At 41.0% G+C, this 126,828-nt stretch overlaps 1 protein-coding gene and 1 non-coding gene across 2 annotated transcripts; both read right to left on the minus strand.

Annotated features, from left to right (window-relative positions):
* Positions 1–14,187: 14,187 nt before the first annotated feature.
* On the minus strand, positions 14,188–115,313 carry LATS2 (large tumor suppressor kinase 2). The gene is given in 12 exon segments (XM_028531862.2): positions 14,188–16,496; positions 19,292–19,398; positions 21,786–21,968; positions 23,285–23,867; positions 24,775–26,075; positions 27,172–27,304; positions 95,968–96,032; positions 96,035–96,061; positions 96,064–96,134; positions 96,136–96,214; positions 96,217–96,497; positions 115,086–115,313. Coding segments are annotated over 11 exon segments (3,129 nt in total). The 5' UTR covers positions 96,302–96,497; positions 115,086–115,313; the 3' UTR covers positions 14,188–16,001.
* Positions 95,182–95,287, minus strand: LOC114514217. Its single transcript, XR_003685952.1, has one exon. It is a non-coding gene; the product is annotated as a U6 spliceosomal RNA (small nuclear RNA).
* Positions 115,314–126,828: the final 11,515 nt, after the last annotated feature.

Genomic DNA, 126,828 nt, shown 5'->3' on the forward strand with positions numbered 1-126,828 from the left:
GACCCTGTGGGTTTCTCCAACAAACTCTCCTGTGAGGCTGAGTGTTTCTACCTCCGTTTCAACCCTCACAGGTTTTTTCAATCAGAGGTTTGAGGCTTTAGTTCCCCATGCTGGAACCCTGGTTGCACAGTTTGTCTCACTCCCCAGCTGTTCCTCCCAGTTTATCTGCACTCAGATGTGGGACTGCCTGCTCTACCATCTGCTGCCTTGCCAGCCACAGTCCTCCAGCCACCACCTTGCCTCAAGTCCTCTCCCTGGCTGCCCGTCTCTGCCCCTCTTACTGGTCTGGATGAATATTGCTTCTTTAAGTCCTTGGTTGTCGGACTTCCATGCAGTTCAATTTTCTGGCAGTTCTGGCTGTTTTTTGTTTTTAAATGTATTGTTGTCCTTCTTTTGGTTGTGTGAGGAGGCACAGTGTGTCTACCTATGCTTCCACCTTGGCCAGAAGTCTTCAACCCTCATATTTTTTACTTAGTAGTCTGTGGAAGAACAACTTAAGACCACATAGTGATTGTCATACCCATTCAATGGTCTGAGCAGTGGGAGCTGCCAAGCAGTTTCAATGGGGACAGCTGAATGGGCATAAGTACAACTGCTCCCCTCCAGGCTAAGGAATAGAAAGTATCAACTCACTACAAAGGAAGTGATGCGTCCACCAGAGGGAGCCATCTTTGCCCAGGAGAAGACAGAACACATTTCGAGTGTGGGAGTGCTAAAGGTTTGGGTTCTGGTTTTTAAAAAATCACCTAAAGTTCTGTTGTGAAAGAAGAGAAAAGAAAGGGGCTTTGCAGAGAGGGTTATAAAAATGTGGGGTACATGGAAAGAGAGGAGTAGCAAGTCAAGAATCACTGGGTTGGGTCACCCAAGGCCTGGGACCTAATTGAAGACATTAAACTCAGAAGAAGTCCTACTACCTTGATTGTGAGGGCAAAGGGTAAGACCACTGGGAAGGGTAATAGTCAAGAACCCGAGGGGTTTTGCGCCTGCAACCCACTAGGGGCTGAATGCCCAGCTTTAACTTGAGCAAGAGACACTCAGAGGGCAGCCCAGGGTCTCAGCAGTTCCTCCCACAATGATTCAGAGGAGAACATGCCTGCCCTAGCATGCTCTTGGGCTCCAAAGAGATATCTGGCCAGCTGTGGGGGACCTCCCACCCTTTCCCTTAAGCAGGCTAGAGGTCTGGAACTAAGACACCCTATCCTTATTTGTGTATGTCTCCTGGGTGGGAACAAAGAACAAGAATTTGGGAGTGATGGACATGTAGCCACACACTCAAATACACAAGTTTATACGTGATTGATTACCATTCTGAGTAGACTGGGCTTATCTTCTTGTGTTAAAGAAGCTACTAGGAGAGTTATAATAATGTAGTAAAGTTAAAATTTCTCTTGGATGATTAACTGCTATAGTAGTGGTCTACTACTTATCATGTCACATTCACGACAGTTTTTAATTATCTGCTGGCATCACTATCTCAATGTTGAGTCTCATTGCAGCATTGACAAACTTCATGAAAGATCACAACCATGCACTGAGAAATCTCAGACCTATATATCTCAGGTAGTGACATGCCAAGAACAATATGGCTATTAGCAAACCTGTAATATATTCTGCTTTATCAGTGGATGGTCAAAAAAAGTCTAGTGATAAGAATGTACCTTGAATCATATAGAATTTTCAATTTAAAAGTGACTTTGGAGATTCTAGAGCCCAACCTCCATCTTTTTCTTATAAGTATTATATAAAAGACCACACTTTCATAGCAGAAAATTTAGAAATAAACAGAATACAATGGAGGGAAAAAATTCACCCACCATCACACCACCCAGAAGAGGCAAAGTTTTTTAATTTTGCCATATTCTTCTCAGACATTTAAAATTTTGATACATTTTTTTCTCCCTACGTTCCACTGTTGAGATCATATTATACATACAGCTTGTATCCTCCACTTTTAACATTATATAGTGATCATTTAATTTGTCATTAAAAACTCTTAGAAAATAGGATTTCTAAAGATTCACAAAAGGTCAATATGACATAGAGTTAGACCATAAATTTTTTTAAAGATTTTATTTATTTTTATACAGAGGGGAAGAGTGGGAGAAAGGGAGAGAAACATCAATTGTGTGGTTGCCTCTCATGTGCCCCCTGCTGGGGATCTGGCTTGTAACCCAAGCACATGCCCTGACTGGGAATCGAACCAGTGACCCTTTGGTTTGCAGGCTGGTGCTCAATACACGGAGCCACACCAGCCAGGGGCAGACAATAATGTTTTTAATTGTCTCATGCCATTGGGCATGTCATTTTTTTTTTAAATATCACTGTAAATGTGTTGGAGTAAATAGTTCTGTGCTGGTTTTTGTCTTTATAAGCTCCACTTTCTTTGTTCTCTCTGCATCAGCTGAGTTGCTACCTGAATGTGTCTCCTGGATTGCAACTCATTTGTTCAAATAAATGCTTTTTATTTTTATTACACTCTAGAGCTAATTTTGGTTGACAAGGGCACCAGAGACAGTTCAAGAAAAGACTTGGAGGTGCAACATGAGGTGTCTCACATAGGCAACAATATGAGCCAAACTGGAGATGTTTGGCCTTCAAAACAGAGGCTAATGGAAAGACTGACTCCACATGGTCACCTGGAATGCTCCTGGGCCTTAAAGGTGCAGAGCCCCCTATGGGGAGTGTTCCCGTCCTTTGGGGTTTTGACCACTCAAGATAACAACTTGCTTTAGTCCAGTGGGTCTCACAGTCTTTGAACTCAGGAGCCTTTTACCCTCTTAAACAGTATTGAGGACCCGAAAGAACTTTGTGTGTGGGGAGGGTGTGAAAAAAGCTGTATCTGTCAACATTTACCATATTATAAATTAAAACTAAGACATTTAAAATGTTTATTAATTGAAAAAATAATAAAACCACCCTGGCTGGTGTGGTTCAGTGGACTGAGTGCTGGCCTGCAAACCAAAGGGTCATCAGTTGGATTCCCAGTCAGGACACATGCCTGGATTGCAGGCCAATCGCCAGTAGGGGGTGCACAAGAGACGACCACACATGGATGTGTCCCTCCCTCTCAACCTTTCTAGATAGACCCAGTCCAAGGCCCTTGGTTCCAAAAGGGGGCATGCCCAGAGCCAAGGGAAGGAGCTGGGAGGTGGGTGCAGAGAGCCACAGCAAAAAGTGTCACTCTGGGCATGATGGTCTTTCACAGCTGTCTGTTCTTAGGTTTCTCAAGTCATTCTTTCTTGCAGGAAAAAGAAAAAGAAAAAAAAAGATGAATCAAACAAGAACACGTCATGGTTTGGAAGCTCTGCCTGAACGCAAGGCTGCAGCTGTCACAGGAGATCAGTGAGTGGTCCAACAGTGTCTCCTGCTGTCTGTCAGCATCCTTCCAATCCTGTCTTTGCCTGTGACCAAGCCCATGGACACTGGGTTTTTCTCAGCAGAAGCTGCTCGCTGTGTCACATGACTGTAGTGCTTTGTTTTGTTTTGTTTTTTTAACTTTGTATTTGGGTAGATAAAAGTAAAAAAAAGTTTGAGTCTAAGCACAAGTGATCTAATAACATTGACTTTGTGTGTACTCCTAAAGCAGGTGCTGTTTATTTTGAACAGAGACTTGATGCTGAGATAAGGTTGAAGATTAAAGAGCTCCCAGAGCAAAAAGAAATGGCCTCAGGTTACAAAGCTAAGCTGTCTATAATATTTAGAGCATGCAAAATATAGGCCAGTGATGTTTCTGGGGAAAATGCAAAATCCCAGGAAGCTAGGACCAGGAGTATGACATCAGGGCCACCTTCTTCCATGTTCCATGGCTTCGGCTGTGTGCTGCTGCACACCTAGGAATCTCTTTTCACCTGTGGGACACACCCACCAGAACCAGCCCTGGCTCCAAAGGCACAAGAAGAAACTGCTGTGTCCTTGGCTCTTGGTTTCTTGGGCACTGATTTATTAAGGGTTATTATTATGTATAACATTGTATTGAGCACCGGGTAAAGAGGATATATCATGCAGAAATCAAATGGTTGTCACTGACAGGCCCCACTCTGAAGGACATTGTAGATAAATATATGAATTTAACAAATAATATGAGTGCCTAGTATGTGTGATGCATGGGTAGTCAATGGGGAAGTAACACATCTTTAACAAAAATCACTACACATAAAAAATAGTTTGACATGAATCCTAGATCAATAAAAGCTTAAGCTAAAAATCTTCTAGAAGAAAACAGAATGTGTTTATGATCTTGAAGAAGAAAAAAATTTCTTAAATATAACCCAATGCATTAGTCATAAAAGAAAACATAAATTTGGGATTCATCAAAATTAAAACCTTCTGCTTTTTAAGATACTATTCAGAAAATGGGGTAAATGTTCCCAAAACACACATCTAACAAAGAATTTACATCCATATTCCTCCTTCTAATGCAAAATCACGAGTTTTCTGTCTTAGCATATATAATTATTCTCTAACATGGAGAATGACAATCCTTTTTTAAATATATTTTATTGATTATGCCATTACAGTTGTCCCATTTTCCCCCTTCACTCTCCTCCACCCTGCGCACCCTCTCCCACCCACATTTTCCTTTAGTTCATATCCATGTGTCATGAGTTCTTTAGCTTCTATATTTCCCATACTATTCTTGCCCTCCCCCCTATTTTCTACATACCATTTATGCTACTTATTCTCACTACCTTTCCCCCCTGTCTCCTCCTCCCACTCCCCTGTTGTTAACCCTCCATGTGATCTCCATTTCTGTGGTTCTGTTCCTGTTCTAGTTGTTTGCTTAGTTTGTTTTTGTTTTTGTTTTAGGTGTGGTTGTTACTAATTGTGAGTTTGCTGTCATTTTACTCTACATGTTTTTTATCTTCTTTTCTTAGATAAGTCCCTTTAACATTTCATAAAATAAGGGCTTGGTGATGATGAACTCCTTTAACTTGACCTTATCTGAGAAGCACTTTATCTGCCCTTCCATTCTAAATGAAAGTTTTGCTGGATAGAGCAATCTTGGATGTAGGTCCTTGCCTTTCATGACTTGGAATACTTCCTTCCAGTCCCTTCTTGCCTGTTAGGTCTCTTTTGAGAAATCAGCTGACAGTCTGATGGGAACTCCTTTGTAGGTTATTGTCTCCTTGTCTCTTGCTGCTTCTAGGATTCTCTCCTTTTTTACCTTGCCTAATGTAATTCTGATGTGCCTTGGTGTGTGCTTCCTTGGGTCCAACTTCTTTGGGACTCTCTGAGCTTCCTGGACTTCCTGGAAGTCTATTTCCTTTGCCAAATGGGGGAAGTTCTCCTTTATTATTTGTTCAAATAATGTTTCCCCTTTTTGCTCTTCCTCTTCCCCTTCTAGTAGCCCTATAATTTGGATGTTGGAACGTTTAAAGATGTTCTGGAGGTTCCTAAGCCTCTCCTCATTTTTTTAATGCTTGTTTCTTCATTCTTTTCTGTTTGTTTCTTTCTTCTTTCTGGTCCACTCCATTGATTGGAGTCCCAGTTTCCTTCCCATCACTATTGGTTCCCTGCGCATTTTTCTTTATTTCACTTAGTGTAGCCTTCATTTTTTCATCTAATTTGTGACCAAATTCAACCAATTCTGTGAGCATCCTGATTACCAGTGCTTTGAACTGTGCATCTGATAGGCTGGCTATCTCTTCATCGCTTAGTTGTATCTGTTGTAGAGCTTTGCTCTGTTCTTTCATTTAGGCCATTTGTTGTTGTTGTTGCTTTTTTCTTTTTGTCTTGACACACCTGTTACATAGTGAGGGGAGGAGCCTTAGATGTTCACCCCAGTGGGTCAACCCAGTTGCTGGGTTGTGAGGCTGTATGTGGGGCAGGGGTCAGAGAGGGAACAATGGTGCTTGCTCCATTCTCTGTTGGATTTGTCCCTTCCTCTGCTTCCCCCAAGCAAACTGGGCCCTTCTGGTGTTGACTTCCATGTGGGTGGGCTTGTGTACATTCTAGGACCCTGTGAGTATCTCCAAGGAATTCTCCTGTGAGGCTGGGAGTCTCTCCCGGAACCTTAACCCCCACAGGTGTTTTCAACCGGTGTTTTGAGGCTCTATTTCCCAGTGCTGGAGCCCTGGGTTGTGCGGTTTGTCTCGCTCCCCAGTTTTGCCTGGTTTATCTGTACGCAAATGTGGGACTGCCCCGTCAGCCGGCTGCCTGGTTGGGTCTGCTCGCTGCCACCCCGTGCCAGGGCTCTGCCAGCCTCCGCCTGCACGCCTGGGGTCTGCTCGCTGCTGCCTTGCATGCCCCAGGTCCGCCAGACACGGATTTTTTTTGCTGTCACCCCTCTCCACCCATCCACCTGACTCTGCCCCTCCTACCCATCTGCATGAATGTGTCTATTTTAACTCTTTGGTTGTCGAACTTCCATACAGTTCAATTTTCTATCAGTACTGTTTTTTGTTTGTTTGTCTCTAAATTTCTGTTGTCCTTACATCTTGGTTGTGCGAGGAGGCACAGTGTGTCTACCTACGCTTCCATCTTGGCCAGAAGATGAGAATTTAGTTCTTTTGAAACTCTCTGCCCCTGATACCCATACATGTTCTTCCTGTTTCCCCATCTTTCTAATATAGTATTTTCATGATTTTGGTGAAATATTTAGCTTTTCATTGTTATAACTATGCCAGTGCTTTCTCTAAATGAACCATATGGTAAACAATAATTCTTTGCTTTTCTGCACAACCTTTAGTTTTCCCTAGAATTAATTATTGGCTTGTGTTTTCTAATCAGCAATTTATGTCTTCCAGGTGCTTGTCCCAAATTCAATTCCAGACTCTTTACCAAGTACCCTACTCTCCTTTCAACACAGGTGAAAGACGTCTTCCCTGAGAAGTCTCTCCAAGAGCCTTCTGACCCTTGATGCCCCAACATCAACCCAGTGTTTCCCTTTCCTCTGCTCCTTTTTTGGGTCCATCTCTTGGATGCCATGTCTTCCCCCAGCTTGGTTTACTCTTTTCTTTTGGTGGAGGACATCCTGTGAAACCTTCCTAAGAGAATGTATGGAAGGAAACTATTTATTCTTGAATATCTGAAATGCTGTTATCCTATTCTCATACTGATAACTTGTCTGGGTATAGAATTTTAAGTCACAAACAATTATTTTTACAAATTATGAGGGCCTTGTTCCATTATTCTCTAATATCTGTAAATGGTATTAAATTCAAAACCATTCTGATTCTTGACCCTTTGTGTATGAGCTGTTTTATCTCTGGAAGCTTATAGGATTTTCTTTGTTCCAAATATGTATTCTAAAATTTTGTGATGACATGCATTTGTATGGGTCTATTTTTATTCATTTTCTGGGCAGTTCAGTCCCTTTATATCTAGCAATATATCCTTTAGCGCTAGAAAATATTCCTGAATTACTGCATTGAGGATTCAACTCCAATTAAATTGTTTTTTCTCTTGCTTGAAACTCTTATGATTCAGATGTTAGACATGGACTCATCTTCTAATTTTATGTTTCTCTCTTACTTTCCATTTCTTAATCTTTGGCTTTTTTTCCTTCTGGGAGAGTTCCTTGACTTTATTGCCCAAACTTTCTACTAAGTTTTTCATTCTTGCTATCATTGCTATTTTTTAAATTCTAAAGCATTCTCTTTTATTCTCAGGATTTTTATTTTCCCCATAGTATCCTGTTCTCATTTCAAGGCTGTAAGATTTCTTATCATCCTGAAATTATTCATGGTAATTTGTTGATACTTTCCTCTCCTTGCATAGCTACTTTCATTTAGGTTGCATTTTTATCTTTTTAAAGATTATTTATTTATTTATTTTTAGAGCGAAGGGAAGGAAGAAAGAGAGGGAGAGAAACATCGCTGTGCAAGAGATACATCAATTGGGTGCATCTCTCACACCCCCAGCTGGGGACCTGGCCTGCAACCCAGGCCTGTGCCCCAACAGGGAATTGAGCAGGGCACAAGGCATTGTGACCTTTGTATTCACAGGCTGGCACTCAATCCACTGAGCCACACCAGCCAGGGATAGGTTGCATTTCAAAAAAATTGATTTGAAAGAGAAACATTGATTCTTTGTTCCACTTATTTATGCATTCATTGGTTGATTCTTGTTGTATGTGACCTGACCAGGGACTGAACCCTCAGTGTTGGCATATTGGGATGACATTCTAACCAAATGAGCTACCCAGCCAGGGCCTAGGTTGCTTTTTGACTTTGTGTTGTCTGTTAGATTCTCTCCTCAGGTTCATTTAGTCTTCAAAGGATAACATCTGAGGGCTGGACAGTAAAATGCAGACTGGATCTGACTGTCTGAGGGAAGCTTCAATGTAAGGTAATCCACTAGGTTCCCTAGTTGGGGAACCTTGATATCCATATTTTCAAGTCTTTCCTCCTAGGGTGTTCAGAGGTCCTAGAGATGACCACCAATCTCCTGCCCTGAGCATGACAACCTTGTTGCCAGTATTCCAAGAGCTGACTAGGAAAAGAACTGAAAGATTCAGTATGCATACATTCACTTCATCCTGCTGTGGAGAGTCCCACAGTTCTGTCCAAAACCATGCCCCATAACCTCAGCAGCCCTCTAGTTTACCATCCTCAGGGAATAACCTTCTCATCTTTTTCAATCTGGAGTAAGGGCAGCCACTCATCGGGCCAGAGTTGAGAAGATAATCTGGATAACTTCCAGGACAGATTTTCATCCTATCTTCTTTATTTTATCATGAAATATTACTCAAGACAGACCACATTCTGGGCCATAAAACACATTTTTATACATTTAAAATAATAAAAATCATAGTTTTAGACCACAATAGAAATAAACTAGAAATATATAACAGAAAGATCACTGGAAAATGCCAAAATACTTGGAGATTAAGCAACACACTCCTAAATAACATATAAGTCAAAGAAATTTCACAAGAAATTTTAAAATATTTTGAACTACATGAAAATAAAACTACAACAAACATCAAAATTTGTAGGATGCAACAAAAGCAGTGCTTAGAGAGAAATTTATAAAAATGACTATGTATATTAGAAAAGAAGAACAATGTAAAACCAATAATCTAAACTTCCACCTTAGGAAACCAGGAAAAAAAGAGCAGTTAAATCCAAAGCTATCATAAGAAGATAAATGATAAATATTAGATAGAACACAAATCAATGAAATTGAGAACAGGAAATCAGAATAGAAAATAAAAGCAAAAGCTGGTTCTTTGAAAAGATCAATGTAATAAATACACTTCTAGACAGACTAACTAGGGACAAAAAGAGGGAGAACACAAATTGACAGCATCAGAAATAAAAGAGGAAATATTACTACCACATGGATATTAAAAGGACAATCAAGGATTATGAACAACTTTATGTCTACAAACTTGATATCCGAGATGTAACAGACCAATTCTTTGAGACACAATCTGCCAAAATACACCCTAAGAAAAAGACATTCCAAATAGGCCTATATTATAAAATCAATACTATTTGACAATAGAAAGTAATGATACACTGACACATGCTATGACACAGATAAACCTTTAAAACATTGCTAACGAAAGAAGTCAGTCACTAAAGGCCATTTATATGAAATGTGTACAATAGGCAATAGAACCCAGAGACACAGAAAGTTAATGGTTGCCTAAGGTGGGAAGTTGGGATGGGAATAAGAAATTGGAGTGATTGCCAAAAGGAACAGGGTTTCTTTTGGGGTGATAAAAATGTTCCAAAATTGACTGTGGTGATGTTTGTGCAACTCTGTAAATATGCTAAAAACTGTTTAATTGAATGGGTAAATTTTATGGATTTATGTGAATCATATCTCAATAAAGCTATTTTTAAAAAATGTGCAAAGTCTTAATGAAAGCCTCAACATGAAAGAGAAAGAACAAAGCAAAGAAAGAAACCAGCAAAACAACAAAAAGGAACCCACAGGACATACAGGCATTTGGGAAGCAGGAAAAAAAACCCCAACTTGAAATATTAAGAGAAATAATAAACATAAAAATTGACAACATAAAACAAGAACAAATTGTAATGCACACCCCCCAAAATATTTAATTTAAAATCTGTAAGATACAGTCAATGACATCTTCCAGAAAGTGAAATAGAAAAGACATGGATTTTAGGGTATAAACATAAGAAAATTAGAGGGTCATTTGAGGAGCTCCAACTTATAGGAATTAGAGAACAGAAAGAATAAAGTTCAAGGAAATAATGCAAGAAAATTTCCCAGAACTGAAGGGCACTAGTGTCTAGGTTGAAGGCTCCTAGAGCATTCAGCCTATTATCAAGGAACACCATCATGAAGTGTACGACACTGGGCATATGAAGATGATCCTAAATACTTCTAGAGAGAGGAAGACAGATCAATCATACAGAACTGAGAATCAGAATGGCAATCACGCCAGAAGCAAGAAAACAAAGGACTCATGTCTTCAAAGTGCTGCATGACTTTTCATGCTAGAATTTTATGCCCACCCATATTTTTCAATTGAGTATAAAAGGGACATTTTCAGACACTTGGCAAAAATGAGATCCCACATAGCAAAGTGACAAAAGGAACTTCCAAGATGACAGCTGGTTGCCAGGTTTGGAGAACAGCTGGTCCAGACTGCAGGAGGAGGTGGACAAAGCATCTGCACTTGGGAAGTAGTCTGGCATCTGACAGATCCACTGTAGCAGCTGGAGAGGAAGGAAGGAGGGAGGGGAGGGAGGAACCTGCAGTTTCAAAGAAAACAAAGCAAATTAAAAAATTAAATAATTATTAAGTCCAAGAGGAAAGAATTTTCATACAAGAAACAATCGCAATATACTAAGACTCAAAGACTAACTAGCATAGTATTAATAATCTTTACATTGACAATTGATTTAACTAAAAATTTTGATAGAACTGTAATGGGAAACAGATTGAGGAGAGGGATAAGAGAATTATCATAATATGCAGTTGATAGAACAAATTGAAAATAAATAAGTCAAGAAATATCATTAAAAGCTACTAGTAACATAATAAACATAACATTGTATGTATACCTAAGACATAATATTGTATGTCAACTGTAATTGAAAAAAAAAAAACAAATTAATAAGCCTGTGGTCTTAAAGCTTTTTTGTTGTTGTTAGCAGAATGCTTTTTCCCAAAATTTATGTAGAACAAAAGCACAGCTAGTCTGACGGAAGCAGAGGGCAGGGCTCTCTTGCCCTAGCAGCCCCTGAAACACCTCCTCTTAGAAGTCACTAATTCTGGAGAATTTTAAAACTTACTGGTTCAGACTCTGACTCATATAACTAATGAGCCTGGAAGAAGTTATACAAAGTTGGTGTTACACTCAAGTCTATGCCCAGGACTCTTTCTCTTACATGGTCCTGCTTCAAAAATTTATAAACAAAGGGAGAGCGGTATCAATTAATGCCAATTCATGTTTAGAGATAAGAAAATGTGAATATCCTTGATTACATTGGTGTAGGAATTGGGGAAAATCAAAGGGAATGCAGGAGACTTAAGGCTTTCACAGATTTAGCAAAAGAAATAAACATATAGGTTCAAGAAGCTGAGTTAACTACAAACAGGGTAAACCCAGGGAAATCCAGGCTGAGACATGTCATAACTAACCTAAAAGGTAATCAAAGAAAAAACCTTGAAAGCAGCCAGAGAAAACCAACATCTTTTCTATAGGGAGTAATAATTAGAATGACAACAGATTCTCCTCAGAGATCATCAAGGCCAGAAGGAAGTGTCAACCCAGAATCCTGTACCCTAAACATGATTATACCCCAAACAAATGTGCCTAAAATACCTTTCAGGATAAAGGGAGAAATGAAGACACTTTTCAACAATGGAAAACTAAGAATCTGTTGCCAGTTGACCTATCCTAAAAGAATGTCTAAAGGAAGTTTTGTAAAAGAGGAAAAGATAGAAGAAGACTTAGTCCACCAGGAAGCAAGAACTCAGTTTGAGACACTATTAGTAAATACAACAGCCTTCTCTCTCCTCTTGAGTTTTCTAAGGTATGTTTGATGGTTGAAACTAATGTATAGTAACACTATCTGATTTGAGTTTCAAAAGAACAGTGTTGTCATCAGGCATTTCTCTCAAGAGGCCACATGTATTTAACCACAGTTTCCAATAACCATAGAATTTTTCCTCCTTTCCACAGTTAAATAATCATATTTTGTCCACTAAATTTAAGCTGTCACTTTGGGAAATGCAAAGTTCCCTTGCTAAAGGAAATGTTTGGTTTTTTTTTAACCAATGGAAAAGGATAAAATGCTTGATAAAACGACTTATAAATACACACATAATGGCAACAATCTTTCTTGACTATGCTGAATTTTGCCAGCTGAAATAAAATATTAGTTAAGTACTGGGGCTTTAAACTTGGTTTATAAGTCAAATTTGGAAGAAATAAACTGCATTTCTTTTTTTATTTTATTTTAATCATTGTTCAATTACAGTTTTCTCCTTTTTACTCCCAATCCAGCCCCCCCTCCCACCCCTCCCCACTTCCCTCCCATTACCACCCTCCCCTTAGTTTATGACCATGTGTCCTTTAAGTTTGTTCCCATGAACCCTTCCCACTGTCCCCTGAAATTCCCTCTACTCTCTTCTGTGGGCACTGTCAGCCTGACCTCTATTTCAATGTCTTTGGTTATATTTTGCTTGTGTCTTTGTTTTGTTGTTTAGGATCCTGTTAAAGGTGAGATCATATGGTATTTGTCTTTCACTGCCTGGCTTGTTTCGCTTAGCATAATGATAAACTGCATTTCAAAAATTTGCAACTAAAAAATGGTTCAGACCACAGGAGGTTCAGGGGAAGCGTGCTATGCTGGCTAATGTTTTTCTCTTTGTGATTTGCACTTTGACTTATCAAGGGGACATGTAGCATGCAAGGTGGAGAAGGAAACTTGGAAGGGATGTAATATAATTTGCTCCCTCAACAAACTCCAATCATATCCAACAATGACTACAAACATAAGAAGCCAGGCCTGACTGTGCCCTGCAACCCTCTGAATAGAGAATTCATGAATGCTAGAGTATTTACCTCCTATGGAATCTATCAAAACATTGAAGAGACTGTTCTCCATAATCTGTTGTCTGGCCACTAGACCAGTTAAATGACTCATGTTAGCTGGGCAGAAAGAGATGATGATGAATGAGAAAAGAATGGAAATCATTTGGGAATCTCAACTGAGGAAGGTCTTAGGAACCAGCACCCAAATAATGCATAAAATTAGGATCATCATTTTTAAGAATATTCAAATAGATGTCAAGCATACATAAAAGATGCTCAACTTCTTTCAAAATAAGAGGAATGCCACGTAAAAGTACACCGAGGTTTTGTCTTGTTTTTTAAAATTTAGTTAATAGGCAAAGATAAAAAAAGGATATTAGTACACTGTGTGGCTGGCAAGAGTCTACCTAAACTATCTGCACATTGCTATTGGGAATGTATATTGACCCAATATCTGTTGTCAGGTCTAAGATTGGATTTTATCCTACTTACACGCTAATAAGTAAGTGAGCCTGTTTATTCTTTCATGGATCCTGGATTAAGACAGGAGACGCCTGGATCAGCAACAAAGGACTTTGTTACTCACAGCACATGAAGCAGTTTGAGCACCAGTGTGTTGGCACAATGAGCTATGAAGCAGTGGAAGGTGCTCATTGCAAACTTGAACCTGAGAAATGGTCCACATAAAGATAGGTCAAGGACGTGCTTTCTCGGCTACCTAGTGGGGTGTGGAGGAGATAACCTAGAGGAGGAGGAGAACCTAGAGGGGTTCCTCCTCCATTATGCAGGGCTACTTTGCAATAAAAACCACACATACACTTAACTTTTGACCCAGCAATTCCATCTCTAGGAATCTATCCTACATATTTCCTTGCACAAAGTGATGGCTATACGGAGTTACTTATTCCAACATGGTTCATAATAGAAAAAGACCAGAAACAATTGAAATGTCTATTGATACAGGACTGGTCTAATTATAACAGACCCTCACAATAAAATATTACACAGTGATAATAAAGGGTGAAAAATTCATGTGCTGGTACAGATAAAATATGCATAATTCTCCCACTTGTGTAAAAGAGGCAAAAAAGTATACTTTCTTGTGCCAAGTATGCATAAAGTTTCACTTTTCTAAAGATACACAAAAAACTAATTTTAACTCATATATGACACACTGATAAAAGCAAGAACTTAAAATTCCAATAAAACATGACACCAAGGGGTTTGTATTCAAAATTTTAATAATATTTTGTGCCAATAGAAGCTTTTCAAAGGCAATGATATATCAATAAATAATAGTTAAATTGAGTTCCTGAGAAAGAACCTACCACTTAAAAGTGTGTCAGAGCGCTGTAAATAACAACACAGCATTACTGTAAAGTTGCAGAAATACTGACAGTCATGGTACAAGCACAGCAGATGTTGGGATTTATCATTCATACAAAATGTAAACCAGTACACAAGAATTTTTTTTATAGTTTAGACATGATAAACTTATAAGTGTTACTGCCTAGATATATACTAAATAATGAATACATTATGCAAAAAATGTCAAGGAAAAATATGTGGAATAATATAATGAAAATATGCATTGGATTCTTAAAAAGCAAGAGAACTAAACTTTTCACTGAAATATAAATCATTTTAAATAGGACTCATACTAATTTGAAATAAGGAATATTTTATATGTTTATCTATGTAGTTATATATATATCTACACATCTAAGAAAATAGGTATGGCTTCATTTTTATTTGTATTCCAATGTCACTGAATAATCCTTGCTGTTTTACAAAGATGAGGAAAATGTACTTTTAAAGAAACAAGTTAAGGCTGACATTTCAAAGCACACCAAAACAAAGAAAAGTGAAAGAATGCCAAGATCACTAAATTTCAACATGGCGAGACTGCAGCTGTCTCAGCAGCGCGAGGAATGGTGGCAGGCAGACTTCACGGTGGGGCTGTCTGGTGGCGGCTATTGGACCCCACACGTCAGCTATGCCAAGAACAAGAGAGTGATCGACTGGTGAGACCAAGTTCCACGATTAACTTCAAACTTTTTGGCATAGCTAAATTAATCCCTTTAGAAGCACATGAGTTTAGTATATGACAAATGCTTAATTTTAGCCCCCAAAGAATCCAACCATACCCAAGACACACACAGAAGTTACTTCTCAGTTTCATACTTGCGTTTTTTTAACAAAACAGTAAGGGATACAATCACAGTGGTCACCCACCCATGTCATCACACACTGTCTATGTCTCATTTATAGATACTGTATAAAAACATCTTCACAGAACCCGCTGTGAATGGCAAGACACAGTCATTCATAACAGAAAGCCCAGCTCATGCAGCACTCTACACACCAGACATCAGAAGTCACACCATGGAGTCACCTTGCTCACGAACTGCCTATTATACTATAATATGCAAAAAGCAATAAAAAAAGCAGCTTTTAACATATCACAATTTTTAAATGTGGGAAAAAATATAAAACAAAAACCACTGTGTGAATAAAATGGTATCAGTAACAACAAAACAGTGTTATTTTTATGTTATTGCACAGAGATTTCTTTTCACGTTCTTCAGTTTAATTTTCTTTTCCTAAATGTGAGTAAGTGCTGTGATAAAATACAAATGTATGTATAAAATAACAGCAGCATGATTTGTCAGAGTTAATCCCTATAGTTTAGTAATAAAAATGACTATAGACAAAATAAGTGCTCTTTCTAAACTGTACTAAATTTTAAAAAAATTCTTTCAATGCAGTGAAGGTCTTCAAAAGCTGATTCAAAGCCATGTTTACAACCATCCCCCTTATCAACCAGAATCTAGAAGTGAAGATATGCTAGACTGGAGTCCTTTTTTAAAAAGCATTTTTGTTTGTCTTGGGTTTTTTGGTGAAGACTAGAATTTCAAGTGAAGTAATCAATGAACTAACTGAAAATAAAGCTGCCCCGAACGTTCCATCAGGCCTTTTAAGGAACCAGCCACAAGTACCCAGGCCTGAGGAAGCTCGATGTCAGTGTCAAGTCTGTCTACACGTACACTGGTTGGCAACCTTCAGTCTGATCCACCAGATTGGAATTTTCCAAATCCGAGTTCTCAGCCTGTGACATCTCTGCTCCTGAAGGCTTTGGGCATCTGAAAGGGTAGCCATTGTCATCAAAGAACCTTCGGAAGGTAAATTCATAAAATGCGTGTTCAGGGTGCTTGTTATTTGGGGAGGTGAGTGTGTCCCAGGCCTTGGTGCTGTCTTCACTAGCATCATGCCAAGGGTTTTCTTCATCTACTGGGTCAAAATTTGAGGTGTCCATGGGGTGGCTGATCTTGGGAACGTAGGGGGCCGGCTGCTTCCGAATGTCACTAGAGAAATCAATGGTGACGAAGAATGGGTGGGCCTTCAGGTCGTCAGCCCCGTTCCTCCCCAGCCGGTGGTCAGCAGCACAGCATAGTTTAGTGATGAGGTCCCGGGCCTCAGGGCTCAGCTTGACCTGGGCTGGAATGTGGAGCGTGTTCTCCCAGTTTATCACCTCAAGAGACAATAGAACCAAAGGTTTAGTTTCTCCCAACATCTCAAGGCCTACATGGGCAGTTCTGGGACAATACGTGATGACGTGACTTTTAAATAATTTTAGTCTCCTAACAGGAGAAAAGTCAGGATAGACTCAGAAGACGCAGTTGTAGATCTGAGTAGCCATAGCAGGTCACTGTTCTAGTCTGAGGCCAGGATGCTGAAGCCGAATGCAGACCCAGAGAGACCAATTTTCTTCTACCAGAGAGACTGTTTAGCAAAAGAATTCTGTGCTTTCCACAAAAATGAAGAGACTGATCCTCTCTGAGTCATTTCTTTAGCTATGGCAACAGATTTTTGTTGAACCATCATGGTTCTCATTAAATACTTATTGTGGCTGAGAGATGGTCAGCTGGGGTTTTATAACTTAAAAAGGCAACCTCATAAAGAAGAATAAAGCTGACCTACCCTACAGCCTTGGCCTCCAATCCCTGATGCTCAACTGCACATACCAGCCATCTAAATGCATGCATCCATCCAATAAATACATTTGTCATAGAAATGTGTTTATAGTGAAAAGAAAAGCTAAGGGACTTTACTGCTCATACTTTGAATCAGGCCAACATAACTGGCTACTGTAAGGGGAACTGAGCATCAGGTGAGGCATGGAGGAAGGTAGGTGTGTGGATGGGAGGGTTGGTTTGAACCTGAGTAGTTTTAGTAGAGCTAAAGCTTATCGAATCCCTAGCAGAAAATGGGAAAATCTTCATGACGTTGGATTTGGCAATGATTTCTTGGATATGATACCAAAAGCACAGACAACAAAAGAAAAACATATAAATTTGACTTAATCAAAATGTAAAACTTCTGTTCATCAAAGGACACTGTAAACAGAATGAAGAGGACTATATTTGTTCACAGAATGGAAGACTGTATTTGCAAAACAGGTATCTGATAAGGAGTTAATATGCAAAATATATAAAGACTTTCTATAACTCAACAAAAACAACCTGATTAAAAAAGGGCAAAGGCCTTGAACAGACATTTCTCCAAAGACATACAAATGTCCAGTAAGTACACGAAAAGAGGTTCAACATCACTAATCATTAGGGAAATGAAAATCAAAACCACAGTGAGGTATCATCTCACTAGGATGAAATGAAGCCACCATTTAGTAGCCACCATTTGGATGGCTACTATAAAAAAAAGAAAAAGAAGTGTTGGTGAGAATGTGGAGGAAATGGAACCCTCATGCACTGTTGGTAGAAATGTAAAAACAGTGGAGCCAGTGTGGAAAACAGTGTGAATAAGTTAAACAGAACTACCATGTGACTCAGCAATTCCACCTCTGGATATATAGTCAAAAGAACTGAAAGCAAGACTCACACAAATTCTTGCACATGAATGTTCATATCAGCACTATTCACAATAACCAAATAAGGTACAAACCAACCAAGTGTTCATTGCCGGATGATGGATAAATAAAATGTGGTCTATACATACAATGGAATATTATTCAGGCTTAAAAAGGAAGGAAATTCTTTCACATGCAACAACATGGATGACCCTTGAAGACATTCTGTGAAATAAACCAGTCATAAATGGACAAGTACTATGTGATTCTACTCATTTAAGGCACCCAGAGCAGTCAAGTAGAAGAGAGGTTACAGGGGATGCGGGAGGGGGAACGGAGAGTTATTGTTAAACAGGTACAGTTCTATTTGGAAAAATAAAAATGTCTGGAAATAGACAGTGGTGGCAGTTGCACAACATTGTGAATGTATTTATTGCCACTAAAGTGCACACTTACAAATGGTTAAAATGGTGAATTTTATTTACAATAGAAACTGCGTCATGATCATGCAGGCAAATTAGTGAGTGAGTGGTTTAGCTATTCAGTGAGGCTACAGGTAATACCAACTTCCAATTTTATTGTTACTGGTATGAAACTAAGCCTTAATTTAGGCTTCTTCTAATTAAGGGACTATTAATTTAGGGTCTACCATAAACTCCAGGGCATATGAAATCATCCTAGAATTGTTAGTAAACATGTGTCAGTGGGTAAGTGCACTGTTCTGAGAAGTGGCAAAGATTTCATCCGATTCTTAATTCAATTCTTCTTAAGTAATCAAACCATTTATGTCAGAGAGTAAATGGCCATCATTCTAAAACTATTTAATTACATCAAATGAATGTTAGAAATACGCACACTACCATTACCTCATACTGATAATTTGAAAACAGTAATGATAAAACATCCAAATAAACAAATTTATTTCTTTAGGGATAGTTTATAAACTTTTCTGTTGCTTTTGCACAGTGGCAGTAGAGACTAGATCTGACCGTGCCTTACTGCTTGCTTCTCTTTCTTCTTACCTGGAAATACCGAGATGGCAGGTGACCAATGGTTTAAGTAAAATTTCGCACACACAATATTTTGCATTTTAAAACTCAGGTCTAACTCTAGGGCTTTACTTATTAAAACAAAAATGTTCACCCTGGCTGGTGTGGCTCAGTGGACTAAGGAATGGCCTGTGAATCTAAGGGTCACTGGTGTTCAATTCCCAATCAGGGCACATGCCTAGGTTGCAGGCCAGGTCCCCAGTAGGGGGCGCACAAGAGGCAACCACACATTGATGTTTCTCTCCCTCTTTCTCCCTCCCTTCCCCTCTCTAAAAATAAATAAATAAAAATCTTTAAAAATAAAATAAAAATTTCTAAATCCCATTTATACAGAGATTCCTACATCACTCAGAATAAAAGGTCAGAAAATCATGCGTTTGCAGCAAACTTATGCATTTCCCCCTTCATTACCTTCAGCTGGGTCTCTGTGGGAGTGGAGGCCAGAAAGGGTGGCTGCCCGACCAGCATCTCAAAGAGAATCACTCCAACACTCCACCAGTCACAGAGCTGAGTGTACCCTGAAAGACAAGGCTACATTCAAGTCCGGCATGGGCACGTACTCTTTACAGAGAAAAACTATATGAAAATATCAAGTATTACTTTGCTACATGGGGAAACATGGTGGAGCAATACACATTTTTTATATAAAAAAAAACCTACACAAAACACATCTCCTTGTATGTGTGGCTCAGAATAAAGGCTGGAAAGGGCATGTGCTAAGGTGGTAACAGTGTTTCTATGGGGAGGAGGTGTCACTTGTCTTTTTTCTTATTTTTAGTCACTGGTCTGTGAGAAACACAGGATGCTTTTGTAATAAGAAAAAACATTAATATTAAAATATTACTGTTGTTACTAACAACACTAACCAGAATTTTAAATTCTTAAAGACCATACAGACACAAATTACAATAGTAATAACCACAAACAGGAAGTGTTAAGAGCTGTTAACAGGTGTGTCCAGTCCCAAGGGCTTCCTAGCCAGGCTTTCCTGGGAGGGGCAGAGGTAGGTGAAGAACATGAAGGGAGGAGGAAAGGGAGCACTTTGGCAAAGGGAACAACTGTCACTGAAGACACAATCCCTGTGTGAGGTACTAACTAGCCAGACTCTTCTTCACAGTGCTCCCAAGACAGAGCTAAGGCAGGACGTCCTACAGTTCAGTCAGAGTCAGCCCCAAGGAGGCTGCAGAGCAGGTACATTTTTTTCTCTGATTCTCTCCCACTTCTCCTCCCCCAGAGCCTCATGTCCCATTCCAAACCATGCTCCTGTCTTGATGTCACCCAATCTGTGCTAAGTATGAACTAGTACCTTAGGTCCCAGCTGGCAGTATTCCCAGGCGAGTTTCTCCAGACTCTTTGGTCCCCTCCAACCCAGTCCTTCCTGCCCATCTAGCACTAAGGGCTGCAGAGTAACACCACCTCTGGTTCCTGGACTGAATGCATGGTGGATGCTGAAGAAGGGTAGGATGGGAAGAGGGATGTTTTGTCCCACAGCCCAGCACCACTTCCTCCTACTTTGAGACTGCAACTAGGCAGCAAGGTTATTGTTATAGCTGTGGCTCTGAGTGGTTAATTAATTTACTTTGGATTACCACAGCTAACAAAGAAAACACAGAATTGAATCAAGTGTGGCTGGCTGCAAAGATTTGAAACAACACATGTGAAAAGACAGGCCACCAATCCTGGATTTATTACACACACTCAGGTCAACAAACCAGTGTCGCCATGGGCCATGCGACTGATTACTGGAAGATTCCATTGGTGTTCAGTCAGATGTCATTCTGATGGAACAGAACATCTATCCAGGACCAATTTTACTGAGCACTTACAGTTTTATGCACATTACTGTCCCCAAATCTGACCTTTAAGGTGCTATTGGAGTACAAGGGAGGACTGGAGGAGAAGAGTGTTTGCATTCTGTCATACTCAATAACCAGCTAAAGATGGTACAGCTCAACTCAGAATGTAAGCAAGAAGCTGTGGTGCATATATACAATGGACTACTACTTGGCCATAAAAAGAATGAAATCTTACCATTTGCAACAGCATGGATGGGCCTGGAAGGTACTATACTAAGTAAAATAAGTTAGTCAGAGAAAGACAAGTAACTTAGGATTTGACTTATAATGTGGAGTCTAAAGAACAATATAAACAAGGTAAAACAGAAACAGATACAGAAAACAGATTGATTGTTGCCAAAGTAGAGGGGAGATTAGAAGACCAGGTGACAAAATTGAAAGGATTAAGAAGTGCAAATTGGTAGTTACAAAACAGTCACAGGGGTGTAAAGTACAGCATAAGAAACATAGTCAATAATATTGTAATAATTATGTATGGTGCCAGGTGCATGCTGGAACTATTGGGGGTTGAGGGGTGGGGTGGGGGGAGTGGATCACTATGTAAATTATGATTAATCACTCTGCTGTACACCTGAAACTAATACAAACTAATAGTGAACTTAAAATGTAATTGAAAAGATAAAATAAAGTAAGTTTTTAAAAAGAGAGCTAGAGCCAGAAAATGTCTTAGGCAGACTGAATAGTGTCTCTGTGCCCCTCAGAGTTGTTTCTACCACATGACTGTCAAACCAGTTCTGGAGTGGTTCTCTTGGGTGCTAGATAGAAAGTCCACACCTCTAGCCCATCTCTCACTTCCCAGTCAAAAAAGGAGTGAGCAAAGACTGACTTAAAGGTATGTGTCTTCTGTCATCCTGGGAGCAAGGGTGATTCCAAAATGGAAGTGACACGTGCTTCCATGGGTACACAGTTACAGGGGAATATTTAGGGTCTTAGAAACCTGGGGCTGGAGAGACTCTCAGAGGTCCTCTGGCTCTACAGGTCAGGAGCCAGGATGGCCTCTAGCTGGGCAGGAAAGTGGAATGGCCTAAGTGAGCACCAGAGGCACCCACCTTTTCGGAGGAGCACTTCCGGCGCAATGTAATTTGGGGTCCCAACCAGGGAGTGTGCCAGACACCTCTGATGCTGCTTCTTGGCTCTCTGCTCCAGGGTCTTCAGCCTGTCTCCACAATGACAATTAGACACATCATCCCAGAGGTCGCCAGGCTCCATGCTGTCCTGTCTGATGTGGCTCCCTTTTTCACCCAGGAATAAGAGAATACAAAACAAATTAAGTTTTCACTTTTTGACAAACTCATAGCTTGAAACTGAAGAGTAATTCAATTCAGCTCCTATGCACTAAGAGAAAGAACCCTACCCAGCTGCTCAGCAGGGCAGCCTGAGGTCCTGGGTGTGAGACTCCATGTGAGGCGAACATTGCACCATGACAGAAACAACTGCGATGCTATGACAGCAGCTGTAGGTTGTGCTGAGGCTTAGGTGACTGAGGGAATGTCACTTTGAGCTCTTCTCAGCCCAATCTCAACAAGGCATGCTTTAAGATGAGCATGTAAAAGCATAAGAGGATTTTCAAAATGTGAATTTGAAAAATGACTTAAATGCCAGAAAACAGAACTAAATTAAATGACTTAGGATTAGTTTTAAGTTAAAAGAAAAAGCCCAGAAACCTGAAGTATGGTTTTAAAATAAATACTTCCTGGCTGGGACGCTCAGTTGGTTACAGCATCAACCAAATATGCCAAGGTTGTAGGTTTGATCACCAGTCAGGGCATACACTAGACTCAACCAATGAATGGGTAAACTAGTGGAACAGCAAATCAATCTCTTCTTTCTCTCTAAAATCAATAAATTTTTTAAAATTTAAAAAAAGAAAAAAGAACCCAAGCCATAAATAACGGCCAGCTGTTTCTGATTTTTCCAAATAGCAGAACTACAGGAGTTGGAGTTAAACTATAATCATCCCTATACCCGAACCTACACTTACAGATACCTAAAGATACTGCAAATAGTGCAGGCAGATCCAGGTCAGCTGTATTAAGACTCCTTAGGAAGTTGTGAGGCTCACTTTTTAAGGTTCATTTTAATAGGGCAAAGTGATGCTTCTTCACAAAGGCACCATGACACCTATCATCCTAAAAATACCATAGTAAAAAAAATCCACTCACACACATCATACTACTTTCTTAGGGAGAAAATGATGTCATTCCAAATTATAAAATAATGGAGTGACAGATAATTTCACAACGATTAGGAGCCACTAGGGTGGGAAACAATTGCATTTAGATCAGCAGTCCCCAACCTTTTTGGTACCATGGACCAGTTTCATGGCAGAGGGGGAGGTGGAGAGGACAAGAGGCAGAGCTCAGAGCTTTGCTCGCTCCACTGTGGAAATGGGGAGGAGGGGACAGGAGGCAGAGCCCAGGTGAGCTTTGCTCATAGCTTAGTTCCTAAAAGGCCATGGGGTTGGGCCCAGGGGTTGGGGACCCCCTGCTTTAGATGGCTAAGTTGTGTCCAGATGTGTAAAGTAGGTGTGGTGTACCTAAGACAGTACCTTTCTGGTAATACTTAGAGTTGTGAGTCCACCTGAATCCAGTGCAGAGGCCAAAATCTGTCAGTTTGATGTGACCATCCAGATCTATCAGAATGTTGTCTGGCTTGATGTCTCGGTGGATAAAGCCCATCTTGTGGACACTCTCGATAGCCAGAGTCAACTCTGCAATGTAGAAGCGTGCCAGATGCTCGGGGAAGACCTCCATCCGGATGAGCAGACTCATCATGTCACCCCCAGGGATGTAGTCCATCACAAAGTACAAGCTGTCCTTGTCTTGGAATGAGTAGTAGAGTTTGACCACCCACTCATTGTCCGCCTCAGCCAGGATGTCCCTCTCAGCCTTGACATGGGCCACCTGATTCCGGTTTAGGACGTCCTTCTTCCTTAGGGTCTTCATGGCGTACAGGGCATGAGTGTCAACCTTACATGCCAGGCATACTTCCCCAAAGGCACCTATCCCCAGGGTTTTGATTTTCACAAACATGGACTTGTCCATCTTGGCCCTCTTCAGCCTGTTGTAATTAGACTCCTTCTGATAGAGGATCTTCCTCATCTGCTCCTGCTCAGCCTCACAGAGTCCGGCCTGCACAGAAGAAAAATAAGAGTTACATTGGGGGAACCCCAAGAAGAAATGGCTGGTGGGAAATGCCCTAGAACTGAGAGGAGCCTGACTTGATCTACAGGAATGAGAAGATAGGAGAATGGGTCCAATACACTCCAAACAAACAAACAAAAAAATCGGTTTTATTCTTTATATCCATATATGACACAAATCCAGAATCCAAAGGGAAAACAAAATAGTTCTCTCTCTAAGTAACTTTAGGCTCTTAAAAACAAAAGGAAACATCTATTAACAAAAATCTGTGGAAAGGGGACCACAAAATTCCTGAAACTCTAAGAGCAATCTAATATTTTAATAGCTCAGGGGAAAATGAGAAAGCAGAAAAGTCAATAAAAATGAGAGAGCAGAAAGTAAGAACACAAATTTTATTTTTAGAATTTGAAATTATTGGTTTGTGTGATTTAAATTTACTATAACATTTAATTTAAATTTATTAATTACCTTCTCTAGCAGCTTCTTATCAAGTAAGTTCCCTTTAAAGCATTACTTTAATGAAGGAATAAATTATTAACAAAAGCATAAATGAATCTCATAATTTCAATTCACAAAACCTCAAACTTTGTTTCTACTTTTCCCAACATGTTTTATTAGTGAAATTTAATGAATTTTGCCAATGAACAAAAACACATAAAAATCCATTTGCTAATTTTCTTGTTGGCACATGGCATACAGCCATAGCTGATCCCTGCAGTCTGCAAAAGGAAGAAGGGAGGGCTGACACACCTGTGATTTCTCCAGGTCCTCTCTCCATAACCAGACCAGTGCTGGGGAGATGACTAGTTGGTACCAAAAGTGCATAAAACAGAGAGAAAAGGGATCCTACTGCTATTCCTATTAATGGCTTAGGAAGAGTGAAAGAAGAGATTACTCTGGCCATCTCCTGCTCCAGCTGCAGCCTGCGGTTGACCTTCTGCTGGTAGGTCTTGATGACATTTTCTACGTGTTGCTCCATGAAGAACTTGAATGCATAGGGCGAGTAGCTCTTGATTCGAGACTCTCTTTTTTCCTCATCACGGCTATGTTTGCGAACTGGGACAGGAGATGTCTGGATCAGTTTCTTATCCTTCCCAGCTCGATCCACCTTGGTGCCTTTGTGGCCCCTGTCAGGGGGCTCAGAGGGGTTTCCCCGCAGCCTCTGCTCCAGCCCTGCACACAGGCAGTCCACATCCACATCCACCTGCTCAGCTACACCCCGCAGCAGCAGGTGCTTGGGGTAAGGCGGGGGTGGGCACCTCACATCCACATCCCGTGGATAGGGGCTGGCACCCACCAAGGGTGGGGGGTGCTCGTCAGTAGTGTCAGGTCCATCGGGTGCTGGGGTGGGTGCAGGCACCCAGGCCGGATGGGAGGGCCCCACAGCTGTCTGTGGCTCAGGCCGGAGCACGCGCACACTCTTCACTGGGTGCAAGATGTGAGCTGCTGTCACTGCCGTGATGGTGTTAGGGGAAGCCATGGCCATGGGCTGCTGGTGGCTGTTGAAGGAGCTGCTTCTGCTGGGGACAGTGCCTTCGGGCCGGAATGCCACCTGCTTCTGCAGAGAGTTGCGCCGGGCCAGGGTGGGCACCGGCCACGGTTGGACAGGGGCACTGCCAGCTTCAAACAGGTCCACATTGAGGCTATTCCTGGAGGGGACCAGGAGGCTCTGTGGGGGTACCATCATGTGCACCTGGGGAGCCTGTTTGTGGTGTGGGTGCAGCATATATAAACCTGCTGTGGCCCCCACCGCTTGGAAGCTGTGGCCAGCCCCTGGCTGCCCAGCTGGGCCCTTGGCAGCCAGACTGGCATACCCCACAGCATCTGGTGGCACCTTGTTCTGGAAGGATGGGCTGCGCTGGACGCTGTAGCTCAGGGGCTCCCCGGGCACTGGCAGGTGTGGCCTGTAGTGTGGGCCCTGCAGGGGGAGGCCTTGACCTCCAGGCCCAGCCACGGGGAAGTTTATCCCAGCAGCCTCCATAGTTGCAGAGTAGCCTTTGGGCTGGTGCTGGGAGCCACCAGGTGCGCTGTGGGGATTGGTGCCAGCAAAGAGATAGTCCATGTACTGCCGGGGCACCTCCTCCAGCGTACCACTGCCCTCATAGGCCCCACTCATTGGATGATAGGGAGGAAAAGGATCTTCTGCTCCTTCAAAGCTTGGCCTTTGTGGCACTGAGGTGGGTGCCAAGCCCTTTCCTGCACAGGAAAGAAAGAACCAAAGTGGCGTTAGAGGGGTCTGTCCAAAAGGTTCTGGCACTTTCAGGCTCTTCCAGGACTGAAGGTCCCTGGGCAAGGCTGAACTCTGTTGGGGCTCATCTGGGCTGCCTCTGAGTCAAAAGTTCTCCCCTTCCCACAGAGAGCCGTCACGGGAGCCCCTGGCAAAGCCAGGACCCTCTACAGCCACCACATCAGGCAGGAGTCACAGCCAAACATGGCTGTTTCCTGCACCACTGAACAAAAACCAAAGGCTAATGTAGAAGAGAATCACACAGAACATCACCCTGTGGTCCCCTGAAAGCTGTGCTCTGAGACAGGACCAAAATGGCTAAGCACCGTGACATGGATGGTCAACCAGCACTGTGTAATGAAACTCCTTCTGTCAAGAAGAAAACATGAGTTTGTGTCCTCTTAACAGCAGAGATTCATCTTTCAAAGCCTGTACAGTTCTCACTCAGCAATGAAGTTGGTTTATCTCAGGCCTTCCACAAAATAGGGGAAACTGTTTTGATAAGTATCATGAGTCCCTACCACACTTGGGGGAGCTCAGGCCCCAGAAAACTTTGCATCTGTTCCATCCCAGAAGAGGACTCTCCACAGAGAGCCAGAGAAGCCGAGCACTTGCTCCTGAATCTAGGCCTCCCCAGTACCATCATCCTAAGCCACTGGGCAGTGGCTCTCGAGTGTGAGAAATGGTGTTTTAAAATCAATGAAATAAGCCTCCCTTTTGAAAGATACCTCCACAGGCCTAACAGAAAGTAAAAAGAACATTTTTTATTCCCAGTCTGCCTAATTTTAATATCCAGTGAATTTTGCAATCTTTCACAAGTTGCTCCCACCATAGGAAGTACCACAGGTTATTTCAGATGGGGGGTACCCAGGTAGGTTGCATGATCTGCCACTGCTGCATCCCCTCCAGGGCCTGAATTTCAGAGCAGGGCAGGCTTGGCTCACCCATTACAGGCATGTAGCAATGTGCCCAGAGGCAATTTGCTGACCACGGCCACAGTGGATCTTACTTTATGTTTTTAAATCACAAACCATCTTTACTAGCAGGCTGCAGGCCTCAGCTCACCTGGGGAGGTTTGCTTGATGACACGCACAATCTGCTCCTTCCTCGGGTCCAGGTAGCCCATCTTGCTGATATAGTCCAGGGCAGCTTCAATGCTCCTGCTGCCTGTCTGCTTCAGTGCCCGGCCTGCCATCTCCTGCAGGAAGCACATGCGTCATCTTCAAGCCACCAGGGACTTCCATTCCTGCCCTGCTCCTGACTGTTGTGACACTTGCCTCCCTGTGATGTTGGAGGTGCTGCAGATGAGTCTCAGAATGGGCACAGTTGGTTAGATGTCCTCAGGTGCCTGATGATAAGAGTCTAACTTGTACTAAACCACAGAAGACTACTTAGCATGTATCAAGTACAGGAATTTTGATGGTGGACCTGAAAGAATCTTAAAATTGTTTCTCCTTAGAAAATTTTGAGACTGAGTATAAACCTAAAACTACAACAGCATACTGTGAAGAATGGTGGGGTCAAGGAGCCTTGCTGTAACCCAGCTCACCCCCAGGCTGACTTGGGACATGGGCATCTGTAATGCTGAGGTCCAGACCAGGTGATCTGCCCCAAGGGGATGGGAGAGTTGCCAAAAAGTCATCTATAAAAAAACTTCCAAACACCTACTGTTTGCAATGCCCTGTGCTGCCTATAGCAGTTGGGGACTTGTGCTTAGGGCCCTGGTCCAGTGGGAGTAGGAAAGAACAGGATAAAGGAGCCTGTGGACTCATGGGTGGCACAGGACAGGCCCCTTAGAATTCCCATGGGATACTACAAGACAGACACCGGTGGCTGCCACGAGGAGATGCAGGTAGAATGGATGAGGGTCAGAGGAATCAGACTCATCCCGCCAAGGGAGTGGGCACCAGAGATTGCACATGGAAGAGACGGCTCTTCAAGATAGACAATTTGGATAGATGGGGCGCCCAGTAGAGAAAATGGATTCTTGGCAGGTGGAACAGTCAGAGCAGGAGCTTATGGAAAAGATGGGTTGGAGGCTTGAGGAGGCAGCAAAAAGGGACCGCTGTCTGGGTCAATTGGCCACAGAGTTCTGCCCCTATTTGAAAGCAGTTGCAGAAGTTTTCCAAAAGGGACATTGGTCAATGAGAAGATCAATCTGGGGCAGAGAGAAACTGTAAAGTAGGGGAGATCCAGCATGCAGGAGCAGATGGGAGACAGGAGGGACAGGACACTGAGGGCTGTGGCCCAGGTACCCTGTGGTCAGCTCTGCAGAGCTGTGAGCCATGAGAACAGATGGAAGGGTGGTGACCACAGAGGACAGGCTACTGGATGCAGGGGTGCTGCTCTGAAGGTTGAAGGGTGGGGAAACAAGGAGGAAGAAACTGAAAATTTGGAAGACAGGAGGTGGTAACAAGAGATGAGAAGGGGTCTGAGGGCACAAGGGTGGGACATCACTCCTGTAACTCAGACTAGGAGAAGGGAGGGGTGAAAATACAGAGAGATTCCAGAATGATGAGAGGGAGTTCAGGTTTTGCTGCAGAAAAGAGTGGCTGTGTTTGCAAATTGCCACTCAGAATACAGAGCCACTGCCCCAGATGTTCCCTCCTTCCTAACTATGCACTTCTTATGGCTAACTCGGCACCTACCAAGCCCACTGCCAGTGCCCAGGGACAGGCATCATGCACCCATACCTTTGTCAGACTATTTCCTCCTTGAGGACTGGGAGAAGCTGGTGGGGCCTGAAATTCCCTGTCATTCATGGCTGCATCCACCCACCTACCACAGTGACTAGAACTTAAGTGCTTAATATTCATTTGATTATTAAAAGGCCATATTAAAATCAAATTTGTCCTTCCTGGCCATATCCTAGCTAAGCAGTAGAACAAAATATGTAAGTCATATTTGGCTATAACCTGTGCCTCTGTTCTTAGTGGTGCAACACTGCAACACTGCAAGATGACAGGGGCCGAGAGGGGCCAAGAAAGACATCCTGAGATCAAGGTCTAGGAGGGGTGACTCCAGGGAGGAAGGACATGAAGTGACAGCTTACAAGACAGACTGGGAGATGGTATAAAGACAAAGCTGTGTTTTAAAAGCACTTTCTGATCAATGGAAAGTGCGTATGTTTGGAATATGGAAGAGTTGCTGAGAGTGAGCAGTGTTCAGAAAGTGGACACTTCAGTGCCTCCTTGACTGCACTGCAGGTGGCATGTTAGACAGCCTCCCTATCTTGCAGTTCTGGTATATAATGAGGTCAAGTCTGTGAAGAAGTCTCCACAACTTAGAGAAGGATCTGGCATGAGACTGCCTTTTATTAGGGTCACCCTGGAGCTTTTGGTGCTCATTTAATGTGTGCTATTAGAAGATGACCCTCAACACAGCCTTTTAATCAGCAGCCTTTTAATCTGCTTTGTGTGCGACATGGCCACCAGCCCATCTTTTTTCCAGTGAGCTGCCAGGCATGGTCATTGCTCCAGAACCTTCTACATGTTCAGGGATTGATAAAGTTAAGTGTGCATATATTTCAGTCTCTCTCTGTTTACTGGGCACCCCAGCTGCAAGACTTGTATGTTTATTCTGCTACAAATCTAGGAACTTAACAAAGAAAAATCAACACAAGGAGACCACAAAGAATGACTCATGTTCACAGGGACATTTCAGGTCATAAAATCTCACCTCTTAAATGAGCCAGCTCATTTATCAGTTTAACAACTTCCAGTAACCAGAGTCAGAGGGTCTGCCTTCATTGAGCCAATAAGAACTATAGCTTCCGTAAAAACTGTTGGGAGACACAACTATACCATGCTGTCAAAGCCACAGGAACATGCAGCCCTGCCTCTCATGCCCTCCCCAGCTACCACAACTGCTTACAGCCCCAGTGAGCTGTCACTGAGCCACAAACCCATTTAACAGCACAGCCTGCTTCCTATGGGTGGCTGAGGGACACTCGGACTCTGTGACTCCCGTCATCAGACTCTGTACCAGCAGGTTGGAGTGTCACTTCGAGAAATGACTTAAAACCTGCTTTCAGGAGATGCACAGAGTGAGGAGGTGCAGCCACTGCCTTGAGCTTCCTCACAGGGTATCCAGGTGCTGGGCCTGCCACCTGGTGGGAGAAGGCCTCATCAAGGCCAGCTGCCCCTCCTGGCACAGGTCAAGGAGTGTGGTCGCAGCACCATCACATTTAATTTCTTTAATTGGGGCACCCAACAGTGCCTCAATTCTGACCCTCAGTGAGCCTCCTCCATAGTAACCTTGACCAGCTCTCCAGCTGTCACAGGCCCCAAAAGGCCCCAAAAGACCTGCCCCACTAGCCTGAAACCTGCAGAGCAGGGAACCTGCCAGGCAGCAGAAGAAGACTGATGGTCAGCTTTGCTGTTTCCTGGCTCCTAAAGCACCCTTACACAGTGTGGTCTGTCCCACCCGCTCTGTCCTAGTCTCAGGTAAAGGCTGTGGTCTATCTGGGTATGCACCTATCTGCCTTTGCTCTCCTACCTGCCATCCTCGAAAGGGCAGAGCTGTGGCACACCCTGTCATGCTCCTACAACTTATGTCTCATAAATAGGAGGACAGAAGTTGGATTCACACACTCCATACAGCTCAGCTGTTTTCTGGCATCAACACAGGACTGACAGCAATTTAAATTCAGAGAAAAGTTATGATGTACAAAGAAAAGAATTTCCTCTGGAGATCCTCTCCCACCTCCTTCCTGGTAGGAATGCATTTTCCAACTGTTAGCAAAGTTATATCCCCACATTGTAATTCAATTAAGAATTTTGGCTAAAAAATGAGAAATGAACAACTCTGGCCTTGTTGGGTCTATGTGGGCCTCCTGTGTGTCTGCCTGTCTGTCTCTTGATCTTTCTCACACACACCAGCAATTCAAGTTCCCACTTCAAGTGAAGGAAAAGAGTCTCCTGCAATGGCTCACCAAAGAGGCTGAGACCCAGCGGCCACCTGAACACTGCTGTTCTGGGGGTAACAGCTTCAGCAGCTTCTGAGGGCCTCAGACACCACACTCTAAAATAAACAGGCACATCCTCAGTTTATCAAGGAAACGGTAGACAGCACAGCCAGTTTTTAAATTGGGTGGTATTCCTTTTCTTGACCTTAAAAATAAATCTTATCCAAAACTAGATTTTTCAAAGACAGAGAAGGAGCCTAAAAAACTAGCAAGCATGGGATTTTGGACTCTTAAGATGGTGGCGAGGTAGGTGGGAGCTGAGTCCACTTCCCCCTGCACACGGGTGAAACACCCACCCAATCTGCGGAGGAACAGAGGGAACAGCCAACAGTACCCCAGCATATATGAAGAAAGGAGACCAGAAATTGTAGAGGACATTGAAAAAACAGATGGTAAGGAGAGTGCTTCAGGACAATAAGGTCCCTGGGACCAGCACGGAGACCAGAGCGGCTGCAGCCCCAGGCCCAGCAACCCTGGCCCAGTACCCACCAGGTCTGCCACAGGGTTCTTGGGAGAGAGCCAGGTCAACAGCTCCCACCCTGGCCAAACAAGGTTTGAGTAGCACTGGGAGAGACCTGGTTGCTTGAAGTCGCAGAAAGGGGAATATGGACCAAGTGGCAAACACACAGGGGCTGTGAGCACCCATGGAGTCTGTGGACGCTGGCTGGGAAGAATTGAGAGTTGGGCCATGATGGGGCCTGACCTAGACAGTCCCTGGTCCAGTTGGAGAATTGGGTTGTGTGAGAGGCCAGATGTCTGTTGGAGCAGCAGGTTTGAGCAGGAGGAATTTCTCAAAAAGAAAAAGTGAAAAAAGAGGCACTTGGCGGCTGATTGGGGAATTCTCCTACAGCAGCCACTCTGACCTCCTCCCCATTCAGCCATGAGGCCCTCCTGAGGTGGCATGAGGTGGCATGGAAGACCCTGCGCACCATACTCCCCCAGCCCTGGGAAGAGTATATGCCCAAACCTGAGGGACCTGAGGTGGCCCAGCCCAGTGCACACACCCGAAGCACCTGGAAGTGTGTGCACTGCGGAAGACCCCCGAGCCCACACCCATAGCACCGGGGAGAGTGTGAGTCCAAACCTGCGGGACCGGAGGCTGCTGGGGAACTAGGCTGGAGGCTGACGGAGTGCCAGTCAGGAAGGGAGAAAAGCCCAATCCCCCCTCAGCCTGCAGCCAGGAAGACCAGCAAAACTGGCAGGGCCAGTTTGAAGCCAACAGGAGGTGGGGTTTTTTCAAATTCCCACAAGTGATACAAAAAAACCAGGAACTGTGAAAAGACCAGAGTTGGACCCAAGAGGGGGCATCCCAACAGTTGAGACAGTGAGACAAATTTCACTTTGCTACTACAGAGAACTTGTAAGCTATTGCATATTTGTATTATTATTTTTTCATTATTCCTACATCTTTTATTTTATTAGTATTTTTGTATTTCTCTTCATTCTATTTAGTCTTCTTCACGTGGCTGGTTAAATTGCATTGTTTGGTTTCCCTTGGTTCTCTCTTTCATAGTGTATTGTTATTCTACTCTCTTTCACCTCACTTGTGTTCTATTAGCACACTACTCTAGGTCCTATACTTTCTATTCTGGTTATCCAGATCACACAGATTCTGTCATATGATTGTTGCTCCATTGTTATTGTAAATAATAGCTGTTCCATACAATTGTAAATACTACACAACATCCCTCCCAGCTCTTAGCCCACTTCAGTTTCCTGAACTTTATTACTGTTGTGGTTAACTCTACTCTCTCACACACTACAACTATTTTCTATCCTTTACTCTCACTTTACCTCATAATCTGACCTCGCTCAAGCTCACTGTTTTCTAGATCCAACTCACAATCCTTCCCCTCATGCCCAAAAGAGTCTTGTCTTCTTTCTACCCTTTCTAAAAAGTGGCTGGTTGGGTAAAATATCATAGTTAACACTATACATATTCAAAGGATCTCCTATCTCTTCTCTACGGACTGGTGCCATAAATATCATAGAATACACTCTTGCTGCCTTAAACCATTTTGCCTTCCCCCTCCAAACGATCACAAAAAAAGAGTAGGTGGAAGCTGTGAACACCAGGATACCTGCTGGAAGAGGAAACCCACCAACAAAGAAACCACCAACAAATAACAACAGAAGAAGGTGAAGGAGGGAGTGAAAGCCATACTAACGCAACCCAGGGCCTATGTGGAAATATAACTAAATACTGGAGAAATTACCCAGAACAAACAACCGAACAAGAGCAGCAGAGAATCCTCAAAACCATGTACACATGGAAGAACCAGCTTCAACACAACCTGCCCACACCATCACAACAGAATACAAGAAGTGGTGGACAGAGTGACCCTCAGTTAACCAGCTGCTGGGGAAGGATCCACCAAATAAAGAACCAACAATAATCAAAACCCAAAAACATACAGAGAGGCAACATAAACGACAGCCTAAGAGCAGCGAGCTCAGGAAATCAAGGAGACTGCACCACTGAATCTCACAGGTCTTCTACCATAGGGGTTCACACCATAAACCCAGGGAGTCAGAACAGATGAATTTAAGAAGCAGAGGCTAACAAGAAGAGTCTCACAAACAATGGGAAGACAAAGAAACAATACCCAAATGAAAGGAAAAGAGGAAGCCTCAGAAAGAATGCTAAATGAAATAGATACAAGTCAACTATCAGATATTGAGTTCAAAGCAATGGTTATAAAGAAGCTCAATGAGCTCACACAGAATTACCAAAAACTACAGGGAAACTACAATGAACTCACTCTCTTGTTGCAAACTATAGCAACAAGAAAAAGGAAATAAAAACTATCAACAAGGGCCAAGAGAAAATGAAGAATACAATTTCTGAATTGAAGAACACAGTAGAAGGAATCAAAAGCAGACTTGATGAAGCAGAGGATCAGATCAGCGAGCTGGAGGACAAGGTAGAAAAAAAAACCCAGAATGAGCGAGACAAGAAGAGGCTCAGAAAGAATGAAGAAGAGTTAAGGGAAATGCAGGACAACATGAAATGTAATAATATCCATACAATAGGGATACCAGAAAAAGAAGAGCAAGGGATAGAAAACCTGTTTAAAAAACTCATGATGGAAAGCTTCCCTAATTTGATGACAGAAAAAGTCAAACAAATCCAGGAAACATAGACAGTCCCAATCAAGAGGAACCCAAAGAGGCCCACTTCAAGACACACCATAATTAAAATGTCAAAATTCCAAGACAAAGAGAGAATCTTAAAGGCAGCAAGGGAAAAACAGGAAGTATCACACAAGGGAGCCCCAATAAGACTAGCAGCTGACTTCTCAATGGAAATGCTCCAAGCCAGAAGGGAATGGCAAGAAATATTCCAACTAATGAAAACTAGAGGCCTGCAACCAAGACTACTTCATACAGCAAGACCCTCAATTAAAGTGGAAGGCCAAAAAAGGAGCTTCCCGGACAAAAGAAATCTCAAAGAATATACTTCCTCCAAACCAGCTCTGCAGGATATGCTAAAGGGTTTGCTTTAAGAACAGGAAGAAAAACAGTGAGGGGCTTGGAAGATGGTGGCTTTACTCTAGGCAGCGTGTTTCTCAGCTTCTGTGAAGAGGAGGGAAACTTGCGGTTCAGTGGAGAAACAGAGCAAGTGGACTAGGTTACCGAATCACTTTTGAAAGCAGGACATCAAAAATTATTGCGATCACTGAAAAACCAGACAGTAAGGAGACTGCTTCAGGACAAAAGGGACCCAGGGATCAGCGAGGGGCCTAGGGCTGGGCAGTCCCCAGGCCCGGTGCTCCCGGGTCTGCCTCAGGGCTCCTGGGAGAGGGGAGTCGCTGCTCCCTCCCTCGAATATGGGGTTTGAGCAACTCCAGGGGAGAACATGTTGCTTGAAGGAACAGATTGGCCAGTTGGTCTGGGAAAAAATCACCCAGGGACTAGGAACACCCGCCCAGAGACCTGGGAGAAGTGAGGGCCTCCATCCGACACAACCAGGGGCAGCCGGGAAATGCGCCCGCAACCCTAGCCCGGTGGGAGTGCCGATTGGTGGAAAACACAGAGCCGGGAAGGGCTCAGCTTGCGCCCCTCCGGGAAGCCTGACTCCCGTGCTGTGATCCCGGGAGGGACGAGGCGCTTAGTGTGCTCCTACAGTAGTAACTCAAAAATTTCCAGCCAGGCTGACCAGGGGTGGCGGGAAATGTGCCAAAACCCTTAGCCCGGTTGGAGTGCAGATCCGTGGAAAACACAGAGTCAGGAAGGGCTCGGCTTGGGCCCCACTGGGAAGCCTGACTTGCGCGCGCTGTGAACCTGGAAGGGTCGCAGTGCAGTGCTTAGGGTGATCCTAGAGCCTGAATCTTCAAAGTTTGGTAGAGGGGCGTGCCCTTTTACGATTCCCAGGGAGGGCGCAGTGAATCCCAAAACGTCGTGGGTGCCTCCTGAGATCATAGAGCTGGAACCCTGCAGGACCCCGGAGTCTGGAAGAATGTGGCAGTGAGCTCTGGAGAGCCAGTGTGCTCAGGAGCACCCAGGGTACCTGACAGACTTGCTGAGATCTGGCTGGGAGAGAGAGAAGCATTTCAAAGGTCCCTCATCCAGCTGAAGCCAGCAAGATCAGAAAAACTGTTCTGGCCAGTTAGAAACCAACGAGAGTTTTGTTTTTGTTTTTTTTTAAATTTTGTTTTGTTTGGTTCGGTTTGGTTTCTGTGGCTGTTGTTCGTTGATTGATTTTATCTTGTGTTTTATGTGACATTTTATTTTTCAATTCTTATTATTTTTATACCTCGCAATCCCTTATGTTTCTTTTCCATTCATCCTAATATTATTCTTTCCACTACAAATTTATCTCTCCTGCACTCCATCTTCTGCTTTTCTTTCCTTTTTTTTAATCTTGCAAATTACTGTAAATTTGTACTATCTTTTTCTCGTTTTTCCGACATTTTTTATTTTAATAATATTTTGGTATTCTTTTTCTTTCTGTATAGTCTTCTTTGCTTGGCTGGTTATACTGTCATTTGATAGGTTCCCCCTGGTATCTCAGTCACAATGTGTTGATAATTTACTATCCTTCATCTGTGTTCCATTAATACACCTCTCAAGGTTCTATACTCTTTATTCTTGTTATCTAGATCTCATTGATGCTGCCACAAGACTGTCACTTTACTATTACTGTTACTAAAACCTAGTCCATACACTTGTAAATACTACTCAATACCCTTACCTGATCTTAGCCCACTTTGCAATTTCCTGAACTATACTATTGTGGGGGTTGTCTCTATTCTTTTACACAATACTCCTATACACTAATCAATAATCCAACCCTACCTTAGAATCTGACCTCCCAAAACCTCACAGCTTTCTAGATCCAACTAACAATCCTCTCGTCCCCAGTGAGAGTCTTACCCTCTTTCCATCCTTTCTAAAACGTGGATAGTGGGGTGGAGGATCACGGTTAACACTATAAGGAGCCAAAGGATAACCCATCTCTTCCCTACTGGATGCTAATGTAAATACCATAGTACATTGTCTTGCTGTCTTGAACCATTTCACCTTAGTCCTCCAACTGATCACAAAAAAAGAGTAGGGGGAAGCTGTGAACACCAGGATACACGAAGGAGATTGCACCAATGAATCTCACAAATATTCTACCACAGAAGTTCACACCATAATTACAGGGAATCAGAACAGATCAATTTAAGACACAAGAAGAAACAAGAAGAAACCCGTGAACAATGAGAAAACAAAGAAACAACCCCCAATTGAAGGGAAATGAGGAAGCCTCAGGAAAAATGCTAAATGAAATAGAGGCAACTCAATTATCAGATAGTGAGTTCAAAACAATGATGATCAGGAAGTTCAATGAACTCACAATGAGCTATCAGAAATTAGAGGAAAACTACATCAATCTCACTGCAAACTATATAAACGTGAAAAAGGAAATAGAAACTCTCAACAAAGGTCAAGAGGAAATGAAGAATACAATTTCTGAACTGAAGAACACAGTAGAAGGAATGAAAAGCAGGATCGATGAAGCAGAAGATTGGATTAGCGAGCTGGAGGACAAAGTAGAAAACAACATCCAGAAAGAGCAAGAAAAGGAAAAGAGGCTCAGAAAGAATGAAGAGGGATTAAGAGAAATGCAAGACAACATGAAATGTAATAATATCCGTATAATAGGGATAACAGAAGGAGAAGAAGAAGAGCAAGGGATCGAAAACCTAGTTGAACAAGTAATGAAGGAGAACTTCCCTAATTTGATGAGAGAAAAAGTCACACAAATCCAGGGAACACAGAGAGTCCCAATCAAGAGGAACCCAAAGAGGCCCACCCCAAGGCACATCATAATTAAAATGGCAAAATTTCAAGACAGAGAGAATTTTAAAGGCAGCAAGGGAGAAACAGGAAGTAACATACAAGGGAGCCCCAATAAGTCTAATAGCTGACTTCTCAATGGAAACACTTCAAGCCAGAAGAGAATGGCAAAAAATACTCTAGGTAATGAGAACCAGAGGTCTGCAACCAAGGCTACTATATCCAGCAAGGCTCTCAATCAAGATAGAAGGCCAAATAAGAAGCTTCCCAGACAAAAGAAGTCTAAAAGAATACACCTCAACCAAACCAGCTCTGCAAGAGATTCTAAAGGGACTGCTTTAAGGAAGGGAAGGAAAAGAGAGAGACAGAGGAACACACATACATAAAAGACAATGAATAAATACCTATCAATAATAACCTTAAACGTATATGGATTAAATGCTCCAATCAAAAGACATATAATAACTGAATGGCAAAGAAAAAATGACCCACATATCTGCTGTCTACAAGAGACCCAACTCAGGATAAAAGATCTACACAGGCTGAAAGTGAAGGGCTGGAAACAAATCTGACAAGCAAATGGACAGGAAAAAAAAGCTGGGGTAGCAATACTCATATCAGACAAAACAGACTTCCAAAAAAGGTCCATAAAGAGAGACCCAGAAGGTCACTTCGTAATACTCAAGGGAAGAATGCACCAAGAAGACATAAATATTATAAATATATATGCACCCAACATAGGAGCACCCAAATACATAAAGAAAATCTTAGAGGACTTCAGGAAAGATATGGACAGCAACACAATTATAGTGGGAGATTTTAACACCCCACTATCAAAAATGGACAGATCTTCCAAACAAAATATCAACAAAGATATTGTGGCATTGAACAATACCCTTGATGAAAAGGATTTTACTAATATATACTGAACCCTCCATCCAAAAGAAGCTAAATATACATTCTTTTCAAATGTACACAGAACATCTTCAAAGATAGACCACATGATAGCACATAAAACAAGCCTCAAGAATTTCAAGAAAACTGAAATCATACCAAGCATTTTCTCAGACCACAAGGGACTGAAGCTAGAAACCAACCCCAAGGAAAAAAACCCAAAACACTCAAACTCATGGAGATTAAATAGCATGCTATTAAGCAATGAATGGGTCAAGAATGATATTAGGGAAGAAATCAAAAGGTTTCTGGAAACAAATGAAAACGAACTCACAACAACCCAAAACTTATGGGACACAGCCAAGGCAGTCCTGAGAGGGAAGTTCACAGCAATACAGGCCCACCTAAAAAAATTAGAAACATTCCAAACAACCTAACCCTATGTCTACAAGAACTTGAGGAACAACAACAAAGGCAGCCCAGAGCAAGCAGAAGGAAGGAAATAACCAAGATAAGAGCAGATTTAAATGACATAGAGACCAAAAGCATAATTCTAAGGCTCAATGAATCCAGGAGCTGGTTCTTTGAAAAGATAAACAAAATCAACAAGCCTTTAAGCAGACTCATCAAGAAAAAAAGAGCGAACACCCAAATAAACACAATCAGAAATGAAAGAGAAGAGATTACAACATGCCACAGAAATACAAAGGATTGCAAGAAATTACTACAAAGAACTGTATGCCAAGAAATTTGAAAACCTAGGTGAAAGGGACAAATTTCTAGAAAAATATAATCTTCCAAGACTCAATGAAAAAGAAGCAGAAAGCCTGAACAGACCAATAACAACAAAAGAAATTGAAGCAGTAATCAAAAAACCCCCAACACACAAAAGCCCTGGACCAGATGGTTTCACAGGAGAATTCTACAAAGCACTTAAGGAAGAGCTAACCCCTATCCTTCACAGACTATTCCAAAAAATCCAAAAAAGATGGGAGTCTCCCAAACTCTTTTTATGAGGCCAACATCATCCTAATTCCAAAACCAGACAAAGACACAAAAAAGAAAGAAAACTTCAGGCCAATATCACTGATGAACATTGACACTAAAATCCTCAACAAACCGCATCCAACAATACATTAAAAAGATAATACACCATGACCAAGTGGGATTCATTCCAGGGATGCAAGGATGGTTCAATATTCGCAAATCAGTAAATGTAATACATCACATAAACAAAAGTAAAGACAAAAACCACATGATTATATCAATTGGTGCAGAAAAAGCATTTGATAAGGTACAGCACGCATGTATGATAAAAACACTCGGCAAAGTGGGAATAGAGGGAGCATTCCTCAACATAATAAAGGCCATATATGAGAGACCTACAGCCAACATCATACTCAATGGGCAAAAATTAAAATCTTTTCCACTAAGATCAGGAACAAGACAAGGCTGTCCACTTTCACTACTTCTATTCAATATAGTACTGAAAGTTTTAGCCACAGCAATCAGACAAGAAAAAGAAATAAAAGGCATCCAAATCGGAAAGGAGTAAACAAAACTGTCACTGTTTGCAGATGACATGATAGTATACATAGAAAATCCTATAGACTCTACCAAAAAACTGTTTGACCTAATAAATGAATTTGGCAAAACAGTGGGATACAAAGTCAATATCCAGAAATCAAAGGCATTTCTGTACACCAACAATGAAACAACAGAAACAGAGATGAAGGAAAAAAATCCCATTTGAAATAGCAAAAAGAAAAATAAAATTTCTAGGAATAAACCTAATCAAAGAGGTAAAAGACCTGTATTCAGAAAACTATATAACACTCAGGAAAGAAATCAAGGAAGACACAAACAAATGGAAACATATACCGGGTTCATGGATTGGAAGAATTAATATCATCAAAATGTCCATACTATCCAAAGCAATTTACACATTCAATGCAATTCCTATTAAAGTACCAATGACATATTTCACAGACATAGAACAAACACTTCAAAAATTTATATGGAATTATAAACGACCCCGAATAGCTGCTGCAATTTTGAGAAAGAAGAGTAAAGTAGGAGCGATCACAATACCTGACACTAAACTATACTACAAGGCCACTGTAATCAAAACAGCCTGATACTGGCATAAAAACAGGCACATAGACCAATGGAACAGAACAGAGAGCCCAGAAATAAACCCAAATCTCTATGGTTAATTAATATTTGACAAAGGAGGCAGCAACATAAAATGGAGTAAAAATAGCCTCTTCAACAAATGGTGTTGGGAGAACTGGACAGCTACATGCAAAAAAATGAAACTCAAGCACCAACTTACACCATATACAAAAATAAATTCAAGCTGGATAAAAGACTTAAATATAAAACGTGACACTATTAAAGTCCTAGAGGAGAACGTAGGTAGGAAAATCTCAGATATTTCACAAAGAAACTTTTTTACTGACTTGTCCCCTAGAGCAAGGGACATAAAGGAAAGAATAAACAAATGGGACCTCATCAAAATTAAAAGCTTCTGCACAGCTAAAGAAAACAGTATCAAAATTAAGAGAACCAACTGTATGGGAAAAACATATTTGCCAATGATATCTCAGACAAGGGTTTAATCTCCAAAATATATAAAGAACTTACATGAGTCCACTCTAAGAAGACTAGGAATCCAATCAAAAAGTGGGCAAAGGACTTGAACAGACACTTCTCCAAGGAGGACATACAGAAAATCCAAAGACACATGAAACCATGTTCAATATCGCTAGCTATCAGAGAGATGCAAATTAAAACCACAACGAGATACCACTTCACACCAGACAGAATGGCCATCACAAACAAAGCAACAAACAACAAGTGTTGGAGAGGTTGTGGAGAAAAGGGGTCCCTAGTGCACTGTTGGTGGGACTGCGGACTGATACAACCACTGTGGAAACCAGTATGGAACTTCCTCAGAAAACTAAAAATGGATCTGCCTTTTGAACCTGCAATCCACTGCTGGGACTCTATCTTAAGAACACTAAAACACCAATCCAAAAGAACCTATGCATCCCAATGTTCATAGCAGCACAATTTACAATAGCTAGATGCTGGCAGCAACCAAGATGCTGTCAGTAAATGAATGGATCAAAAAACTATGGTACATTTACACAATGGAATTCTATGCAGCAGAAAGAAGGAGCTCCTACCCTTTGCAACAGCGTAGATGGAGCTGGAAAGCATTATGCTAAGCGAAACAAGCCAGGCAGTGAAAGACAAATACCATATGATCTCACCTTTAACAGGAACCTAAACAACAAAACAAAGAAGCAAGCAAAATATAACCAAAGACACTGAAATAGAGGACAGGGTGACAGTGACCACAGGGGAGAGTAGAGGGAATTTCCGGGGACATTGGGAAGGGTTCACGGGAACAAACTTAAAGGACACATGGTCAAAAACTAGGGGGAAGGTGGTAATGGAGGGAAGAGGGAGGGGTGGGAGGGGGGCTGGATTGGGAGTAAAAAGGAGAAAACTGTATTTGAACAATGATTAAAAGAAAATTTTTTAAAAATCCAAAAAAAAAAAAGAAAAACAGTGAAAGACAGAGGAACGCAGGTATGAAAAATTGCCAATGAATAAGCACCTATCAATAATAACCTTAAACATAAATGGACTAAATGCCCCAATCAAAACACAGACAATAGCGGAATGGATAAGAAAACGTGACCCACACACATGCTGTCTACAGGAGATCCACCTCAGAACAAAAGACCTACATAGACTGAAAGTGAAGGGCTGGAAACAAACATTCCAAGCAAATGGACAGGAAAAAAAAAAAGCCAGGGTAGCAATACTGATATCAGACAAAATAGACTTCAAAAAAAGAACCATCAAAAGAGACCCAGAAGGTCACTTCATAATACTCAAGGAAAGAATCCATCAAGAAGACATAAACATAGTAAATATATATGCATCCAACATAGGAGCACCCAAATACATAAAGAAAATCTTGGAGGACTTCAAGAAAGATATTGACAGCAACACAATTATAGTAGATTTTAACACCCCACTATCAGATCAAAAAATGGACAGATCTTCCAAACAAAATATCAACAAAGATTTGTGGCACTGAAAAATGTCCTACAGGAAATGGACTTAACTGGATGGACTTAACTTAAATGGATATATATAGAGCCCTTCATCTGAAAGAAGCAAAATACACATTCTTTTCAAACACACATGGAACATTTTCAAAGATAGACCACATGATAGCACATAAAACAAGCCTCAACAAATTCAAGAAAATCGAAATCATAGAAAGCCTTTTCTCTGACCACAAGGGACTGAAACTAGAAACCAACCTCAAGGAAAAAACCTCAAAACACTCAAACACATGAAGACTGAATAGCATGCTATTAAACAATGAATGGGTCAAGAATGAGATTAGGGAAGAAATCAAAACGTTTCTGGAAACAAAAAAAAATTAACTCACAACAATCCAAAACTTATGGGACACAGCCAAGGCAGTCCTGAGAGGGAAGTTCATAGTGATACAGGCCTACCTAAAGAACATAGAAACAGTTCAAATAAACAACCTAACCCTATGCCTACAAGAACTTGAGGAACAACAACAAAGACAAACCAGAGCAAGTAGAAGAAGGAAATAACCAAGATCAGAGAAAAATTAAATGACATAGAGACTAAAAGTACAATTCTAAGGATCAATGAATCCAGGAGCTGTTTTTTTTTTTTTTTTAAGATAAACAAAATCGACAAGCCTTTAAGCAGGCTCATCAAGAAAAAAGGAGAGAGGACCCAAATAAATACAATCAGAAATGAAAGAGAAGAGATTACAACCAATGCCACAGAAATACAAAGTACTGTAAGAAATTACCACGAAGAGCTGTATGCCAAAAAATTTGAAAACCTAGGTGAAAGGGACAAATTTCTAGAAAAATAAAATCTTCCAAAACTCAATGAAGAAGAAGCAGAAAGCCTGAACAGACCAGTAACACCTGATGAAACTGAAACAGTAATTTAAAAGCTTCTGAACCGACACACAAAAGCCCTGGACCAGACAGTTTCACAGGAGAATTTTACAAAGCAATTAAGAAGAGCTAACCCCCGTCCTCCACACATTATTTCAAAAAAAATCAAGAAGATGGAAGACTCCCAAACTCTTTTTATGAGGCCAACATCATCTTAATCCCAAAACCAGATAAAGACACAACAAATAAAGAAAACTTCAGGCCAATATCGCTGATGAACATAGATGCTAAAATCCTCAACAAAATACTGGCAAACTGCATCCAGCAATACATTAAAAAGATCATACACCATGATCAAGTGGGATTCATCCCAGGGATGCAAGGATGGTACACTATTCTCAAATCAATAAACATAATACATCCCATAAACAAAAAGAAACACAAAAATCAATGATCATATCTATAGATGTGGAAAAAGCATTTGTAAGGTATAGCACCCATTTATGATAAGAACACTCAGCAAAGTAGGAATAGAGGGAACATTCCTCAACATAATAAAGGCCATATGTGAGAGACCTACAGCCTACATCATACTCAATGGGCAAAAACTTAAAGCATTCCCACTAACATCAGGAACAAGACAAGGATGCCCACTTTCACCACTCGTATTGAACATAGTACTGTAAGTTTTAGCCACAGTGATCAGACAAGAAAAGGAAATAAAAGGCATCCAAATTGGAAAGGAGGAAACAAAACTGTCACTGTTTGCAGATGAATTGATAGTGTACACAGAAAATGCTATAGACTCCATCAAAAAATGCTTCACCTAATAAGTGAATTTGGCAAAACAGCCGGATACAAAGTCAATACTCAGAAATCAAAGGCATTTTTGTACACCAACAATGAAACATCAGAAACAAAAATCAGGAAAAAAAAACATCTGATATGAAAACAAGAAAAATAAAGTACTTAGGAATAAACCTAACCAAGGAGGTAAAAGACCTGTACTCAGAAAACTATACAACACTGAAGAAACAAATTAAGACACAAACAAATGAAAGCATGTACCATGTTCATGTTTTGGAAGAATTAACATCATCAAAATGGCCATACTACTCAAAGAAATTTATAGTTTCAATGCAATCCCTATTAAAGTACCAATGACATATTTCACAGATAAAGAACATTTCAGAAATTTATATGGAACCATAAACAATCCTGAATAGCCGCAGCAATTTTGAGAAAGAAGAACAAAGCAGGAGGGATCACAATACCTGTATCAAACTGTATTAGCCACTGTAATCAAAACAGCCCGGTACTGGCATAAAAACAGACACATAGACCAATAGAACACAACAGAGAGCCCAGAAATAAACACAAGTCTCTATGGTCAATTAATACTTGACAAAGGGGGAAGAAGCATAAAATGGAGTAATAGCAGACTCTTCAAAAAATGGTGTTGGGAGAACTGGACAGATACATGCAAAAAAATGAAACTCGATCACCAACTTACACCATACACAAAAATAAATTCAAGGCAGATAAAAGACTTAAATATACGTCGTGACACCATAAAAGTCCTAGAGGAAAACATAAGCAGGAAAATCTCAGACATTCCACACAGCAACATCTTCATGGATATTTCCTCTAAAGCAAGGGACATAAAGGAAAGAATAAACAAATGGGACCTCATCAAATTAAACAGCTTCTGCATGACCCCCAAAAACAGCATTAAAGTGAAAAGAGAGCCAACCATATGGGAAAACATATTTGCCAATGACACCTCAGACAAGGGCTTGATCTCCAAAATACATAAAGAACTCACATGATTCCACTCCAGAAAGTCAAAAAAAAAAAATTAAAAAACGGGCAAAAGAGTTGAACAGACACGTCTCCAAGGGGACATACAGAGGGCCCGGAGACACATGAAAAGATGCTCACCATCACTAGCCATCAGAGAGAGGTAAATTAAAACCACAATGAGATACCACTTCACACCAATCAGAATGGCCATCAGAAACAAATCAACAAACAAGTACTGGAGAGGATGTGGAGAAAAGGGAATCCTAGTGCACTGTTGGTGAGAATGCAGACTGGTGCAGCCACTGTGAAAAACAGTATGACATTTCATCAGAAAACTAAAAATGGAACTGTCTTTTGATCCCGCAATTCCACTGATGGGAGTATACCCTAAGCACCCTGAAACACCAGTCCAAAAGAACCTATGCACCCCAATGTTCACAGCAGCACAATTTACAATAGCCAAGTGCTGGGAGCAACCTAAGTGCCCATCAGCAAATGAGTGGATCAAAAAACTATGGTACATCTACACAATGAAATTCTATGCAGCAGAGAGAAAGAAGGAGCTTATATCCTTTGAGACAGCATGGATGGAACTGGAGAGCATTATGCTAAGTGAAATAAGCCAGGTGGTAAGGGACAAATACCATATGATCTCACCTTTAACTGGGATGTAGTGAACAAAAGAAAAAAGCAAACAAAATCTAACCAGAGACATTGAAACTAAGAACAATCTAACAATAGCCAGAGCGGATGGGGAGGGGACAGTGGACAGAAGGGTTTTCAGGAACTACTATAAAGGACACATGGACATAACCAGTGGGGAGAATGGAAGCAACGGAGGGAGGTGGGTTTGGAGGGGATTTGGGGAGGGGTGGGGAGAAAAAACAGACAATTTTAATTGAACAATAAAATAATTTAAATTAAAAGAAAAAATAGAAGAAGAAGAACTAGCGAGCATGGGACATGCAAAGGTGATTATATGCAAGTTAGAGTCCTGAGAGGAGGACATTTGGGAGAGGAATAAAACAAAGCCCATGTGCTCTCATAGGATTTACTATTGCATTTCATTGCCTAGACAGAGTATTTCCAGTTCTTTTGGAAACAGGGACACTGTGTCATTGCACTCTACGCCAAGCGTCAAGCCTTAATCAGAAACATGGGCCTTGGGTGGAATGTGCGGAAACCCCTGGCCAGCTGGATGGACCCAGCCCCCATCACTCTCTGAATTCTATGTATTTCCCAAGGAGAACTGCAGAGGTCTACATGGGCTTCTTAAGGCTTCTCATTTTGTATGTGCTCAAACAATGGTGGAAAAATACAGTGAAGAAAAAAGAAATCAGCTTTGAATTGCAGGTATGTGTACACAAGAAAGAAATGTGTCACCGCTTCAGTGATGTGCAGCTACAATGGCTGCCACACCTGCTGGTGCCTCAGGAAGGCCTGCTGGGTGAAGCCACAGCACTCACTCTTGAAAGTACTACACAGCAATTGGACTGAGGTAGGGTAACCAGTCAGCACTTGTGTGGAAAATATTTAAGTAATTTATAGGTAGGGAACTAAGAAGACATTTGGCCTTAAGTTAAACAAACATGAAAATTTTTCAACTTTGCCAATAACCAAAGAAACACTGGCGGTCCTGGCTGGTGTGGCTCAGCAGATTTAGTGTCAGCCGGTGAGTCAAAGGGTTGCCAGTTCTAGTCCCAGTCAGGGCACATGCTTGGTTTGCAGGCCAGGTCCCCAGTGTGGGGGGTGTGTGAGAGGCAACCACACATTGATGTTTCTCTTCCTTTCTCCCTCCCTTCCCCTCTCTCTAAATATAAGTAAATAAATACATAAATAATTTTAAAAAGCGCTAATGAAACAGCATTTTATAACTATTGTTAGCAACAAAAGAAAATAAATAATTTAAAGATAAATGGGCTGGTGAAACTATTCACAGTTGTATATTTTTAGTGCCAATATAAATCCTAGAACTCCTTCCAAGTTAATGTTAATAAGTATCAAAAGTTATTAAATATGTACCCTGATTTAATAATTTTACTTCTTGAAATTTATTCTCAGACTAATTTAAGATAACTGTATTTGAAAGACAACTTGTACAAAGCTGTCTTCAGAATTAGGCATAATAAATTAGCACCTCAAATAAAGGGGTGGGTTGGGAATGGGGTAGAGCTTAAACATCCAATGATAATCATAATAATTATAACGAATGTATTCCCTAGAATACATTCAATGCAGCCATAAAATTACTTTTATGGCCACAGTCCTTTTACTTGACAAACATTTCCTGAGCATCTATTACTGTCCTTGACACGTAATCAGAACATGAGCTCTTCAATAGTGTAAACACAAGAAATGCTTATATAGAAAATGTTGAGCTACTTCCGGCCAAGATGGAGGCATAGGTGGACGCACCGTACCTCCACGCATAACCAAGATTAGAACAACAACAATACAGAGGCAGAATAACACCCAGAACTGACAGAAAACTTATCTGAATGGAAGTCGGACAGCCAAGAAGTTGAAATAGACCCATTCATCCAGGCCAGTAAGAGGGGTGGAGACGAGCAGCCGGGCCTGGGTCGTGGCTCAGAGAACAGGGAGAATTGGGCACATTAGGCAACTAGGAGCGTATAAGGCATCTGGGGCATGCAAGATCGAAGTGGGTGGACCTTGAGTATGCAAGTGGTAGCTGGCAGACCCAGTGAGGCAGTGATTGTGGAGCAGGGCAGAGTATGCAACCAAGGATCCCAGGGAAGGAACTGAGGAACCACGGAGAACGGAGCTACTGCCATTGTTCCCTCTCGATCCCGCCCTCACATACAATGTCACAATCTAGCGACTGGGGTGCCCAGCCCTGGTGAACACCTAAGGCTCTGCCCCTCACCGTAACAGGAGCGACCAGACCCACCCCCCCCCAAAAAAAAGAAGAGAGAGAGATGGCTCAAACAGAACAAATCAGTGCCCCAGAACTCATCCTTTTCAGCAACCAAGAGATAGCTAACCTATCAGATGCACAGTTCAAAACACTGGTGATCAGGAAGCTCACAGAATTGGTTGATTTTGGTCGCAAATTAGATGAACAAATGCAGGTTACCATAAAAGAAATGATGGAAAATGCACAGGGAACCAATAGTGATGAGAAGAAAACTGGGACTCAAAACAATAGAGTGGACTAGAAGGAAGAAAGAAACAAACAGAAAAGAATGGAGAAATAAGAATTAAAAAAAAAACGAGGAGAAGCTTAGGAACCTCCAGGACATCTTTAAACGTTCCAACATCTGAATTATAGGGGTACCAGAAGGGGAAGAGGTAGAGCAACAGATTGAAAATGTATTTGAACAAATAATAAAGGAGAACTTCCCCATTCTGGCAAAGGAAATAGATTTGCAAGAAGTCCAGGGAGCTCAGAGAGTCCCAAAGAAGTTGGACCCAAGAAGAAACACACCAAGGCACATCATAATTACATTAGCTAAGGTAAAAATGAAGGAGAGAATCCTAGAAGCAGCAAGAGATAACGGGATAGTAACCTACAAAGGAGTTCCCATCAGACTGTCAGCTGATTTCTCAAAAGAGACCTTACAGGCAAGAAGGGGCTGGAAAGAAGTATTCCAAGTCATGAAAGACAAGGACTTATATCCCAGATTACTCTATCCAGCAAAGCTTTCATTTAGAATGGAAGGGCAGATAAAGTGCTTCTCAGATAAGGTCAAGTTAAAGAACTTCATCATCACCAAGCCCTTATTTTATGAAATGTTAAAGGGATTTATCTAAGAAAAGAAGATTAAAAAAATATGTATAGTAAAAGGACAGCAAACTCACAATTATGAACAACCACACCTAAAGCAAAACCAAAAGAAACTAAGCAAACAACTAGAACAGGAACAGAACCACAGAAATGGAGGTCACATGGAGGGTTAGCAACAGGGGAATGGGAAGAGGAGAGAGGGGGAAAAGGTACAGATACTAAGTAGCATAGATTGTAGGTAGAAAATAGGGGGATAGTAAGAATAGTATGGGAAATGGAGAAGCCAAAGAACTTATAAGTATGACACATGGACATGACTAAAGTGGGGGCAGTGGGTGGGAGAGGGTGTACAGGGTGGAGGGGAGTGAAGGGGGAAATGGGACAACTGTAATAGCATAATCAATAAAATATATTTAAAAATAAAGCTTTTTCATCTGTAAAAAAAGAAAAAAGAAAATGTTATTGATTTTCTATTGATTTCTTAATAACTTTAATGTTATTAAGTTATGTCTCTTAGCATCATAACTATGTACAAATTAATTATATCTATGAACAAGTTTTGATTAAAACACAAGGAATAAAAACTGACTTAATTTTGTTTTATGTTGAAATATGCAACGATGTCTTTTGTAAAAAGGTATGATAATTAGAATACTGACATGTGTCAAGCTCCCATATTAATAAAATTGGCTATATTACCTCGTTACATAATTGTGGGCAAAAAACAAAAATTCTCTACATTATAGCTGAGTTCAAAATTCAGGACATGATTTCACGAGGCAATCCTAAATTTCTTGTCTACTCTGAAATTCCATGATTTTGAGATATTTGACAAAATCTTAGAGATTTTACATTTGCCACTATTGGGATAGGTGAACAGAGGTCTGACAGATTCTATATCAAAACAATATACAAATTCCTTACTAGTTTACACACACACACACACAGAGTTTCAGAGTTCAGGATCCTATGTTTCTATTACTGTGTCCCTAATGGTGTCCAACAATGAATAACAACTCTGCTCCCACATGCAGATTCCATTGGGATGCAGCATTTGTCTCTCCTCCTCCGAGTCTTGGCTGGCCCAGGACTTGCTCCAATGGAATGTAAGCAGAAGCAACACTGTGCCCCTTCTGAGCCCAGCCTTCAGGAGGCCTGGCTGCTTCCACTATCATTCTGGGATCCCTGAGTTGCTGGAAAGAGGGGCCCAGAAAGCCTCGGATCTCCAGCACTTCTGACATATGAGCCATGCTGTCATGGACTCCCAAACCCAGTTGCACTCTGGTGGAATGAGCTACACAGAACCCAGCAGACATGGAGTAGAATCACCCAGTGGAGGCCAGATGATCATTAGTAAATCATTGTTATTTTTCAGCCACTAAAAATTCTAGAAGGGTGTGTTACACAATGATAGATAACTAATAACCAACTCTATTTCTCTTTCTGCTGTGTATGATCTGAAAAGTGAATCTACCTTTTTATTTATCTTAAACTTTGAATGGTTTGGTCTGCTAAACCTTTGCCCAAATAAACTGAATTTCTGTTAAGATTAGAAAGTTTTCTAAGTTAAATTTACAGATATGTGAGAGTATTAGTAGTAGTAAGATTTAACAAAATGCCAACAAAGAGTATTTCATCAGAAAATAGGGACATTATCCTAATAGTGATGGCTGGTGTGATTAATGAAGATTGAGAACTAAAAAAACATGTTTTTATTCCAGTATATTCCAGTAGGTTATTCTAGTTTCTCTACTACGACCCTGGAAATAAAATATGTACTTTACATTTATTTATCATAATTTGCCTGTGTGTTCAGCATTAAGCACTGCTTTTTATATGTGGTCTTACAACCTGGTAGGCCCTCACTTGAAATTTGGTTGGGTTAATGTCTGACTACACAAATTATTATTATATCTTTAAATGTTTTTGTTCTTAAACAAGGACTATACTTTTGGGTATGGTGACTATGATGACTTAGGTCCAATCTCTTTGAGAAATCATGAAAATCAATGGGGAAATAGAACATAACCTACAAAAATGCCTCAGGAAAGGATGGGAGAATCAATCTTTAACATGCTGTTCAGTGCCATGTCTTCTGAAGGAGAATACCTGAGTCACAACCACATGTGTACAGGCACCAAGTTGCACATGTGTATAGTTGGCCTGTTGCTTGGGGTCAGGAAAGCAGCTCCCACGGCACCAGGAGACTGTCCAACCACATCCTGACCTGCAGAGATTGCACAAACGCTTCCCAAGGCAGAATTTATTTGCTCTACACCTTCCAGATTACCTCTTCCACCAGGACATTCTTTCTGTTTTTAAGGAGGACAACAGATAGCCTAAAATTTAGCTTGTATAATTCACCAAAAACTAAGCACACAAAAGCACAGGGAGTTACCATGAGCCTCACTTTCACAAGGTCTCTAAAACCATCTCCAGGAAACCCAGCGTACTGCTTCCAGAGAGACAAGCCCCCATGTTCCTCGTGCTCGGGGAAGCGAGAAGCTTTGGCAGATACAAGGAAGGAATGATGTTGGTCTCACAGAAGATAGAATTCTGGGGAAAACTATGGTAAGCATCATCCAGAGGATTTGACATCACAAATGGGTAGAGGTCCATGTTTTATCAACACAAAAGAAAACCTAACACTGTTTTTAGAGAGATGCACTTTCAAAGAATGAGCTAAAGCAGGGGTCCCCCACCCAGGCCCAGGATGCTACTGGTCCATAGCCTGTTAGGAACATGCTGCACAGCAGGAGGTGAGTGGCAGCCCAGTGAGTGAGGCTTTTGGCTTATATTACCACCTGAGATCCACCTTGTTTCCGCCTGTCTCCCTACTCCGTGAAAAAATTGTCTTCCAGGAAACTGGTCCCTGGTGTCAAAAAGGTTGGGGAATCACTAAGCTAAAGGACTCAAGGTAGAGGGTGGGGCTGAAGGTGGGACAGAATTCAGAAGGCAGTTCATCAAACTTCCTGATAGACAGGAAAAAACTATAGACAAAGCAAACTTAGAACACAGCTGATCTTGACAGAGTATGGTCTAAACTGAAGAGGCACTAAGAAGCCTAAGACCAGCCTCTGTTGCTCCCAGCTAGTCAGGGATAAGGCTAGTCTGGAATACACTGACCCCAGGCTTAAATGTGGCTTTCACTTTCTTTCAAGGTAGGTTCAGAGGTCAGGACAGGTGCCCAGAAGGAGGGGCTTGTCAAGCTCCAGGTCTATCTGCAAACTCAGTTCTGAATGTTCAATGCTGTCTCTGACAGGGATGGAGATAAGATACTAAATACAAAAGGCCACCTACCCTTGTCTGTGGTGCCTAGAGGAGTGTTGCTCAGTGTCAGGAGTAGAATAAAGAAAGAAATGGATTTGGAACTTTAATTCACACTCCTGCTGGGAATTTTACCTTCAGAGGAAAAAGGTCTTCAGAAGGAAAGAACAGCTTCTATCTCAGTCCATGATGCTTGAGAAGAAAAGTCATAGCAAGAAAGGTGACAACCCAATGGTCTGAGAGGAAGGCAGGGAAATCTATAATTGGTGAACAGAAGAGCCATGACGCCAGGTGTGCATGTGATGGTCGACGCCCGCTGTGTGCATCCTTGTCAAGGGTATGGATCAGCTCTGTGAAGACTGTCTGCACCTGGATCATCAGCTGTGAAGAGACTGAATATAGGAAGGATGGGCCTTTGCTGTGACTGGGCAGAAGGGGTGGCCAAAAGGCAAACGCCAGTCATCAATGCTGAAACAGATGGGCAGCTGGAACAGGACTCTGGAAGAAAAGACTTGTCCTGCTGGGCTACAAGCCCAGCCTGGCTCCTGAAACAGTCAGCTGAATGGGGGAAGAATGGATGCCCTTCCTTCCAGGGCAATGTTGCTTAGAAACTCTGCTGTGAAGACCCCACCCCCGAAGCTACACAGAGTTGCCTCACCCTGAGAAGCTCTATCCTGGACTCCAAGCTTCAGCTTTTGTTTTTTTTGTTTTTTTTAAGACTTAATTAATTTATTTTTAGAGAGAGAGGAAGGGAAAAACAAAGAGGGAGAGAAACATCAATATGTGAGAAATACATCAATCGATTGCCTCTTGCACGCCCCCAACCAGGGACCCAGCCCGAAATCCAGGCATCTGCTCTGACTGGGAATTGAACTGGCAACCTTTTGGTTCACAGGCCGGCACTCAATCCACTGAGTCATACCAGCCAGGGCTCGCCTTTGCTTTTTAACTGAGGGGCTGTTTTGGTTTTCTGTGTTCTGTAGCCCTTCCTGCTGCCTGTTTCATTCTGTTGGGGACAGTGGGCCCATCACATCAAGAGGAAGGGGTACTGAATGCAGATCACACAGAGCTCTCTCCTCTGTGCGTATTTTAAAATGATGTCAAGTCAAAACAGGAAGGTGTAGAAAGCTACAGTTTCATCTAAGAAGACAGGAAGCTGCTACTTTACCCTATACACTTTTAAGACATAATGTAATTGTTAAAAAATGTAATTTATTAAAATATATGATTTTTTACTTATGAAACATGTAAATGAAAACTGGCAGTTACTTACATTTTTATGTATTTTTCAGAAAAAGTAACACTGTAAGTTTGAAGCAGATACTTACTGGAGGTTAACTTTAATTCTCATCATCAAAAGCTCAGAATCTTGGTTAACAGTCTACATTTTTCAACAGTGCCTTAACATTCAATTGTTCTGTTTAAGACTTGGCTGTGAAGACCAGTCAGAATTTTCTTTTTAATTCCATGTTGCTCAGAGTGAAATCTCAGGACACACACTGACAATTGTGATATAAATTTTCTTACATAAAAAAAAATCCAGTCTGCATGTTTTATTTTAATATATTTACTATTAAATAGAATGCAGTATTTAAATTTTGGTTGTGCCCAATTGGGCAAGAATAGCTTTTACCAAGTTCAGATGACAAACTCACCTCTCTCTCACTCCAATTTTTCCTAGGAAGGAGAAAGTTACCAATGTCATTTGTTAGGAGTGAGTCAGGCATGTGAAGACCCTCCACAGAACTCAGCAGGACCAGGAAGCTTTCCTGGGCAGGGGATGGGGTGCAGGCCAGTCCTTCAGAGGGGACAGAATGTGTGTGTGTGTGGGTGTGTGTGGGTGGATGCGTGTGAGAGGTGGTGAGATGAAGAAAGACTAATCATAGATTGAGAAGTAAGGGGCCCCAAATCAATGTAATTCCCTACTTGGGGGAAAAGCTGACCTTACAAAGAAAACCAAGACCTCGTGGCTCCATTGCTAGCATTCTCCATACTTGTCACCAGCAACTCTCAGTGCCTCCAAGTGCTCCCAACCTAACCATCTCACAAAACTTCATGATTTGAGAAAAATTATTGTTATTAATGAGAACATATAATTAAATATCAGTGGAGGAAACAACCCGAGATGTTAACACTACCATCATCTCTGTGTGGTAGAATCTGGTGTGAATTTAGATTCTTTACACTTTTCTCACATTTTCCAAATCTTCTGTAATGAGTCTGTATTATTTCTTTTTTTTTAAAGATTTTATTTATTTATTTTTTAGAGAGGGAAGGGAGGGAGAAAGAGAGAGAGAGAGAAACATCAATGTGCGGTTGCTGGGGGCCATGGCCTACAACCCAGGCATGTGCCCTGACTGGGAATTGAACCTGTGACACTTTGGTTCGCAGCCCGCGCTCAATCCACTGAGCTACGCCAGTCAGGGCCTGAGTCTGTATTACTTCTATATTCAGAAAATAAAATCTTAGCAAAAGAGCATCACACATACACATAAACACCCCTCTCTGCTAATGCCTGAGTTCAAGGGCATCTTCTCTCACCCTAGCCTTTCTGGTCTTGATTGGAGCCCCCTCCCCCTGGGCCCACTTACAGAATTGCTCTTTGTGGCCTCTGTGGGCCCCCTGGCTTTAATCTACCGTGGGCCACATTGAATGGCTAGCCACTCTGAGATTCACATTGAATTTGTCATCTGGCTTAACATCCTAGGACTTTAGCTCACACTTAGCTTCCTATGCTGCAATGTCAGTCCACTCCTAGCACCTGCATGACAAATGCCTACACTCCTGTAGAGTCAGTCCCAGACTTCTTTTCACCAGGAAGCTCCTCCTGATGCCCCACCCCCAACAATGGATTTCTCTGACTTCTTGTACCTGGCACGTGCCATTGTCAAGCTGATGTGACTGTGTTGTACTTACTGGTTTATATATTGTCTGTCCCAACTGGATGTGATAACACAAAGAAATACATCTATTATTATATCAGGCCCTGAGGAAACAGGTGTGAACAAAACTGATGAGCACATATTTCAACAGGACTAAGAATAAACAAAAAGTAAATATGTAGGATGTTAAGATGGTGACAAGTACCATGGAAAAAAAGGTCAAACAAGGGTGCTGGGGTAACTATGTTGTTATTTTGTAAGGGATGGTGAAAGCCTTTCTATTACAGGAACATATGAGCAGAGATCTGAAGGAAGTGAGGAGTGATCCCTGAAAGTTTCTGCAGGAAGTAGGCACAGAGAGTGCAAAGGCCCTGAGCAGGTACAAGTGTGTTCAAGGACCAGCAGAGAATTCATGTGGCTGAACAGAGCAGGCAGGCAGGGGTGGTGGAACCCTTCACAGTAACCAAACGAGACAACACATTTCACATGAAAACTCATCACAGAGGCACATAACTGAGCCAGTGACTCAATATAAGTTACATGTCACACTCTTCTCCCTTACTCTACTTTGTGGTATGGAAATGACACTCATCATCCTTTAAGTTGATTTCAAGATTTAAATGGGTGACAAACCAGTGTGCAAACTCATAACCACGATGAGTCCTTTGGTTTTTACCAGGTAAGACAGGAAGCCACTAGGTCTGTTTTAAAATGATCACTCTGGGGCCCTGGCTGATGTAGCTCAGTGGATTGAGCGCGGGCTGTGAACCAAAATGTCGCAGGTTTGATTTCCAGTCAGGGTACATGCCTGGGTTGCAGGCCATGGCCCCCAGCAACTGTACATTGATGTCTCTCTCTCTCTCTCTCTCTCTCTTTCTTCCTCCCTTCCCTCTCCAAAAATAAATCAATAAAATCTTTAAACAAACAAACAACAAAAATAAAAGGATTACTTTGGCCCTGGCTGCTGTGGCTCAGTGGATTGAGTGCTGGCCTGTGAACCAAGGGTTGCTGGTTCAATTCCCAGTCAAGGCACATGCCTGGGTTACAGGCCGGGTCCCCAGTGCAGTGTGTGCAAGAAGCAACCACACATTGATATTTCTCTCCCCCTCTTTCTTTCTCCCTTCCCTTCTTTTGAAAAATAAAAATCTTTTAAAAGTATAAAAGGATCACTCTGACTGCTCTGTGGAGATACCGATGTCTTTCCTCTACAGTACACATCCACATGTGGGTGCACTCCAGGGGTTCCTGCTGGGTTCTCAGGAGGGTCTTCTCAGCTTCAAAGGGACCTCCACTTCCCTTATTGGTTCCTCTGCTCCAGGTCAGAGCATCTGGGGTAGGGGGTGGAATCTGCTCGATAGGGCAGGGGGCAGCTTTCTGGGTATTGTTGATATAATCAGTTGACACTGAAACAGAAATAGAGCCAAGAACTCTGTCCAGGGTCTCTAGTTCTCATAACTCTAAAATGTAAGTAAATATGTTTTATAAAAATCAGGAGATAGCCTCAGAATGACTAATCATTTCCTAAATTCATAAAGCCAGCAGTAAAGAATACAAAATACAAACAGTTAATAGAAGTCCAACATCATTAGTAGTCAGAGAAGTCCGTTTTTTAAAACAAGGGACCATTTCACTCATTAAATTGAAAAATATTTAAAATGTCTGATGCGACTACATGTTGGCAAGGATATACAGAGAAAAGGAGTGTAACATGGTCTAAACATACAGGGAATACTTTGACAATATCTGGTCACATTCAAGGTGCTCAATTTCTACAACCCTGAAATTCCACTTCCATGTTTACATTCGAGAGAAACTCCCACAATCAAAAGAGAACACACAGAAGAATCTGGCTGCTCTTGTCCGTAAAGGGAACTGGATACAATCCACACATCCATCAACAGGATAATAAAGAGGATAGTGGCACTATAATGATACAATGCTATGCAATTCAGCAATAAATTAGTTATAGCCTCACTTGTCAAAACTTAAAAATATAACGTTGAATGAAAAAAGCAAGTTAACAAAATCATGGTGTAGATTTTTTTTAAACTTGTAAAACAATATTATAACCCGGTTGTAGTATGCTTCTATAGTAAAAGTATAAAATCTAAATGGAGATAAGAAAACTGACCTAGGCCAGTAGCTGCCTTTGGGGAGGGAGGGAGACTGAACAAGCTCAGCTCTGCATGTAACATAGCATTTCTGTTGAAAATCATTGAAACAAAGGTGAAAATATGTTCCATTATTCTCCCTATTTTTATAAATGTTGAAGTGTGACACCATCATCAATGAGCACCAAACACATTTAATACTAACACCAAGGCCTGAGTTCTGTTGGTCCCACCATCCATGCTCTTTTTTCACAATTCTGCCTCCTGTCCTGTAAGTTCTCTGAGCCAGAAATGAACCATATTCATGTCTGTGTGCACTGTGCCAGGCAAATCTGAGCTGCCAAATCAGGCTCATGGGCAATGAACAAACAAGTGAGCACATACCTGAAAGCACAGCCTCTTCATACTTCAGTTTACCTAGCACACTGAAGCTCTCAGAAGGCAGAAACAGCACATTTCATGTCTGATTCAGTCCTTTGGAGACCTTCTTCCCTTTTACCTGCTCATGTCTTTCACTTCCCCTCTAGAGCAACTATCCATAAATCACTCTTACAATTGGTTCAAATCCTGTACTAGACAACTATTCTTAAACAATACTTACCCTCTGGCCCTGCAGTCATGCCCAGCAATGAAATAGTTAATTAAATGTATACCAGGCCCTGGCATACCACAAATGTCAGCGGTAGGTGGATGTTTAAAGGAAATAGGCCATCTGAGAGGATTATGGAATGGCCACTGTGACAAGCAGCTGGGTGCTACACCAGACTTTTTACCTAAATCTTCTCCTGTTAACCCCACAATGACCCAATGAAACAAGCATTATCAGCCATGGTTCAAAGAGAGAAAAACTGAGACCAAAGCAGGTTAGCAATTTACCCAAAGTTCCAAAGACAATATGAATAGTGATTAGGAGAGGAGATTGACAGGTTTGTCTCTACTTGAACAAAGTACAGAGTCAAGTCAGTGACCTCATGATCTCAGCTGTAATATTTCCTTCATTCTATACATAGGAGTCACTCTTTGGTAGGGAATGTTCCTGTATGTAAAAGTCCCTACTCCAGCTCCCTCAGGCAGGCAATCCAGCCAGCTGCAGTGACAGGTGAAGCAGGGCTGCTCTGCAGGGTAACCAATACTGCTTATCAGACCTCATGGCAACACATCAGTCCCAATGTCACCTGAACAGCTATGCCTACCAATATGCTAATTTCTCAGACTATGAGTAATGTGCTTGAGAGAAATGTATTATTAAACTTATAAAAGCAAGGATCAGTGTTTACAAATTCCAAATCCATGGGATGGGTCCAGGTTTCTGCAGATGAAATCTAAAGTAGACAGAAGAGGCAACAGTGGGCTTGTCTGAAAGGCTTCCAAAGAAGGCTGAAATGATATAAAGTCCAGATCTTTGTTTGAAGGCCCAGACAGAGTTCTCAATTTACTGGAGCCCCTTTAATGTTAATATGAATGTTCTTTTCATTTATTTCCTGAAATATCCTTTATCTTGTCCTCCCATTAAATTCGTATAGTCATTTAAAAAAACGAAATAAGGAGGTGGAGTTAAAATGCTAAATAATTTAGAAAAAAGGATATAAGAAAATGTTCTACAAAATGTGACGTATGTGACACTGGTCACCGCTCCATGGGTGGGCAGGATCCAGCAGCCTTCCTCCTTATGTGTTTCTTCACAGGCGAGAGACCACAAGGACAATCAGGTAGGCTCTAGGCAATCAGGCTGAGTGATCTGTCCCAAACATTGTGACACAGAGACCCACCAGCCAGAAAGAGTACTAACACAGTTAAGATGAACAAACCTGAAAGCTCCCCTCACAGCGCGTGGTTCTGGCTTAGTGGAGCACTGGAGTGCAGATAAGCGTGACTTTCACTAAAGAATTAGTGAAGGGAGTATGTCTGAATGGAAAGAATGTGCATTATTGATGTTTACCTGAAAATCACTCCTGGGAAGGTCTTGTGATAACTTGTTTAGGTGGTGGAAATACTGAGGTGGTGCGTAAACGCAGCAGCCTCCCAAACAGCATGACCTCAGTCAGTCAGCGCTCAGTGCTTCACTGATTTCACTCAACTGAAAAACTCTTTCTGCAGTCAGCATTGTTGCCATCAGCCTTAAAGTCCAATTTGAGCAACAAAAATAAACATCATAGGGCCAAGAAAAGAAGGAACATGATACTTAAAAAGTGTGTTGAGTGGTTTAATTTTACAGATTCAACCAAATGCAACTCCTTTCTCAAAATTCACCAATAACACAACATCCATTTTCCACTGGGCAATCTAAACTATTCCAAGAAGTCTGTTTTATGACAATTAAGTTAGCTTTGAAAAATGGTATATATTTTTTAGAACGTATTTGTTGGCTGGTTGTAAACTCCAAGAGGGTCCATGACTCATCTCTTGTGCCCATTATTATACTCCTGGGGCCTCACACTGTGCCTGGCACATAGTAGGCACTTAATATGTGCTCAATCAATGACACTAATAATTCCTGTGATTCAAATTTATGTTATTCCAGGTAAAACCGTGCATCTCTCTTAGCCCACTAATATTCAGATGATAACTGAGAGCTTACAGTTGACCCTTGAACACATGGTAGTTAGGGGTGCTGACCCTGCCATGTAGTCAAAAGACTACATACAACTTTTGACTCCCCAAAACTTAACTACTAATAACTTATGGTTGACTAGAAGCCTTACTGATAACACTGATTAACATATATTTTGTAAGCCATATGTATTATAGACTATATTCTTACAATAAGGTAAGCCAGAGAAAAGAAAGTGTTATTAAGAAAATCGTTAAGAGGGACTTCTGGTCAAGATGGAGGTGTAGGTAGACATAATGTGCCTCCTCGCACAACCAAAAGGACAACAACAAATTTAAAAGCAAAAACCAATTGACAGAAAATCAAACTGTATGGAAGTCTGATAACCAAGGAGTTAAAGAAGAAACATTCATCTAGACCAGTAGGAGGGATGGAGATAGGCAGCCAGGCAAAAAGGAGTCATGGTAAGGTGATGGCTGGTAGACCTGGCAAGGTGGTGGACTGCAGACTGGGCAGTCCATACTTGCATGCAGATAAACCGGGAGGAAGAACTGGGGAGCGAGACAGACCATGCAATCCAGGGTTCCAGCATGGGAAATAAATCTTCAAACCTCTGATTGAAAACACCTGTGGGGGTTGAGGCAGCAGTGGGAGAAACTCCCAGCCTCACAGGAGAGTTCGTTGGAGAGACCCACAGGGTCCTAGAATGTACACAAACCCACCCACCTGGGAATCAGCACCAGAAGGTCCCAATTTGATTGTGGGTAGTGGGGGAAGTGACTGAAAACCAGTAGAGAGTGGAGCAAGTGCCATTGTTCCCCCTTGTACCCCTCCCCCATGTGGGTTGCCCTGCCCCGGTGAACACCTAAAGCTTCACCCATTACTACATAACAGGCATGCCACACACAAAAAATGGCCCAAATGAAAGAACAGATCAAAGCTCCAGAAAAAATACAAGCGACAAAGAGCTAGCCAACCAATTAGATGCACAGTTAATCAGGATGCACTGGTAATCAGGATGCTCACAGAATTGGTTGAATACAGTCCAAATTAGAGTAAAAAATAAAGGCTATGTAAAGTGAAATAAAGGAAAATGTACAAGAAACCAACAGTGAAGGGAAGGAAACCAGGACTCGAATCAATGGTGTGGACCAGAAGGAAAAAAGAAACGTTCAACCAGAACAGAATGAAGAAACAAGAATTCAAAAAAATGAGGAGAGGCTTAGGAACCTCCAGGACAACTTTAAACACTCTAACATCAGAATCATAGGGGTGCCAGAAGGAGAAGAGGAAGAAAAGCAAGAAATTGAAAACTTATTTGAATAAATATTGAAGGAGAACTTCCCCAATCTGGTGAAGGAAATAGACATCCAGGAAGTCCAGGAAGCTCAGGCAGTCCTAAAAAGTTGGACCCAAGGAAGAACACACCAAGACACATCATAATTACATTAACCAAGATTAAAGAGAAGGAGAGAATCTTAAAAGCAGCAAGAGAAAAGGAGACAGTTACCTACAAAGGAGTTCCCATACTGTCAGCTGATTTCTCAAAAGAAATCTTGCAGGCAAGAAGGGGCTGGAAAGAAGTATTCCAAGTTATGAAAAGCAAGGACCTACATCCAAGATTACTCTATCCAGCAAAGCTATCATTTAGAATGGAAGGTCATATAAAGTGTTTCCCAGATAAGGTCCAGTTAAAGGAGTTCATCATCATCCAGCCCTTATTATACGAAATGTTAAAGGGACTTATCTAAGAAAAAGGTAAAAAATATGAACAGTAAAATGACAACAAACTCACAGTTATTAAGAACCACATCTAAAACAAAAACAAAAAACAAACTAAGCAAACAACTAGAACAGGAACAGAATCACAGAAATGGTCACAGATCACATAGTTATTAGCAGGGGAGTGGCAGGGGACAGAGGGGGAAAAGGTTCAGAGAAAAAGTAGCATAAATAGTAGGTAGAAAATAGACAGGGGGATATTAAGAATAGTATAGAAAATGGAGAAGCCAAAGAATTTATATGTAAGACCCACAGACACGAACTAAAGAGGTAAATGTGGGTGGGAAGGGGTGTGCAGGACGAGGGGAATAAAGGGGGAAAATAGGACAACTGTAGTAGCATAATCAATAAAATATATTTAAAAAAGAAAAATCATTAAGAGAAAATTCACTCTTGGTATTTATTGAAGAAAAGCTGTGTATAAGTGGACCATGTAGTTTACACCTTGTTATTCAAAGGTCAGATGTCCTGCACCTTGGCAAAAATGGTTCATAATACATTCTTTACTTTGCTTCCATCATCAAATCCCTCACTCTGAGGAGCCTGGCTGCTGGCAGTAAGTGCAGGCTGGCTGAAGAGATAACAACACAGGCAGCTAGAAGACTGATCAAGGCCAGAAGAAGCTGCTTCTCATGTTGGGTGGAGCTTGTCATTCCTGCTAGGATCTGGCTCTGGAAGAGGCCCCCTGTTTCAGAGCCAGGGAGGAAAGGACTCTGGCAGGGGTTAGATGTCTCATGCACTTAATGCAGTTTCTGAAATATGTTGAAAGTAACACCCGTACATCCTTAAGACCATCTAACATAATTAAGAGTCCATATAGGAATCCATACTATACACATTAACTCACCTAAAACAAAATAAAACTTGCTCATAAAATTCTGTAATGAGAAGACAAGCAAAATAGCTATGGATTCACTAATGCCCAACTTTAAAAACTTTCCTAGATATGTGTTAAAATAGAACTTGGGCAATTGTGAAGTTAGTTAATTTTCTACATCCAGCAGTTTGGCAAAAGCTCCATTTCCCTTTCTGTACCATTTCATTCCTTTAAAAATTGGGGTGGGTGGGGGAGAGTTTTCTTCCCATTTCATCCTCATTCTACACCCTGGAAACATCATCACACTGTCACAAATACCAAGACAATGAATGCAGCCTCTTAAGTGACCTTGAGTAAAAGTCGGGTGTTTCTCTATACCTACAGCAGGTGACCATTCTGTTAATTTCAGTGAAAAATTAGCCAGAAAACCTCTCATTTATAGAACTCCATGGAATATCTGAAGTAACTCAGTAGCCAGGGCAGAGTCTGTACCTGCCCATTTCACTTTCAGTTAAATCCAGTTCCCTAAAATGAGGGAAGTCAGGACAAAGGACCACACCATGTACAACCCTCAGCCATGAGTTTGTTCTCAGATGTAAGACCGACTAGGCACTACATTACTTATGAGAAAAAGCTTGTCCTACAGAGGAAATATGGCAAAACTAGAAATGATTTTATTTTTGTTTCAAGTGCTCCTCTACCAGGTTCCTAAGGAATATGAAGTCTAACACTAGTTCCAGGAGGCAACACACCATCAGCAAAGCTGTCACAAAGTGCCTGGTATTCTAAATAAAACAGTGAACCTGTCTCATGTTCCCTCCATGAAGGTAAAGCCAGCCTTCTATCCAGAGCTGTGTTTTATTGTTTTATTTTATTATGACTCACAATTTCATAAAAGCAACATTTACCCTTATTTACATAGGATGTGATTCTTTGCATTGCTATTCACAACCCACAACATCGATTATTTGACCCATTCAAGGATCTCACTCTGCAGTCTAGAAAAAATACTTAGCTAAAATACTTGGGAGTTGTCAGAAATTAATACCTTTCTCTAAAGGTAATTCATTTCTTCACACTATTAATGTGAGATTCTGAAAAACGCCACCCGTTTGATTAGGTACCACAATCTTCTTTAGAGCCTCTAAATTTAGTGCTACCAAGTAGAAGCAGGAGATTGTAAGTTGGCCTAGTTTCTCTCTTCTGGATCCTTTTCACATGGATCACCAACTAGTGAGTTAACAGATATGTAACTTGCTATCAAAGCGGTCTCTAAAACGTAAGACAATCCCCCTCAGGCACATGTAAAATACAGGGTCCAGCACAAAAAAACGTCCCTTTTCTATTACAAAATCTTTTGCTACAAGACCACGAGCATGTAATTCTGTAACAGAACAATATCACACTCAAGCACACCACATGACATTTTAGAGGAAATGTTCACATGAAAACTATAAATTATGGCACCCATAACATTACCCTACCAACCAAACTCAAACAGGCGTTACTTCTGCCGGACCCTGTATGTAGATTTTGATGGGAAAGTAAACATTGGTTTTAAAAATACAGTTTAAGGAAATAAATAAAGGCAAGTTTCTTCCTGACTTGACATGGATCCTACTCACAGCATTCAAGTGTAGGCTAAGGAGCTAGGTCTGCAATGACAACGCAGGAATTTATAACTGATATAATATGAGGCAAAAAACCTTCCCAAAGGGCAGACAAAATTACTGTGTGAGAGCAAGGGAACAGGAGAAGGGATGCTCTAGCACCGTTATGTGGGTTTTGACAAAGGAAGAGGAGGACCAAGAACTGGCAAACCACACTTGTGGTAAACAACACTTGCTTGGGCAGAGCGGGGCCAGGAAGGCTACTCTGACACTTATCACTTGGGTGCCCAAGAATGATAAGCTATTTCAAATCAACTCTCTTAGAAAAGTACAAAGTCCCCCTTGCTGGCTAGTTCTCCTTCTGCAGCCCCCTCTTATTAACTACATAGGAACCAGACCTCCAGGTGTGACCCTAAATCAGTCTCAGTCTATCTGTATGGTGTGAGGGACCTTCTGCAATCACTGTCACATCTTCTCTGAGAAGCAAATGCAGATTTAACAGCCACACCTGCCTCTTCATAAGTTGTAATCACTCATGACAGTGCCTGGGATATAGTTGGCATCCAGGGAATGTCAGCCATTATAATGACAGCATATCATGCATTTAGAAAAATGAAATCATGTTGTATTTTTGCTTGAATATGTGTTAAATATTTTTAATTTCTCAAAAACAAAACTAAGCTTGTTTTACTTTTTAATTTTATTTTCTTTTTTTAACATTTTTTTATTGTTCAAGTACAGTTTTCTGCCTCTCCCCACCCCCTCAACCCTCCCCTGTTTTTTCTTATCTGTGCCACATTTTCTAGAAAAAGGAACATGTATTCCCTTGTTGATGTCTTCCTGGTCTGTTAAAGTGATGGATGGAGGTGGGTGTATATCCTTTCCCTTCCATGCAGAAGTACCTCAAATCAACCAGTTCACAAGTAATGTACCTGAAAGCACAGCACAAAGTCCCACAGTCACACAGGTGAGCCTGGCAGGATTTTCATCAAAGGAGGAAGGCACATCTGACATAAGCAAGTCTGCTCCTCAGTGCACCAATCAGATGAAGCTTGGGAAGTGGCCACTGTGTCTCCAAGCTGCCACTCCAGGACTCTCAGGGAAGGAAAGACCAGTGTTCAATGCATTGCCTCTAGCCCCAGGCAACATACTCAGGAAGCACCCCAGAGAAGGTATATGAGAAAGCCAATCTCCATAAATAAAACAGCATTTCCAATTCCCAAGACCTTGCTTCTACTTGGAACAGAATGTCAAGCAGGAAAAATCACCATGAAGTGCTTGCAAACCCGGTTTGATGTCACAGATGTTACCCTGCATGAAGCAGGCACAGCTGACTCACACTGCCCAGCCTAGTGGCAATGCCTGCTGCTGGTTAGTACCGAAACTCCATGCACAAGAACCATCTGCACCAGGCCAGGGGACAGGAGCTAACCCTTGTCCTTTCACACAGTGCCTTTCCTACAGACATGCCATCCCTGTGTTCCTGTCACCAACATGAACACCACCAGCTGTCACACCAGTATTGACAATACACTGGCCCACAATGTGGAAGTCACTTAATCTTTCTGTTCTCTCCACATCTTTAAGCCACGTCAGTGGTAGATGTCCTTGACTCCTCACACACTAAAGGGCAGGCACTTATTGGTCTGGTGTCTGGGATTTATCAAAAGAGCATCTGGGAAGAAGGGATGGACAAAGCAGGACATGGGTCTTGGTTAAAGCTGGGCAATGAGTATTAAAGACCTCATTATTTCCTTCTCTCTACTTCTGAACACGCTACAAGTTTCCTTAGTCAAAAGTGATGTTAGAGGTATTTCTGATATGCACATAAAGGTTCCAGAGGAAACAAAACCCTTTTCAAGACCTGACACTCCTGTGCTTTAACACCACTCACATGTTCAGTTTTCTTCCTGTCTTCAGTAAAAGCTTCCCATGCTGTCATAGGACCCCTGCCACTTGGGTCCCCTGCTGTCATCCTCTGACAACTCCAGAGCGCCTCCCACAGAACCACAGAAGCCACTGTCACAAAGCAGCCAGTGAAATCTCTTCAACCTCCCCAGTGCTACAAACCACTGTGACAGGAAATAAAACCTGCACTAGGACTTGCTCCATACCGTCACCCTCAAATCACAGGAGCTGATTTCATTTGTGATACTAAGTGACCAGGGTAAAGGGTGGTGGGCCCAGGGTGAAAGAGGACAGAAATGAGAAGACTAGTCCAGGGGGTCCTCAAACTTGCTGAACAGGTTTCTAAATACCAATGGCCAGAACTCACCCTAGAGCAATTAAATCTGAACCTGTGGGGCTGGCACCCAGGCCTGCTCACACAAGTCATGTGTACATATGGGAGTGTGGGTATACGTGCACATGACTGTATGTATGAGTGTGCGTGTTTATATGTAAATGTGTATTTGTGTGTATTTGTATGTAAATGTAAGTGTGTGTACTGTATGTTAGTGTAAGTCAATGTGTACGTATGTGTGTGTCTTTGCTTGCTTGTGTATTTCCAGAGCTCACACAAGTCTAACATTGTGGTCAGGGCTGAGCATGTTGCCCAGGTTGTGCACTTAGCTTGATGTTCTAGACTTCCTCGGCACAACTCCACTATCTGTAGAGCCAAACCCCCTGGCATGTCATCTTCAGACCACACTGTCAGAAAGCTCTTCCCTGTATTATGCATAGGACCTTGCTCCCATCTGCCCTAATTCGAAATATACAGAGTAAACTTGTCCCCTTTCCAAATGTTTGAAGAGAAGAAGTGAGCTACACTGAAGTCATAGTCAAGCTTTCTATTTCATTGTCAAGGAGCTTTTAGGAATCCTATGTTTATGATCTGAGTCAGAGAAGTTAAAAACTAAAGCAAGTAGGGGACAGAGATGAAGAACATTATAGAAACACACACAAAGTCAATGTAGATATGAAAGTGAGGGTTTATTTATGTGTTTGATGTAAACAGTTACTGATCCTGATAGAGAATGAAAAATCGTCATTATGCTCACAAAGGGATTTTCCAGATACCAGGTACTCTGTGGGGGTGGGAGAGAACAAGCCACAATGCCCTTCTTTAAAAGCACCTTTTCTGGCACACAGCTATTATCCTGATTGTATATAAATAAAGACCAAAAATTCTCCTTTTACTCTTTAGCAGGATGCTTTGCCAGTGGCTGGTGTTTTATATTCCTCTCACCTAAGCACTTTGATCTTGTTGTTTAGCAAGGGTTTTGTGCTCCTAACCACTTAGAAGAAGGACAAGGAAGTTTCTGGAAGGGATGACCATTAGGGTGTTCCTCCAGCTAGCACTGTGGTCCCCAAGACAGTGTCCCCAGCACAGGCCCTCCGTCTTACTGCTGTCTTGGGTAAGCAGTTGCTCTGGGCTTGGGGTTGAGAGTCCACTGGATCACAGTTCTGTGGAAGCACCGACAGAGGATCTGCAAGTCACCCAAACCGGGAACCAGCTTCCACAGGAGAGGTGAGTGATGGCTTCTTCTTTTCAAGGAAAGGGGAAAGCCCAAATTTTAGTATGAAACTCTTTAATATGAAATTTTAATAAGAAGATCTTGGTCTTTAAGGTTGGAAACAAAAATGTCGGGTAGATAGAATAAAGCACAGCTTAGAGAGAAACAGATCCTTAGGCTTCCAGTCTGTGGCTCCCAATCCACACATATTGCCTGCAGCCTGAAACTGTATTCATTCAAAACCCTCTGCTCAGCACATTCAATGACACTAGGTAGTAGCGGAATATTCTTAATGAGTCTGCTGAAATAGAGGATCAGCAATGAAATGAGATCTTAAAATTCCAAAAGGATGGAAGAAAGGTCCAGTTAATGACACATTTTCTTAGCTAGTGGCTAAAAAATTATCAGGGGACTTTGGGAAAAACAAAAGCAGACATTGTGGCATTCTGTGGAGAAGGGCCCCACAGTGAGTTCCTAGACCTTCACAAAGAAAAGTAAAATATTTAACTATGAAAACAAAACATCAGTCTGAAAAATGACATGAATGGGTTTAAACACAAGAGGAGAAAAGAAGTGGAATGTGGAGAAGGAGCAATTCATAAAATGATAAACCTTTATAAAGCCTTTAGCAACAATCAGCAAGTGAGACTTCAAGTCAGTGTGATTCTAGTTTTTTTGTTCTCTTATAAAATACATACATACAAAAAGACTGAAGGTGTATACATCAAATATTGATGTTAACAATTTAATCTTTCCAGCAGTTGTCTTTTGGAGGCAAGATTCTCAGCTGCTTGTTTTCTTCACCTCCAGTGCTTAGTGTTTCCTACAGTGAGTATAAACTACCATTTAAAATAATGATACTAAGTAATAATAAAATTATGTTACCCCTTCTAAATAAATTGGTTGAAGTTTTAGTGAGGATGACTTTAGTGCCAGCGGTCTGGTCAACAACCTCCAAAGCAGTTATTTTCACCAGTGAGCTGCAAGAATTTTTAAAACATGCATTACCTGACTATTTAGTCAGGGACGCTGACCTCTTTTCCCTTTGGTTGTCAAATAAAAAAATGGTAACAGCCAACACAACAACAACCATCTGGTGTGAATGAATCAAAATGATACCTATTTTTTTGTCAGATCAGGAAAAAATGTATTTTTGGTGTGCTGTAGAATTTTAGTAATTAGTTTACATGTGCCATGAGATTAAAACAAGGTTGAAAATCGGTGCTGTAAAGGAACACAATGTGGGGGAGCGGACAGGGGGGACTTCCCTGCAAGCATTGAAGTCACAGGTGCTCTCTCACCTTTTGTTACCCCTGACGGGCACAGCACTATCCCCTAGAAACATAACATGAGCCACGAAGTAATTTCCAATGTTCTTGTGGCAACATCAAAGAAGAAAAATATAAAAGTAAAATTAATATTACCATACATTAGCCTAATATATCTCTTCAACATATATCCATATGTTGTTTCACATTTTTTTTTTGCATGGAGTCTTCCAAGTCAGGTGTGTATCATTGACTCAAATGGCATCTCAACTCAAGATGATCCCCATTTCCAGGGCTCCACATTCACAGTGACTCAGGCTAAGACTGAGCAGCGCAGGGCTAGAGACATGGGCCATGTACCCTGAGCCACTGACATATATGCAGATACCAGTAGACTAGGGCTTCCCACATAACCTTCTGTCTGAATTTATTATCAATTACATCAATCTTCAACTGTCTGGATTTCATTAGCTCTGGACTTGAAATTATTGACCCAGACAGGTTCAGGACTTGATGTTGTTCACATCACCATCCAAAATGGTATTAAAGGTACATTAGTCCATAGATGACTCATAAATAGCGGGGTCTCCCATGTCCCATACAGAAGAAGAAGCAATGTCCCCACAAGAACCCTCTTGCAATGCTCCATGCTAGAAAAATAGAGCTGTGGACATATAGACTGATGGCCACTCAGCCCTGTAGGTCTGCATGGTTTCCCATAAGTCTTCCCTTTCTGGTCCTGTCCTTAGGTTTCTTAGAGTACAGTTTGCTTTCAGCTTTGATTCTGCCTAACATTTTGGAAGAGACTATCTTTGCTCCCAAACCCTCCAAGAACTGGCCTGCTCACCTTAAGACATACAAACCACTGCCCATGAGATCAATGTCTCTGGCACTTCTATCTGATGATGGAATTCCTCTAGGTTGTAGGAAGGAAGAAAGAGAAACAAACAATCTATTTGCATTCACTTTAATCAGAGAGCTCAAGAGGTGCCACAGATGGATACACCAGTACAACCACCATCACAACGAAGATACAGGTATTTTCATCACTCCTGAAATTTCTTTAGTGCCCTTTGTAGTGCTCCCTGCTCTCACCCTCACCCTTGCCAACAACTGATCTGCCTTTTGTCACTATAAATTAGTTTACACTTTCTAAAATGTTATAAAATCAGCTGTGAACACACAAATCTTTTTGCAGACTATGTTTTGTTTTCTCTTTGATAAGTACAAATGAAAGGAATGACTGAGATGTATAGTTGGTATACATTTAATATTAAAAACTTACATTTCCACCAGAAATATAAGAAGATTTTAGTTGCTCCACTTTCTTACCAACCTTGGTATTATGAAGCTTTAAAATTTTACCCTTTCTAATGAGTATGGAGTGCTATCTCATTATGGTTTTAATCTGCATTTCCCTGATGACTAGCACTGTTATTTTTTTATGCTTGTAGCCTTTTTTTTTTTAAGAGAAAGAGGGAAGGATGGTAGAAAGACAGGGAAAGAAACATTGATGTAACAGAAACATGGACTGATCAGCTGTCTCCCATATGCACTCTGACCAGGAGCAGAACCTGCAACCTAGGATGTGTTCTAACCTGAAATCAAAATAATCTTTGCTTTGCAGGATGACACCCAACCAACTGATCCACAGGGGTGAAGGCTTAGCCATTCTCTTATACTCTTTTGTGAAGTGTCTGATCAAACCTCCTGCCTTTTTTTAAGTGTTTGCCATTTTAGTATTAGTGAATTAAGGATCTCTCTATATATTCCAGAAACAAGTTTGCTGTCCAATGTAAGTACTGAGGATATTTATTCTTATTCCATGGACTGACTTTTTGTTGTTTTTAATGTCTTCTGAAGAGCAAAGATTTTTCATTTTGGAAGTCAAATTTATCAATTTTACTTTTATGGTCCATGCTTTTTATGTTGGATCTAAGAAATCTTTGCCTTTGTCAAAACTGCAAAGATTTTCTCCTATGCTTTATTCTAAAAGTTTTTACAGTTTTGTGTTTAGTTCTCTAATCCATTTTGACTTAATTATTTTGAATAGTGTCTGTTGATTTCTGTCCATTAGGATATCCAGTTATCCCAGAACCATTTGATGAAAAAACAAAAACCCTAACTTTCCAAACTGAATTTCCTTCATACCCTTGATGAAAACAATTGACTACATAACTGTGGTCCTATGCTGGACTCTATTCTATTCCACTAATCTTTGAATTTATCCTTATGTCAATACTACACTATCCTGACTATTGTAGCTCTAGAGTCTACTCAATTATAGTCTAAAGTTTTGACTAGTATAAGTCTTGAAACTAGGTAATTCAAAAATTCCATCTATGTTCTTTTTAAAATTGCTTTTGTTCTGGCCCTGGCTGGTGTGGCTCAGTGGATTCAGTGCCGGCCTGCAAACCAAAGGGTTGCCAGTTTGATTCCAAGTCAGGGCACATGCCTGTGTTGGGGGCCACATCCCGAGTAGGGGACTCATAAGAGGCAATCTCACATTGATGTTTTTCTCCCTTTCTCCCTCCCTTCTTCTCTGTCTAAAAATAAAATCGTAAAAAAAGTCGTTTTTGCTATTCTAGGTCCTTTGCAGTACTACATGAATTTAGAATCAGCTTGTCAATTTCTTCCTTTTTGTTTTTTTCTTAAGAGCCTGCTGTAGGTTTACTAGGATTGTGCTGAATCTATAGATAAGTTTGGGGAGAACTGTCATCTTTACACTATTAAGTCTTCCAATCCATGAACATGGTATATCTCTCCATTCATTTAGATCTTCTTTAATTCATTCAGTAATGCTTTGCAGTTTTAAGTATGTGGGTCTTGTACATATTTGTTAAATTTATCACTAAGTAGTTTATATTTCTAAATGCTATTATATATGAAGTCACATTTTTAATTTCAATTTCCAAGCATTCATTGTTGGTATACAGAAAAACTATTGATTTTTACAATAATAATCTTATATCCTGTTGACCATGCTAAATTGTTGAATAGGAAATCACTAGTTCTGGTAGCTTTCTAATAGATTCCTTAGGATTTTCTACAAAAAAAATCATGTCAAACACAAATAAAGTTTTACTTCTTTTTCAATCTGTGTACTTTCATTTCTTTTCCTCTCCTTAATGCAACTGGCCAGGGTTTCCACAGAAGATGAAAGCGGACATCCATGATTTATGTCTTAGAGGTATCAATTTGTCACCACTAATGTGATGTTAGCTGTAGATTTTACAGATGCCCTTTAGCAATTTGAGGAAGTTCTCTTTTTTGCCTCATTTGATGACAGTTTTTGTTAAGAATGGCTGTTGAATTTTGTAACATTTTTTGGTATCTGGTGATATGACTTTACTCTTCATTCATTGAGAAGGTAAGTTATACTGATTAATGCTAAACCAATATTAATGTCTGGGATAAATCCACTTGGTCTTGATATATTATCTTTTTACTAAATACCATTTGCTAGTATTTTGATTAAGATGTTTGTAGTTATAGAGCATTTATAAAAGATATTGAAATAATGGTCTATAGTTTACTCACAGTGGCTTTGTCAAGTCTTGATATTAGAGTAAATATTGGTCTCATAAAATTAGTTGGGAACTATTCCTTCCTGCTTTATTTTCTGTAAGAGCTAGCTAGGATTATTATTTCTTTATTAACTGTTTAACAGAACACACCAGTGAAACATCTGAGCCTGTAGTTTTCTTTGTAGGAAGAATTTTAAATATGGATTTTTCTTTCTTTTTTGTTTTTTTTAAAGTATATTTTATTCACTATGCTATTACAGTTGTCCCAATATTTCCACCTTTGCCCACTCCACCCTTTACACCCCTTTCACTCCAGCAGCACCCCCCCGCCACTTAGTTCATGTTCATGGGTCAGACATGTTAGTTCTTTGCCTTCTCCATTTCCTATACTATTCTTATCTCTCTGTCTACTTTGTTCCTACCAATTATGCTTCTTAATCCCTGCACCTTTCCCCTCATTCTTCCCATTGTCCCTCCCAGCTGATAACCCTCCAAATGATTTCCACATCTATGGTTCTGTTGCTGTTCTAGCTGTTTGCTTAGGGGTTTTTTTTAGATTCAGTTGTTAATAGTTGTGAATTTATTGTCTTTTTAACGTTCATACTTTTAATCATCTTCTTTTCTTAAATAAGACCCTTTAATATGTCACTAATAATGGCTTTGTGATGATGAACTCCTTTAGCTTTACCTTGTCTGAGGAGCACTTTATCTGCCTTTCCATTCTAATTGATAGCTTTGCTGGATAAAGTAACATTGAATTGTAGGTCCTTGCTTTTCAAGACTTAAATGCTTCTTGTCAGTTCCTTCTTGCCTGCAAGATTTCTTTTGAGAAATCAGCTGACAGTCTTATGGGAGCTCCTTTGTAGGTAACTCTCTGCTTTTCTCTTGCTGCTTTTAAGATTCTCTCCTTACTTTAACCTTTGGCATTTTAATTATGATGTGTCTGGGTGTGGTCCTCTTTGGGTTCAACTTGTTTGGGACTCTCTGCACTTCCTGGACTTGTATGTCCATTTTCTTTGCCAAATTAGGGAAGTTTTCTTTCGTTAAGTTTTCAATTTCTTTATTTTTTTAAAGATTTTTATTTACTTATTTTTAGAGATAAGGGAAGGAGAGAGAAGAAGAGGGAGAGAAACATCACTGTGTGATTGCCTCCTGCATGCCCTCCACCAGGGACCTGGCCTGCAACCCAGGCATGTGCCCTAGACTGGGAATTGAACCAGCAACCCTTTGGTACGGAATCAAACCAACGACCCTTGGGTTTGCAGGTGGGAGCTCAATCCACTGAGCCACACCAGCCAGAGCTAAGTTTTCAATTTCTTGCCTCTCCTCTTATCTTTCTGGCATCCCTATAATTTGGATGTTTGGCATGTTTGGAAATGTCTCAAAGGTCCCTAAGCTTCTCTTCATTTTTTTTTTTTTTTGGAATTCCTGTTTCTTCTTTCTGCTCTTGTTGAATGTTTATTTCTTCCTTATGTTCCAAATCATTGATTCGAATCCCAGCTTCCTTCTCTTCACTGTTGGTTCCCTATAGATTTTTATTTATTTCACTTAGTGTGAATAAAGAAATAATTCACTTAGTGTGAACTTTCCTTTCTTTCTTTATGTTTTTGCTGTACTCAATGAGTTCTGAGCACCCTGATCACCAGTGTTTTGAATTCTGCATCTGATAGGTTGGCTATCTGTTTCATTTAGTTCTTTTTCTGGGGTTTTGTTCTGTCCTTCCATTTGGGCCATATTTCTTTGTCTCCTCAGTTTGGCATCCTCCCTGTGTTTGTTTCTGTGTATTACATAGAGCTGCTTTTACTCCATCTTAATAGCATGGCCTATGTAGAAAAAGCACCTGTAAATTGTGTGGGCAGAGCCTTAGGTAATTGTGAGGGTGGGGCAACATGCTTCATTACTTTGTGGCTTGGCGGGAGGGTGGGGGGCACGGGCAGGCAGTGAGGATTCAAAGAAGTAACAATGCCACTGCCTGGCTTTTGGAAGTTTGCCCGGCACTTGCTCTGTTTCCTGTGACTTCACCCACTTTCTGTATGCAACCTGCACCCTTCCAGCTGCTGCCCTGGTGGTGAAACCCAGAGTAGGTGGGTTTGCATATGTTCTAAGTCTATGCGGGCCCTTTAAGTGGCAAAATTCTGGCAGTTTCTTCCACTACCCTAACCCCTACTAGTTTTTACAGCCATAGGTAGCAGTGATTTATCTTCCCAGTGTTAGAACCCTGGGCTGTGCAGTCTGGCTTGGGGCTGGGATCGCTTGCTTCCAAGGTGTCCCTCTCGATTTTTATCCACCATATGTGAATGTGAGACCATCTGTTCTGCTGCCACCTTTCCTCTCCACATGACCTCTCTACCCATCTCCACAAATCCACACCTCCTGCCCATCCAGATAAATGTGGTTTCTTTAAATCATTGGTTGTCAGGCTTCCATATAGCTCAATTTTCTGATGGTTCTTGGTGTTATTTATTTTGAGACCTGGTTGTAATTATTTGTATGGTTGTATGAGGAGGCGAAGCATGTCCACCTACACCTCCATCTTGACTGGATGTCTTATGAATTTCTTTAATAGATATTGGTCTACTAGGACTTTCCTATTTCTTCTTATGTCAATTTTGGTACTTTTCCTCTTAAGGAGTTAGTCTATCCATTTCATTTAAGTCACATTTATTGGATAACATATTTGTTTGTATTCCCTTATAATCTTTGTAATGTGTGTAGGATCCATAGTGGTCTCCCTTCATTCATTCCTGAAATTGGCCATTTGTTTCCTCTGTGCTTTTTAAACTTCTTATTTACCTATTCATTTATTTACTGTTTAGGGTAAGTTTAGCTAGAAGTTTATCAATCTTATTTTTTCAAAGAACCAGCTTTTGGCTTCACTGATTTTTCTCTAGTGTTTGTTCTCTTTGTTTCCTTTCTTTGACTTACATTGGGTTTAATTTACTGTTCTTTTTTTTCTAGCCAAGAGAGAATCCTCAAAAATTGATTTTAGACTTTTCTTTTCTAAAATAAACATTTAAAACTATAAATTTACCACTCTGGCCAGGTGGCTCAGTTGATTGGTGCATTGTCCCATATACCAAAAAGTGTATTTGTGTGTTTGATTCCCTGTTGGGGTATGTATAGGAGGTAACCAATCAATGTTTCTCTCTAACATCAATGTTTCTCTCTCTTCCCTCTAGGTACCATTTTAGCAAAATCTCACAAATTTTGATATATGGTATTTTCATTAAGATCAAATATTTTATCATTTACTTTGTGATTTCTTTTTTGAGTCATGAATTAATGTCCATATATTTGGGGCTTTTAAAAGTTTAACTTTTCCCTAATTTAATTTCACTATGATCACAGAATACAGTCTATAAGATTTCAATCTTTGAAAAACTACTGAGACTTCTGTCTTAACAGCTGGTCTATCTTTGTGAACATCCGTGTACAACAGAAAGGAATGTTTTTGCTGTAGTTACTGAGGGTGGTGTTTTACAGATGTCAATTAAGTTAAAATGGTTCACAATGTTGTTCAAAGTTCTTAGAACCTTACTGATATTTTTGTCTCCTTGTTCCATCCATTACTGAGAGAGGTGGGTTAAAATCTGTGTGTGTGACTCATGAATTGCCCATTTCTCCTTTTAGCTTGTAGTCTGAAGATCTGTTTTTAAGCATATACTCAACTACATCTTCTTGCTGTACTGACCCTTTTATTGTTAATTAAGCCTTTTTGTCTCAAGTATACTTGTCTCAATGGAATCTCTGATATCAATATTACCACTGCATCTATTTATATTTACTATTTGTATGGTGTATCTTTTTCCAGACTTTTACTTTCAGTCTATTTGTGTCCTTGTATTTAAGAAGCGTGTCTTCATGCAAAACGATGAAACTAGACTGCTATTTGACCCCATATACAAATTAACTTAAAGACCCAAATATAAGACCTAAAACAATAAATTACATAGAAAAAAACAGATACTAAACTTATGGACTTTGGTCTCAGAATTTTATGAATTTGACCCCAAAGGCAAGGGAAGAGCAAAAATAAATGAATGGGACTATATGAAATTAAAAAGCTTCTCACACCCTAGCTGGCATAGCTCAATGGATTGAGCTTGGGCTGCGAACCAAAGCATCACAGGTTCGATTCCCAGTCAGGGCACATGCCTGGGTTGCAGGCCACAGCCCCCAGCAACCACACATTGATGTTTTTCTCTCTCTCTCTTTCTCCCTCCTTTCCCTCTCTAAAAATAAATAAAATACTTTTTAAAAAAGCTTCTTACAACAAAAGAAACCATTATCAATAACAACAACAACAAAACAGAATGGGAGAAGATATTTACAAACAACACTTCTGATGTGGAGTTGATATCCAAAATATATAAACAACTTACGTGGCTCAACAACAAGAAAGCAAACAATCCAATTAAACATTGGCAGAGAACCTGAATAGACACTTTTCCCAAGAAAACACACAAATGACCAACAGATATATGAAAAGATGCTCAATTTCTGTAACAATAAGAGAAATGTAAATCAAAACCACAAGAAAGTACTACCTCACCCTTATCAAAATGGTTTTATCAATAAGACAAGTACTAAGTATTAGAGAGGCTGTAGAGAAAAGGGATCCCTAGCTTACTGCTGGTGTAAATGTAAATTGGTACAGCCACTATGGAAGTTCCTCAGAAAATCGAGCATAGAGCTAACATATGACTAAACAACCTTTTTCTGCATATCTATCCAAAATTTTTGAAAACATGTATTTATAAAGATATATGTATCCCTATGTTCACTGCATTATTCATAGTGACCAAGACCTGGAAACAATCAAAGTGTCCTTCCATAGAGAACTGGATAAAGACATGGTGCATATATACAACACAATACAGTAGTACAGCCATAAGAAAGGATGAAATACTGCCATTTGCAACATCACAGATGGATCTTAAGAGTATCATGCTAAGCAAAATAAGTCATAGAGAAAAGGACAAGAATCATATGATTTCACTCATATGTGATATATAAAACAGAAAGCAACAAATGAAAAAACAAAAAACTCGCAGACACAAACAACAGTATGGTGGTTACCACAGAGGAAGGTGGGTGGAAGAAGGTATACGAGGGTAAAGAGGTCAAATATCTGGTGACAGGAGGAGATTAGACTTTGGGTAGTGAGCCCAGAGTGCAATACGCAGAAGATGAGTTATATTTGGTATTGTACACTTGAAACTCATATAATTTTATTAACCAATGCCACTCCAATTAATTTGATTAAAAATAAAATTAAATTAAGAGAATTTTTAAGTGTGTCTTGTATACAAGATATCGTTGGATCTTGATTTTTTATTCAGCATGGCAATCTCTCCTTTTGATTGGAGTGCTTAATCTTTTTACAGTGAGTGTAATTATTAATATGGTTTTATTTAGATCTGTCTTTCCTATTTATCTCATCTGGTTTTTGTTCCTTTAGCCCTTCTTCCCTGCCTCCTTTTATGTTAATCCAAAAAAAATTTTTTTTAGCCCTCATCTGAGGTTATATTTTTATTGTTTTTAGAGAGAGAGAAACAGGGAGAGAGAGAAACATTGACTGGTTGCCTTCCATCTGTGCCCCAACCAGGAACCGAACCTGCAACCTGGATATGTGCCCTGGACTGGAATTGAACCCCCAATCTTTTGGGTGTATGAGACAAAGCTCCAACCAAAAGAGCCACCTGGCCAGGACATGTTAATCAATTTTGGGGGGGCATTCCATTTCAACTCCTCAGTTGGCTCTCTAGCTCTATCTCTTCAAATTATATTTTAGTGAATGCTCTAAAGGATGCAAGCAACATACACCTTTAACTTAACACAATCCACTTAAATGTTAATTTCTAATTATGTCCAAAAAATATAGGAACCTTGCAATAATATAATTGCATTCAACCCCTACCATAGTGTTCTGTCTTACATCTTTATGTGTGGTAAGCCCCTTAATACAGTGTTATTTTTGCTTTAAATACTGCTATATCTCTTAAAAATTGATAAAGAATGGATTAAATTAGTCTTTATATTTATTGTTATCTACCATTCCTAGTGTTCTTCATTCCTGCTTGTTAAACCTTTAGCATTCCTTTTAATGCAGGTTCCCTTGTGACACATTTTCTCAGATTTTCGTTTCTCTGAAAATATCTTCACTTTCATTTCTGAAGGACATTTTGCTAGACATAGACTTCTCAGTGGACAGATTTTCCCCCTTCTGCACTTCAAACATATCTTTCCAATACATTCAACTTTTATACTTTCTGATGAGAAGCCAGCTATTAATCTTATGTACACTACTCTGTGTGGAACACATTCCCTGAGTCTGTACCTAAAAATTTTTCAGCAATTTGGGAACATGTCATTCCATTATTGCTTCAAATATTTTTCCGCCTCTTTCTACTGCTCCTCTCCTTGCGGACTCTAATTTCACATACACTAAACCACCTGATATCAACCTGAGATCTCTGAGATTCTATTTCTTTCTCTTCAATCTTTTCTGGTTTGGGTTGGGTAATGTCTACTGATCTATAGTTAAGTTCACTGATTCTTTCTATTTCCATACTTAATCTTATGTTGAGCCTCTTCAGTCAATGTTTAAATTTTAGTCAGTGTGCTTTAAAAAAATGTTTATGGAATTTATTGGGGTGACTTTGGTTAATAAAATTATATAGGTTTCAAGTGTACATTTCTATGATACATCATCTGTATATTATATTGTATGTTCACCATCCAAAGTCTCTTTCTGTCACCATTTATCCCCCTTTACCCTCTTCTACCTCCCCCCAGTCAGTATACTTTGAAGCTTAGGATTTCTGTTTTTGTGGTTTCCATTCCTCTGCTGAGATTTTCTGTCTGTGAATTCATTAATACTATATTTTCTCTGAATTCTTCTGACACATCTTTCTTTCATTTTTCATAAAATTACCTTTTAATAGGTTTTTAAAATTGTGGGTTTTTTAAAAAAGCACATAAAATTTACCATCTTAACCATTTAAAAACATATTTTTAATCTTTATGCTAAAGCAACCAGAAGTGCCACCAGAAGTTGGTTTCTATTGACTGACATATAACCTGAGTATGGGTTTCATTGGCCTTTTTCTCTGCATGTTAAAAACTGGACACTGTGAATAATGCCTCGCAGCAACACTGCATCCTGCTGGGTTCTGAGGTTAGTGATTTTGTGATCACAGACAGTAGCTTGACCGAATTCGAACTAGAGCACATAGAAACTAACATCTCTATCTGTTCTATGGCTTCCCAATTTTTTAACCCGGCACCCTTGTGGTGGTCTCTTCTATACCCACGCAACTGCTCATGAGCAAAGGCTCATCAGCATCAGGGAGAGCTGAGGCTTAGCTTTGCTCTGACTTTCTTGCTTCTAGGGATTCCTCCCCTTTTCACCACTAATTTTCAGCTGCTCTGTCCTCTGAAACTTGAAGCCCATAAGGATTTTTCTTTATGCCACCTATGCTGCACATGGTTGAGAAATGCACTTGGTTTAAAAATGCAGGAAGCTCACAAGTCTGGCCCCAAACAGCTCTTCTTTAAGGATATACTTCTTTCTGGTTTTTGTATCCTTTCCGACAGAGCCCCCTGGGTTTTCCCCACAGAGCCCCCTGGGTTTTCCCCACACATATACAATTTAACTGCTGCAAGGGATTTGGGAGAGTTTGCACTCAGAATTTGAGCTTCATGCCTTCTGTATTTTTTTCACTACCTAAATTACCTCTTTACATTCCCAGCTATCTGACCTCTGGTCAGCAAGGCTGAAGTTTTTCTCTCTTTATATCATTTCCTGCAATGGAAATTAGACAAGACCCTTGGGCTAGAAAGCCACAAGTTCCCAAGTTTTACCATTTCCCATTGGTTTTTGCAGATTAAATCTCTCCTGTGGTGTCTGTTTTCAGACAGTTTCCATTGTCTTTAAATATTTAATTTTTAAAATCTAGTTTTTATAATGGTTATAGAAGGAAGGTTTTGCCACCCCCAACTCCTCTACCATTAGTGGAAACACCTACCCATAATGTGTTTAACTGGTAAATGAGAGAGAATCCAGAATCAACCAAGCATTAAAAGGAAGTGTCTCAGGCACCTAGTAAAGTTTTCAGTAAACACGTGCTGAAAACATGACTTGGGTTCACTTCTAGTTCACTGGTCATTTACTACTGTGTGATCTACTATTCAATGTTACTCAACCTCAAAGTAAAACTGACTTACATAAAACAATGACAGAACAAATTCCCTGGAGTAACTTCACTTTAAAAAATTTGACCTAAAAAAAGTAGTACAGATGTCTCCCAAAATTTATGACTAAACATGTTCACTGTAGCATTATTTATAATATTAAAAAAATGAAAACAATCTCACTGTCTAAAAAGGGAGAATTGTTGAATTCTGGCAGGTAATAGACACCACTATATGGCACATCATTTTAGAAGAATGCTTTTATTAATATATATAAATGCTCTGTATATTAATTTGAGGGGAAAGAATTCAGGAAACAAGAAACAGCCAGATCTGGATTTGATTGCTAGTTCCATTTCTTAGTACCTACACTATTTACCTTGCATAAGTTAACCTATGATCTGGTTTGTTCATCTGTAAAATACTGACAATGGTAGAGTCTTCTTCATGGGCTTCTTGGGAGGATTAAGTAATATCCATATAGCAATCACTCAAAAAACATTCATTTCACTTACACAGTAAGTAGCTGTAAAATGTTAAATAAGTAGTCATAAAATTACGTTTAAATGATATATGTTAGTTTTTTAATGTAGTAACAGTATGTGGATTATGTTTTTACTTTGTCTTTTGTATTTTTAAACCTTTTTTTGTCTTGTCTTTTAGAGATCTATTAAAGTATATATAAGTGATAAATGATATGACTGATACCTAGTATTTGTTTTTAAAATATCCTGGATATTATACTTGAATTAAATGTTTATTTTAAAAACTACTTCAGAGACAGATGAAACAAGGAAGAATAGTGACCACTGTTGAAGGTAATTGATGGATATGTGGGGTCTTTCATAATGCTGTTTTACTTATAAAACTTTTTCCAAACTAAAAGCTAACAAAAATAAAAAAGAAATTACACACACACACACAAATAATTATACATGGCCAAGTAACAGTGATTTACCTCAAAACAGTGGGTTGATGCATGAGGAAAAAACACACAATAAGGTAAATATAGTCTATTCAATAAGTAGTGTGGGGAAAATTGGACAGATACCTAGAAAAAAAACTAGACCACTTTTCACATCATATATAAGAATAAACTCAAAATGGATTAGAGACTTAAATGTTGGACTCAAAACTATAAAAATCCTAGAAAAAAACATAGGCACGGAAATCTCAGACACTTTTCATAGTAATGTTTTTTTCTGATATATCACCTCAGGCAAGGGAAACAAGAAAAAAAAACAAATGAGACCACATCAAACTAGAAAGTTTTTGCACAGCAAAGGAAACCATCAACAAAATGAAAAGACAACTCACTGAATGGGAGAACATATTCACCAATGATACATCTGATAAGGGGTTAATATCCAAAACTTACAAAACTCAACACCAAAGACCCCCAAATAATCCAATTAAGAAATAGGCAAAGGACCTGAATAGACACTTCTCCAAAGACAACATACACATGGCCCATAGACATATGAAGGGATGTTCATTATTAATCACTAGAGAAATACAAATTAAAATCACAATGAGATACCACCTCACACATGTCAGAATGACTATTATCAATAAATCAACAAACAGCAAGTGCTGGCTAGGATGTGGAAAAAAGGGAATCCTTGTGCTCTGCTGGTGGGAATGCAGACTGGTGCAGCTACTGTGGAAAACAGTATAGAGATACCTCAAAAAATTGAAAATGGATCTGCCTTTTGACCCAGTGATCCCATTTCTGGGAATATATCCGAAGGAACCCAAAACACTAAATCAAAAGAACATAAGCACCGCTATGTTCATTGCAGTGTTATTTACAACTGTCAAGATAGGGAAGCAGCCCAAGTGTCCATCAGTAGATGAGTGGATAAAAGTATGGGACATTTATACAATGAAATACTACTCGACTATAAAAAAGAAGGAAATCTTGTCTTTTGCAACAGCAGTGGATGGACCTGGTAAGTATTATGCTGAGTGAAATCAGCTAGTCAGAGAAAAACAAATATCTTATGATTTCACTTATATGTGGAATCCAATGCCCAAAATAACAAAGTGGAGACAGACTCATAGATACAGAGAGCAGACTGACAGGTGTCAGAGGGGTGGGGGTTGGGAGTTGGGTGAGAAGGGTGAAGGGATTAAGCAAAGAAGAAAAAGACCCATAGACAGAGACAACAGTATGGTGATTGCCAGAGGGAAGGGGTTTGGGGGGAGGTAAAAGAAGGTAAAGGGGGTATAAATGGTGATGGAAGGAGACTTGACTTCTGGTGGTAAACACAATACAATATACAGATGTAGAATTGTATACCTGAAACCTATATAATTTTACTAATCAATGTCACCTCAATAAATTCAATTTAAAAAGAGAACAAGTTTCTAAAAACTACATTATTTTTATAAATACAGGGACAGTTATTTCTCTTTCTCTTTCAAGCCTCATGGACCAGACTGAGCTGCTTCAGCTTCAGCACTGGCCCCCCCACCCCCCACACTTACTGTACAGTCTTGAACTGACCACATCACCTTTCTGGGTCTCAATAATTCACCTGTGTAAAGAGCTGGGTGGGCTAGGTAATCCCTAAGGCCCTGTGTAGACCTACCATGGTTGCCTGGATGATACTGATAAAAACAGGAGTTGATAAAAGGGAGAATTCAGCTTGCTCTGGAATGAACAGCTAGAGGACATCACAGGATGAATCACAGAAGAGCGGGCCTTGAACAGGTGGAATGTGGTTGGACTCGGGGGAGTGCATTCCAGGTGGGGTAAACAGCATGAGTGAAGCCAGTGTAGAAGAAAGTTACAGAGCTAGATAGCAGTTGGTGTGTAGAGAGGTAGGCACAGCTGGAGCCAGCAAGCTGGACTAGTCTTGAGAGAAACAATGAAGTCTGATAAGTAAGTTGAGGTCAGATGGTAGGAGAAGAGCAGTTGTTACCAAGAGAGTAACTGATGGCTTTGTTTTAGGAAAAGTTCAGGAAGAAATACTGGATCAGGGAGACTACTTAGAAGAACTCAAGTGTACAGGATGTTAGCATTGAAAAGACACATTTGAAAACTACTTAGGAGAAAAAATAGCAGTTATTGGGGAAGGCACTCATTAACATAATGACTAAAATAGAGACCACAGTCAAAGACAAGGCTAAGAGACAAGTCTCAGCCTTTTTTAGGAACTACTCTCAGCCTTTCTTGAGAGAAAGAGAGAGAGAGAGAGCACGCGAGCGCACGCCGAAGAATAAGAGGAAAGGGAGAGACGAGAGCATACACCTTCACACTGCAGGACAGACTTGTGAACCTACAGTAAAATCCTAAGAAAAGGGCAAAGACTCTGTTGCCTTGAATCCCCTTTCTCTGGGAGAATCTCAGAAACTTTGGCCCAAATGGAAGGGATGTAAATATGGAGGATTGCAAATAAGCATATCAAGATTTACTAACAGATTAATGATTTCTCCCTATATAACCCATCCCCTGGCAGCCATCTAGAGCCAAGTCTTTCAGCAGTAGTTTACCTGTGACTCCAGACTGGCCACCATTTCCTCAATTAATAAACACTTACTTTCTTGGTACAAAAAAAAATTTACTAGTAGATCCCCAGCGATAGGTAGGAACCTCTTGTGCTAACATTTCCAGCCAAAAATACCAGAAAAACAGTGGGACTGTCAAAACAGTAGCTGAATGAAGCTATTAGGCAAGGAGGAATAAAGAAGAGGTGAAAGAGATACATGCACTAGCCTGAAGCTTCCTCAGAGTCACTGGAAGTTGACAGCTCCAGTATGTTCGGCCACATGCTTGTGCCTCCGTTAGCTTTACAAGGCTCTCTGCTGAATAAAAGCTTCTGTAAACCACATGAAGTTGCTTTCAATTTACACTCCATGTTTACTCGTTGGCTGGGGAGATTTTGTCACTGTTAATCATTTATTTTTGTACAAAGAAACCTTTATTTCTGCCACATGATTAATAATTCTTCTAAAATGAAATGTCATAACCAGCCAAATAAGTCAAAACCACAAGGGCACACACATCACATGGTTTATAGGAAATCTCCTCCATGTGGTTACTGGGAGGTAGAGGACCTGCAGCCCAGAGACTGCTGAGAGATGACAAATCTCACCATGAAGCATCTGAAACCCAGCTCTCCAGCCACTCACAATTTTCCAGATGGATGACACACAGCACCACCCTGTGCATGCCTACCATATGCCAGGCATTTAACAAACATTTTTTTTCTTGTCTGTGGTACCACCCATGAGACAGAAGTAATTATTGTTCCAGGTGCATAGAAGGTGAAGAATCTGGTGACACAGCAGTGCAACACCTGGTTATATTCTGGTTTCCTAACCAAGATCTATCTTCCCTTTATTCCTTACTAGCAGAGCTCTGTTTCGTTAGGGCAGCCATATGCCCAACTACACATTTCCAAAGCTACTTTAACCTCTGTGACCCAGTGACTACCATGTGGTCAGTGAGGTGTAGGGAAAGTTTCTTAAGGAAGAGCCAAAGCTAGGGCATAGGGAAGCCTGTTGTTGTTGCCCCCACCTGCTTCTGACATGCAATGCTGACTATAGAGGTGACACTCGGTACACGTGAAGATGGTACCCTCTTTATTAGGATTGCAGAACAGAAAAAGAGGAGGAACCTAGGTCCTCAGTGACACCATAGAACCACCATGCTGGCCACACTGTGCCAGCTTTGAGCCTTCCTTTTCATTCCGCATATAGGTATGGGGACCTGTGACCAGCAGCTTAATTCAATTCCAAATCATGTTTAAAGGAAGCTCAGTCAGAATCTAATACAGAGTCTGTCTGATCTAAAACCTGAAAACATCTGATGAGCGCTCACTTTTATCCATGGCTATGCTAGAACTGGGAGTAACAGCGTGGGGATAGAAATGTGGTACAAAGGGAAGAGAAATTTCCTGTAGTTTCCTGTAACTACAGAAAAGATATCAAGAATATTTATAAAAATTCAAATTGTCACAGAGAAATAAGTATTACATAAAATAACAAATTGGAAAAATATAATTTTGAAAAACAACTCCCTTCCAAATAATATATTTCAAATTATAATAAAATAATATAAATATAAATCCAAGATGGGTAAAACCTAACATAAAAATTACATGGCAAATGCATTTTGCTTCAAACTTGAAAACTATGAATTTTTGGTAATTAAATTTTAATAACAAAATAAAGAAGCTGGGTAGTGACTATAGCAATGGATGTGGCTTTTTGTTAAGTTTGAAATTCATAATTACCCTATTAAAAATAGTTCTAAAAGACATTATTGTTAAACAAAATTTAAATTGAATTTCCTTATTTGGTTTTCACTTCTTGTGACATCCAAATGGAATGGCAATGACAGAACCAGTGTATATAAGAAGTCCCACACAGCATGTATGCAAATAACACAACTTAGAGCCCTGCTCCCAGGACTCAATCTACCCAACACAGAGCGAGGTCTACCCTGGCTACACATAGTCACCACTCTGGACCATTAAGAAGGGCTCATACCTGGGACCCATTCCTCACCAAATGAATTCAATCTCTGGGGTGAGAGCTTGGTCAACAGTGTTTTTTCAACACTCCCCAGGTCCTTCTACAGTGCCATTAAAACATCTGCCGGTGCAGCACCAGGTAGGGAGTAAAGCGCAATGCTACAGAAAAGCCCTGGCCTGTGTGGCCCAGGTAGTTGGAGCATCATCCCATAACCAAAAGGTTGCGGGTTCCACTACCAGGTGGGGCACATGCCTAGCTTGTGGGTTTGATCCCTGGTTGATCCCCAGTCTGGCACAGAGGGCAACCAATCGATGCTTCTCTGTCACATCAATGTTTCTCTCTCTCTCTTCCTCTCTCAAAGCAATTTTTAAAAATGTCCTCAGGGAGTGGTTCAGATGGGGAACAGTGGTGGTGGGAAAACGAGACAACTGTATGCAAACATTAATTTTCTAAAAAATCACTTTAAATTAAAAAAAAATGTCCTCAGGTGAGGATTTAAAAAATAACAAAACATTGCTATAGAATAGATGATAATGACCATTCCTCACCTCTGAGGATGGCAAAACCCACCATATGGGTCTTGCAGTATCCAGGTAGGATACTGCTCAGTATTACATAACAGGTGGCAAGTAAACAACATTTGTGATCGCCCAACAATTTACACATATGACACAGAGAAAACACTGATATTTGTACTACATGCTAGGATAAAGGGAGAAAGGTTGCCTGAAATGGAGGCCAGAACCCAGGTTTCTAGGACATCAGGAACCAACTCTTCCACAAACCTGTTGCTTGTTATTCCTAAACACCTTCCAGGAAGCTCTGCTCTGCACACAAAACACTTTCCTACAGGAAACCAAGCTGGATGTCCAGCAGGTGCTTCTCCTGGGATTCTCATGGCATGTCCTCCTCCATGGACAGGCCTTGCTATTGGTTTGCCAACTCCCTGCTCCTACCTGCAGTTCCACCAGGACGGCAGATTCCTGGGTCAGTCTAGAACTTGTACCAAGGAAAAGAGAAAAGATGTGTTCCTCTAAAGATGTATTTTGGTCTTAATGTTCTAGACTTTGCATCTCATTTTAACAGGAAAACAGCCAATCTCAGACACTTAGTAAGAGGCCCCCTCGCAGTATGACATTTTTCTGCTACTTAAAACTAAAGAACTGTTATCGCTTTCTTTATTATCACATAGCTATTGCCACAATTAAGAATACAGAACAGCCCTGGCTGGGTAGTTCAGCTGGTTGGAGAAGTCATCCTGATACACCAAGGTTTCAGATTCAATCCCTGGCCAAGGCACAAGGAGCAACCAATGAGTGCATGAATGGGTATAACAACAAATCAATGTTTTTTCCTCTCTTTCTCTCTAAAAACAAAACAAAGCAAAGCAAAACAAAAAAAACCCAGAACCATCAACAAAATGATAAGACAACCTACTAAATAGAAGACGATATATGCAAATTGTGCATCTGATAAGGGGTTAATATCCCCAAAATATAAAGACCTTAACTCAATAACAACAACAACAACAACAACAAAACCCAATTTAAATAATAGGCAGAGGATCTGAATAGACATTTTTCCGAAGAAGACATACAGATGGCCAATAAGATACCACCTCATACCTGTTAGAATAACCATTATCTAAAAGCCAGTAAACAAGTGCTGGCAAAGATGTAAAGAGAAGGGAACCCTCGTGCACCGTTGTTGGTGAGAATGTAAATTGCTGCAGCCACTATGATAAACAGTGTAAAGATTCCTCCAAATTTTTTTTTAATTAGCTTATGAACCAATCATTCTACTTCTGGGTATTTATCTGAAAAAAATGAACATACTAACTCAAAAAGATATCTGCACCCCCATGTTCACTATAGCATTATTTATAATAGCCAAGATATAGAATTAACCCAAGTCTTCCAAGATGAATGGATAAAGATATGATATACATAAACATACAGATATTGAATACATACACAGACACATACACAATGGAATACTGTTCAGCCATAAAAAAGAATGAAATCTTACCATTGTGACAACATGATGGATCTTGTGGACACTATGCTAAGTGAATTATAAGTCAGACAGAGAAAGATAAATATTATATGATCTTTTAAAAAAAAATCTTAACAACAGCCCTGGCTGGCGTAGCTCAGTGGATTGAGCACGGGCTGTGAACCAAAGCATCGCAGGTTCAATTCCCAGTCAGGGCACATGCCTGGGTTGCGGGCCACGTGAGAGGCAACCACACATTGATGTTTCTCTCTCTCTCTCTTTCTCCTTCCCTTCCCCTCTCTAGAAATGAATAAATAAAATCTTAAAAAATATTAATAATAAAATCTTAACAACAAAAACACCCTAAGTTCATAGATACAGAGAACAGGTTGTTGATTGCTTGAGGCAGGGTAAAGAGGGGTGGAAGAAATGAGTGAAGGAGGTCAAAAGATACAAACTTCTAGTTATAAAATGAGTAAGTCATGGGGATGTAATAAACAGCATAGTGACTATAGTTAATAATACTTATTGTATATGAAACTTGCTAAGTAAGATCTTAAAAGTTCTCATCACAAGCAAAAAAATGTGTAACTATGTGTGGCGATGGATGTCAACCAAACTTACTGTGGTGATTATTTCACAATATATACAAATATCAAATCATTATATTTTACAACTGACACTACTACAATGCTGTATGTTAATAATATCTTTAAGAAAAGAATACAGAACTATTAAATTGACAAAAATTTGGTTTTTGTTGTTTTTTAGTAGTAGTAATAGTAGTCATTATTGTCCAGGTTGTAAATATAAGTGCAAGTTAATAATCTTTAAAAGAAACTTGGAAATACAAGTAAAAACTACAAAAATACTCTAATCACTTGCCCTAGCAATTCCATGTCTAAAATTTATTCTAAGGAAGTCAGTGATACCCATAAACAGTTACACAGAAGGATGTTCATCACCAGTGTTAATTAAACAGTGAGGCCATGAGACGGAGGTGGTTCTGATGCCTCAGTAGCCCATGTAAGCAAACCCAAGCCTAAGCCTGTAAGTGCCCCAAGGTCACAACATAAAAACCTAAGGACAACCAATCACAAATAGCCAACTCACCTTTCCCCATTGAGGCAATCCCTAAACTACAGCCAATCAAATGGTTTCCTTGCTTTGCTTCTGCCTCTTCCCTATAAAAGTCTCTTCCAAAGGAACTCCCCATCTCACAGGAGAGTCCATAGGAGGGACCCATGGGGTCCTGGAATGTACACAAACCCACTACCCAGAAATCAGCACCAGAAGGACACAATGCACTTGTGGGTGGGGGGAAGTGACTGAAAATGGGTCGAGAGCCAAGCAAGCAGCATTGTTCCCTCTCAGACCCCTCCTCCACATACAGTGACACAACTAAGCGACAGGTCCTGGCAAATTCCTAAGGCTCTGCCCCCTACAACAGATGGGCCAAGACAAAGAAATATGGCCCAAATAAATGAACAGATTAAAACTCCAGAAAAAGAACTAAGTGATGAAGAGATAGCCAACCTATCAGATACACAGTTCAAAACACTGGGAATCAGGATGCTCGCAGAAATGATTGAGTATGGCCACAAAATAAAGGAAGAAGTGAAGGCTATACAAAGTGAAATAAAGAAAAATATACAGGGAGCCAACAGTAAAGAGAAGGGAACTGGAACTCAAATCAATGATTTGGAACATAAGGAAGAAAATGGGACAACTGTAATAGCATAATCAATAAAATATACTTAAAGTAAGTCTCTCCCCAGCTCCTGCGGGCAAAGTGTTCCTAATCATTTTCAGTTCAGTGCTTCCTTTTTCAAATCAATTTTTGCTCAAACTCAGTTTTCCTTTTAATACTAGCTATTTACAATAAATTATAGAACATCTATTTGAATGTGGAATACAATGCAGATGTTAAGAATGAAAGTATTTATTATAAAATGTTTATCCCTTCACTTATGCATCAGATATTTTTGAGAACTTGCACAGTTCTAGGTCCTAGAGAATGGTGACCAGAACAAAGTCACTGCCTCATGGGGCTTGAAATCTGTAAGGAGAGATGGACGTTACAGAAAACACACAACTACTTAGTAACAAATTCTGATGAATGCTATGAAGGGAAATTACAATGCAATGAGAGAGAACAAAACAGAGGGATCTGTTTGAGATTCAGGGATCAGAAAGTCTGAGTCCCTGACATAAAGACAACCTTCAAGGGAGACTGGGCATTACCCTCTCATGGGCCAGTGTAGGAAAGTCTGGGAAAAGGCAGTAAAGCTAGATGGGCCAGAGTACCAACTGCAGGAAAAGTAATGTAACCAGAGGCCATAGGGTGGACCCTGCCTGCCCCAGCAAAACTCCATGCCAAGTAGAGTGGGAAGGGTTTTCCAGGAGGGAATGACACATCTTTTCCATTCTAGGATGATCACTTGGAGGGCTCTGTGCAGCAAACAGTCAGAGAGAAGGGCAAGGGGAATAGTTAGGAGGCAATTGCACCTCAGTGAGCAAAGGTGGAGGCTTGGCAGTGGGACGGAGGGAGGGGTAGATGGGTGCCTGAACCAACTGGGCTTGGCAGTATCTTAGATAATTAAATATACACATGTACATTTTATAACAGAAGAATTGGGATCATCTGTATATATTGCTTTGTGATCAACTCTTTTCCACCTGTCACCATTGGCTCATCCCTCCTTACTTTTCTTAATTTTCTTTCATTAGAAAAAAAATGTGGCAATGTCCAGAGTGGTCATATCTGGGCTAACAAAATTATAGGCAATTTTTATTTTCTTTTTATGCTTTTCTATATTTTCCAAATTTATACAATAACACACATTACTTTAATAACCAGAGAGAGATGCCTGAGAGGTATATGACACAAAAGTATGATTTGTTTGTGTCTTCTCAAAGTATTTTTAAAATCCTACTTTAAAAAGGTAAACAGTTTATCTTTCGGCAGGGCCAAATTTAATTTGAAAGTTAAAAAAAAAAAAAAGAAGGGGGAAAAGGCAAGGAACTGCTACACCCAAATCTATTGTAATACAATTTCCTGTGACATTACTGACATTCCTAAACTTAAGTGTTTCTTTTTTCCTTCTCCTCTTATTAATATTTCAGGGTAGTACTCAGTGTTCAGTAACACTGAAAAGTCATTCCCATCCAAGAGAAACAACTTTAACTTTTCATTAGCAAAATGCCTATATTACAGTGAAGTAATCCTCAGGCAAGATCTTGTCTCTGAGATAAAGGAAGAGTGGTTTAGTGTTAGCCTTTCTCTCAGCATCTCTACAGGTTCCTGATGGTGCACATTGTTAGAGCTAAACAAAGTAAGTGATGCAAAGTCATACTTCTGTCCATGTCACATCTGGCAAGTGAGCTAGGGCTGCTGTGATTTTTCATTCCATGGGCTCATCTCTGCAGAGCCCTCTCTCTATTCACCTCCGACTGAGTACATCCCACAGACTCTTGGGCCCTGAAGTAGCTGCACACAGTAAAGGAGTGGGCTGGCACTGCAACCTGCCAACAGAGGCCCAACACACCAGGCCCCTAGGGTTAGAAATAAATCATTGCCTGGATAGGAGCAGCTCGTATGCAGCTGGAAGAATCAGGAAGACCCTGTGGTAAAAGGAATCTGAGTTGAATCATAACAGATGCCCATATCCAGACACAGGAAAGGGGAAAGCAGCATTAACAGCCAACAAAACAAGATGTCTAAAGTGCCCCACAAGAAGCCACTGGGAGAGTGCCTGAGAGCAGGCCAGACCATGGGGCACAGGAGAAAAGTGAGAGGGGTTCCTCAGGGAGGACCAGCTTAGTGGGCTGCATGGGTAAGAGCCAGACAGGAAGAAGTCCTAGAGAATAACCTCCACGGGATAGGACACACATCAGCAAACACAGCACTGACAATGGTTGCAGTAGTCCACAGTGAGGAGAAAAACAGTATGCAGGGGGCCACACTAAGAGAGCACTGCTGTCCCTCTCACATGTACATAACAAGCACATCTAACGGAACCCATTGGGAACACGGGTCAATAACAGCAGGGCAGGGCAAAGCTCCAGCCACCTGTGTGACCCCTGAAGCCATCATTTCCCCTGAAATTCTGGGGGAGCCACTGGAGTCCATGTCAAACCACTGCTGTATGGTTTCAGTTGAAGTTGTGTGTGGCCACTGCTGGGCCTGTGGGCTGCTCAAACACCAGGTGTATCCTGAGGGGGTGGCAGGGAGGAATCTGAGGACTCCAGCAGGCCCTCACCCCTTGGCAGGTCTCTCTCATTGGCAACAAAGGTCCTGGCTCGCAGGATTAACGTGTAGGATAGACTGAGAAGCTTGACTTGCTGCACTTTTTAGCTTGAGAATGCAAAGAATTCATCCTCTTTTCCTAGTAACAGATCACCCTGACTTACTCAGTGCTGTGACCATTGTTCTCAGGAAGCCTGCCTCTGAATGCACATCCTGACCACTGGCTTTTTCTTCTGAATTTGACATAATAAATCTATTTGTTTGCTTACATTTCTTTCTAACCTTACTCATTAAAGATTTAAATCACTTAAAACACTATAAATTAAATCAGAATTAGGAAAATTACACTAACAGAAATGCAAGACCAGAGAAATAGCATGCAGGTCATGGCCCTAAAGAGTCTGTAAAGCTGCCAGACTTGGCACCCGTAACACAGATCAGCGGACAGAGGCTCAGGGAGACTCAGGGAGACTCAGGGAGGTCGGCATGCAGGTTGTCCAAAGAGAAATAGGATATGGCAACTGCTCAAAGCATTTCCTAATACACACATCTGAAGGAAATCTCTCACCTGTCTTCCTCCAGGGGACCCACACACACAGCCAAGGGTCTGGAAGCCACTGAATCAGTGGCTGGGCTCCCCAAGTCCTACCTTCCCTGCATACCCTGTATTCTGAGTGCAGTGAGCACCCTCACACCTGTTAGCTCCCTGACATGCACTGAGAACACAAGTCATATGCTTCTGAGAAGCAGAACTGTGCGTATGTTAACATCACTGCAAAATCAAACAAGTGGTGTTTAAAACTTTATCAGAAAGAAAAGAGGGAAAACCTAGTAATTTGAGCACTTGAAACCATAAAGATGAACAGAAAAAGTGAACTAAATGTTATTTAGAAAAGCTAATTTAAACTTATTACTTTTTCAGAATAGAGTATCCAATGACACAAAATATGACACTCATCTGTCACTTCTTTATATTTAAATAACAGGCCTTCCTTAAGGAACATATATTCTATTGATGTCAGGTTTTTCCCATAGAAATGTTCATGTCCTTAGTATTTATGTGCAAAAGATTTATGACATCAAATGATACATCATTTGTATCATTTGACATTTCATTAAATCATTACACAGAAAATATTAAAGTCCTTTACTTTTCTAGAAATTTCTATTTTAAAATATTTTAATTAAAAATATACCTGTACCTGATAGTTACATGGTATAATTTGCTGGGTAAAAGTCACCAAGCTATATGTTTAGGAATAATGTACTTTTCTAACATAATTTTATTATAACAAAAAGTTTTTAAAAATACTCATCTAAAAACATTAAAATATTTTCACTAAGTCTTAGTCCAAATAAGTCCAAAATAAATGGAAAAAATGTGTTGTGTGTGGCACATGCAATGGACAGAACACTGCAATGAAGTGTGCATCACACTAAGGCCACCTATAAACCTCAGGAAAACACAGAATTACTGCTATTCTGATGAATACAGGGTTTAAAACAATACTTAGACCCAAGCTACAAGAGAACAAAACTGAACCTCAATTAAAAAGCATTACAATGGGAGACAAAGCGGAAAAGCTCCAATAACAGGAATTCTCTGTATGTTATAATGGAATCTGAACAATTTGCTTTATTCAAGACACATACAGCTCTCAAGGTGCTGTTGGTATTTTTCTCTCACATTATCTGGGTTCACACAGTGAGTGACCTTCCAACTAAATTCTCTGAAAGCAAAAGCACTCTATCAGACCAAAAAGTCTGAGTCGGAGAGTAACCATAAAGGCAGAGCTGTTTAAGTTATAAAGTAACACTATACACCAAGCTGATTGGGAACTTTATTGGTGTTGTGATCCTCGATTTAAACTGTATTTGTATTTTACTGTATTGGAAACGGAACCAGCTTCATTATATTTTGGACTATAATTATCACCATGGATTTACCATAATAAGATCCCACCTGTATTTTGGATCATTTGCTCGAGCTGTTTCTTTTTGTCAGAGCTGAAACACAGCTGCAAAAACAACAGCTCTGATCACTTCTTTTGTTGGCAAGTAATTTTTAGAAGTTTGAGCTTTGCCATTAGGCTACAGGTCTCAGGTCAGCATTTCCCCAGGACCACTCCCTACTTTCAAACCACCCAGCTGTGCTTATTAGGGCCAGTATTTGGCACCATGTCTAACTTCATACATTCACAGTGAGAAAGGTCACACCTTTACTGTCAGTTTCTACTGCTGGAACATTCCATAGCACATCATTTATGATCCTGAGCTTCATAAAAACAACTCTCAACATGACAATGCTCACAAACACAAGTTAGTCCCAGCATATTTCCAAAGTGTCAAGAAAGCCTCCACAAGATATTGGTTAGTTCTATAAACATATCATTCAGGAAACGATAATTGTCCAGGTTAAGTTCTATGGTAATGAACTACAACAGTAGGGCTGAGATGACTTTGGGACATAAAACAGGGCACTTTTAGCCTTCTCCTGTGACTCTGATGCCAGGAGTGCAGAATTAGGTTATTTCTAGGAAACTAAGTGCTGAAGCCATCTGATGTGCTTTGACCATGAAATCATAATAATTTTCCAAAGCAGCAAAAAACACCTATTTCCATTTTCGTACAACTATGACTTTTAAGATGACAGATGTATAAAAAAAGGACTGGCTTTCAGAAGTCATTTTATAAAGCAACTACATTTTACCAATTATATTTTACTATTACATTTTTACCTTGACTTGACACTGGCTCCATTTATTTATTTTTATTTTTTGCATTTTCTTTTTTTAAGATTTTATTTATTTATTTTTTAGAGAGAGGGGAAGGGAGGGAGAAAGAGAGGAAGAAAAACATCAATGTGTGGTTGCCTCTCATGCAACCCCCACTGGGGACCTGGCCTGAAACCCAGGCATGTGCCCTGACTGGGAATAGAACCAGCAACCCTTTGGTTTGCAGGCCCATGCCCAAACCACTGAGCCATAACTAGCTAGGGCTGTTTTGTTTTTCAATTACAGTTTATTTTTGATATTATTTTATATTGGTTTTCGGTATACAGCATAGTGGTTAGACAATCATATACTTTACAAAGTGTCCCTCCCCTCAATATTTCCAGTGCTCACCTGGTACCATACATAGTTATTAAAAGTTACTGACTATATTCCTTATGCTTTACTTCCCATCCTTGTGACTATTTTGTAGTTACCAGTAAAAATATGGAATACTTCGCTAGTTTGTATGTCATCCTTGCGCAGGGGCCGTATTAATCTACTATGTTTCATTCAATTTTAGAATATGTACTGCCAAGGTGAGAACTGCTTCTATTTATATGGCTCTGACCCTCAACCTGGATTTTATTTGCTTTTATAACTGCTACAGCTCATAAAGGTACAGCTCTAAGTTGTATATTTATGCATAAGTACCACCTCTGTTAATGTGTCCTTATTCTTAAGCAAATGAGAATCAGCCTGTGTTGCCACCATTTCCAAGATTTTCTAGTCTTCTGTTCCTTACTATGCGAAGTTAGATGTAACATAGTTATAGTACATCTCCCATAACAGCAACATTGAATATTTTTAAATATGGAAAAAACAGTCAAGGAATTGCCAAATTTGTGTTAATCAACCTTCCCTGTAACTAAGTAAAAATGCACAAACCAAAAATAAGATAAGGGAAACCAGTCTCTTCCCCATAACATCTTAGAATAAGCCCAACTAAATCCCACAGAAGGGCTCTATGTGAGAGCCCTGCTCAAGAGGACAGACCAGGATATACACATTGCCCAATTCAGCAGCATTCAGAAACTTCTGGATCTTGCCTGAATAGGAAAAGTAGCTAAAAAGACCCTTTTAGAGAGAAAATGGAGGTTGATTTAATGATCCATCTAAAGGGCCCTGGGTTTCTAACCTAGAGACCCTTCTCTGAGTAGTAATCCCAATCAAGCACCTCCACAGGGACCCTTTCCTGTAATGGCCATGGGGGGCCCGGGAGCCCACCTGGTCACAGCCCGCGTTCACCAGCTCCTGCAGCATCTGTCGGTTCACTTCTGTAGCAGCTGGGGCCCTGATTCATTGGCAAAGGGCAACAGGAGTACCGGATCTCCCTCAATGCTTTTGGTAGGGGCCGAACTTTGGGGCAGCTCTTGACCTGCTGCTGCCGGGCAAACATCCTTGCCCCCCAGGACCTTGGTATCCAAGGAAGTGTCGTTTGGTCCCACAGGTGGCCCCTGAGTGGAAGACTTGGGGGCTGCTTCAGCCCTTCTCGAATCTCCTGCAGTCGCTGCCGGCTGTTTCCAGAGTAAGTCGTGGCAGGAAAAGTCTTTGGCCTCATTGTTAGTCCAGTTTCCTCTTACCATAAATACATCTTCTTAAAGAGTTTTATTTGTAAAAACTGTGAGCAGATATCAGTTAGTTGTAAACTAGTTTCAAAATAATTTCCTTTTAAACATTTTCTTTCCTTTAATTTTTGTAGTTTCTATAGAGAACCCAAAGTTTCCAGAGCCTTTCATTTTGATGAGAAACACCATCTGAAAAAGAAGATAGAAAGGCAATCAATGCTCATTTGTAGTTTTCACATAATGTTAATAATACTTATCAGAAATGGACATTGATCTTGAAAATATTCCATCTGGAAGGATTAAGAAAGAACACATCATCTCTCAGAAATGACAAAAAATGGTTTCGACTCCAGTTAGAGTACACGACATTCAGGGTTGTCCCAAAATGTTTTCTGGACTATGTAACCTGCAGTAAAGCCAACCTCCACAAGCTGATACTAACTAATAAATATTCAACTCAAGGCAAGAACAATAGTATTAACAATTGATGGCTCATTTAAGATACTTTATTATAATATAATTTCATTTGAAATCCACAGCTTGAGCATTGGGGTTTAACTTTCTTACACTGGGTCTGGATTTCTGGCTTGTTCCTAATAAGCCATCAACTCCTGGTCCATACTGTTGTCCTTTATTCTGGGGCTTCACCAACCTCTCAACTTGAAGCTGTGGTCCCTCCCTCTCTTTGGAAATTTTCCTCTCCCAAATTTCCTGAAAGGACACCACAAAACTTATCACACTGAAGGTGCCTTTATTACAATTCAAAGTAGTTCCAGCACAACATATCAGGAGACCTTTCAAGGTAAACTACTTCCTTGATTGTTTATAAATTTGTCAACTTCTATCAGCATTTTCATCTAAATACTAAAATAAAAATCTTTCATGTGGAAATTGATACCTACATGGAAGGGGACTGGTAAAGGCATGTAGGTGATTTCTTAAAGTGCTTTATGACCACACTAAGAACAAATAAGTGTAAGCACAGATCAGCAATGACTTCAGCATTTTCCAACAGCAACTATTACCTACTATAGGCCCAAGTCACTGAATACTACTGTTCTTGCAATTCAGAAAATAAAATCAGACCAACCCGCGACACTGCCCTTAGCAGCCAGAGCAAAGTATCTAGCTCAAGTCACTTATCTGGTGACCTAGGGCAGTCATTTACCTCCCACACCCTTCCTCTGGGAACAGATGGACAACACTGATAACAAGAGGTGGCGAGCACTGAAGTCTCAGCCAGTCCTTAGGATGCGTTATTCTCACTATGCAATAGTTGCCACAACCCAACACTGGGGCCCACAGGTGGGTGAAGGCAAAATCCTGCATGCCCTCCAGGCTCAAATGAACACTGACCCAGAAAAGAGCATTCTTTAAAAGGAAAGGGTGAAGGGGGCTGGACTTTGTCTCAGTAAGGAATGTTATAACTATGAAATAAAACTGCTTCACAGACTTTCTCATGTGGGGAAAAAAAATCAGGATAACTAGTATTTACCCTTATTTACTATGTGCCAGGCTTGTTCTAAGAGTTTTATGTGAATTCAATATATAGATCTATTTCATAATCATATACAACAGTAAACCCTGAGAGATGATGATGAAAACCACTATTCCTTTCTCAAAAGTGGGAGGATGGAGGGTCATAACCATCTCCTTTCTTAATGTAGCTAAGAGAAAACTGACTACATTTAGAAAAAAACCAGACTAAATAATTTTTTCAATATGAAGCCTATATTTAGTGCACAAAATCTACTACATTCAAGTCGCTGAAAGACTGTTTTAAGGTTCTGCAGATAATGCACCACAGATCTGTAGCTGAGTTCCCTGGGATCTATGTTGATCATGGACCAAGCCTAGAGCTCTGCTTAATTGGTGTAAAATGGGGCACATTGCAACCACACTCATATTCAGTGACTTTCTGGTCTAAGCATCTGCTGTGAAATATCTCACTTTCTGAAATCCAAGTTCACATTCCAACAAAGAGGCTCTGGGAGCTGCCAGCAGTATAGAGATTACTGAGTAATGGTATTTGAGTACTGAGGCTTCTCCTAGGGGAGTTCACATAAACCACTTGTATCCGATCTTGTTTTCTTCCCTTTCTTGAAAACTAAAACAGAGAAGAGATAAATAATACTATCTTCACAATAAAACAATCAATGCAAAGGAGGGGACTGATACTAAGCAAGTGTATTCATACCCCCCCCTTCACCACCATCCACTGACCTATCCCACCCACACCCTCTTTACACTTACCAAATGCTTAAATCTCTGGAGCTGCTGGGATAAATAAGAACAAATCCTGCCTTCAGCAAGTTTACAGTCAAGTAAGAGGTAAGGGTGTGGTGGGCAACAAAGAGCTTCAAAAAAAAAGAAATGTCCATAAGGAGAAAAAAATCATCTGACTGTTGGGAGAATAAAGGACAAAGTCAGAAAATGCTTTGAAGCAGAGGTAACCAAATCTGAGGGTACTTAAGAATGGATATTCAGCCATAAGGAACAGCACTGACAACTAAGCAAAGGAATGTAAAAGTTGCAGGCACCACCCACCCACCCACCACCCTTAGATCTAGGGGCTGGAGGCTCTTCCGGAAGAGCACAGGGCTCAGTGCAGAAGACCGGGAACCACTGTCTTGAGTTCAGCTCAAGACTGACATGGCCAGAAGTACCCTTTAGGCAGCCTAGTCTGGTAGCCAGCAGGAAGGTGGCTGGAAGGGAAAAACACAGCACTAAACGGGTAGATGATAAACCTGGGTGAATATCAGCAACCTCACAGAGCAAAAGGGGGTTGGATACAGGAGCTAGTTTAAACCATGGCCCACTGTCTGGGCTTAAAGACAGATGGGAGCCCACCAGCACATGGGACATTTACCCAGAGAGTGACGTGCCTACATAGCCATGAAATGGAGCTGTTAGGTGAGAGAGGGAGAGCAGCAGTCAGTGATCATCAAGTGATACCAGCAGATTAAAGAGAAGCTAAGAAAGGGCAAGAGCCACAAGAGATGGCCCAAGTCAAATAAAAAGAGCTATGAGGAAATCAGAGCCAGGACCTGGGACAACCCAGCTACTGGCCTCACCAGCAGACACAAGGGAGTCAGGGACAGCAAAGGAAGGAGGCCCCCAGCTGATTCTGAGGCTTAAACGTTCTCCCTGGAATTCACTCCAAAAAAGAGCTACTGAAACAGGGACAGCAGTGAGGCTTTTGGAGGAGATGAGAATAGTGTAGTAAGTGTACAAAACAAGATGGACAAGTGTTCACGAAGAGCACCCTATAACAAAGAGAGGGAAGCAAGGAGTCTATCAGTACAACCCTGAGGCCCCCACAGCCACAGACTAATGCCTCCAGGAACCACCTTCACACTTCTAACACCTAGGGTTAGTTTGCCAGTTTTTGAACTTTATATCCATGGACTTACATGTTCCGAACTCTGTGCCTGGCTGATTTTGTTCAATACTATGTTTGGTTATTTATACATGTGGTATGCAGCAATAGTTTGCCATTTTTCACTGCTGAGTAATATTCCATATCACAACTATACCATACTTAATCCATTCTGCCACAGAAGGACATTTGGGTTGTTCCTGGTCTGGGGCTACTGGAAACTGTGCTGCTGCCTTAAGGCTGATGCCCACGTGGCTCTAGCCCAGAGCTATGAGGAGTTGAGAAGTTAGTGGTCAGCTCCAAAATCATATCAAATACTTTCTGTGTAGCTATAGGCAGAGCCCCTAGTAGTTCATGTGATACCTTTGCAGGATTATAAAAAGGTACTCCTTCCTCAAGTAAACTGTCTTGCTACTATATTATATACTATGAGCAGCTCTTGCCCTGAGGAGCCTTCCAGAGCCCTGTGGGCAGCAGACTGGCCCACTCTGAGACATAGCCTGACACCACATATCATATCCCATCACACACACACACACACACACACACACCAGGTGAAGGAGAGTAGGAACTAGACCTCTGAGTCACAGGAGAAAAAAGTAATGGCCTTAGTACAGTCACACAGGAGGAATGTGATCACATGTGTTCTCTAAAACGTGTGTATGACACATGTGCCACTGACTCTACTGCTGTAGAGTCAGGTCTTTTGCAGTGGACCAGAGTCTCCAAATGGCTGACCATTGCCCTCAGATAAGTATCTGTGTGATATGAAGCATACCCTTTTACGTGCAAGGCCCTTGAGTAGTACACAATGTAAACACCCATACAAGGTGGCCCTGTTAACTAAGTCTTAGGTGATAAGAAAATAACGGACCAAGCCTCTGACTTTAAAGAGCTCACTGGTTCAAGATGGGAAAGATAGACACATAAATCAATATTTAAATATAGTATCATACAAATGACAATAAAATTGCCAAGAGTATTATGGGGTCTGCAGTGTAGTAGGAGGGGGAGGGGGAGAGAAGTAGGCAATTTCCAGTCATGCTTGAGGGGTTGAAACCCACAGAAGCTGGTGGTGTCACCTCATTAGAGACAGGCTTGAAGGATGAAAGTCCCAAGTTTCTGGTTTAGAAACCCAGAGCTTGAGGGTTGGGCCTTCTCTGAGCTAGATGACCAGGGACTTTCAGATAGCAACCAGACTGTGGATGAAGGAGGGCAGCTGTTGGGAGGTGAGGACAAGGCTGGGGGAGGGCCAATTCAGAAGATGGCCATTTCACTTTAAAAATAAAAAAGCAGCTGAGGGTTAGGAGCCTGGCTTCTGCCAGCTCTAGCATTGCACCTCTCTGAGCTTCAGTTTCTTACTCACTGACAAGCCTTTCTCTGTCTAGTTGACAGGGCTGCTCTGAGGATCACAGGCGACAATGCAACTGAGATCAAGCTCATCTGTAATGCATAATACACTGGCCAATGATTGGAATTCCTAGTAAGTTCAGGACTCAGAATCAGACAAAAAGGCTTTAATCAAGTCAGGAGATAAGACCAGGGCAAAATGCAAATAGGCTTAATGGAAAAGGTACCAAAGTGAATGTAGAAACAGAGGTATTTCACAGTCACTCCAAGTGACTCCTCTTTAAATAAGTAAATGATAACAATGCTTAAAAAGTTAAAGATTTGCCCTAGCGGGTGTGGCTCAGTTAGTTGGAGCATTGTCCTGTAAATGAAAGGCCATGGGTTTCAATTCCTGGTCAAGGCACTTGCCTGGGTTGGCAGGTTCGGTTCCTGCAGGGGTGCACGTGCAAGAGGCAAACTAATCAACATTTCTCTCACTTCCTTTCCATCCTTCCCCTCTAAGGGTGACCTCTAGTGAGGATTAAAAAAAAAAGTTAAAGTATCTTTTTACTTGAAAAAGAGAAAAGCAGAGAGGAAAAGATGAAGTCATTAAACTTACTATTTAAAAAGTACCTGCTACCAGGCCCAAGATGCTCTGTCCAAGCAAAATCTGAGCTTCAAGAAGCTGCTTGTCTCCCCAACAACCACAACCAGGTTCATGCTGGGTGATCCTGGGCAAGATAAGGCATCAAACTCTCCCTTACCTCTGGAACTTGGCAAGACTGTTTCTCTCAGCTCAAAACAATTCCCCTGCCTGCTGGACTCACTTATACCCCTGGAATTCTAAAATGCCTTCATCAAAATGGTCCTTCTGCCCCCCCATCTCAGTGGCACTGTTAGCTCATAGCCCTCCCAGCTATGAGCACAGTATGGGATGACTGGTGTGCCTGTATCCTCCTGAATCATTGGAACTGCAAGCTCTGTGAGGGCAGGAGCACCTACTCACTTCCTGTCACACAGGCCCTCAGGCCCAGGAAGCATCTGCTGAATGAATACATGAAGTCACTTACCCCTGAGGAGTCTGTTGCCTTCATCCTGAACTGGTGATAAACCCTGCCACCAAGGCAATCTAAGAAGGGATGCAGGAGAGCACCCAGCACCTGTTTGGGTACACTGAAGGCAGTCAGGAAGTAGCAATTCTCTCTCTGAAATTTCAGATGCAGTCCACAACAAAATGTTTGTAAGTGAAGCTTACATGTAACTAGTATAGTCTGATAACTATGATGTCACAACATGGGTGGACCTTGAGGTTCTTATGTTCAGTAAATAAGCCAAACATGAAGGACACATACTCTATGACTGCACTTACTTCAGGTACCCAGAGAAGTCAAACTCATAGAGACAAAGTGAAAAAGGAATCACCAGGGGCTGGGGTAACAGGGAATTACTGCTTAATGGGTAAAGGGCTTCTGTTTGGGATGAAAAAAAGTTTTGAGTATAGAGTGTGGGCAATGTTGCAAAAACAATGTGAATGTACTTCAAGCCAGTGAACAGCACCATTTATGAATGGTTAAAATATTATGAATATTTTACCTTGATTAAAAATGAAATGAAAAAGAAGTCCTGGCTGTTGTAGCTTAGTGGATTGAGCGCGGGCTGCGAACCAAAGCACCTCAGGTTCGATTCCCAGTCAGGGCACATGCCTGGGTTGCAGGCCACGGTCCCCAGCAACCGCACATTGGATGTTTCTCTCTCTCTCGTCTCCCGCTCCCTCTCCCTCCCTCCCTCGCTCTCTCTCTATCTCTCTCTCTCTCTCTTTCTCCCTCCCTTCCCTCTCTAAAAATAAATAATCAAATCTTTAAAAAAATGAAAAAAAATGCCCAACTATTCACACTTAGATAACCAGTGTTTGAGCAATGGTTTCCTCTAGAAAATTAGCTACCCAATGAAAAGAGTAGACCTTGGGACTGGGTACAGAGTCCCCTGGCAGAGTGAAGACTACCTGTGTAGCATCACACACACCTTCTCAAACACAGTGTCACCTTCACACCAGGACGCTGAGATATACAGTGGGGACAGACTTCCACAGGGCTCCACTCTTGCAGCCCACATGTCCCACAGGCATTCCAGTTAGAAAGCCAACTAGCACAGTCAACACATTTCTGTGCTGTTTTGTGTTATGCCTAAACTAAGAAATATCAAGTGCATGCTCCCCTAAACAGAATCAGATGTCCTGGTATCTTTGTTCTCCCTGCCCTAACACTTTATAATAAAAATTTTCAAACATACAGAAAAGTTGGAAGAATTACTCAGTGACACCCCTTTAAACCTACCACTGGGGAGCAGCTTGTGTGGAGGGAAGAAGAGGACACCATGCCCTCTTCTTATTTCTTTCCATCTCCCTCGAGTCTTATAGGAATTCCAAAGGTATTACCCCTGCCCTTTTAAGTGAATATGTGAAATAGCACATAGGTGCTATTTTACATATACTACTGTACTCTTGTACTGTACATATGTACTCCTGCCCCAATCATTTGGAAAGGATGAAACTTTCCTTGATCTCATAAAGAATGAGAGTATTTTCTCAGCTTGAGACCATGTTTTTAGGCTTTAGTTTTAAGACAGTGGTTTTCATGACCCAATTACAAATTTGTGAAAGATTTTTCATGAGAATACTCATCAGTCAAACTGAGACTGCAGCTGGAAATGAGCCACTCCGGCACACCCCTGTGTCAGTTTATAAGAAATAAAATGGATATTTTCTCTCATCACAAATTTTATAAATATGACCATAAGGCCTCATTGATGTGAAGTTTACAAAATGGGGGTATCAAGCAAAATAAATCTAACTTTGGACATTTCTTTGACATCACCAACTCATTTAAATACACTTTAAAAGAAATTACAAGTCACTGGAATTTTAAAACTGTAACACAACTCACAGAACAAAAATACCTCATTTTCAAATCTGGAGCTGAGACAAGTACTAAATCCTACTCTAAGTATTGGTGGCTCACGTAAAAAAAAAAATGTGAGAGCCATATGTTAAGCATCACTTAATTTGGCCCTACTCAACCCAACCCCAATCTCAATATCAAATGTTCAAGAATTTTTATTCTCATTTCCCCTAGTGCTTCACAAATCTACGCTGGCTGCCAACATACATCAAACACCAACCAAGGAACCAATCAAACCTCTGTCTAAGGACCTACACTAATGAATCCATTGGCATTTTTAAAAACAGAATGTCTTGGACTTAAAATTCCAGGTATTCTTTAAATCATGTCCTTACTATAATTACCTAGCAAAGATTAAACTAAATCAGGTAGAGAGGCCAGGACTCCAGCCTAATGCTGGAGTGTCAGAGTCATAAACCACCAGGCTAACATACCTCCAATGATTGTCCAGGCCCTGAAACCACACAAGGACTAACTCTCATAATGAGGATCTCTGAGGAAATCAGCCGACTACATTTCTCTAAGAATCCAGGAAAACTGCCCTGGCTGGCGTAGCTCAGTGGATTGAGTGCGGGCTGTGAACCACAGTGTGGCAGGTTCGATTCCCAGCCAGGGTACATGCCTGGGTTGCAGGCCATAACCCCCAGCAACCGCACATTGATGTTTCTCTCTCTTTCTCTCTATCTCCCTTCCCTTCCCTCTCTAAAAATAAATAAATAAATAAAATCTTAAAAAAAAAATACTTGAACTACATTTAAAAAAAAAGAATGACATTTTTAAAAAAATCCAGGAAAACTCTCCAATAAACAGTGTCATTGCAGTGGGCTTAGAAGTGCCATTCATACATGTGTCAAATACTCTGCTGGATATTATGAGGTCTCACACAGATAGAACAGGTTTCACCTCTAAATAAAGCTTATAGTCTAGGGTAAAAGCAAACCAGCACATCTTCTTTTAGCTTTGTATGTGATGTCCATATGATAAAGGGTACAGGATGGGTCTCCTTATATTCCACTCCAAACCCCAGCAAGGGTTTTTCAGTATTTGAGAAAGCCCTGCCTCCTATGCACCCTTCCCCTGCAAGTTTTGGGTGTACCTCAGGAAGGGAGCCGGAACACAGAAGTAATACTGTGACTTTCCAAAGCCATGTGCCTATTTAGAGAAAACCAAGAAAAAGGATGGTTTCATCAAAACTGGAAAGGCTAAAGGAATGATTGGTTGAAGTGTAAAGCTATTCTTGGAATCTCAGACGTCCTGTGAAAAGGCTCAAACAGAAGAGGAACAAAAACAGGAAGATAATATTGGGGAGTAAGCAGGTGTATCTGGGTCCATTTAATGAAAACACTGGAGTGAACATGCAAGGGAGCCCCAAGAAGACTAGCAGCTGATTTCTCAATGGAAACACTCCAAGCCAGAAGGGAATGGCAAGAAATATTCCAACTAATGAAAACTAGAGGCCTGCAACCAAGACTACTTTATCCAGCAAGGCCCTCAATTAAAATGGGAGGCCAAATAAGGAGCTTCCCAGACTTGAAAAAGGCTAAAAGAACACACCTCCTCCAAACCAGCTCTACAAGAGATACTCAAGGGACTGCTTTAAGAAAAGAAAGAAAAACAGTAAGAGAGGGAGAGAAACACAGGTACAAAACAATGGCAATGAATAAGTACCTATCAATAATAACCTTAAACATAAATGGATTAAACGCTCCAATGAAAAGACACAGAATAGCTGAATGGATAAGAAATCATAACCCACACACATACTGCCTACAAGAGACCCACCTCAGAATAAAGACCCACACAGAATGAAGGTGAAGGGCTGGAAACAAATTTTCCAAGCAAATGGACAGGAAAAAAAAACCCGGGGTAGCAATACAACATCGGACAAAATAGACTTCAAAAGAAGAGCCATAAAAAGAGACCCAGAGGGTCACTTCATAATACTCAAGGAAAGAACCCATCAAGAAGACATAAAAATTGTAGACTTCCAGCCAAGATGGAGGTATAGGTAGACACACTATGCCTCCTTGCACAACCAAAATAAGGACAACAACAATTTAGAAACAAAATCTACCAGTAGAGAGAAAATTCAACTTTATGGAAGTCTGACAACCAAGGAGTTAAAGTAGACACATTCATCCAGACCAGTAGGAGGGGAAGAGTCAGGCGGTCAGGCAGTCAGGCAGAGAGAGATCGTGGCAAAAAAATCAGCAGCTGGCAGACCCAGCGAGGCAATGGATTGTGGAGGGGCACAGTGCCCAAGGCAGCTGGTGAACCCAGCAGTACCACATTAGCGTGCAGATAAACCAGGGGAAACTGGGGAGCAAAACACACTGTGCAACTCAAGGTCCCAGTGCGAAGAAGTGCAGCCTCAATCCACCAATTGAAAACACCTGTTGAGGTGCCGGGAGAGACTCCCAGCCTCACAGGACAGGTCGTTGGAGACACCCACAGGGTACTAGAACGTACACAAACCCACCCACACAGGAATCAGCACCAGAAGGGCCAAATTCGCTTGGGGGAAGCTGGGGGAAGTGACTGAAAACCAATAGAGAGAGGAGCAAAGCACTACTGTTCCCTCTCGGATCCCTCCCCCACAGGCAGCATCACAGCCCAGCAACTGGGTTGACCTGCCCTGGTGAACACCTAAGGCTCCACCTTGTACTATGTAACTGGCGTGTCAAGACAAAAAAAATGGCCCAAACAAAAGAACAGGCCAAAACTCAAGAAAAAATACACTAAGCAATGAAGAGATAGCCAGCCTATCAGACACACAGTTCAAAACACTGGTAATCAGAATGGTCACAGAATTGGTTGAATTTGGTTGCAAACTGAATGACAAAATGAAAGCTATGCTAAGTGAAATAAAGGAAAATGTACAGGGAAGCAACAGTAACTGGAAGAAAACTGGGACTCAAATCAATGGAGTGGACAAGAAGGAAGAAATACACATCCAACCAGAACATAATGAAGAAACAAGAATTCAAAAAAATGAGGAGAGGCTTAGGAACCTCCAGGACATCTTTAAACATTCCAACATCTGAATTATAGGGGTACCAGCAGGGGAAGAGGAACAGCAACAAGTGGAAAAGTTATTTGAACAAATAATAAAGGAGAACTTCCCCAATCTGGTGAAGGAAATAGACTTCCAGGAAGTCCAGGAAACTCAGAAAGTCCCAAAGAAGTTGGACCCAAGGAAGCACACACCAAGGCACACCATAATCACATTACCCAAGATTAAAGTGAAGTAGAGAATCCTAGAAGCAGCAAGAGATAAGGAGGCAGTGACCTACAAAGGAGTTTCCATCAGACTGTCAGCTGATTTCTCAAAAGGCCTTGCAGGCAAGAAGGGACTGGAAAGAAGTATTCCAAGTCATGAAAGGCAAGGACCTATCCAGCAAAGCTTTATCCAGCAAAGCTTTCATTTAGAATGTAAGGGCAGATCAAAATCAAGTTAAAGGAGTTCATCATCACCAAACCCTTATTATATGAAATGTTAAAGGGACTTATATAAGAAAAAGAACATAAAAAACATGTACAGTAAAATGACAGGAAACGCACAATTATTTTTTTAAAGATTTTATTTATTTATTTTTAGGGAGGGAAGGGAGGGAGATAGAGAGAGAGGGAGAGAAACATCAGTGTGCAGTTGCTGGGGGTCATGACCTGCAACCCAGGCATGTACCCTGACTGGGAATTGAACCTGCGACACTTTGGTTTGCAGCCCTAGTTCAATCCACTCAGCTATGCCAGCCAGGGCGGAAACTCGCAATAATTAAGAACTACACCTAAAATAAAAGCAAAAACTAAGCAAACAACTAGAATAGGAACAGAATCACAAAAATGGAGATCACATGGAGAGTTAGCTACAGGGGAGTGGGAGGAGGAGAGAGTGGGGAAAGGTAATAAGTAGCATAGATGGTAGGTAGAAAATAGACAGGGGGAGCATAAGAATAGTATGGGAAATGTAGCAGCTAAAGAACTTATAATTATGACAGAGAAACATGAACTAAAGGGGGGAATCTGGGTGAGAGGGGTGTGCAGGGTGGAGGTGGGGAATGGGACAACTGTAATAGCATAATCAATACAATATATATTTTTAAAAAGACTTAAAAAAAAGAAGACATCAACATTGTAAATATATATGCACCCAATATAGGAGCATCCAAATACCTAAAGAAAATCTTGGAGGACTTCAAGAAAGATATTGATAGCAACACAATTATAGTGGGGGAATTTAACACCCCACTATCAAAAATGGATAGATCTTCCAGACAAAATATCAACAAAGATATTGTGGCATTAAACAATGTCCTAGATGAAATGGACTTAACTGATATATATAGAGAGAGCCTTCCTTCCCAAAGAAGCAAAATACACATTCTTTTCAAATGCACATGGAACATTTTCAAAGGTAGACTACATGATAAGACACAAAACAAGCCTCAACAAATTCAAGAACATTGAAATCATAGAAAGCATTTTCTCTGACCACAAGGGACTGAAACTAGAAAACCTCAAGGAAAAAAACTCAAAAACACTCAAACTCATGGAGATTGAATAGCATGCTACTAAACAATGAATGGGTCAAGAGTAAGATTAAGGAAGAAATCAAAAAGCTTCTGGAAACAAATGAAAAATTAACTCACAACAATCCAAAACTTAATGGACACAGAAAAGGAAGTCCTGAGAGGGAAGCTCATAGTGATACAGGCCTACCTAAAAAAGACAGAAACACTTCAAATAAACAGCCTAACCCTACATCTGCAAGAATTGGAGGAACAACAACAAAGACAGCCCAGGGCAAGTAGAAGGAAGGAAATAACCAAGATAAGAACAGAATTAAATGACATGGAGACTAAAAGCACAATTCCAAGGATCAATAAATCCAGGAATTGGTTCTTTGAAAAGATAAACAAAATCGACAAGCCTTTAAGCAGACTCATCGAGAAAATAAGAGAGAGTACCCAAATAAACACAATCAGAAATGAAAGAGGAGAGATTACAACAAATACCACAGAAATACAAAAGATTGTAAGAAATTACTACAAACAACTATGCACCAAGAAATTTGAAAACCTAGGTGAAATGAACAAATTTCTAGAAAAATATAATCTTTCAAAACTGAATGAAGAAGTAGAAAGCCTGAACAGACCAATAACAGCTGAGGAAATTGAAGCAGTAATCAAAAAACTCCCAACATATAAAAGCCCTGGACCAGACAGTTTCACGGGAAAATTTTACAAAGCATTTAAGGAAGAGCTAACCCCTATCCTTCACAGATTATTCTAAAAAATCCGAGAAGATGGAAGACTCCTAAACTCTTTTTATGAAGCCAACATCATCTTAATCCCAAAACCAGATAAAGACACAACAAAGAGAGAAAACTTTAGGGCAATATCACTGGTGAACACAGACGCTAAGATCCTCAACAAGATACTGGCAAACCACACCCAGCAATACATTAAAAAGATCATACACCATGGACTAAGTGGGATTTATCCTAGGGATGCAAGGATGGGACACTATTCTCAAATCAATAAACATAATACATCCCATAAACAAAAAGAAACACAAAAATCACATGATCATATTAATAGATGCAGAAAAAGTATTTGATAAGGTACGGCACCAATTTATGATTAAAACACTCAGTAAAGTGGGAATAGAGGGAGCATTCCTCAACATAATAAAGGCCATATACGAGAGACCTACAGTCAACATCATACTCAATGGGCAAAAACTTAGAGCATTCCCACTAAGATCAAGAATAAGACAAGAGTGTCTGCTTTCACCACTCCTATTCAACACAGTATTGGAAGTCCTAGCCATAGCAATCAGATAAGAAAAAGAAATAAAAGGCATCCAAATTGGAAAGGAGGAAACAAAAGTGTCATTGTTTGCAGATGACATGATAGTGTACATAGAAAATCCTATAGACTCCACCAAAAAATGTTGACCTAATAAGTGAATTTGACAAAACAGCTGAATACAAAGTCAATATTCAGAAATCAAAGGCATTTTTGTACACCAACAACGAAACATCAGAAACAGAAATCAGGAAGAAAAAAACCCATTTGACATAGGAACAAGAAAAATGAAGTACCTAGGAATAAACCTAACCAAGAATATAAAAGACCTCTAGTCAGAAAACTATGCAACACTGAAGAAAAAAATTAAGGAAGACATAAACAAATGGAGGCATGTACCTTGCACATGGATTGGAAGAATTAACATCATCAAAATGGCCATACTACCCAAAGAAATTTATAGATTCAATGCAATCCCTATTAAAGTACCCATGACATATCTTACAGATAAAAAAAAATTTCAGAAATTTATACAGAACCATAAACAATCCCGAAGAGCCACAGCAATTTTGAGAAAGAAGAACAAAGCAGGAGGGATCACAATACCTGTATCAAACTGTATTAGCCACTGTAATCAAAACAGCCCGGTACTGGCATAAAAACAGGCACATAGACCAATGGAACAGAACAGAGAGCCCAGAAATAAACACAAGTCTCTATGGTCAATTAATACTTGACAAAGGGGGAAGAAGCATAAAATGGAGTAATAGCAGACTCTTCAAAAAATGGTGTTGGGAGAACTGGACAGATACATGCAAAAAAAAAAATGAAACTGGATCACCAACTTACATCATACACAAAAATAAATTCAAGGCAGATAAAAGACTTAAATATACGTCGTGACACCATAAAAGTCCTAGAGGAAAACATAAGCAGGAAAATCTCAGACATTCCATACAGCGACATCTTCATGGATATTTCCTCTAAAGCAAGGGACATAAAGGAAAGAATAAACAAATGGGACCTCATCAAATTAAACAGCTTCTGCATGACCCCCAAAAACAGCATTAAAATTGAAAAGAGAGCCAACAATATGGGAAAACATATTTGCCAATGACACCTCGGACAAGGGCGTGATCTCCAAAATACATAAAGAACTCACATGACTCCACTCCAGAAAGACAAAAAAAAAAATTAAAAAACGGGCAAAAGAGTTGAACAGACACTTCTCCAAGGGGACATACAGAGGGCCCAGAGACACATGAAAAGATGCTCAGCATCACTAGCCATCAGAGAGAGGCAAATTAAACCACAATGAGATACCACTTCACACCAATCAGAATAGCCATCAGAAACAAATCAACAAACAAGTATTGGAGAGGATGTGGAGAAAAGGGAATCCTAGTGCACTGTTAGTGAGAATGCAGACTGGTGCAGCCACTGTGGAAAACAGTATGGCATTTCATCAGAAAACTAAAAATGGAACTGCCTTTTGACCCCACAATTCCACTGATGGGAGTATACCCTAAGAACCCTGAAACACCAATTCAAAAGAACTTATGCACCCCTATGTTCACAGCAGCACAATTTACAACAGCCAAGTGCTGGAAGCAACCTAAGTGCCCATCAGTAAATGAGTGGACCACAAAACAATGGTACATTTACACAGTGGAATACTACGCAACAGAGAGAAAGAAGGAGCTCCTATCCTTTGAGACAGCATGGATGGAACTGGAGAGCATTATGCTAAGTGAAATAAGCCAGGCAGTGAGGGACAAATACCATATGATCTCACCTTTAACTGGAACATAATTAACAAAAGAAAAAAGCAAGCAAAATCTAACCAGAGACATTGAAAGTAAGAACAATCTGACAGTAACCAGAGGGGAGGGGGAGGGGATAATGAGGAGAAGGGTTTTCAGGAACTACTGTAAAGGACACCTGGACATAACCAATGGGGAGGGTGGGAGCAAGAGAGGGAGGTGGGTTTGGCTGGAGTCGGGGGAGTGGTGGTGGGGGGGGGAATGCAGACAACTGTAATTGACCAACAAATAATTTAAAAAACAAAACAAAACCTGGAGTGAACTCATAGGGTATAATGGCGTTAATCAGTAATAGAACATGCTGGTCCTTAGCATTCCTGCTCAAGAAAACAGCCTGGAGGCAGTGAGCCTAGGCTACAAAGGGAGGCCGGCCCACTCCATTCAAAAGCCAACTTTAATTCTTAAGAAGATCCTTACCATCCTAACTAACTTAGAGGCTTTAGGATCTGCTTATGCCACAATGTTGTACCCATTAGTTAACAATAAGTACAAATCACTGATACAAAATATAAGATTTTTCATTTGTCCTCCAGAAAAATTCTTATGAATGTCAAATATTGGCACACAAACAAAAAGTATGCAATTAATGAAAATTTTTAAATCCTCACCTAAGGCTATGTTTACTGATTTTAGAGGGAGAAACATTAATGTGAGAGAGAAACATGGATTGGTTGCCTTCCATATGCTCCAGACCAGGGATCGAACCTGCAACACTTTTGGTGTACGAGACAATGCTCTAACTAACTGAGCCACGGAGGCATGCAATTAACTTAAAATTACCTGTCACAATTAAGTTGATATAGTCTAGATGGTAAGCAACATAAAGTTTTCATATAGTAAATGGCGAAGAGTAAGCAATGTCAAATTTCCATCCTAATTTTAGCCTAACCATTATTTCCAACATTTTCTTTTAATAATACTTTTTAAATCAAACTATAAATCAGATAACATCAGCCTTCAAAGTACTGAGAGAACAGCTGACTAATAGTGAAACTAGTGGCCCAAGCTGGCTACCTTCAAACGCCGGGGGCCACACACAGGTGCTCTTCTTAATAAAGTCCCGCTTCACAGGGCTGCACCCACCCAGCATGGGATAGTAACCCCCCAAATCTGTGCAATTTGTAGGCCCAGTTCTGTTGAAAGAAATTACTAAGCAATAGGCTTTTTGAAAAGGAAAGAAATTCAGAGAATTTTTCGAGCTGGAAGTTAGTCACCGTAGGGATTATCAAGCTCAACCCTTCATTCTGATTAGGATATTTTGCTCCTTGTTACAAATTATTTACAAAGTAAGACAAAGTAAATTATCTTCTGTATTTCAAGCCCACAATTTTTAAAAAGTCAGTAAGGAATAATTTTTAGAAATTTTGCATTATTATAGCAACAAAATTAAAAGAGCTTTTCAAGAAAAGACTGCGCTGGTCTGGATTTTCCAACACAAGGCAGAACACCACCTCCCCCCTCCCGCCCCCCCGCCCCAAAGCTTCCCAAAACCCTTCCTGTGTGTTTACAGTCAATCTATCAGCTTCAACACTTCCCCCACCTACACACACACAGACACACACTGACACACACAGTGGGATTTAGGAGCCCAGGGCTGGCAATTTACAATACAGCATTTAAAATAACAAATTTACAATAGCTTATTGTAAAAACATTCCCCTCCCACCAAAGGAAAGTCCCTCCCAACAACCCTGTGATTTGCTAAAAAATGTGTACAGCTCCAATTTATACTTGAGTCAAACTACAGGGTCCAGCCCAAATAACACCCCTTTTTTATTACATAATCTTTTACCTCACAATTGCCAGCATGTAATTCCACAACAGAACAACAACACACTCAAGCATGCCATATGACATTTTAGGTGAAATGTTCAAATTAAAACTATGAGTTATTACACCCATATTTATTACCCTACCAACTACACTGAAGCAGGCGTCACTTCTGCAGGAGCCTGCATTTCAAACTGGACAAATAGGCTAGAAGAGTCCTTTCCAGTTCTAAAATGCCATGATTCTAGTAATTCACTGTAGTAATTCTGCATGACATCTTCTGTTCAGATACCACTTTACACTGCTTGACATTTGGAGATTTATCTATATCCAGCATCTTTAATTTGAAAGGTATGCTGATTTATTCATTCAACAGTAAGTACCCCATATTACATGGATAATGAGACCAATTGTATGAAGCTAACATAGTGTCTTGTTAATTATGATTTACAACAGACTTTGTTAAACAATCTTTGCATTCTTATTTTGGAAGATTTTTCTGTTTCTAACGTAGTATAACAGTTGCTACAGAAAAAAAGATGAAAGATAAAAACTGCTTAGTATCTTGATTTGGCACTCAGAAACAGTGATACATCACACAGGGACTAAAAAGATTTCACAAAACTTCCTAATAACCAGCCACCAGTTACTTCTCCATTATTAAAGAAGCTCCTCGACTACTAAGTAGAAATTTCAAGAAAATAGCTGTATGAAGATCACGCATATTTTGACTTTCATTCAAGAGTACATTCAAGTTTCTTGGTAAAAGGTGCACCAACTCTCCTTTAAAAATGTACATATTGGCTGACTGCTCTGGGAAGAGCGCCTCTGGGCGCTTGGGTTTTACCTGCCAAATGGACCTGTGGTTTACAAGTGAGAGTTAAACCACTTTAAGAAGCCAGGGTTCCTGTGACATTCAGAACACTCTCACTTATGTCCCATATGTGGGTGAAAACACCAATGTTCTCGTTTAAAACTTGGTTAACATAAGGAGATCCACAAACAACGTGTCCTTCCACGGTTGTCCCAGCAAGAGAGGACTTGTCACTGGAGGGTCCCGGAGCGGAAGGCCGGCAGCCGAAGACCCAGGACCCTCCCTACTCGTAGCAGGCAGGTGTGTCCACCATCCCGGGCACTGAGACATGGGACCGGCACAACAGTAGGGTCTGTGCGCGCGAGCACGTCGCCGCTAGGTACGCCATTCTTACTGTTCCAGATGGGGCACGAGGGGAAGGACAGGGGATACTGGGGGCACAGCAGAGCTCGCCCTCCCCAATTCTGCGAGCTAAGTCTTGTACGGTCGCGTCAGAGACCAGCCCCGAGCCCGTGGCGCCCGCCAGAGACCCGGAATCTGGGTTGCGGCCTTGAGGACTGAAAACTGGGGGCGCCGGAGCAGCCCCGACCGAGGGGACGTGAGACAGCGCGGCCCGAGGGGGGAGGGGACGGGCGACGTCGCCGCCCCTGGATGAGGGGGAGGGACGAGCGACGGTGCTGCCAGAGGAGGAGACGCGTCAGGACTTCGGTGGAGGCGGGACGCTTGCGATCGCTGTCCTTTGCAGGCCAGCCCCGCGCAACAAAGCGGCGCCGCCCGCCCCAACTTCCCCGCAGCCGACTAGGGCCCGCGACGTTAGCTAACACAACGCTGCCGCGGCGGATTCGGGCGAGGCCCTGGCTCACAGAACTTTCCGGCCCCGACCCGCCCGCCTCACCTCGGCTCGGTCTACCGCCGTGGGGGCGCCCTCGTCCGTGGCTCTGAGCCCTGGCGCGCCAGGGGACCCGGCGCCGGTGGCGGCAGCGGCTGGTGACCCCGCGGGGACTCAGACGTCCCGGGCGGCGTCGCGGACAGCAGCAGCTCCATCTTCCCGGGTGCTCGCGCCGCCGCTCGGACGCGCAGACCCAAGTGGGACATTCGCTACATTGTTAGCATTCCACGGTCGTCACGTGACCACGCGTCACGCTCGGCCCGCCCCGCCCGCGCTTCCTGGTCCCGCCGCCACCTGCGGCCTGGCACTGTCCCCGCCCCCCCAGCCCAGCCCGCGCTGCACGCTCCTTACGAGTTGCTCGCAGTACCTAAGGCCACTCTCCTCTCGAGAGTCTTAACCCGACCCCGAGGCAAACAGGAAGTTAACAGGCGTGGGGGAACCACCAAGTTGGTGTCAGGCACCGAAAGTGAGCGCAGAGAGGGCAGACAGCTTCCAGGTCAGGAGATCAAGTCACAGAGAAGGACGTCAGATAAACGCCCAAATTCTATCTTTTAACTTAATTGCGCCCGGTACCTTGCGCGTTTTGTGCACAGAAGGTGTTGTATGAAGTATACAAAGATGCAGTGATGTTCACCAGCAAGTGACATCTCAGCTGCCCTGCCGGGCTGACCTTACACTAGAGACGACAGAGTTGGTACCAGGATGTGTGCAGGGACGGGGAGCACAAATACTTAACACAGGACACCAAATCCTCAACCTAACATTACACTGTGGCCCTGATTCTGAGGGCTACTATCATTTTAAAAGCCAACTCAATTTCCTTTTCATTAATTCTCGGGAAATGTTTAAATGTTAATCTTGGAAGAGAAAAAAAAAACAAACAAACCACTGATGACGACTCAAACAACCTCTCCAGTGCCTGGCAGTATAAATCCATCAAGTCCTCCTTTCTCCCTAAAGCCCACCTAGATTATCAGCTCTGCCTCCGCCCTTACTTTTCTAGGGCACCTCTTGGCACTTCCCTTCTGTTTCCTCTCTTCTTTGAGCTTGGATTATTACATCATTATAGTGCAGTATAGATTTGAGTTTCCTTTTTCAGTCTGATCTACTATACCCAAGCATCCTGCATGGTGTTGGGAGTAAAACAAGCTGCCTTGCACCCACCTGTGTACCTACCCCTCACACACTAAGTGTGCTTTCTCCACCCCACTCTACTCTCCCCCCCCCACTCCCAGCCACAGGACCTGCTGCCACTCTTCCCTTGTGTGCGTTTACAGGTCCTGCCCTATTCTGTCATCAAAGATGTAAACATAACTTTTTTAATTGTCAGATGAAGTATTGTAAATAAAAAGAATTTAATGGACTTTAAAATGTATATGTAAAACACTTAATAAAATGTTGTAATGGCAGTGAGCATTATAGCATTGTTTGCAATAGTAAAAAATAAAACAGGATGAACCTAAATGTCCAACAGTAGGCAATAGTAGGAAAGTAAAAGGCAGATATTCAAATGAAACACGTAAAATAGGTCAATATTTTTCAAAGGGTAAATGATTGTAGATAAAATTCAAAATCACCTGGCTGGTGTGGCTCAGTGAATAGAGTGCCAGCCTGTGAACCAAAGGATCACTGGTTCGATTCCCAGTCAGGGTACATGCCTGGGCTGCAGGCCAGGTCCCCAGTTGGGGGTGTATGAGAGGCTACCATATGTTGATGTTTCTCTCCCTCTCTTTCTCCCTCCCTTCCCCTCTCTTTAGAAATAAATAAATAAAATTTAAAAAAATAAAATAAAATGTACAACTAAACGTTGTTTTGGTTGTTACTGCACAGTTGCTTTTCAGACCACGTATTTTCCTTTATCAACTAGATCTGAAAAGAGAAACTGAGTGTTATCTTCAGTTGTTTGATAAGTGGGTTTTGATAAGGAAAGCCATGATGAGGTTATGTGGCAATTTCACTGTAGAAGTGGAAGGAGGCCAGGGGCAGACAGGCCGCCAAAGTCCAAAGAGGAAAGACAAGTCTTAAATATCAGGAAGCAGTCATGAAGATTGTATTTGAAAGCCAGTAACCCCAGGCAAGAAGAGTTTCTGTGTTTGGGGCTGGAACTCGAAAAATACCCCAGAGCTAATACCCTTCAGAAAGATGAGGTGAGAGGAAGAACTACAGTTTGAGGTACAGATATTTGGAAGGGGAAAGGGCAGAAACAAGCCATGGGGAAGCCTGGTATTTAAAGCATGCAATGGGAATGTTAGAGAAATAGGCCCATGAGTAAACAGAAGTAGGGGAGATCAAATGGCATAGCTCTGGGATTGTGTATTGTCCCATTAATAACTGGGAGAAGTGAGGAGCTAAAGAGTATTTGAGAGACATCACAGAGTGAGAGAAAATTAAATGGAGCTCAAGTAGAGACAAGATATGAGGGCTAGTGGGAGTGGTGAGCAATAACCAGATAATGTCACAAACCAATGGAAAATTTGGATTGTAATTAATACTATAAGGAAAAACAGAACTTCTTGTGAGAGTTTATATTAGAAGCCACATGACCTGGTCTAAGAAATCAGGAAGCACTTTAGCTGAGATTCAAAAGAGGAGAAGAAATTAACAAGATGAAGAGGGGAGTATTCTAGTAGTGAGGAGCACAGTTACAAATGTCTTTAGGGACAGGAACCAGATGTAGCATTTCAGACACTAAAAGAGATTGAGGAGTTTTGAATGGAGAAGAGGGTGAGAAACAGCAGAATAGGAGAAAGAAAGCCTGCTGATTAGGTATTTTAGACTTTCTGCTCAGAACAATGGGAAGTCAAAAAAGGGTCATAAATGGAGGAATAACATGATCTAATGTGTCTCCAAAAAGATCACTTAGGCTGCTATGTGCAGAATGAGTGGGAGCTGAGAGGAAGGAGGGAAGATGGTGACCAGAACATTGTACTGGTTGAGAGAGATGGTACAGTTTGAGCGGGACGGTAGCAGCAGATAGGGAAAATAGCGATGGTAAAACTTTCCGATCTCAGTGATTCACTGGCTACATGAATCAAGGGACAAGGGCATGACTCCTGGACCTCTAGTCTACAATGGGTGTGTAAGGGTGCTGTCCAGTTTACAATGGGTGCATGAGAGTACTACTAGTCTACAACAGGTGTTTGAGGGTGCTGTACCTGAACTGAGATGACAAATTTGTTTTTGAAGTTGCCCTTTGAGATGAAATAGAGTGAATGAATGGAAATGCTATGAAGACCATTGTAGGCAGTGATTTGTAGCTCAGGAGAAATGTGATCAGGAGATGTACTTTGAGTTGTCTACATGTCCTCCATGTGGTCACTGAGGTGGAAGGCATGGAGGAATTTGCCTAGATGACAGTACACAGGGAGTAAGGGAGTGGACTTCAATGCTGAGGAAATGCATTTAAAGGTGAAGTAGAAGGTGCGCCTGCACAGGAGCCAGAGAACCTGCCAGAGAGCTAGAGGGAAATGTGGTTACATAGAAACAAAGAGAAGAGTGCTTCAAGGAGGGAAGGATCAACAAAGATATAGGATGCTAAAAGTCAAGCCAAATGATAGCTGGAAATTGTCAGTTGGATTTAAAGACATGACAGTCACTGGAACCTTAGCAAAGAGCTCTGCTGGTAGACTGGTGAGAGTAGAAGCTAAATGGGAGAGAGTCGTGATGAGTAAGGTAGTAAATAACAAGACTCAGACATATAATTGGAAAAGGGAGGAAATGATAAAGTCGTAGCTAGAAAAGAATGAGGGTTCAAAGGAAGACTTATTTTTAATGGGATAGTTCTAATGCTATTGTAACAAATTACCACAAAATTTGTGATTTAAGGACACATACATCTATTACTTTATCATCCATAGGCCAGAAGATACCCTCTACAGCACAGGGAAGAGTTGATCTTGAAGAGGAGATCACAGCATCACCATTCCCTTTCATTTTTAGAGTAATACAATGGCCTAAAGAGCCCCCACTTTCATTTTCTCCTTTTCCCCACCCTTTCTACACAACTCTAAGTCAGACTAGTTTTCCTAAATACAGTCTGTGCAAAATCTTCAGGAGTTCCCCAGTGTCCCTGAGTAAAGCTGAGACTCTCTGATAGATGACACACCTCCATGATAAAGTGGGGAAAAGTATTTCTGGCATTCTCTTCTTTATATAGGTGTATATATCCTAGACTTTAGGCAAATAAAACGGCCATTTCCTTAGAAATGCATTAGATTTGTCCCCACATCCTGCTCATACCTCTCCAAGCATGGATGTATTCTCCCCAACTCCACTCCTGATTGAAATCCTACCCATTTGTAGTAGTCAGAAAAATGCCCCCAAAGAGGTCCACACCTTAGTGCCTGGAACCTGTGAATATGTCACCTTAAATGGCAAAAGGTACAATGCAATTGTGATTAAGGTTACAGACATTGAGATGGGGAGATTATTTTGTATTATTCAATGTAATCAAAAGGGTCCTTAAAAGTGGAAGAAGAAGGCAGAAGAAAAAGTTAGAGAGATGACAATGTAAGAAGGACTTTACCTTCTGCCGACTTTGAAAATGGAAGAAGAGGCTACATTCCAAGAAATGCAGTGGCCTCTTAAAGGTTTGAAAAGCCCTCAATTTATAACCAGCAAGAAAACAGGGATCATCCTACAACCACAAAATACTGAATTCCTTCACTGACCCAAGTGGAAAGGAAACAGAGTCTCCCCTAGAGTCTCTGGAAAGGAATGCATCCTTGGTTTTAGCCCAGTGAGATCTGTATTGGACTTCTGGCCTCCAGAACTATAACTTAATAAATGCATGTTGCTTCAAGCCACTAGCTTTGTGGAATTTGTTAGGGCAGCAATAGGAGACTACTATACCCTCCTTCATGGCCTGGTTCTAATTCAACATCTCCTTGATGATTTCAGAAACAACTACTTTCCTTTGCACTCCCAGAAGCACAGCTTGCATGAGAAGTGGTCTGGTATTATGGTGATCTGTAGACTTGTCCTCATTCTCCTATTAGACCTTAGCTCCTAGGATTTAGGTGGGGATAGAAGCTGCTACAGTATCTAGCCCCTTGCCTAGCACATGGAAGTCACTCAACAGTGATTTTTTTTTACATAATAAGTGAACAAATGGAAATCCCCATAAAGGTGGCAGAAACAAAACGCCCAAAATAAATGTGTCCTTTCTCTTTTCCCTCAGGTTAGATATTATTGTCTTAACTTTGAAATTAGAAGTCATTCCTTCTCTGTCATCAGTGGCTCCAAAATAAATTAAATATTATTATCTGCAGGAAATACTATTCTTGTCACATAGTTAATTTTAATTAGTTAGATTTTTGTGCCTTTCTTCAGAACAAGACCTTGATACTTTAAGGGATTAATAATAAATGATTAATTTATCTATAAATGGCTGCTGACAACCAAGGTGTTATTTTTCTTAATGCTGCTGATAATAAGTTACATTTACAACAAATGGGGCTTCACTTGCTGATGAAGGACTGAGTCTGCATTTGAATGCTTCTCTTCAGGGTGGAATTCTGATAAAGAAAAAAAATAGAATGGTGACTATAAGTTGTACTTAGACTTAGACAGTGGGGAAAATGATTTCTACCTGATCAAGAGGCATGCCCATCTATACTGAATGAATATCATGATGATAATAACAAGAGGGACAGTACAACTATACACTAATGAAATCCAGAAAAATGAAGCTATACTGTTCATATACCAATGTGAAAGCATATGGCAAGATTCAAATTCTAGACATCATTACTCCATTGATGACAGATGCATGAATTTCACAGATCCCAGAACTAGACATTTAAGAAGTCAACTCACAAGAAAAATATATTTTAAGCAGTTGAAACTACACTAAAAATCACATTCAGAGCTGAACTAATGAATTAATTTTATATTGAGTGGTTAGAATGATGGATTTTGTTTTTCCAAGGCTCTTGCTGGTTCCTAATCTTCCATGATCCCCTCCCAGTATACCTTACAGCTAGCTAAGAATATGAGCTGAAGATCTTTCTGACAAATGTACAAACTACTCAAATATTAAATGTAGTTAGCTACAGAAATCTACAGAAAATTTAGGTAAAATCTGGTGAGGAAGGGAAGAAGTGTCAGGAAATTAGAGGGGGAAGCCTAGAAGTGCAATTGGAGCATTAGCTTATAGAAGGAACACTTGGGAGACAGAAAAAGATATGAGTGGGAGTTGAGCTCCCAGTGGGAAATAATAAATGAGCATTGGTTCCTATTAAAGGCGAGATCATATGGTATTTGTTTTTCACTGCCTGGCTTATTTCACTTAGCATAATGCTTTCCAACTCCATCCATGCTGTTGCATAGGGTAGGAGCTCCTTCTTTCTTTCTGCTGCATAGAATTCCATTGTGTAAATGTACCATAGCTTTTTGACCCATTCATTTACTGATGGGCACCTAGGTTGCTTCTAGCATTTGGCTATGCTGACAGTGACCAGAGGGAAGAGGGGAGGGAATTTCAGGGGAAAAGGGGAAGGGTTTGCAGGAACAAGTATAAAGGACACATGGACAAAAACAAGGGGGGATGGAAATGGGAGGGAGGTGGGGAGGGCTTGGGGAGTGGGCTGGGCTGGGAGTAAAAAGCAGAAAATGTATTTGAACAATTAAAATAAAATAAAATAAAATAAAATAAAAATGAGCATTGGTGCTCCTACAACAGAGCTATCAGATTGTGGTGCCCACCCTGTGAGTGTAGAAGTATTCTTGGCAGATTTCTCAATTTTCTTGCCCAGAATAATTTTTAATTACTAAATATATTAAAAATAGTATAGGCTCCCAAGCCCAGGTCCTTTTTATTAGCAGGCCCTACAAGGAGGTCGAAACAAGAGGAGAGTCTTTAAAAATACTCTCTGTAGTCCTGGCCTAATCCTCATGAAGGTAATGCTGTGTCGCCGTGTATGAGTCCAGGGTTGGTCCCAGGTGTGGTTGCTGTTCCCAGAAAACCATGTCTGAGCCCATTCTGAGTGCATTTCCTCTGTTAACTGATAACCATTGTATATTTAAATTTCAAGCAGATGGAAAGCCTTTAAGATTCAAGGGACTGAATCTGTTTAAGTAGAATTTCAGGAATTATAAATATTCTTCATTCATCTATTCACCATATGTGTATTGAATCTCAGGCACTGGGATTATACTGGTGAGCAAATTGAGACAGAATCTGTCATCATAGAATTTACAGCCTGGAGGAGAAGGCGTTGTCAATCAAATACTCATTAAAACAATTGTGTAATTAGAAACAGTACGAAGTGCCATACAATCTAATTCCTTAACCTACTTGGCATGAGAAGCAGTCAGGGCTGGCCTTCTGGAGGGAATGATCTGTGAGAGCTGACAGGCAGTGGAAGTGAACCAGGAAGCAGTGAGACAGGGTGGCAGCAGCCATCCAGTCCTTCGTCTGGAGAATTTCTGTACGGGGTAGGAGGAACCGGGTCTGCACTTACCCACAAATGCTATGTGAAGGTTGTAGCCTGTTTGCTCTTGCTGGATGGACCCCCGTTTTTGTAACCAAACAATTCCCCTCTGGTGGCACTGCTAGGAGTGACACAAGGGGCATAATTGGATTAGAGGAGGGGTAGAAACCTGTCCCCAAACTGCTTTGCAGATCTAGAAGCCCTGTTTTAACCTGGCTGTGTTTCGTTGAAGTGGTGAAGGAGGGGTTGGTGACTTAAGTCCCTCTCTTGTCCCCTTCCAGCCTCACCTTCAGACAGGGGACTGACAGGGCACCTCCCCATCAGGCCTGCAGCTCACAAAAACAGTGTAATTTAATTTCTTTTAAAATCAGAAGAAAAAAGTGAATGTAATAACAATGGATATATAATAATAAGTCAAGCCTGGATTATATTTGCCTTCATACACAGTCATATTTTTTCAATTAGCAATAATTGAGGCTCAGCTAAACCTCACTGGTTATGAAACTGCCACTGCTCAAAGACACAGTCATAAATATTTTACATGCAGCCTGAGCAGGGCTTGTGGCAGGAGGTCTTGAGGGGGGAGTTAGTGGGACTTTATTGACCTAAGCTTAATGGGAAATCACTCAGATGGCCTAAGCCAAAGAGGGACCTGACTTTAAAAAGACCACTCTGGCCATTGTGTGGAAAGTGGATAGTGGGACTGGTGGGGAATGGACAGAAGCAGAAGTGATATAAGCCGTCAAGTGATTAGGGCCTCACTGAGGTAAGAGAAGAGATGATGAAGCTTTGTCAAGCCAGGGTGGTGTTTGCTAGGACTGCCTAGCAGAGTATCGCAAACAGAAATTTATTGTCTCACAGACCTGGAGGGTAGAAATCTGACATCAAGTTCAGTAGGGTTGGCTCTCTCTGAAGGATGCAAGGGAGACTATGTTCTAGGCTTCTTTCCTTGCCTCAGGTGGCCTCAGATGTTCCTTGGCCTGTTGGTAGCCATCCTCTCCAAGTGTCTTCACACCATCTTCCTCTGTCCTTGTCTGTGCTCACACTTCAGCCATAAGGAAACATAACTGTATTGGGTTAGAGCCCACCCTAATGACCTCATTTCAACTTGATTCCCTCTACAGAGATCCCATCTCCAAGTCAAGCCACACTCTGAGGTGCTGGGCATTAATACTTCAACATACAAACACAACTCAACCCATAGCAAGGGGTCAGCAAACTGTGGTTCATGAGTCATATCTACCCTACCACCTGTTTTTATATAATTCGTGAGCTAAAATGATCTTTCTACTTTTAACTGGTTGGGGAAAAAATCAGAAAAAGATTAGTATTTTATGACTCATGACAGTCATATGCATCTATATATCAGTGTCTGTGAATAAAGCTTTATTGGAACCCAGTCTCCCTCCTTCACTGACTCAGTGTCTAGGGTTCCTTTTGCCCCACCTAAGAGCTCAGTGGGTGAGAACAGACCACATGGCCTGCAAAGCTAAATGTTTGCTCTCTGGCTTTTTATAGGAAAATTTTGTCAACACTCATTCTTGAACCATAGCAGAGCAGAACATTGGGTTAGATAGGGGCTGGCAAAGAGGGAGATGTCAGTGACTACTGCTTTTGGCAACTCTCCCACCCCAATATTATAAAGCCAAGGATGTGCAAATGCCTCACCAACTGGGTGAGTAAGATGAACCTGTATTTGGAGCTGTGTAAGAAGAAAAGATCACCAGGGCCTGGGGAGGAAATCATGCCTTGCCTAAAAGTTTTCAAAGTCCGTTTTTGTGAAAACACTTTGCTGGTGAAACAGCACAAACCTGGAAACCAAATTCAGGCTGACTGGCTGGTTCACAAATCCCACTGACTTAGAAGGCTGGTGCATGGAGGCTGGTCAGGATTAAAGGGAGAAATATGAAGCCCCGTTAGTGAAATCCCAGTTGCCTATACACCTGGTTCCAACAATACCAGGTGCCTCACCGGTTTTCACTCCAGAAGGCCCTCAGCACTTACCTAGGAGCTTCCTTTCCCCATCCTCTCTGAGCCTGTTTGCTCCCAGGCCCACTTCTGCCTCCATCCTAGGACTAAGCCTTACTGCACCCTGCCTGTGTGAGCCTAGGAAGGGAGGACTAAGCAGCCTCTTTTTTGAAGAGCTCTCTCCATAGGGAGACAGCATGGAAGCTGGCTTGTACCCAGGCGAAGTGCGGGCAGCTGCAGGTGTGTGAGGGAGGCCTGAGATCAGGACCACAACTGGTCTCTGAACGAAGGCTCCAACAATAGGCTGAAGCCTGCAAGTGAAAGTGGGCTACTTCCCAAAAACCTCCCTGAAACTGCCTGCCAGCTAGTGCCTCCCACCGGCCTGAGACAGACTCTGTTGGCCCCGACTTCCACACAGCTTTCCTGCCCATGGATCCCCATTGGCCAGAATCTGCCCTCAGGCTTGAGTTTTGTCTCCCAGAGGCTCTTCTGAGGTTCCAGGGAGAGGGACATATGAGTAAATATGGGAAGAAAGGAGAAGCCTTATCTCACTGCTGTCAACAGTGTTATGACAGGGATTATTTTAATCCTAGTTCCATCCTCAGCACCTAGAACAGGGATGGACACATAGAAAGTGATCACAAGCTGTGAAAGAATGATTGAAATTGACTGCTTTCTAAAGTTATGATTTTAGGTGCCCAGGAATGCTGTAGGTGTATTGTGTTTCTATATATTTTCCATAAGGTTTTGATCCTTAGTACTTTTTACCACTGATTGCTCTAAAAGCTTCCATCACTCTGATCTTAAAACAGCTCCCCATCTTGCCACCACCTACAAGAAGACTTCCCTGATCCTGAGCAGCCAGCATATGACCTCTGGTTGCAAAGCCAGCCCAGTGTACTAGAAAGACCCAGCCTTTGGAGCTAACATATCTGGTTAGTTGTGAGATTGTGACCAAGTTTCTTAAAACTTTTCAGAATCCTGGGTTTCCTCATTTACAAAGCAGGGATTAATATGTCTGGTAGTATCATGAGGATCAAATTAGACCAGGTATATGAAATTTCTGGCATATGGCAGGTGTTCGTTGAATAAATAAATGTTTTATCTAAGGAGACATTTTGAAGAGCAGAGCTTATGAAATATCAAAACAGTGAACTGAACATCCTAGAAGGGAGGATAAAGTCAGTCATTTTCCTGTGAGTTCTCCATATAATGAATCAAATTATTAACAACAAATTTGGGGAGAGAAATACATTTCTATAGAAATTAACAGCTGTGTATTCTTAGAAATCATGAACAGAAATCTAAAAAAGGCATTTATGATTATTCCTAAGTGGGGCATAGCTGTGACTAGTGTCCTGTAAATATTGAATTTTTAAAAATAAAATTATTTAGCTATATTAAATTGTACATGCTGAAAACACTAACAGAATTTGGGGACTTTGAATGGAATTTCCCAGACCTTGGAGAAAAAATGCCATAGTTGAATATAATAACTGCCAGCTGTGGATTAACGCAGAGCCACTTTAAGAGGACAACTCTGGGGATAGCCTGTTTGGTTTAAACACAGGTCTATGGGCTTGGAAACATGGTTTTAGAATAGTACCTCAAGTCCTGGACAAGTAGCTCACTTGGTTAGAGTGTTTTCCAGATATACCAAGGTTGTGGATCCCTGGTCAGGGCACATAACAAGAATCAACTAATGGATGCATAACTAAATGATACAATAAATCGATGTGGGTTTTTTTGTAAGTATACTTTATTGGTTATGTTATTACAGTTTTAGCAATTTTTTTCCTTTATCCCCCCTGCCCTACACCCCTCCAACCCTCCAGCATTCCCCCCACTTAGTGCATGTCCATGGTTTGTACATATAACTTCTTTGACTTCTCTATCTCCTGTACCATTCTTAACCTCTCCCCATCTATTTTATGCCTACCAATTATGCTTCTTATTCCCTGTAACTTCTCCCCCTCATTCTTCTCCTCCCCTTCACCACTGAAAACCCTCCATGTGATGTCCATTTCTCTGATTCTGTTCCTGTTCTAGATGTTTGCTTAGTTTTTATTTTTGTCTTTTAGGTTCACTTGTTGATAGTTATGAATTTGTTGTCATTTTATTGTTCATAGTTTTTGATTATCTTCTATTTCTTAGATAAGTCCCTTTAACATTTCATATAATAATGGCTGGGTGATGATGAATTCCTTTAACTTACCTTTATCTGGGAAGCACTTTATATGTCCTTCCAATCTAAATGATAGCTTTGCTGGATAGAGAGTAACCCTGGATGTAGGTCCTTGCCTTTCATGACTTTGAACACTTCTTTCCAGCCCCTTCTTGCCTACAAG

The sequence above is a fragment of the Phyllostomus discolor genome, chromosome 2 (genome assembly GCF_004126475.2).
Source record: "Phyllostomus discolor isolate MPI-MPIP mPhyDis1 chromosome 2, mPhyDis1.pri.v3, whole genome shotgun sequence".
In the NCBI taxonomy this organism is placed as follows: domain Eukaryota; kingdom Metazoa; phylum Chordata; class Mammalia; order Chiroptera; family Phyllostomidae; genus Phyllostomus; species Phyllostomus discolor.